This window comes from Vigna angularis, chromosome 1 (assembly GCF_016808095.1).
Source record: "Vigna angularis cultivar LongXiaoDou No.4 chromosome 1, ASM1680809v1, whole genome shotgun sequence".
NCBI classification, from domain to species: domain Eukaryota; kingdom Viridiplantae; phylum Streptophyta; class Magnoliopsida; order Fabales; family Fabaceae; genus Vigna; species Vigna angularis.
In genome coordinates, this window is record NC_068970.1 from 58,464,616 (window position 1) to 58,570,978 (window position 106,363).

General features: G+C 30.2%; 7 protein-coding genes and 1 pseudogene across 11 annotated transcripts; 4 read left to right on the forward strand and 4 right to left on the reverse strand.

Moving 5' to 3' along the window:
- The first annotated feature begins 482 nt into the window (after nucleotides 1–482).
- On the forward strand, nucleotides 483–5,267 carry LOC108322392 (uncharacterized). The gene is made up of 8 exons (XM_017554469.2): nucleotides 483–694; nucleotides 916–998; nucleotides 2,179–2,426; nucleotides 2,671–2,826; nucleotides 2,965–3,121; nucleotides 3,201–3,343; nucleotides 3,465–3,500; nucleotides 4,266–5,267. Exons 2-8 carry the CDS (start codon nucleotides 926–928, stop codon nucleotides 4,947–4,949), a joined length of 1,497 nt encoding a protein of 498 aa, XP_017409958.1. The 5' UTR covers nucleotides 483–694; nucleotides 916–925; the 3' UTR covers nucleotides 4,950–5,267.
- A 6,808-nt stretch (nucleotides 5,268–12,075) lies between these two features.
- Nucleotides 12,076–13,636, forward strand: LOC108336935 (E3 ubiquitin-protein ligase RHA2B). The gene has a single exon (XM_017573380.2). It carries the CDS (start codon nucleotides 12,153–12,155, stop codon nucleotides 12,639–12,641), a length of 489 nt encoding a protein of 162 aa, XP_017428869.1. The 5' UTR covers nucleotides 12,076–12,152; the 3' UTR covers nucleotides 12,642–13,636.
- Nucleotides 13,637–31,886: 18,250 nt separating this feature from the next.
- Nucleotides 31,887–35,319, reverse strand: LOC108320961 (uncharacterized). The gene is made up of 3 exons (XM_017552571.2): nucleotides 35,045–35,319; nucleotides 34,488–34,655; nucleotides 31,887–32,555 (listed from the first exon to the last, which is right to left on the reverse strand). Exons 2-3 carry the CDS (start codon nucleotides 34,605–34,607, stop codon nucleotides 32,112–32,114), a joined length of 564 nt encoding a protein of 187 aa, XP_017408060.1. The 5' UTR covers nucleotides 34,608–34,655; nucleotides 35,045–35,319; the 3' UTR covers nucleotides 31,887–32,111.
- An 858-nt stretch (nucleotides 35,320–36,177) lies between these two features.
- On the forward strand, nucleotides 36,178–36,918 carry LOC128193764 (ethylene-responsive transcription factor 5-like; annotated as a pseudogene).
- A 25,192-nt stretch (nucleotides 36,919–62,110) lies between these two features.
- On the forward strand, nucleotides 62,111–68,323 carry LOC108325038 (transcription factor TGA1). 4 transcript variants are annotated; one of them, XM_052871493.1, is made up of 10 exons: nucleotides 62,111–62,533; nucleotides 63,249–63,339; nucleotides 63,657–63,887; nucleotides 63,979–64,053; nucleotides 64,611–64,670; nucleotides 64,764–64,841; nucleotides 64,928–64,991; nucleotides 65,646–65,917; nucleotides 66,270–66,497; nucleotides 67,909–68,323. In XM_052871493.1, exons 3-10 carry the CDS (start codon nucleotides 63,711–63,713, stop codon nucleotides 68,062–68,064), a joined length of 1,110 nt encoding a protein of 369 aa, XP_052727453.1. In that variant the 5' UTR covers nucleotides 62,111–62,533; nucleotides 63,249–63,339; nucleotides 63,657–63,710; the 3' UTR covers nucleotides 68,065–68,323. The 4 variants fall into 4 exon arrangements, with proteins under 4 accessions (XP_052727453.1, XP_017413543.1, XP_017413512.1 ...); XM_017558054.2 differs by lacking the exon at nucleotides 63,249–63,339 and having other exon boundaries at nucleotides 63,660–63,887; XM_017558023.2 differs by lacking the exon at nucleotides 63,249–63,339 and having other exon boundaries at nucleotides 62,112–62,533.
- Nucleotides 68,324–73,674: 5,351 nt separating this feature from the next.
- LOC108323918 (alanine--glyoxylate aminotransferase 2 homolog 1, mitochondrial) lies at nucleotides 73,675–77,310 on the reverse strand. The gene is made up of 9 exons (XM_017556746.2): nucleotides 76,884–77,310; nucleotides 76,108–76,338; nucleotides 75,626–75,796; nucleotides 75,187–75,330; nucleotides 74,896–75,075; nucleotides 74,436–74,661; nucleotides 74,142–74,255; nucleotides 73,958–74,044; nucleotides 73,675–73,872 (listed from the first exon to the last, which is right to left on the reverse strand). Exons 1-9 carry the CDS (start codon nucleotides 77,124–77,126, stop codon nucleotides 73,829–73,831), a joined length of 1,440 nt encoding a protein of 479 aa, XP_017412235.1. The 5' UTR covers nucleotides 77,127–77,310; the 3' UTR covers nucleotides 73,675–73,828.
- Nucleotides 77,311–94,775: 17,465 nt separating this feature from the next.
- Nucleotides 94,776–98,484, reverse strand: LOC108324533 (pentatricopeptide repeat-containing protein PPR5 homolog, chloroplastic). Of its 2 annotated transcripts, none has more exons than XM_017557476.2 (3): nucleotides 98,089–98,484; nucleotides 96,122–97,459; nucleotides 94,776–95,239 (listed from the first exon to the last, which is right to left on the reverse strand). In XM_017557476.2, exons 1-2 carry the CDS (start codon nucleotides 98,380–98,382, stop codon nucleotides 96,155–96,157), a joined length of 1,599 nt encoding a protein of 532 aa, XP_017412965.1. In that variant the 5' UTR covers nucleotides 98,383–98,484; the 3' UTR covers nucleotides 94,776–95,239; nucleotides 96,122–96,154. The 2 variants fall into 2 exon arrangements, with proteins under 2 accessions (XP_017412965.1, XP_017412970.1); XM_017557481.2 differs by having other exon boundaries at nucleotides 94,776–95,243.
- A 2,705-nt stretch (nucleotides 98,485–101,189) lies between these two features.
- LOC108338676 (cytochrome P450 71AU50) lies at nucleotides 101,190–103,143 on the reverse strand. The gene is made up of 2 exons (XM_017575707.2): nucleotides 102,142–103,143; nucleotides 101,190–102,044 (listed from the first exon to the last, which is right to left on the reverse strand). The coding sequence occupies exons 1-2, from the start codon at nucleotides 103,006–103,008 to the stop codon at nucleotides 101,418–101,420; spliced, it is 1,494 nt and encodes a 497-aa protein (XP_017431196.1). The 5' UTR covers nucleotides 103,009–103,143; the 3' UTR covers nucleotides 101,190–101,417.
- Between the last annotated feature and the right edge of the window lie 3,220 nt (nucleotides 103,144–106,363).

Consider the following 106,363-nt stretch of genomic DNA (forward strand, 5'->3'; position numbering starts at 1 on the left):
AAGATACATAAAAAAAAACATTTTATGTCATTTTGAACTCATATTTTCTTAAGCATTTGTCATAATTTTAGATGACATATATATATATATATATATATATATATATATATATATATATATATATATATATATATATATATATATATATATATATATATATATATACTTCTATTATTTTCTTAAGACTTGAACTGGTAAGTTAAAGATTGAACTACACTAGTTTATAAATAAAATTATAAATAATTATATATATACACTTTATCATAATGTACAATTATCATTTTTTTTTTCATGAAAGCTAAACGAAATAATGAATAGTTAAAATTTCATCTTGTAAAGAAAAAATACCATACATTTAAATTCATCAATATTTAAAGATTAAATTTTTAAAAAATAGAAGAATTATGAATTATATATATATAATTTGAAAAATGGATAAAAGGAATATTAGCAAACCTAGAAAACAAATGTCGATGACATGTGTGTGGAGATTGTAGACAAAGTGACAGAGTTTGCGGCAATTGGACAAACGAAATCCCAAACCTTCAACTTTAACTACTGCTGCTCTCCTTCATTCCTCTTCTCTCCTTTTCTTCTATAACATTCACAAACATCTTTCTTTCTCTTTCTTTTCTTCATACACATTCCTTCTCCCCCCAAAACGCAGTCGTATTTCGCTCTTTTTCAACATTTGGTATTGCCGCTGCTTCTTCAATTTCCTATTCTCTCCTTCATTCTATGCTTTTCGTTAATTATCCGCATTCACTCTCTTGCTTCTCAACTACCTTCCCTCTTTCTTTCTTTATCTTTTCATTAGGTTCTAGGGTTTTACTTTTCTAACAAATTCTTGCATTTTCCTTTCATCAATTTGTTCTACTGGCTCTTACGGTTTCACCCATCAAATTTCTCGCGCAGGTTTGCTGGTATGAGTAAAGTCTTCTCCGATATACTCGCGGACAAGCTGTCCAAGCTCAATAGAAGCCAGAAGTGCATTGAAAGTATCCTTCTTTTATAGAAAAAAATGTTTATCACTTTGTTTTATCGAATAAATGTGCTTACTTGTTATAATTACTTCGCCGAATTGGGGCATATACTGGTGGTTACGGGTTAGAAGTGTTTCTGTTGAGAGGAAGAATGTCATTCATGAATGGACAGCGTGATGTAGTTGAGATGCTTTTGGCGTGTTAAATTGGGAATTGGTCTCTGCATAGATAGCTTTTGGTGTAATGGAATTACATGTTTGTTTTTAAAGGTGCCATTATATCTTTAGGTATCATGGTAATTGTGAGCTGGTCAATATTTTCAGTTTATGTGGGAAGAAGCAGAAAACTATTGAATTATGACTTTTGATTGATGATTCTGTGAAGGGCATATGAATTGTTGCCCTAGATTTGTATGTTGTTGATTCTTTTTGGCGTTTGAATGGCTTGAATATCTTTCCAATTATGTCTTTGTGAAATTTTAAGAAAGTTATTATTGTTTTTTGGATAAGCAATGTGCAAACATAAAAGTTGTCATGTGTTGAGGTAGAACTAGACTTTCTATGCAACTACAAGGAGAGCTTTTATCTGTGAAGTAACATGTTGTACTGAAAGGAACTTAGTGGGCTGTCTGTTTCAATCATGCTAAAGGTATCAAAGTAGTATTTAAACGCAGATGTGTGTGTTTCATGTGATCCATATATTGAGGAGATGAATAAATTAATGCCCATGTAAATTTGACTTTATGCTAAGGCTCTAATTCTGCAAGTTTATCCGTTGTTTCTTTGGTTTATGTTAATAATAAAGTGCACAATTTTGCTTTATACATAACTCTTTCTGCTTTTAGGCGCATAGAGAATTGGATCTTGAACTTTTTACTGCCATCCTTCTGTCATCTATTTTAATTTTGCATATATATTTTAAGACCCTAAACCCATTATTGACCATAGCAATGTCGACCTTATTAAGGATTTGCCTAGTGCTCTGGCAGCCTAGTTTTGTTAACTTTTACTATAATTACCTTAAAAGTTAGTTGAATGGTTATTTGTGATTGGATAACGATGTAAAATTGTTTTGTGCTCTCAGTGCAAACCATTAAACACTAAATATTACTGTCTACTACTAAGTTGATCTTTTGAAGTGCATGGATTGGTTGTTTGTGCCATATATGCTTTGCTATCTTTAACTTTTTTAATAGCGTTATCACATTGGTGTATATTTCACTGGAGCGAGGCAAAGCTGGTAGTGGAAACATGGAATAAGCAATTTCAAAATTCAGAAAAGGTTCATCGAGTCCCCCTTCTGTATCTTGCAAATGATATTATTCAGAACAGCAAATGTAAAGGAGATGAGTTTGTGACCGAGTTTTGGGAAGTTCTTCCCGCAGCACTTAAGGATGTTTTTGAGAAAGGTGATGATCAAGAAAAGCATGCAGCATCTAGACTGGTAAGCCATTTTCCACGGTCTAAAGCTTTTACAAGTGAATACAACTATTCAAATCATTCCTTAGAAATGTGGTAAAAGAGGCTTTTGAATGGTTTGGGATTTGAATATGAAGTTGTTGCAGACTTCTTTCTTCATGCAAGAACTGATACCTATGGCATATAAATGTTGAGAAATGATTTGCATACCATGATATTTGATTTCAATGTAGGCAGTTTGATCTAACTCGGTGCTTACCTTACTTCAGGTTAATATATGGGAAGAGAGGAAAGTGTTTGAATCTAATACTAAGATCCTTAAAAAATCTATATTTGGAGAAGAAGCACCTCCACAGTTGGAATTCAACAAAAAGCGATCCCGATCTGTCAGAATCGTGAAAAAGGATTCTCGTTCCATTAAAACGGTGAGATGGGAGCCTTTGTGCCTCTTCTCTCCCCAATGTTATTCTCGGACATTTCTATGCTTTTTAAATTATTGCACCCTTCAGAACAGTTTGCAATTCTTCTTGAACCGCTAACCATATGAATTTTATGTAATCCAGAAATTGTCCATTGGAGGTACAGCAGAAAAAATAGTCTCAGCTTTCCATACAGTGCTTAATGAACATTCCAATGAAGATTTAGAGATGAGTAAATGCAAGTCAGCTGTTCAACGTGTGAGGAAGATGGAAAAAAATGTTGATATTGCATGTTCTATTGGTAAGCTATCACTATAAAGAAATTAACGCATGATTTTTGGAAATAGGATTCTTATACTTCTTTCTTTTTTCTTTTTCAGTAAAGGATCCTAAGCGAAAAACTTTGTCTAAGGAATTGGTGGAGGAAGAAAATATTTTGAAAAAATGCATAGAAAATCTCAAAGTAGTTGAAGCAAGTAGAGCAGAACTTGTAACGCAGTTAAAGGAAGCTTTGCTTGAGCAGGCAAGTATTTGTTTCTATGTGCTCAATAAGATTTTATATTTAAAGTTCAGCATTTATTAGGTTTCTGTTTGATATTTGAGTTCCAATGCTATCTTTTAATTAGTTGTGTTTTATGTATCAGGAATCCGAGCTGGAGAATGTTCGGACACAGATTCAGGTATTCATTATTGTGATTCTTTTTATCAGAAGACTGTCCTATTTTGAGTAGTTTCTTATGAGATGAAAATGTGATATATGTTTTTCGTGTATCTAGGTTTTCCATTATTTAATTACCTTTCTTATGTGTCTCTTCTTAGTATATATCTATAAAAGGTAATTGGACCATATTATGGTATAGTTTGTAAAACGTTAATGAATAGTGTTTTTAGTCGTAATAGAGAATAAATTAGACCCTCCTTCCTCAAGGTGTACATGGTGTACGCAAACTCTACTGTTCTTTTTAAAGTAGTATATGTGTCTGGGAACGTATGTAAACTGGTAAGGAGAGTGGAGAATTCGGTGTTATTTCTGAAAGGTTTAGATTTCTGATTTTAATCTCTAAATTTTGTTTGTCCATTTTAGTACCTCCCTGAGACTGAAATTGATGAGGGAAAATGATTGAAGGATCAAATATCGATAAATTTTTATAGAAGCTAAAATTCGAAATATGAAATCTTCGAAGGACAAAAAATATTTAACCCTTTCTGAACGTAGCGAGTGTATGACATACCTTTTAGGAACCTCAAAGGCGTTTGATTTAATAAACTGAGTTTTGAAATAGAAACAACTTAGTGCTCTATCTCACAAATTCGAAATAACTAAGTTCCTGCTGAGCATTACAGGCCATTATATTATATGTATGTGTTATTACGCTTTCGTTCAGGAACTTTGACAGGCTTTTGCTGCTTATGTTGCTAACGAATTTGAATTTGATGGTATGGAGGTAGCACAAGCACAAGTAGAAGAGGCTAGCAACATGCGGAAGCGACTTGATGAAGATTCTTCATATAAAGCTTCAACTGCAACGTCTTCTGTTACTGATGTGAATATAAAATCGGAACCAGCGACTAAAAAGTCAGCCGCAGCAATTGCAGCTGAGGTTGCAGATAAGCTAGCTGCTTCTTCATCATCTCAGTTTATCATGACTTCTGTTCTCTCTTCATTTGCAGCAGAAGAGTCCATGTCAAAACCTGAGAAGTCAATACCTATATCAGATCCAAATGTTTTTATGTCTTCACAACAGTTAATTGCCACATCAAATCATTCATATCCACCGGCTATGGTACCTCAACCCACCTTGCAGAATCCAACCGCCACTTCACAGAGTCAATATCAATTGCTTGGCAATTCATCCTCCCACCATTATTTGCAATCAACTGGAGGGGTTATTTCTCCATATGGTTATGGTGGCGTCCCTCCTCTACCACTGGGACCACCCCCACCTCATATGGTGGGTCCAATGGTGCCTCTGACCCATCAGACAATGCAAATAAGTCAGCAGCAGCCAGCACCGATAGCTCCACATCAACCAATAAAATTGACTCAGCAAGCCCCAGCACCTCCTAGTTTTCGACCACTTCAACCGCCGGGAATGGTGTACTATGGAAATCATCAGCATTCTATATGATACCCCTGCATGCAGTAGTTTGATTTTAGTCAAAATGAACTGTTTAAAACAAGCCCTATGGTATGGTCGCTGGGGTTGAGTTGGCACAATACATGGAAGCCAGGCTAGCACCCTGGTCCCTGGGATGTAAAAGGAAAGTATCAATTGTCAAGATACTAAATGCTTTAAACAAATTCGTTTTAGACTGACTGTGCAGTAAGTTCTCTAGAGCAAAGGTAGTGGTTTTTGCTCAGCATATTTTGACAGAAATTTTTTGACGATAATGTATCTGTACTATATATACTTAGTTGATTAAATAATTATTGGATTATATTAGATAAAGGAAACTGAGGCAGTGTCTTTCCCATCTGCCGCATATAATTTTGTGTTTGGTTGATTGGAGCAACTTTCACAATTTTATATCCGTTGGCTATAGGAACATAGCAATATTGCTTATGCCTCTCCCCTATGCTGTGCTGTTGATTTGGAAGGATGGCACTCGGAGGCTATATGTTGATCATTGAAGTTTCGCCAAACATTTCGTAAGGGGCAGATTATCATGCACGGTAAGGTTCAGTAGTATGAATCTTCATTGTGTTTGATTGTTGAAGTTCCAACACTTAGCAATTACAAGAATTACTAAACCAACGCACACACTAGTTTACGATTTACTTTGAAATTTTGAATTATGAATAAAATTGACAATAGCGTTTGTGGGCTACACATATACTTATAAGAAGTGCTTTTCGTTGTTTAATGTGATTAATTTTTTTAAAAGGGATTTAAAGATATTTAAAGGTGAATTTATTTCCAATCTTTTAGAGAAAGGAAATTGATTAGTAAATTTTCTTACATATTTGTCTGTACTGTGATAAATTTTTATGAATTAAGGAATATGGTGTCTGATGATGCATCATCATTGTATTATGAAATTCGGATAAAATGGAAGAATTGAGACCAAGTCAAAATACAGATTGGAAGGTGATGTTCCTCAATCACAATTAAGGGATCTACCAAAATTGAAATGCTAAATCCAGAATGTGTCTGTACAACATTGGTTGAAAGTAATGCTGTTGAACGTACACGCAAGTCAGCAGCAACTCAGTCAGAAAAGATGGATAAATGAAATGGAATCAAGCCATTGCAATAGAAAGAATCTAAGCAAGAGGAAAAATAGTAACATACCTTTTAATACATTTTTCTAATATTTTTAGTTATAGTTTATTAGAAATTATAAAATGACGACTGAAGATTCAATAAGAAAAGATAACATCTATACGAAGTGTGTATTTTTCAATAAATAATAATAATAATAACAATAACTTTTTTTATTAATAAATGTCAGTAACTAATATATTAGCGTCACCATGTTACAATCTTTTTTTTTGTATATTTAGGTCCTCTCCTGAATTGATCAAAACGTTATAAATTATAAATCCAAAATGTTGATGAACAATAAATAGAAATAAATAAAATGGAAGTGGTAAATAATTTTATCCATTCACTTTATTTTCACGGTGAATGGGAAAAAATTTTACATTCTCACTAAAATATATAGTATGTTTAAAATATAAGACTCTGGTTATTTTAATTATAAAAGTTTAAAATATAAGTATAATTCCTAGAATGACATTATTTTAAAATCAAACTATTTCTCTAAAAACTTTTTTTTAGAGTTTTTTTTTTGTGTAGATTTTTTCACAGTTTGTTATTTGTTGGAAGACTAAAAACTGCTAGTATTATCTTTGCGACAAGTTCTTCACTTCTGATCAATTTTTCAATAGAGTAAGTTGATTTTTTGTCCCTTTTATTAGTCTGTAAGTTCTTTCAGTGTATGTTGACCATCTTGGCTCACATGTAGTGTTCGAGTCTTCTATAAGAGTTCCTGCTGATCAATAATCTTAATAATGTGTTCTGATTGTGTTTGTGTTGTTCACAGGGATAGGTAGAGCTTCCTGTGCGTCTGAAAGTCTTTTTAGGATTCTTGAGCAATTGGTTTGTCTTTGGAAAACTAATTGCATTATTTTTAACTGATAGATACCTTGTAATTGCTAATTGTATGCTTGTACTATTTTTGATTTGTGTGATTGGGTGTAGGACAAGAGTCATGCAGCGATATAGTTTTAAGAATCTTCTTCTTTTTGACAAACTTTGATTATATTAGTAGTTATATACTAGTCTTTTTTTACTTAATGATTATCATATTTATAATGTTTTGGTTAATAATTTTACTATATTAATGGATATTACAAAATAAATCTTTTTTATGATATTTTAAAGATAATGATAACAAATATATATGACAATTTTTTACCGTTTCACAACATAATTTTTTTTTACATCATTTATAAAAATTATGATATAAAAACTAAGTCAAGTTTTAGAATTTATGTATAAGGTAAATATAATACTTTGTTTTCATAAAAAGTTTGAAAATAAAAACTAAATATTATAGAAGTTTATAGTTTGACTTGATGAAATAAATTCCGTTAGGGTATTCTATGTTTTAAACCTTAAATTCTGTTTTAATTCACTTTTAGTCCTTAAATAAAATTTGTCGGCATGTATAGTTGTTCTGTTGATATATTCGATTTTATGTCAATATGCTAAATAATGGTATAATAAGTTATTATGTCATCAATCAGTTTCATCATATAATTTCTTTTAAACCATGATTGTAGTTTTTTGTTTTTTCATAAAATTCATTTCCAATTTTTAAAATTTTTAATCACTCTCAGTCTTTTATCCTTCAAAAAATTTACATTCAATACATTTTGACAAGTCTTATTCCTCGTTCATATTCTTCATCTTTAGTTCCTCCTGTTAAATATTGCTATTTAGTAATACCTAATAACCATTAGGCCTGTTTATCAGTTTACTTTAATTTTTCTTTAAGGTTATCCAAATTAAATATACAAATTAATATAGTTTGATTCAATTTAGTTTTAATTTAATATAAAATTCCAAATAAACTAAATCATTGATTTATAATTTGGTTAAGATTCATATTCATAAATAAATAAAAAGTTACAATTTATCAATTTTTATAAATATATTAAGAGCAGTACAATTAAGTCAAAAAATAATACTAAAAAAACTTTACTCATATATCTTTATTGATTGTTAATTAACTTGAAATATATATATATATATATATATATATATATATATATATATATATGTATGTATATTATGATTGTAAGGCATTACAACTTTTTTACAGAGTAGAAATTTTCATATTTTCTATTTTATAAGGGGTTATAATTTTTTCCCTATATATCCAATGGTCCTCTATTATTAAAGATAAGTATAATTTTCTTTTTCTCAATTATCTGAGACGTTTTCTAGAAATAAAACTGTGACAAAAATACTATATTCCAAACTGAATAATATCTCTAATGTATCTCATTAAATTTAAGGTGTGTAAAATTGTGATGAACAAAATAACAAAAACTAGGGGAAGAGATATAAATAAAACCAGCAGTTCACAAATCAACGTCACACTTTAAAACTCTTACGATATTATTGGAAGCCGTCATCATCATCATCTAACCTTTTTTGCAACCCTAATCACCAAATTTGTCCTACGTGCACCATGTTACCATGATAAGTTTGCAATTGCATTGATTACGATTCTCTCTTCCAAACCTTTTATCCGCTTTTGTATGATTTTGGATACTAATGATTTAATCCTATAAAATGTTGAAAATTCTACATCAACTAAACATAAAACAAATTTATACATTTTAAATTAATTTTATAACATTGAGTTAAACTTAAAATCTATATTTTAAAATGAAATTTAAGAAGAAATTCAGAAGAAAATCCATGTCTTAGTTTGAAAATTTTGTGCTGATCATAGGCACGGGAGAAAGCTCTAGCAATGCTTGATAGCAAGTTTACACATGTTTGGAATCCAAAGAAGCACCTTGTTTTATTATAATTGCCTCATTTGTTTTACGTTAAGTTTGGTTTGAACCATCAGATAGAAAATATATTCTAAAAAATAGAAGAAAGACAGGTTCCATGGCAACTTGGCATTTCAATTTATATCATAAAATTTTAGCATATGTAGGAATTTATTAGACTGGTGTGTCTGCGCATCCCACAACACATTATTGGTAATAAAGTCACGTATTGGACTGAAATATTTTCAATTAATCTAAGAAGTTTCAATACGACAAACTTTGTATTATATTCTATTTTTTTTATTAAAGTAATTCATAAAATAATAATATACTTTTAAATGCACATTTCTCTTTTAATATTTTAATACATGGAATTTCAAGTTTCAAAAGAGAAATATTCGAAATGCAATTGATTTTAACAATACCATTCGACAAATTTGATATCGAAACATTGACATCGTCTATTAGGAGTGAGTAAAAAAACCTAAACTAACGGTGTCCAACCAAGCCAAATGAACAAATAGGTGGTCGGTCGATTTGTTAGAAATTTGGATAATACGAAATAAAGAAAAAAGTATTTGAAAATATCCAACCCAACTCGTTTTTTAAGAGTTAAAACCCTAGTAATCATCCCTCTTTTTCATTCTTCTTTCTCCACTTCAAATTCTTTGTCGAAACCTTAAACCTCCCTCACCATGCTTCCATCCAATACCTTGCATTTCTTCTCTATAAACCTCAACATGGGTAAGTAATTGCAAAAGTTTTCTAGTTGTATGATATTCATCAAAAGTTCTCACCTTTAGTGTTAAGATCAAGTTTTCTAAGTTTTGTTTTGTTGTGTATGGAGTTGGGAGTTTCAAATTTTGTTCTATTTTCGACTCATCAATTTTTGTTTGTTTTTTAGGAAAGCAAAGTTTTAAATTCAGTCATTAATTTTTTATTAATTGATTTAATATAAGTTAAATCTGAAAAACTCATATATGTTTAACTGTATTTGGAATTTTCCATATCCGAATAACTCAAAGAATTAAATGGTTGGAATGAATTTTAAATATTAAATATGGATTATGATGGATTGGATAGGTTGGACCTAATAAACTCGACCCAACCGAATTGCTGCTCAACCCTACTATTTGTGGAGACAAAAACGATAATTGACCCTAACAATGTTACTCGATAAAGTTGAGAACGAAACACACTCCTTAATCTTTGAAAATTTAGGAAACTTTGATTTTATTTTTTTAATTACTATTTTATATTTCTATACAATTTGAAATTACACTTTTATTATATTTAAATTATTTTAAATAAGTGAATTGTAATGTTTAGGTTGATAAACAGTTAAATGAAAGATGTATAATAATATAATTACCAAAGAAACCAAAATTTTACATATTCGATTCAATATAAGTTGTTCGTCAAGTTTAGTTGTTTTGTATAATTCATAGCAGGAGAAACATAAAAGGAGGAATAGAACAAATAAGGTTGCACTCTTTCAAGCCCACATTGGACAAAAGTGTTAGATGATAACTATAGTTACAATGGATAACAAATAATGGTGGTTTAACTACAATTAAAGATAAAGTGAGATCTTATCCATTGATATACCAACATGAATTTACATGCGATAAAAATAATAATCACTATTGCAAGTCCCACATTGACTAATGATAGAGTATATAAGTGGGTGCAAACCTCACCTTACAAGCCAATTTTGTGGGGTTGAGTTAACTCAAAATCCACGTGATATTAGAGTCATGGTTTAGAACTTATCCTACCAAAAATTTTGTTTGTTGGGTATACTCATTATCGGACCGATATATTGAAAGTCCGACATAGACCATCAATAAGACTAGTGGTGTATTGGAAGTCTGACATCGACTAGCAATAAGACTAGTTTAGAGTATATAGTGGATGCAAACCTCACTTTACAAACCTATTTTGTAGGATTGGGTTAGACTAATTTAAGAAAAAATGAAATATTGCTAAGGGGTTAATAAACAAAAAGGAGTAAGGTGAACGTATGTATATTACTATAAAGCTTCATTCTTGAGAGATATGCGTTGTTTTGGTGTACCAAAACAAATCCTTAATTGAGACCAAAGAAACAACAGTTGTATGGAACTTCTTTTTGTTATTGTAGATGATATCAATGTTTTAAATTCGAATTTTTTAAGAAAGTATTATTAAGATTAATTGCTTTATATAAGTTATTGTTTACTTTGGGATTTATATTCAGCTTTGTCATGATTTTGTTAAAAGAGATATGTAAACCATCATTAACTATACAAAAATTTAAGGTATGAGTTAGAAATTTAAGTATGAGTTTAAGTCTAACATTAAATAAATAAAAAATAGAGTAACATATAACGATAAAGACCCTTAATCCTATTGTTTTAAGGTTTTGAGTTGAAAATGATTATTTTTTTATGTGAGTTTGGCTCAAGAAAGTCTTATTGTTGAATTTCCCCGATACATTTTCTCGAAAGATTCATCGCTGGTACCACAAAGGCATGACATTGATATAAAATGATTACCATAGAAGAAGTACTCACGGTGGAAGGTGCTTTTATTCAATGAAAGGGTGTACCAATACGAAAGAAACTCTTCTTTAAAAGAGATTGTTAAAAATTCAAATATTGATAAATCTCACGTTAAATAGAGATAAGATATTTGAATACCTTATAAAAAATAAGATCCACAAACTCATTCTTATCCAAAAAGTAATATCAATTTCTCACCTAAGGTGACTCGTATCATATCTCTAGTTAATTCTCCTCTTTATATATCCATCAATATTGTGGGAGAACAAATCGTTTTTGTCCCCCTTTTGCAACCTCCATTTTTACCGTAATAATATTAATTTTTTTCTTTACTTACTAACTTCTATGTCGAAGCACTATTCCTACGTGGACCTCCGAGCTTCTTTCACATCTTGTCTAGAGAAATAAGTAAATTAAGAGATTAGATGTTCTACTTCACAATAACTCGACCAAAGACGGTTTAATTTCTTGTAAGATTGATTATCAAGTTTGAGATGAGTTGACATGAGTTTATTCTAATATAAGTAGTGATGTGGAGAAGTAGTTGTAATCATTAATTAAAATAAATCTTTGATTAATTAAAACAGTATTGAATTTAGTTTAAAAGAGTTTTTGCATAAAAAAATTGTAGTATTGGGTATGTAGGAAAAAAATGGAAGGCATGTTATAATGGATAAGTGAAACTATTGAGCGGCTGGGTGCATTGATTGCTGTTTTGTTCTCCAGATAGAGAGAAAAATTGCGGTGGAACTTAGGAAGAAGTAGAAGAAGCCATGACAAGGTCTGTGTGTGAGTTCTTGTATGAGCTCTACGCCAAGACAATAGTCCTTGTAACATACATGCTAATACAACTTATCCTTATCATACGCTACCTTAAGTCAAACACACCTGCAATATCAACCACCCAATACCTCAGTTTCATCGAAGAGAAGAACCCCGCCATTCGTTACACCACAAGACTCAAGGCAGAGCACATAGACTGCAGAGTTTGTCTCTCTGAATTCCAGGAAGGGGAGAAGGTCAGGAACCTCAACTGCAGACACACTTTTCACAAGGATTGCTTGGACCAGTGGTTGCAGCAATACTGTGCTACTTGCCCACTTTGCAGGCACAAGGTCTTGCCAGATCATGTTGTCGCCAACTACAACCTCCTTCAAAATCAGGTACAAGAAGAAGAAGAAGACTACGATGGCAATGATCACCAACTCATCTTTTTCTTATCTGCATTAAGGGGTGGTAGCACTTGGCACACATATCTCTGATCTGCTTTCATATACACTACCACTCAAAGGGATTTGTTCTTCCTGCTCCTCCCCTTTTCGGTACTATTCATTCCTTCACAACAATATTCATTCATGCATCCTTAGATTTTTGTACCTTTTCCTCTTTCCAACATCCAAGCTTATATATATATATATATATATATATAGTAAAAGATAGACTCTAGCTACTTTCCCTGTTAATCAGCATAAGTCTTCCTTGTTTAACTCTGAATTTCGGTTTGGTGCATTTTGGAAACGGTTTTAGTTCGATGCTGCAGAGTCCACATCGGACATACACCAAAATGGAGATGTATTTCAAAAGCCTCTCTTTTTCTTTCTCAAGAGATGACAGTGTTTCAATTCAAAACAGAGAAAGCAAAAGCTTTGCACTTCAAAAGTTCTGAACAAAAGGGTCGATGGTTGTTGTTGTTGTTGTAGTGATTAGACACTTCACATTATAGGAAAAACCTTGTAACAGAACTTGTGTGAGAAAACTTGTTGGACCAATATCAATCATGATACTGCTAACAAGTTTAGTTCATAGTGTAGTATAATAATAATAATAATAATAAACTGAAAATAAATACAAAATGGAGACTGTGTTTGTTCCACTCAAGATGGAGTAAAAAACCTTACATGTTTCTCAAAGAGGTAAACTGTTGAGGTAAATTGTTGAAGTGCAGGGAACAGTAGTAGTAGGAGTAGGAGTAGATAGACATTGAAATGGTGCAATAATAAGTGGTAGGTGAAAAGGTTAAATGATTTGTTGATGCATATGACGTAGAAGAGAATTCTCAGAAGTGAGACAGAGCTAGCTTTATCATTATGGGAAGAGTCCCCACAAGGCTGTGGTAGTCACATGCAAGAGCACAGGAATTAGCTGTCAGCACTCATTCTATCTTTTACCGTCGACAACTTCATTATTTCAAAGGTTTATACATAACAATTCTACAACATTTGAAGGTCATAGAAATTATAGAAAGAGAGTTGACGTATGTATGTGTATATAGCTTCCCCCAACTCAGACAAAAGTAGATATAGAATTAGAATGGTAGTGTTTATATTTTTGACTTCATTCAGAAGTGTTGCTTTTAATGCATAATAGCTTATTATTGTGTCCTAATTTCCAACCCAGGACCACTCACTACACAGTCCTTTCTCTTTCCCTGTGCTTCCTTCATACTGTTTCGGCTGCGTAGAAAATGTGGTTATGGCCACACTAGGTCCGTCTTCAAACATAGCTTCAATGGACCATACGACTGCTGTAGACTGCAGCCTTTTCAATTTCAAACGGACACTGACCTAGCAGGACATGCTCCATGTCGTATTTTACAAATTTTTTTACAAAATTTAACTAAGATAAAATCAATTTATAATATATATTTAGATACAAATATGGTCTTATATGGTCTTATAGTTTTATGGGATATCATAAATACAAGGTTTAAAATTTGCTATCTTATTCATCCAGCTACCTCTTTCTTCCATTTTATATCATTTTCTCTTTCTGCGTTTGATTAAATAATATGTGCTTATATATACATCTAAACACTGATAAGTGTTAGAATAACAGCAGGATATTAGAATAAGCTAAATGCCTGAGTTGGTCAAACAATCAGTTGAAGGAAGTTAACTTTCTTTCACAAAATAACATAAACTATTAAAACGAGTAATTTTACTAAATAATTCTATTTTATTTGAAAAAAAAAACTCATAAATTAAAAACTAGTTTATATGTCATATCAAAGCACTTTCATTCCTTGTTGGCAAAACACACGTACTTATTTCCTCTATTTCTGTATATTACTTTTATACTATTTTTTATTATTATTATTATTATTATTATTATTGTGTTGTTTTTACTTGTAAGTGAGAAGTTTCTAGAAAAGAAAACGTAGAGATAATGAGAAAATAAGAATGAGTACTTTTTTATAAGATTATAAATGCTCGCGTGATATTTAGGTACACTAGTTTCTACACTGTGTGACTTTTGGTCGTGTTTGAATAAGAAGGGTTTCCTTTTAAATTCTCTAAATTATTCTTTGTCTTGACCTTTAAATGTATCGAAATAACGATAAATTGTTATTATTGTTAATCAACAAATATTAATAACTGTTTAACAACTTCGTGTGCTTGTTTAACAACATTAAAATATCGTAGGATTTTAATACTTTATTTAGTTTTGGAGATCTGAATTTGTGACGCGAAGGAGAGGTAGGTGATGAAATTGAATGGAGTAGGGCAAAGAAGTATATATATAGTTATAAACTCATAACTTCAAATTGGACACTTGTCATGCGTTAACGTGCGTTCAAATTGCATGGACCACCAATGCTAATTTTGCTACAGAACATAATTTTTTATTTTTATACAACTTTATATAGTCAGAAAATAACAATCTCAATTTACAATCAAAAATATAATTGTTTTCTTAAATCGAATAACTTGAAATTCATTTTCATTGGAAATAATAAACTACTTTTGAAAAGGGAAAGTTTTACCACTTTCATTTATTTTTTATTTGAAAATTACTATATGGGTAAAAACACTATGATGGTTATGGCTTGAATTTCATTTTATATATTATTCTTATTTATTTGTACATTATAAGACTCTTACTATTAATACCAAAAATTTGATGCAATTACAAGGATTTGACAAACAGTTTAAAAAGTACAAAGATGTTGATTTTTAAATTATTAAGTATGGCTATTTAAAATGGTATCTTGAAGTAAATCAATAAAATTGTTGATCAAACATTTATTATTGTACTAAAACCTATAATAGATAGTTGTAATAACTCTTTATAAAATATGGCAGCATCGTGATTTAATTATGACATCTACGTCTATATTAAAGGATAATTAATATTATTATAACCATCTTCTCATCTGTTAATCTAACTTTTTATTATATATGACTTAACTCATAGTATGTAGAGATGTCATGACTTTCAAACTTTTAAATTTTTTATATATACAACGAGAATTCGTAAATTAGATAGACTTTTAATTCTTTTTATAAAACGTGTCATTGAAAGTTAATAAATAATAAAATATAAAATTAAATATAATAAAGAATAAAAGATTTATTACGATACTTTTTATTGTTTCCCTCTTTACTTCTTAATTTACCTATGGTCTTCTTTTCCTCTTTCACATGCTTTTTTTTTTGTTTTCTTTTAAGTTAAACATATTTATTATTGTATCAGATATAAGGTATACCGATCGGTTATTAATTATTAACTGATCGGTCACCACCACAACAACGGTCAATCAGGCCATCATTCACTACATTAACTAAGGTCAACAGGCCAAATGGATTTTGGGTCAGCGTTTAAATTATTAGGCCAATGGTCCAGCAGAAGATAAAACAATCAAAAAAATAATCAAAAATATTTGATTGAAGATCTGATTAAAGATATGATAAGCGGTTAAGACATTTATGAGTAACTAACCGGATTTCCAGGTAAAGTTGTTTTTTGGCTTATGAAACACTTATAAGTACAATGACAGGCCAAAGGCCAAGTACGTTCCACTTACGCTTTATAAGTGTTTCATAAGCAAAAAAATAACCTTACCTGGAGATCAGTTAGTTACTTACGCTTTATAAGTGTTTCATAAGCAAAAAAATAACCTTACCTGGAGATCGGTTAGTTACTCATAAATATCTTAACTGCTTATCATATCTCTAATCAGATATTCTTGATTATTCCTTTGATTATTTTATCTTCTTCTGGACCCTTAGTCCAAAAAACTTAAATGCTAGTACAAAATCCATTCGGTCTGGTTGACCTTAGTTAATGTAGTGGATAGTGGCCTGGTTGACCATTGTTGTGGTGGTGACTGATCGGTTAACAATTAATAATTGATCGGTATTACACTATATCCGATACAATTATTTTTATTCTTATTTCTCACATGTTATATTTTATTACGAAGAAAAAAATCACTTTTATTGTCCTACTTATATTAAAATATTAATTTCATATTATTTTTTTTATCTGATAAGTCTTTTTTTATAAATATAAAAAAGTAATTATTATATGTTTTTTCATGATTTGTACTTTGATTATCATATATTCTTTTTAAAGTAATTATGTCTCTTAATATTTAATTAGATTTAGATAGTTTATTATCTTCATTTTCTTTAAATAGATATGCTGAGATTTATTTTTTAAAAATGATAAAATAGAAATTACTTATAAAAATAAAAACAACACAAATTAAATATAATATTAATAATCCAATTCTTTATTTTTGTTAATTGTGTCAATAACTAAATATAAATTTTGAGTGTATTATTTTTGTTTTTCCAAAATTATTGTTCAACATCTGTTATTTTCTATATGTAATATAGTTGAATCAAATATTTATATATCTACCCGACACCTCTTAAATAAAAAAAGAACATTTTTTTAAAACACAATTATGAATAATAAATTGGTTGTTGTTTCTTAAAATAGTACGTACTTTACAAAATAACTAGTATGAGACCCATACATCCTTGTTTTTCTTTTCTATTAATTTGTGTTAAGAAAATTAACTCATTATTATTATATTTTAAAAAAATGATTTATATGTTTAAGTATTATAATTATGTGTAATTATAAATATAATATTTAAATAGAGAGTTTGATAATATAAAAAATTAAATAATTAATTATAGATAATATAATATTTAATATTTTTAAGCTAAAGTAATGCATAAGAGAAAGTATAGCTGATAAAACCATAAATACTTTTTTGTATTAAGAATTTTTGTAATTTTGGATTGTATTTGGAGTTTAACATCATTTTTGGGTTATATTGTGATTAAACTTTATTTACATTTCAATAAGAAAATAATTGTAATTTTTTGTTTGGGATTAAAGAAAAAAAAGTCTAATTAAGTGGCTAATTCTTTTAACAAACCAACCCAAATTTTTGGGTCTGACCATGTTCTATTTTTTTAATTCTAATAAGTGGATTGTGTTCAACTGATTCACTAAGTGACCAATCCATGCTGGATCGAGCCGAGTCCAATCGAATGAACCGTTTTGAAAGCTCTAACTATTATGTTTTTTATGTTGTTATATGGAGATAGATTTCAAAGGTATATCCAAAAGGAAAACAAGGATACCTTTGATAAATTACTCCACAAATTCGAAAAGGAAAATAAAATACTCAATCTAAGAATAGGTAATGTGGGCAATAAGGAAAAAATAAAAATGAAATGACCATAATACCATATTTCGGGACACATGTCAACAAATTAGATATGAGTAATTGGATAAATTTCCTAGTAGTTTGTTATCTTAGTTTTATATGAAGAGAAGGTAATGGGGACAAAGAAAAATCACACCTATTATTAAGGATCTAAGAAAATGTGCATTTTTGTGTTCACACATTTGAAAAAGATTTAAAAAATATATTATTTTCTGTAATACTAATTCTGTAAATAACCCTGATGAATATGAAACCTCAAAAAAGAAGTTATACCTATATCTCATCAAACAACATAACTCCCTTCAACAAGTCACTTGTACCAAAGGTGCTAAATCTACACCTCATTCCAAATATATAGGCAAACAGAATAATGAATAAGTGTTCAACATTACATCTCTACAAGCCATCACCAACTAGGGTTAATGTTGATATTATATAATTTATTTTAAATATTATAATATTTATGATATTTATTTTATTATTTAGACATTAAACATTAAAATACTGGTAGATGATAGTTTTTATAATGTTGTTTTGAATCGTTATATTAGTTGACCCGATGAATTATATTATCTATTTAACGGTATGATGTTTTTTACTTCTTTCTAAACTTAATCGGAAATTATTTTAATATAGTTTTAATATGAATAGTATTCTTATCCAACCCAATAGACATATGAAAGAACATAACCCAACAAGACTCATTAAACATCTTCATTTTGGAGCAACTCAAACCTAAATCTAATGAAACAATATCCACATATCATAACTAATCTTAACACTTTAGTATTGTGATTATTATTTATAAAGAGGTATTATTATGTTATTATTAACTACTCTGTTATTATACTTGAGATAAGTATTATTTTAATCATAACAATAGGTCCACAGTTCATGTAAATCCTATAAATACAACTAATATTTCCTAACAAATACTCACCCAATGTTTCATACTCATAAATCTTAAAGTTTTTTTTAGTGACTTAAACATCATAGAGTCTTTTACATATTTAAGTTACCATTAGAATTTTGTTATTTATATCTTAATTCACTCTTAATATCGCCCTAAAACTAAATAGGAAAATACATAATATAATATGTTTATTTGTAATAAACTGAAAGTAGAATATATAAATGAAACGGTTGGTTTATAAATAACAAATTACAAAATAATATAATTTACTTATCTATTTCAACCATAATTAAGTAATTTTATCAAGCATTTATAATATATTAAGTTAAGTTAATAACTTTTAGCTAGCAACACTAACAACTTTCACTTAAATAACTTTACCAAACATTATAATAAACTGACTTAATAGTTTAAGCTACCTACTAACAACTTTACGCAGCTTATAACTAGTTTTGTTAAAGACATTGATCGTCTTTAAAATTAGACCATAGAATCAACTTCCTCTCCAAAATTATCAAATATGAAATGAACACTAATTGATTAAAAAGAGTAAAAACCCTTGAGTGGCACGTTAAGTATCATAATTACTTTACTGTTTCAAAAATTAAAATAACAACTCATAGCCATAACTTTCAAGAAGAAAGATCAAGATAAAAGACCAAAAAAAATATTAGTTAATCTTAGTTCAAAATTTTGAGCATGTTAGATTTCTTCCTCTCTCTCTTTTTTTTTTAAATGGTTATCCATCTCCGTCAGTCTACAAAAGGAGAAGGAGAAACAAAATTAACGATGATCAGTGAATAAAAATCATTAATCTTCACAGCAATAAAAGAAAGGGAATAGGAAAAAATAGTGGAAGCAATTGAATAAACATTTATGTTTAGAATAAGACGAGGTGGGCTTATCTGTGTTCTATTTCTAGATCTTAGTTTCTGAAATTATATAAATAAGAAAAATACACAAATGAGATGAAAATTGGGTTTTCTGATGTAAGTTAAGAGAGAAAAATATATAAAATAAGAAGATTCTCATTTATTTTTGCTTATAATAGTAGTTTAACGAGAAACTCTAAATAAATAAATAAAATCACTAGAGATGCATCAATTAAAATCACGAAAAAGAAATGAAGTAGTAAAGTTGTATTTTACTTCCTGCACCCTTACAATTTCTTCAAGCACCTCCTCACATTCTTCAAAATGATCATTTTATCTCCTGTAAATGTGATACTTCTTTAATGGTGTTACTGTAATACTAATGAAAATGTAATACTAATGAAAAGGAGTTGATTGCATTAAATTTTTCAAAATTGAGACCAAATTAAAAAAAAATGGACCGATTTGAAAATTTCCTAACAAATAAAGTAATTTAACCTTCTTATTATTAAATAGGAGACAATTATTAATTGTGGGGCTTCAGTAAGTTTATATAACATTGTGACTGACGAGAAGAAAGAAAGTTGGGCCCAAGATTGGGAGCTATATTGTATTAGAAGGCTTTCTCTTTCTAACACGTCATAATTACTACTGCACCCTCAAAGTTTTTAACAACAAGATCTCTTAAACAAACTTTCAACATAAAGTTTCTTGAACAAGTTTTATGGAAAAACAATTTTAAAACAATTTTCAGAACAAGCTGTACGGAATACATTATATGCTTTTCGATTATTCAAGTTTTTTCGAATAACTTTTTTAGAACTTGTGATATATATTTCTGATTATTGAATTCAAATCGTGTTTAAGAAATTCATAATCCCAAAAACATGTTTCAGATTGGAAAATTCATAAATAGGTCCCTGTTTTTGTTTTCGCCCATACTTTCATAAACACCGGGCTATAAACGACAAGGAATGATATTTTAATGCTTTTGTTCTTAGAATGGAGGTGCATATAGTAATCATAGTCTTTAACAAGCAAAACGCGTATGTGAAATGCCGAATCCAATTTAACCTAATGCTTACACAAATCGAATCTGGACTAAAAATTTAAAAAATTTATACAGATTCATCTGTAATCAATGACGCCAAATTCAGATAATTTAATAAATCGATGATAATAAGAGGAATGGGGAGCAATTGCAAGTTGATCACTGTCGGTATTCATTTAAGAAGGAAATCTATAGTTTATCGTGATTCTTATCCATTACGCGGTGGAAACTGCATCCATCGTCGTTATAAACAATTTCTGGATAAGAGTAGGAGAAATCGATAACAGAAAAAGAATATTTTTTTACTTCACTAACAGAGATATTTTAGCAAATCACATAATAGTTTTTAAGCACCGGAAAAACAAAGAAACTGGGAACAAAATTAGACAACTTGTGTAAAGTTGAAGCAGCAATGAACAATCGTTGGCTTGGATTGAAAAGGATGGTGATGTACAAGAGTGGAGAAGAAAGAAAAGACGGGAAGTGCAAGAATGAAAGAAGGATAAGAGATAAAGATGAATTTAAGCAGAGAAGAAGCTGTCGGAAGCAGCCATAGCAAGTTGGGTCTTGGGCTCCAAAACCCTCTGGAGAAGCTGCTTCTTTTCCTTGAGTCCTGATACCATGACAGAAACGGAAGAAAGCAGGTCGATTTCTCCACCAGCTCCGCCATTCTTTTTCAAAATCTTCACCCTCCTCTCGTACTCCTCCGCCACCAGAATAGCAATGTCAGACATCCTAGTATATGTTGCTGAAAGATGAAAAGGTTTGGTTTTGTTTTGTTTTTTGTTTTGCTTCTTCAGACCCAATTTATAAAAGGGGGTTTGGATAAGAATGGAGGTGAAACCAACTTGTGAAGTTGTTGTTGCTTGGTTGAAGGTGGTGGGTTTGGTTGTCTGTTTTCACAATACACTTTTTTTTGTCGGTGGGGCACCTTGTTTTCATGCTTTTAGTGTTTTATTTCCGGAGTGTGGACGCCCACTGAATGTGTAATGTCATCAAAAGTTTAAAAGTGGGGCCATGTAGCCATTGCTTTCATTTCGCTCATCAAATTATCCTACATTTTCAAATTATATCATCAATTTCTAAACTTTATAGAAATTATATTTGGAAACACATCTTCTTTATATTTCTAATTTTTAAAATTTGTTTGTTAATAAAATTGAAGTTAAATTGTAGCATTTTGAGATTTTTAAATTAAAGTTTGGTTTCCCAAAACCATGATAAGAATATGTTTCTATGGGCCAAATTATTATGGAGTTATTGCAGCACTCTGTTTTTGAGAATTTAAAATATCGTTTTGTTCTGCTTCCTTCCTTTTTTTTTTCCTTTCTCCACTCCCTTCGTAAATATCCCTTCATTTCATAACTATCCATTTCTCTCTGTTTTTTTCTTTCTCCCAACAGCGTAATCATGTCCGATCAATGTCATTGTTTCATAAATATCCCTTCAAATCTCAAAGAATATTAAGTGTAATTCATTGTAAATATATGTAATTTTCTTCCATTCTATTAGATGGCAAAAACAATCTAAATTTTCAAATTTTAATATATAATTAATTAAATTTATATTACTTTAAATATATTTGAATGAATTAACTATATTTTTGGATTTCAAATTCATAGGTGGCAGTGTTGTACATGCTCTATTGTGGTTATCTTTCCATTTCAATGTCTTTGTAACATGCATAAAAGGTCAAGGGCAGAAAGGAGATTTCACACACAATACAAGCAAGGACTAGGTGATGATAGAGAATCTTTGTACTAGAAAAACTGTTAGGAGGAGTACACGCCAGCGCAGAAGGAGTGTATATTTGGAGGATTACGCTTGAGGGAGGGGATATGCCCGATATGAACCATTCTCTGACCTTCTAGACTCTCTGAACATTCTCTCTGATTTTCTTTGCTCATTATGGAATTCTTCCTTTCACAGGTTGAATCCTGTTCTCAGTTTCTGTGCACCATTCCGTTCGGTCAAGACATACCGTTCGGTCACTATTTCTTTCCGTCCCCACAACCGCTCAGTCACTATTTCCTTTCCGTCCCCATAACTGCTCGGTCATCACAACATTGTTCGGTCTTCCATATATTTCATTCTATTGCAGTGTTTGTTGATTGTAATAGAACGGACGTTTACGTTTTTATATATACGGACTCGGTTGAAGCTATTACGTTTCAATAAAACTTTTACGTTTCATTGGTGCTTTCATTGCTCTTCATGGCTGAAGCTACAAGACTGAAGGATATTCAAGCTGAGTTGAAGACTCAAGGCAGTGAGATTCAAAGGTTACTAGAAAGATTTGAGAAGCGAGATCGTCAACAGCATGACTACAATGCACAAAAAGAGACGAAAAATCAGCATCGTTTTGATCAAATACAAGTAACACTAGAACGCTTGTTATTGGAAAAATCAATGCACCAACACCATGAAGAGTCCACGGCGAACATTTCTCCAACACCCATTAATGTTGTGTTTCCTATGAGGAATATTTCTCTGGAGTTTCCTCACTTTGATGGAACGTCTTCAGTGCTTAGCTGGATTTTCAAGGCGGAGAAAATTTTCAACTATCACAGTACACCGGATATGGTGAGGGTGGAAATAGCTGCCATGCATTTTGAAGGTGAAGTGGTACCTTGGTTTCAAATGTTACAACGGTTAGCCGCTGTAAACACTTGGGTGGAATTAACCCGTGCTTTAGAATCTCAATTTGGACCTTCGCCCTTTGATTGTCCTCAAATTGCAACAAACAGGTTCAGTCTTTGATTATTACTTACAATTTATATCTCTGGCAAATAGATCACCAGGCTTAAGTGATGAGATCCTTTTGAATTGTTTTCTGAGTGGGTTAAATGTCGATATTAAAAGAGATGTGATGGCCCTATCTCCAATTTCATTGTTGAGAGCGATGGCTTTGGCAAAACTATATGAAGATAAATATTGTCCTGTAACCAAACCACCTTTCAATAAACCCATGGGTTCTACATATGCAACTAAACTTGTATATCAGCCTCTGCAACCAACATATTCGAACCAGAGAAGTAATATTAAAGGGAACCTTCCACCTCTGCTACCCACTCCCAGCATTCCGCAACTAAAAAATAACAATGTTAAGAGGATTAATCCAGCTGAAATGCAATTGCGAAGAGATAAAGGTCTTTGCTATTTTTGTGATGAAAAATTCACTTTTAATCACAAGTTTATCAATAGGCAACATCTTTTCCTGATGTTAGAAGAAGAGGATGTAAATGAACAAGAGCCTGTAACAGATACAGAAAAAGTTGATAAATGCAACGTTTCTACATAAGAGCATTACCTCTCTCTGAATTTAAAAGGGGGAATGAGTGTGGCCACCATTCGGTTTTTAGCTCACATTAATTCACTATCGTTGCAAGTTTTAATTGATGGAGGAAGTTCTGATAACTTTTTGCAGCCAAGGATTGCCAAATTCTTAAAACTTCCTGTTGAACCTGCTTCATTGTTTAAAGTGATGGTAGGGAATGGGAATTACATGACATCTGAGGAAAAAATTCAGCAGCTCAAGGTGCAGGCACATGGGCATTCTTTTATCTTACCTGTTTTCTTACTACCTATTTCGGGGGTAGATTTAATTCTTGGAGCAAGTTGGTTAAAAACAATTGGTCCTCATATTGCTGATTATGATGCTTTGCAATTGAAGTTACTTCATGAGGGCAGATTTACCACACTACAAGGCGATAGAGAGTTGGTGCCCGCTCAAGCTCAATTAAACCATATCAGAAGAATAATGCAGACCAATTAAACCTCCACTCTGGTACACTGTTAGAGGCACAGGTTGAGATGAATCCTAAACTTGCTTTGTTACTGCAGACTTATAGTTCAACTTTTGATACTCCTCATAATCTACCATCTCAAAGATCACATGATCACTCTATTCCCTTGATGGAAGGCTCTAATCCGGTCAAGGTCAAGCCTTATAGGTATCCTCATAGCCAAAAAGAGGAGATTGAAAAGCTGGTAGAAAGAATGCTAAACGATGGTATTATACAACATAGTAAAAGTCCTTTTTCTTCTCCCATTATTTTGGTCAAGAAGAAGGATGGTTCATGGAGAGTTTGTACAGACTATAGAGCACTTAATGCTATAACTATCAAAGATAGTTTTCCATTCCAACTGTGGATGAATTGATTGATGAACTCTTTGGTGCTTGCTATTTTTCCAAGTTTGATCTCCACTCTCTGGATATCACCAGATTTTAGTGAAGCTGGAGGACCGACACAAGACAGCTTTTCGAACACATCATAGCATTATGAATGGCTAGTTATGCCATTTGGTTTGACTAATGCACCAGCTTCATTTCAGAGTTTGATGAACAACATATTTCACGGGTTATTGAGAAAATTTGTGTTGGTTTTTTTTTTATGATATTTTGGTATATAGTTGCACTTGGAAGGATCACTTATCTCATTTGGAAGTTGTCCTCAGGATTCTACAGAAACATAAACTCTTTGCTAGGTTTTCGAAGTGCAAATTTGGAGTAAAACAAATTGAATATCTTGGACATATCTTATCTAGTTCTGGAGTAGCTATGGATGATACCAAATTGGTTGCAGTACATGAGTGGCCCCAACCTTCAAATTTAAAACAGTTAAGAGGTTTCCTAGGTCTTACCGGATATTATAGAAGGTTTGTCAAACATTATGCCAGTATTGCTGCACCATTAACAGATTTACTCAAGAGAGATGCTTTTCGTTGGACTAAAAAAGCTACAACAGCTTTTGAAAAATTGAAGTGGGCAATGACTTTTGTTCCTGTTTTGGCTCTTCCTAATTTTAAAGACTCCTTTGTGCTGGAAACTGATGCGTCTAGAATGGCAATCGATGCAGTCCTCAGTCAGAATGCTCACCCAATCGCTTATTTTTCCAAGAAAATGTCCAACAGAACGCAAAAGCAATTTACATATGTTAGAGAACTTTATGCCATTACCGAAGCATTGGCTAAGTTTAGACATTATCTCCTAGGACACCACTTCATTATTAAAACTGATCAAAAAAGCTTGAAGCAATTATTGGACCAGACTCTCCAAACACCTAAGCAACAACAGTGGCTACCAAAATTTTTAGGATATGACTTTGAGATACATTATAAAGGTGGGAAGGAAAATATCCCTGTCGATGCCTTATCCAGGAGTTTTTTCATGGCTTGGTCTGAACCAAATTGTGGGTGGCTTCAATAGCTTGTGCAACTCACTCAAACATATCAGAAATTGTCCCAATTATATAGCCAATGTCTTCAAGGTCACATTCCAACTTCCGAATATTCTATCAAGGACAATATTCTTTTGTGGAAAGGTCGTATCATGGTGCCTAGTAATTCCACCCTTATCAATCAAATCCTTCAAGAGTTCCATAACTCTAAGATTGGAGGTCATGCTGGCATCACGAAGACAGCTAGCAGAATTGCAAATCAATTCCATTGGCCCAATATGCAACAAGACATTCGGAAGTTCATCAATGAGTGTGTAGTTTGTCAACAAGCAAAGGTTGATCATGCTTTACCAAAAGGGCTCTTGCAACCATTGCCTATTCCTCAACAAGTTTGGGAGGATATTGTCATGGATTTATCACCCATCTTCCATCTGTTACAGGTTACACAACAATAATGGTTGTAGTTGATAGACTGTCCAAATTTTCCTATTTTATTCCATTAAAATCTGATTTTTCTAGCAAATTAGTGGCATAAGCTTTTATTGCTCAAGTGGTAAAGATACATGGAATTCCAAAATCCATTGTATCTGACAGTGATAGAGTTTTTATTAGTTCCTTCTGGCAACATTTGTTTAAATCTCAAGGAACTACCTTAGCGATGGGATCCGCGTATCATTCTCAATTCGATGGTCAAACGGAGAATTTAAATAAGACATTAGAAATGTATTTGAGGTGTTATGTGTATGAGAATCCTATGTACTGGATGACCATGTTGCCTTGAGCCCAATATTGGTATAATACTTCCTTTCATCACAGCTTGGGTATGACTCCCTTTCAAGCGGTGTTCGGAAGACTTCCTCCGAAACTTATCAGATATGATATCAATCAAAAGGATCCTATTTCAGTGAGGGAAGCTTTGACAGCAAGAGATAAAATCTTATCTCAGTTAAAGGCCAATTTAGTGAAATCTCAAACTATATGAAACAACAGACAAATAAAAGGCGGCAAGACATTCAACTGTAAGTGGGAGATCTTGTTTTGGTTAAGCTGCAACCATATAGGCAACAATCTCTCGCCTTAAGAAAAAATCAAAAACTAGGATTAAAGTTTTTTGGGCCTTTTGAGGTGATTGAAAAAATAGGATCGGTGTCTTACAAGTTGCAATTGCCTGACACAGCTAAAATTCACCCGATGTTTCATATTTCATTGCTAAAAAAGTTCCAAGGTAACCCAGCACAACAATATCTTCCACTGCCGTTAACTACTTCAGAATTTGGGCCTACCGTGCAACCTTGGAAAATATTGAAATGCAGAGTGATCACAAGAAACCAGCAGAAAATATCCCAACTGTTAGTGTAGTGGGACATCTCAGCTCTTAAAGAAGTTACTTGGGAAGATGTGGAAGAGGTGAAAGAGGCTTACCCCTTGTTCAACCTTGAGGACAAGGTTGCTTTTGATGGAGAGGGTAATGTAACATGCATAAAAGGTCAAGGGCAAAAAGGAGATTGCACACTTAATACAAGCGAGGATCAGGTGATGACAGAGAATCCTTGCACCAGAAAAACTGTTAGGAGGAGTACACGTCAGCGCAGAAGGAGTGGATATTTGGAGGATTACGCTTGAGGGAGTGGATATGCCTGGTATGAACCCTTCTCTGACCTTCTAGACTCTCTGAATATTCACTCTGATTTTCTCTGCTCATTCTGGAATTCTTCCTTTCACAGGTTGAATCATGTTCTCAATTTCTGTGCACCATTCCGTTCGGTCAGGACATACCATTCGGTCACTATTCCTTTCCGTCCCCACAACCGCTCGGTCACTATTTCCTTGTCGTCCCCATAACTGCTCGGTCATCACAACATTGTTCGGTCTTCCATATATTTCATTCTATTACAGTGTTTGTTGATTGTAATAGAACGGACGTTTACGTTTTTATATATATGGACTCGGTTGAAGCTATTATGTTTCAATAAAACTTTTACGTTTCAGTCTTCAACCTCATACTTCATGGGAGTCCAAATATGAATCCAAATATGAGTCTAAGTTCCACATTTGATAGAAATAAGAAAGTAAAACATTATATAAAGATAAAAGACCTAGTAATTCATTGTCTTAAGATTTTGGATAAAAAATTATGTCAATCCCTTATATAATTAAACTTATATCTCATTTGGTACTATGTCTTTCTCGTAAAGACACAACTCTATCAGAGCCTTAGAACATTTACACATAAACAATTTATTATATATGGATAGGAAAATCGAAAAACAAAATCACCTACAAACTACAGCCATAAATATAAACAAAACATTCTCGATGTACATACTTTGACGTCCCTTGGCATTTCCAATGGGCAATGAAATCTCTACCTGAGGAGTAAAAACAGATACATAAACAAAACAACACAATATTAAGCTTCATAAGGAAGCTTCCACATATTTGTAGCTACTGGCAGAAACACCACTCTGCTAACAAATAAAATAAAATAACAACTACGTAGTAGGAACAATAGAACGAGGATAAATATCATGAAGTGGTAATAATTTGAGTCAATTTGACATTAGGGTTATTTTAGAGTTCATATAACAATAAATTCATTTAACAGTGGTTATTCCCCTTAGCTTTATAATAGGTAGACAATGTTAAGAGTAATTCATTAATATAAAAGAATTGAAATAATTTACATTGAAACATATCTTTAAAAAAAATTATAATCCTAAAATTTTATAAAATTAATGGATTACTTAAAAATACAGAATTTTAAATTTTTATATTTTCAAGTTTATTTGTTTTTTGCAAATCGATTTTGGTTAGAGAATCACGATCTAGTTGAAAATAATATATTTTTAGATAATTATTTTTTAGTTGATGTTGACTACAATTTTTTATTATTATATTAATAAATTATTTTTTAAAATAAATTATTAGATTACTTCTTTTTGTTATAAATTACTATCACTTTAGCTCAATAATTTAATTAGGATTATTTTACCGGATGTGAACTATTTTTTTTTCATTATCATTTATAATGACTTTTTTTTATTGATGTCCAGAGTGATTATTTTTTATTCATCAACGAATATTTTTTCTTCAGACGTTATTAAGATTTTTTTTTGAGAAAAATTTTCAGCAAATATTAATTAGATTTTTTTTCAATATTAAAAAACTTTTTAGTTAATAATAATAAATCTAACATCTCATTTAATAGTATAAAACTACTAAATAAAACATCTCATTTAATAAAATAAAACTACTAAATAAAATATTATAGATATGATAATCATTAAATAGATAAAACTAGCATATAATTACTATTTTACAATTATTTATACAAAAATGTACAACGTATAGATAATAATATAACGATACTAATAAGGTTAGAGTTTTTCAAAAGAAAAACTACAATTGATTATCAGTCTAATCTAAGTCACATCATCACCTACATCATGGACCAGATCAATTGTTATATCCTAATATGTTCACATTATTAAGATGATAATTGCAAATAAAGAATTCAACACAAACATAACAACACATAAGAAAGAGGTAAACTAATATGTAGAAAGAATATTCATAAAATAAACAAAGATTCGTCATCATACATCATTCATTCAAGAAAACAAACATATCACATTTGAAGACTCTTACTAGACTCGATTAATCTAAATACGCATCATTGACTTAGACTAATGAAGCATAAACTTATGGTGACAAAATTATTGCTCTACCGAACCGACACACACAAAGTTACACCGTCATAAAAACCTTGGGGCCACCTTATGAGAGGACCTCATGCCACTCTTGTCACCTAATCATTCTTCTCTACATGAGTATAAATGATAAATATAGTCCAGGATGGCTACACAAAATGAAATAGTCCTTACCTCAAGGTACGAAACACATTCAATGAGATTCCCTTCCTGCAAAATGTCCTACAAGCCATCCATTCATACTAGTATTTCACTTAGAAAAAACCACATATACAACATTTACCACACATGTTCACAACAATGTTATCACTTAATAAGGCACCATAATATTCTTAAACATAAATAAAATCTATGGTCAATCTATCTCAAACAAGCCAAAGGAAAAGAAACTTCCAACATACAATTTGGTGCTCATAAGTGGCACTCAATGTGAAATCTTTCACAAAAGGTTGTACTCATCAATATTACAGGCGCTCAACGTCATTCTTATCGCAAAAATATGCGCTTAATGATACTTTCTGGCACTCAGCGTCTTGGAGCTAAAATGCTTCAGACCTGAAGTACAAGGATAACGCTAAGTGGTGTCCTGCTACCGCTCAACGCTAAAGCATTCACAATTTCGACCCTCATCAGTACAAAATTGGCATTCAGCGACCTGAAGCTAAAATGCTCCCAAACTTGCACAACAAACTAGCGCTCAGCGCCAACCTACCACCACTCAAAATTGTATTAGATATCGGAAGATGAATTTCTTTTATTTGGGGGAAAATAAAACATGTTCAAATGGTCAAATTGGTATTCCCTTCTTAGTATTTTGGTCCAAAATAACTTTTAATGTCAAGAGACATATCATTTAGCTCAATTGATCATATCCCAAATTTGCTAATCAACACAAACTCAATTAAGACAAATAGCATGACAAACATCCGAAACAAACCAAATTAAGCATATCAAACTTCATCATATAACTTAATCATACAAATCCCTAATTTTAAGATATTTATAACTTAAAAGTAATGCAATTATCTTTCCTTACCTGAAAGACAAACTAAACCGCTCGAGAATCCTTATAACACTCTTAAACATATAGGAGGTTCTATTTTCCTCCATGAACAACACAAACGCAATCAATGCATGCCAATAATACCACTGATCAAAGACTAGCAAAGAAAACTCAAACACTATATGTGAGTTAAAAGGGATCACATGTATAGAAAAAACAACTTGACCAACAAAATTGATAGAAAACCAACTTATTCTATTAAAGAAACTAATCAGACAAAAATGAAGAACTCACTGCAAGAATCATCGTAGTAGTCTCCGAAAAGAGAAAGAACAGATGTTTAGAAAATCTAGAAAGAATGGAGAAAACTCTAGAAGAAAGGTATTTAAAGAAATAATATAATTTTAAAATAATGAAACTCATTTATAAAATTCTAATTATACTTTAAACTTTTATTATTAAAATAACTAAAACTATTTTAAATATATTATCAAGACACGATGCTTTAGACTTTTATAATAAAAAAAAGTCCACAACAAAATCCAACAATGATATCTTAAAATTAACTACTATTCATGTTAACTTAACTAATTATAGTCGATATGTTAACTTAACTAATTATACTATATTAATGAAAAAGAATTTCAGTCGTTATACAAAAATAAAAGTTCGTTAATATCACTTAAAATTCTTTTAACAAACTTTAACTGAAATATAACCTTAACAAAGAACGACTAAAAAAAATAATGAATATTAATATCTTCAAATTATCAATAATAATATTTTGATATTTAAATAACTTTTTACATTTTATAACAATTGAAATATTTTTTTTTAAAACAAATTTAATAAATATAAAATGACTTTTTGTTAAAATAATTAAAAATAATAATTTAAAACAATATTAATTTATATTTATATTTGAATATAATATAAGCTATACAAATTTAAAACGAATGGATTTGTTTTCTCTTAAAAATCTGTAATAGAGAAAAAGATTATCGAAACCTTAATGTAAGGTTAAAAATCAGAAAAAATGCTATTTGAGAATGTACATGGCTACATCATAACAGTCATAAAGCAGTAAAAAGAACTATAACTGATCAATAGAAACAGTAAACTGCGTTCATAAAAAAGGATCTTTCATGCGCCCAGAGCCACGTCTTACTAAGCAAGAAATTTGAAGAACGAAAATCATTGGCAATAGCATTAAGAATATTTGCATTCTAGACATACAACCTCTTTCTAACCCTTCAAGTAGCTTATCATCTACAGAGTGAAGAGAGCGTGAGAAGGCTTAAGTCAAAACTAAGATCATAATTTTCTCTCATAAATTTAGCATTGCCTGCTCAATAATGTAGCATTCTAATTACGCAATGGTGAAGATAGATATCAATTAAAACATGTCCTACATAAGCCTCCTTATAAACTAAATAACATGATGGAAGTTTAGTACCCAAAAAAGTAAAAACATGCAAGTTAGAAGCCAAATTCGTACACAACAATACAAACAGGAGGCTTGACTAGGCTAAATTCACTTCTTTCTTTTCTTTGGGGGCTGCAATGCTTCCTCGTCTTCTTCTTCCTCATCCTCTTCATTTTCATCTTCCTCAGCACCCTCGTCCTCCTCTTCTTCGCCTCCCTCGTCTTCATCTTCCTCGTCATCATCGTCATCCTCATCGTCTTCATCTTGCTCATCACCATCTTCATCTTCATCCTCTTCTCCATTCTCTTCCACCCCACCTGCGCCACCTTCGGGTGTTTTCTTAGAGTTGCTCCTGTTGTTGGAATTGTTGCCATATCCACCTCCATCTTCGGATGACAACTCGTCTTCACCCTCTCCCTCTTCACCCTCCCCAGATACACCATCTCCTTCGTCATCGTCGTTGCCTTCATCATCGTTACCGTCTTCCCCCTCTGCATCGTGTTGCTTGTCTTCACTCTGGGATGTGTTGATCAGTAAGAGCCGGTAGAGATCCTGCATCCATTTTTCAAGACAAATGAACCAAGGAGATGATACTAACCGATGTAAACAAATTGAGTTACAGAAAGGAAAAAACAGATGTTTAATTTGAATATGTAATTAAAAAAACAGAGTGGTGTGTTTTTCGAGTTGCAAATTATTTTTCTCGAAACATGTATTACTGTAAATGGAGATTTGCGATTCTTAAGCTAAGTGATTAATTTAATAACAACTCTTTAACTAAGTCTGAGTTAGAATTTGCAAATGATGAAATGAACATTTGTAAGAACTTTAACCCTTTTAGAGTCCACCTTGCTTTAATCGAAATACGTAGATTTTAATTTGAAAGGATTTAAGACTAATATTATTATATAATTTTAGATTGGAAATTCATTTTGTGTTTGTGGAAAAGAAGAGAATAATTGTTTAATAAAACTAGTGAAATTTTTTTTAATTTTCAATTAACTGCCGAAGAAACAACAAAACTTACTCTTTCTTAAAACAACGCATTAGTCATATTAGACATACAAATATTTCAAAAGTTATTTGCGATTAAACGATGTTTATAAAGCAGGACCGCAAATCTCTTGCTATATTACATGTAATATATATTGTGCTGGAGTTGAAGTTTTCATTTTTTACCATCGTTGTTAGTTTATTTGGATTTTATCAAACGAAATAAAAGAACAGTGTTCAAGGCAATAAACGATGTCTATTAAACGATGGTAAAAAAATGGAAACTTAAACTTAAACTAACAACAATATATATTACATGTTTTCCCTAAAAAAACGAAAAGCTTGTGGGACTGACTATATAATTTATTTAAAAGATCAATTATTGTTAGGCACTAGACGTACAGATATCTAATAGTAATTGGACACGTCATTCATCACATCTTAACTTTCTTTAATTAAAAATATAAAATAAATAAATATTTCTTCTTATAATTAAAGGAAACGCATACTATAACATTTTAAAATGGAATAGGTAAATACTTGTATAAAATAGGATTGATATATTGTTAGAAAATTAAAATTAAATAGGAGAATACTAAACATTGGTGGTAATGATTGTTTAGATAATATTGTAGTGGGCAACTACATAGAAAACAAAAGTGACTGACACTGTTTACAGTTAAGAGTTGAGACATGAGACAGTGGATACTACAATTATGTCCCATCGTATAAGATTCCACCTTTTTTCCCACCCAAGATGCCAGGAAGCAAAACCACAAAAATGACACGCGTTCGTGAAGCGTGCTTTACGCTCAAACGGCATATCCAAGCGAATAACCCATTCGAATCCGCTTCCCTTCCCTTTCCTTCACTTTTGACTTTCACACGCTCACACGCGACAAAAAGATATTTTTATAATTCATATACCCAACCGGGCCCCACAGAGTAAAACCTCGGAACTAAACTAATCCCTCAACCGCAATTTATATCTTCTACCCAGTTCCGCAACGGGAAACAAACAAATCCTAATTTTTTTATTTATTTCCGGCTTATTTTATTTTCCTTCCTCTACCTCGTCCAAAATAAAATAAAATAAGTGCGTACGTTAGCAAACGCCAAACCTAAAAGGTTAAAAATCACCGGCGCACGGAAGGATAAGGTTACATCGCATCGGTTACCCAAAAAAAATCCCAAAGCTCGGTGATTCATCAGTCCTACATGCGCATAATAGCGTGTAGAATAGGCACATACTGACAAAGACCAAAAAATTTTCCCATAATTGCTTAGACCATAAAAACATGAACTCGAGAGATAACACAAATTGCTTTCACAAAAGATATAGATAACGTTAGATCTTGTCCAAGTTAAGGCTAGTAAAAGCTTCATACCATAGTTTAGTTCTTTTAACGCTTTAGCTTTTTAGACTGTTCTTTTTTTTTAACAAAAAAAATAAGGAGTTTAGAGTGAGAAAAACAGAGAGAACTGACTCACCGGAGCCAAAAGGGTGGCTTTGACGACTGCAGAAGCCAGCAAAGTGACGAGAACTTCCGCAGCGCACGTCAACGCGCCGTAACTGAACGTAACCGTCACCGAAGTCTGTTTAGTCTCCATTTCGTACAACAAACAAACAAGCTCCTCCTCCAACTACAAGACCTTATCCTGTAAATAATAAATATTACAATAAATAATAATTAAAATAATAATAATGATATCACCATATTTAGATCTTCTGCAAAATATTGACAGTGGCTCTTGTTTCCCAAAGTACCAAAATCTATGACACTGATAAGTATTTTATTTTTGTAAAAAAATAATTAAATTGAAGTTCTCCTGGGAAGGAGGAGATGCAGAGGAAGCATAATTGACATATAATTAGGAAAGCGCGAGAGAAAGCAGAATTTAGGTTTGAAAGCGCAGGCGTGGTAAGAGGAGGAGTTTGAAGATGAGATGGCGAAAGAAGGGAAAAGAAAGGTGAAAGCAGTGTAAAGAGAGAAGAGAAAACGTGGAATTGGCGAGAATTGAAGAAGGAGAAGGTTGAAAGCGCTTACCAGGAAGGAAGATCTGGAGAGGAATGAGGTGGATCTGAAGGTTTGGAGCTCTAAAACCGGGGAAAACAAGCAGCATAAGCCCCGAACATTGTGGACCGTTGGATCCTGATCGTAGAGACACAGAGCACCAAAATATAGAAATATCAGAGGTGAGTGAGAAAGAGAGAGAAGGAAACACACAGAGGTACTGGAGACCGAATGCTCGTAATTTCTCACCCGAGAATCGGGCAGTTCGGGCAGCCTAACCACACGGGAAACACTCCCTTACGGGCTGCCCTACTGGGCAGGTAAGGACAACTGTGAGTTTACTTAATTTTAAAATGCTTTCTTTTCTTTCCCTTACATACAATGATTTTTCATTAAATTACCCGGTCTTCACCGGAAAGTCAAGTTTTAAATCTTAAAGCATTAATGCCGTTTCTTGTTCCAAAAAAAATAAAAGATGATTCCGCACACGTGCCACACGCCTCACACGCGTAACGTACTATCACTGTTCCTGTGATTATCTTCTCCAACCATGGTTACTTACTTTGTTCACTCTGGTTTAACCATGATTTACTAACCAAGGCAACGAGAGTAGGAGGGGTTGTTGAAATATCAAATATATATTAAATTCATAATTTAGAACGGACTCCGCTCTGGGCACCAAGCATCTTTTAGTATTAAATAACAAAGATAACAGAATATTTAACGCTGTGCGTGGACGGAATATCTTCCCTTTTTTATAAAATTAAAATATGTTGAAGTTTTAATTATGATGAAAGGTAACGTTCTTTCACATCATAAATTACAGAACTCAACTTATATTCTTTTTATCAGTTTCGTATCTTAATTATGAATGGCTAATAAAGAATAGTATTTTGTAGGTGAAACATTGCTCATCAAATTAATTCATCCATGCCACGTAGGATAGTTATTTATTTGATTACCAGTCATGACAGTGTGATCAATGACATAAATTAAGGCTTAATAGCTTATTTTGTTTCAGTTTTGGGGAATTGTGTCAATTAGATCCATCCTTTTAAAAAAGAGTCAATTGCATTTTTATTTGGTAAAATTTGTCTCAATCAAGTTCCTTCCGTTAAATACTCATATACGACGTTAACTTTTTATTCTCTCTCCACTGTTTCACTGCAACACAGCAGACTTTTCTGACACACTTGACACTTTTTATTCTCTCTCCACTGTTTCACTGCAACTTTTCTGACACACTTGACACGTAAACTTTTTTATGAATCTAAATGAAACCTTCTCAATCTTCTTCCTCTGACTCTTGCCTCTCCTTCGATCACTACCTCACTGAGCTCCTCCACCCTGAAATTCAATGACCCCTTTTTCGAATTCGACTCCAAACCCCAAATAATCGACCTCGACACCCCTAAACCCCTCACATCGCTTCACAAGAAACCTCAATTAAATAGGAAACCTTCTCTGCAAATCTCTCTCCATAGAAGCCAGAGAATAAGCACTACAGAGGAGTCCGCCAACAACCTTAGGAAAAGTTTGCCGTCGAGATTTGCGACCCGAACAAGCGCAGGTCAAGAGTGTGGCTTGGAACCTTCGACATCGCCAAGGCCTACGATCGTGCTGCCTTTAGGCTTTGCGGCTCAAAGGCTATCATCAACTTCCCGCTTGAAGCAAGCGCAATGAAGGAGGTCGTTGACGCCGAAGGCGAAAAGAAGCAACGCCGTGAGGAGGAGGAGGTAGAAGAAGTCAAGCCGGTTGTGAAGAAGGAGAAAACAACGGAACAGGAGGTGAACTGTTTTCGAGAGTTTTCGAAAGTGCCAAAGGTGGCGAATTTCCCGTCGTATGTGAAGGAGTTGGCGAGCCTGTTCTCCGGTGCTGACGGACATCACGAACACCGGCGTGGTTAAGCTTGGTGACGGAAGGGTGGTGTGTTTTGTTACCAATAAGGAGTATTGGTAAATCTTGAAGAAATTTGTTTTGATGATGCTGCAAGAAGTTTTAGTTGAAGAAGATATTAGAATTAGTTAAAAGCAATTTGTAGAGATTAAATGTAGTAGGAAATTCTTGTAAACTTTGTAAACTTTCATTTTTAACTGCAATAATCGATTATGAAATGGCAATAATCGATTATCACAGAGTCATACAGGAATAATCGATTATCACATCATATAATCGATTATCACTTTTTTGTAAACCCCATAACGGACACAAATAATCGATTATCACTTTTGATAATCGATTATCAATGGCAGTTGGGAGATGTCTTTTCAGTTTTTGACCCTGCACGAAACTAGGCTTATAAATAGAGGTCTTCACAGCTCTTAGAAAGAACTTTTCAATTGAGAGTATTAGAGCTTTGTGCCTAAGGGAAGCTCTCTGTGAGTGAAAAGGATCTATGCCATTTTGAGAATACAGTTTGTCTGAGGAAGTTCTCAAAGTGATAGAGTGCTCTTGCCTGGTCTTGTGAATAGGAGAAGCTCGCGTTTTGTGTGTCAAAGGTCGGAGCGGTTCTCTTCAAGTTGGCTGAGCAGGTTCTTCCGTTCGTTTGTCGAAGGAAGGTGTTTTCTATTCCTTGCTTATTTTGATTATCTGATTGTAATCTGCAAACCATATTTTTAGTGAAAAAGGTTAATCACTATTTATAGTGATTAACGACTGGACGTAGAATCTTTTGATTCGAACCAGGATAAAAATTTTGTGTTGATTTTCTTTATCCCTAAACTCTTAGCACATCAACCGTTCGATAAAAGTTCACTAAGAAAATCAATTTTTGAAACCGATTATTTTAACTTGTGTTGTGATCGTTACACGATTTCCGCTTTACTAATTTATTCCGCTACGCGACTCTATAACGGTACCGATTGTTCCAACAATTGGTATCAGAGCTTGCTTTGATAGTTTTTCAAATTTTTGGAAAATGGGCGGTCATAACCAAGTTTATGCTGAGGGTGCTTCTATTTATAGACCTCCTTTGTTTACGGGGGAAAATTATGCGTTTTGGAAAATTAGAATGCAAATATTTTTGGAGTCTATTGACAGGGGTATTTGGGAAGTTGTTATGAATGGACCAATTGTTCCCACTATTTTTGTAAATGATATGCAGGTAGAAAAACCATTTTTACAGTGGACTATGGATGAAAATAGAATGGCACAATATGATGTTAGGGCTAGGAACATAATTTTATCTGCACTAACCCTTGATGATTTTTTCAAAGTTTCTGTTTATGAAAGTGCTCAGGAAATGTGGGAATTTTTAAGAGTCACTCATGATGAAGTCACAGATGTTGTTAAATTGACGTTGTTCGATTCAAGCTCCTCAAGCTCAAACAATTCAAATGAGCAAGAAAATCTATGCTTAATGGCCAGCAATGAATCATCTAAAAGCCAACTCTTGAAGAAAAAGAAGGACAATCAAGGCTCCTCATCAAGCTTTAAATGTTATGGATGTAGTGAAAGAGGCCATATAAAAGCCGTTTGTCCAATTATCAAGAAAATTCACAAAAAGAAGAAGGTCCACATTGCTTGGGATGATAATGACTCAAGTAGTTCAAGTGATTCAGTTGAAGAAGCAAACTTATGTTTGACAGCTAATGTTGATGACACTACAAGCCAAGTAAGTTGTTCTAATTCTGAATCTAGTGAATTTGATTTGCAAAAAGCTTTTCTTGAATTGCTTGATGAATCTGAAAAATTGAATGCTGCTCATAAAAATTTGAAAAAGGAATTTAAAGAATTGCGAATTAAATATGAGAAGGCATTAGATGAGGAAGTAAGTTTGAGAAATAAAATTTGCAACTTGGAAATGAAAGAGTCTTCAAATGTTGAACATCCTGTTGAATGTCTTTCATGTCAGAGTCATATGCTTGATATTGATATTCTTGAAAATCTTCTTGAAGTTGCAACTGGAAATAATAATGTTGAAATGCCTATAATTGTTAAAAAGGTTTATAAAAACAAAAGTGTTTTTAAAAGTAAGAACAAAATTAAAAGAACCCGTAGGGTATTGGTTGAAAAAGGAACTGTGTCTTATAGAAACCCAAATGTTGTCACATGCTTTTATTGTATGAAAAAGGGGCACACTTCTAACAAATGTAGAATTAAACATTTTGATGTTCCAAATGGAAAATATGCTTGGATTCCTGTTATAAAGTAAATTGTCTCTAACCTCAAAGGACCCAAATGAGATTATGGGGACCAAAACTCTATTGTTTTGTTTTGCAGGTTAATTTTTCAAAAGGAAAAGAAGACTCTATGGTATCCTGGTATTTTTTAAGAGCTTTGAAATAATTTATGAATGTTAGATGTGTCTTAGGTTGAAAATTTGGCCCAAATTTGTGTTTTTCGAAAATTAACGTAAATAATCGATTACCAAGGGTAATAATCGATTATCTCGTCCTCAAAATTTGGATTTCGGCAATTTGGCTCGCAAATAATCGATTATTTAAAGTAATAATCGATTATCTTAAGTCACAGCGTAAAAAAAAAAAAAAAAAAAAAAAAAAAAAAAAAAAGAAAACTTTTTTTAAAAAAAAAAATTTTGAGTCTGTTTTTAAAAGGGGATTATTACATTCAAGGGAAGATATATGAGTTTGTTAGATATCTTGTTTTTATCTCTATTATGGATTAATTAATATTGTTTGTACTTCTTAATTAGAGTTGAATTTCTGTTTTTCTTATATTCCATGAGGTATTCTGTTCTTTCATGTTATGAAATTTCAATTTTATTTCTGTTTTGAAATGCATCAATTCTTTTGTTGAGGGGGAGAAAAATTTGGGGGAGAGTTTTTCCACTTTTTTACTTTTTGTTTATGATCAAAAAGGGGGAGAAAACTTCTAATTTAAGTAGTGCAGTTATTACTAACATGTTTGTAAGTATGAAATCTGTGCAGGAAATTAGAAATGCTTTTAACAAGAAGGTATTTTTGATCATCATCAAAAAGGGGGAGATTGTTACCAATAAGGAGTATTGGTAAATCTTGAAGAAATTTGTTTTGATGATGCTGCAAGAAGTTTTAGTTGAAGAAGATATTAGAATTAGTTAAAAGCAATTTGTAGAGATTAAATGTAGTAGGAAATTCTTGTAAACTTTGTAAACTTTCATTTTTAACTGCAATAATCGATTATGAAATGGCAATAATCGATTATCACAGAGTCATACAGGAATAATCGATTATCACATCATATAATCGATTATCACTTTTTTGTAAACCCCATAACGGACACAAATAATCGATTATCACTTTTGATAATCGATTATCAATGGCAGTTGGGAGATGTCTTTTCAGTTTTTGACCCTGCACGAAACTAGGCTTATAAATAGAGGTCTTCACAGCTCTTAGAAAGAACTTTTCAATTGAGAGTATTAGAGCTTTGTGCCTAAGGGAAGCTCTCTGTGAGTGAAAAGGATCTATGCCATTTTGAGAATACAGTTTGTCTGAGGAAGTTCTCAAAGTGATAGAGTGCTCTTGCCTGGTCTTGTGAATAGGAGAAGCTCGCGTTTTGTGTGTCAAAGGTCGGAGCGGTTCTCTTCAAGTTGGCTGAGCAGGTTCTTCCGTTCGTTTGTCGAAGGAAGGTGTTTTCTATTCCTTGCTTATTTTGATTATCTGATTGTAATCTGCAAACCATATTTTTAGTGAAAAAGGTTAATCACTATTTATAGTGATTAACGACTGGACGTAGAATCTTTTGATTCGAACCAGGATAAAAATTTTGTGTTGATTTTCTTTATCCCTAAACTCTTAGCACATCAACCGTTCGATAAAAGTTCACTAAGAAAATCAATTTTTGAAACCGATTATTTTAACTTGTGTTGTGATCGTTACACGATTTCCGCTTTACTAATTTATTCCGCTACGCGACTCTATAACGGTACCGATTGTTCCAACATGTTTGACGGAGACGCAGAAGGGGGCAATTGTGATTGACCCTAATATACTGGAAACGGTGGGGAAGTTTGTGTACAGTGACACGTTGGGGGTCTGATTCACTGCGCACCCCTCTCTGCTTTCTCTTTAGGGGTTCTGGGTATGAGAGAGGCCGACCCCAGATGCCAAGCTTTGTGCCCCGTCGTTTTCTTGTAGTAGCAGATGTATTCTTCTTCGTCAAGCTCTGCGAAGTTGTTCACGATTAGGCCGTAGCTTCCGAGCTCCGTCTCTCGATAGTTATCAAGGAATTCGGCCAACTCCTTCGGTGGTGATGCGTTGAGGGTTATGGATTGAGGGAAAGGTTGAACTGAGAAGAGAATTGGAAGAGTGGGAGGAGGAGTGTAGGGCGCAGACGGTGAAAGGGTAGCTAAGAGATTTATTTAGAGAGAGAGAACCCAAAACAACAATAAGAAAGAGACAATATAAGTGCATTATCCCTCTCATATTGATCAGTTGTTTCTCTGTAATTTTGTGACTCTCAGTTGTGTGCTCTTATGACAGAAATGCAAACTGTTTGCAATATAATTTATACTCTTCCATAAAATAGGATTGTTCCTTTTCTATTGAGCTCTTTTCTAGATACATATCTGAGTGTTAGGTGCCTAGTTGTACCAAAGATCCAACAAATGAAATGCCAAGTGCTAATATAGTGATAAAAATAATGAAAAACGCTACTATAAATAACTTATAGATATTGTTATGCTGATATGTATGAGCTTTGAATTTTCTGCTATGATATCTTTGTCACCTTATAATGAGTTTTTAATCCTAAATGCAATTTTTGAAGGTGTTGACCATGCTTGTTCCTATCAGGAAAATGGAACACTTGTGGGAACTGTTGTAAATGTTTTCAATAGTGGAGCCAACGACCTACTACAAATTGCACTTGATTCATCTTTTGATATGCTTGATAAGAGTGGCAAGTCAAAGTCGCATGAACAGATGTATCTGATCAACTTGTTTTGGTACCTTTTGTTGAAGCCATTGTTCCAGATGTTGATATGAAAAGAAGAGAAATGCATATTACACCACCTAAGGGACTCCTGGAATTAAATTTACGATTTGATGGGAGGTCCAAAAAAGATAGGCGCCAACTTTTGAGTCATACTTTCGTGATACTTTATTACTAATTTGTTAGTGTAAGCAGTTTTTGTTGCCACTGAATATATTTTTGAATTTTTGAAAACTGGATATACTTCCCTGAAATAGAACTGATACAATCAGAAGGTATAAATAAAAGTAGAAGAATAATTTTGTACATTAATATGGCCTAAAAATCAGGAAAACAATTACTCTTATAACTGTTCTAGCTAAAAAGAACGAAAGAAAAACTCTAGTTACATCAAATCTTATTATTATTATTACTATACATTAGAAGACATTAATTCTAATTGATTTCCATATATCAAGCTGTAAGAGTTAAAATGCATGGTTTTTTGTTATTGAAAGATTTATTTTGAAGACATGTAGGAATTGGAGTGTGGTGGTGATAAAGTGAGAACGTTAGTATGTGTTTTCGGAGAAGTGGTATATGTAAATAGTATTATGGGAGAAGAGAAAAAGGAAGAGAAGGAAGAGAATGGGTTGTTGAAAATGAAGGAGAGAGAGAGAGAGAAAGGGTGCAGTACTAGTGAATAGAGGTTGAGGAGAAGGAGATATTGGGTGTTAGAGTTGTAGGAGTTATATGAACTAAAGTTGAAGAAGAAAATAAGATGGTAACTAGAAAAAAAAATAAGTGTGAAATGTTATGTTCAGTGAGTAGTGTGATAATGTTGGTGAATGATGGAAGGAAAATTGGAATGAGTGGAATTCTCGGACCAATGCAACAAGGAGGGAGGGAGTGTGTGATTTTTGCATGGGAATGATTACGTAACTTTGGGCACTAGATTGATATTTATAAAGTGAGGAAGTGTAAATGAAAGAAGAAAGAGATGAAAAGATGTGTAGGGTGTGTGACGTGAGAGAATAAGAGAAGAGAGAATTTGACAAAAGAAAGAGAAAGTCTTCGATGTTGCAGAGAACCAGAGGAGAGAAAAAAAAAAGTTAACGCCGTTGTGCGTATTTAACGGAAGGGACAATATTGACACAAAATTTATAAAATGAAAACTAATTTGACACACTTTTAAAAGAAGAGACCTAATTGAAAAAAATAATCAAATCTAGAGATAAAAAAGGCTATTAAGCCCATAAATTAATGATAAAAGTATGTGAAAATTCAGCTTGTGATGGGAAAAAATAAGGAAACTGAGAGAAGGGAAAAAATGCTAAAGGAAAAGAAGAGATGCGGGGTCAACATAACATAAAAATAAAATTAAGATTTTAATTTATATACAATCTCTTGATTAGAAATTCACGACCTTTTAATGTGATTAATATTTTCTTTCCATCTTTTTCTATAGGAAATAACTGTAAGAGATACTATTAAAATTTATAAAAATCAAGTACATTTTTGGTAATATCAATGTTTTTGTTGCGTTTGATCTTGGAAAAAAGAATTGGGTTTTTATCCCTAATTTTTTTAAAAATTGGTTTACTCAGTGTTAAACGAACAAAAATTATATTATTTATTATAATTTGTGTACATTTTTTTTTCTTTTCCGTTTTGATAATTAGCACGAAAGCGGTATGAGATAGATAAAAGTATAACCATATAAAGACCATAAAATTTCATGAATGATAATCGGTTGTCTTGTATTTTAAGAGACAATGATGAGTCACACATGTAATAATAACGATTTAAAGTGGGACATCTATGATGTGTTAAGAAAGTAGAAGTTACAAAGAGGAAAAATAGATTTACGGTACTTTAAATGTCTCTTATTTATTTCTTTACCTGACTGTTTGGTGAGTGTTATAAACTTATTAGAAGAGGAAGTATTATCATTAGAATTACTATTTATCATTGGCTTCAGGGTTTTTCTTATTAATATTGAAAGAAATTATTGTTTATTTAAATTATTATTTTTCTTATTACTATTTCTTAGTGAGAGTTTCTCTATCAATACTAATTATTATCAATATTAAGAATTTATTTTTCTAAATAGATGTAAATTAAATCAAATTCTTCAATTGATGCTTGTTGTGAATTTATTTTATTTTATTAATATTTGTTGTAATTATTTTTTCATTGACATTAATGTTATTTTTTCATATTTTTTTTAATGTTGATTGAAAAAACTTTTAATAACATTAACTATGATTTGTTTTTAATATAAACTAGAAGAATAGTTAAGTAAAAAAAATGGAATAATTAACTAAAAACATTGTAAAAGCAATCCAATTTATGAAAGAAAGTATGATTAGGAGTACTCCACCAACATTAACCCTAATTGATGGTGGCTTGTAGGGATGGTCTCTTAGTAGATTTTTCTGAATAAGTTAGTTTTGTTGGTATAAAGAAGTGCAAAAATCATTTGCATTAACATATTTTCTTACCAAAATGGAATAAATTGTTTACATATGTACTTTTGTAAAAACTTAATATGACTTGGAAATATTTGGGTCAAAAGAAGGTAATTTCACTTGGTAAAGGGTTGGATGAATTTTCTTTTTCCTTCTTTAGGAGACATGAAAAGAGTTTTTTTTTTGTTGAAACTTGGAATTTAATTTTTGAAATTCTTAGTGTTTTTTCTTGAATAAAAGTTTTTGTCGCAATTTCCATAAAACTTAGAAAAATTCAATGTTAGGTTCAAATTCATGGTATTTTTTAGAGTATTAGTAGTCAAAAATTATTTTCTTAATAGCACGTGAAATTGGTACACCTTTATCTTTATATTATTATATAAAAAATAAGTATCGAAGTTTTTTTGTATGTGTCTTGGTTGATATTGATTTGTTATCTAATTTTCCTAATCAAATTTTAGTGAAAATAAGTATGAGAAATTACATATATTTTGTTCAAATTGTAAAATGATTTATCTATATATATAATTGTAGACCGTTACAATAAAGTGTCAATGTTATTTTTTTGAAGAGAGAATAGTTGGCGTAAAAATACAACATTATCGTCCTAAAGAGGTTATGCACAAGATGAGACTAAGAGTTCTTTAGCTCAAGTCATCAAACTTATGGTAGAACTAGTGGTGAAGCCTGTGATGGAGTATATGTTTCAGTCTTTTACTGTGCAACTTGTGGAACAATTTGAGTTGGTGGTGCATAATCATGGTAATATTTGTTTTATGAATGGATCTTCTCTTGTTAAGAATATTGATGGTGGTGTAAAATTTGATTTCTTGGTTGACATATCTTCTTTGAAGGATGTCACTTTCATTGTCAATAGTTTGCAGGATTTATAGCAATTAGATTCAACTCAATAGTTTAACATCATTTCCTAATCCTTTAATGTCTATCTAATGAGATTCGTTTTTGTAAAAGAATTAAAAGTAATTTCTAAATATACTAATGTTTGATGAGAGGGAAGATTCTAATACTCAAAGAAGATGATGAGTTTGTTTGAACTACAAGAAAACTTAGTAAAGGTAGACTAAAAATATTTCTAAGTGAATCCTCAAGAGTAAAAATTTCTAAAAATTTAAAGACTTTTTTTTGAAATGTGAGAGAATTAATAATGATAAAAAAAAGTTTATACTGGAATTTGTTTTTTTTTTTGACATAAAATTCAAAGTATGAAATAATTTTGGTGAAAGAAATCATGAATTTTTTCCTAATAAGTTTTTTCTACCCAAAATATATGTAATTTTATTGTAGATTTAGTGTGTTTTCTTTATGTTTTTCTTTTTCTTTTTTTAATATAATATTTACGTAATGACAGCTATGCCCATGGTAAACTTATTTGAAAAATTACAATTATAATAAGTAAATTAGTTTAACAAAATCTTGTTAGTGGAAAAATTTCCTCTTAAAACATTGATAAAAATGATTGCAAAGAAGTAAGAAAAACTAAGATAATATGGTCAATATAAGAATTTGAAGAAGCATCTAGGTAGGGCTGGGCACAATTCACTTAAAAACCATAAACTATAGTTTATCTATACTGTTTTGTACTTAAAAAACTTAAACTATTTTTACTAAAAACCAATTATACTGTTTAATAGTTCAGTTTGAAAATACTAAACTTATTGTATAGTTAACTGTTAACTGGAGTTAACTAGAGTTTAGATCATTCTCTGTCTCAATTTTCTCTCAACTCACGGCCACCGAAAGCTTGTCACTGTGCCCAAATGATGAACACACGTTTTCGTGTATAATCTCCAAGGTATTAAAATGTAATTTTTTTTCTTTTCTGAATTGTCTAACTTGAAAACAAAACCGTAATACTTTCGAATTGTTTAATTGAAAAGGGGAAGATGATGTTTATGTAGGATTCTAAAAAATTTCTAGAAATTTTGTTTCAAAAATGAGTTGAAACATGTAGTATCATAGTTACTTATTTTAATAAGATTTCTTATTTTTAGATCTATTGATTTTATAGAATTAAATTAGATTTAAAACTAATTGTTGTTAAAAACTTGTTTCAATAACCTTATTTAAAAAATTTTGTTTAATAAAACTTATTTTGAAAGGCTTCGTAATAAAGAAAACATATCATAAAAATTAAAATGGTCATTTCAAAAATTATAGAACAACAATTAATAATTATGGGATGCAGTGAGCAAAAGCCTGACACGTATTACTATTCATAAACAATTTGCAGAAAGATTTGGATCACTGTTAATTTTGAGCGCAATGCTAATATTTAACAGCAGTGCCAAAACATTTCGTTAGTTTGAGTTAAAATAGTTTACTGAACTAAACTATAGTTAACTAAAAAAATACTTTTTTTAGTTGAGTAAAATTACAACATAATTAAATTGTAATGATAAATAATTATAGTAATGATAAATAATTTTTGTATTAATTTTTGTATTAATTAGTTGTTCTTAAAAAGTTAACTATTATTATAATAATTATTAAAATAAAATGATATTATTAAATTTATACTAAAATAATTATCTATTTTAAAAAAAACTAAATTTTATTATATTGTAATTATATTTCAAAAACTGGTAATTATTTTTATAACTTAATAAAATTAACTATAATTGTAAAAATAAAAAGATAAAAGTACTTATGTAAATAATTATAAAATATAATATTATATATATATATATATATATATATATATATATATATATATGAGAATTCAGAAAAAGGTGAGAAGAGAAGAAAGATGAGAGTTTTTATATTAAACTAGATAATTGTCAAAATAAAAATATTTCGAATAACGCAAAACAGAGATAAACAGAAATATTTTTTAAAGATTAAGTTTTTAATCTATATAAAATAATATATAAACAAATTTATATTATTAAATTAAACTATATTTAATATGAGAATCAAATTTTAGACATTTTATATTTTTAAATTAATAATAAATAGTAATGATAAATAATTATAGTTATTAATTTAATTTTAATAATATGATAAAATAGTACCAATAATATTTCATTAATTTTTTTAAATTTTTTATTATAATTATTTACTAATTCTAATTATATAGATTTATAATTTAATTTTTTTAAATGCTGTGATGTTATTGAATATTAATTTATTTGTTTGTAATTATTAAAAAAAAATCAAATTGAACTAATTCTTTTAACTTTATCGATGATTAGCCATTGACAGTTGTACTAGTGCAAAACTACATTTATTTATTAGAAAAAGGTGCATTGTAGTTAACTGAATTGTTTTATAGTTAACTGAACTAAAAAGTAGTTTAGTTCAGTTTTTGTGAACTATTTTCTAGTACAGTTCAGTTTTTTTAAACTATTTTATAGTTAATTGTAATAGATTTATAGTGCAGTGCAAATAGTGCAGTTTGCCCACCCCTACATCTAGGTAAGAAGAGACTTCAAGTAGCATCAACATACAGTGACGGATTTTACAAGTATAATAAAAGTATTAGCATTATTTTATACATATACAAATACTTTAAAAGTGTTAAATATAAAAAATATATGATAATTAAAAATAAATATTTTAATTTATATATAAAAGAAATTAAAGGCCTAGACTTTCCTCGAACAAAAAGAAGCTCTGCCACTGTCAAAATGGCTTTGGGGAAGGGTTTGACAGTGGAAGGAGCAGCTTTGGATGCCATTGTTGTTTCTACATAACGCATACGCTTTATTTGTTTCTACTTATGTACTGGAGATGCACATAGGAGACCGATGATGACGTGCTTGGATCAATTGATTTACGAATAAACACAACAACGGAAATCCAATATATATATATATATATATATATATATATATATATATATATAAAATAAAATAATAAATAATTAAAAATAATTATAAATAATAATAATGTTATTAATATTAAAAATAAATATAAAATTTAATGATTAACTAAAATTAATTTTAATAGTGACAAGAATTTGATCATTTTATAAATATATTACTTTTTAATTTTTTTTATTATTGATTATTTTTCTTAATCTAAATAGTCTTACTTTCAACTCTTTCTCCTTTAGTTTTAGTTTTTTTTTTCACTGTTTGAAACAAAGGCAGCCTCAATACAAGAGAATAGAGAGAATGCACAAAAGTAAGAGTGAAATGGTAGATAGATACAAAAGATTATGAAGAAAAAAAAAATTGCACAGGATGGTTATGCTCCATTAGTTTCAGTGCGTAATAACATGGGTGTTGAGTCCTAAAATGCATGCGACCCTTTTTCCAATATTAGACGCTTGGATGATAGTGTATTTAATGTATATTCTCTTCTAATTATTATATTTAAAAGATTTGTTTACGTTTCTAATAAATTTTGGTAATGTATAAAGTCTTAACAAATTTAACAACTTATTTTTATTGATTAAGTGATATGATTATTATTTTGGTAATGTGATTGTTATAAATTTATAAAATTATAACTTTTAAATTGTAAAATTATAAAATTATATGTTGGAGAAAATTAAACAATATGACAAGACAAGATAATAATAATATTACCAAATTAGAGTCGTGTCCATTTATTAAAAGAGAAACTTAATCTTAAGAACTCAATTGAAAAGATTTAATATTTTTAAGACTCAATAGACTGTAAAAATCTATTAGGAATCTAATTGAAAGTTCTTAAATTTATAATGGATTTGAAATTTAATTAAGTCTATTTTAAGTATGTTTGGTCATCTAGGGATGACAAGGTGAGATGACGTGTTCATATTTAGTTCATGAATGTAGGTTGAGTTTGTTACCAATAAGGAGTATTGGTAAATCTTGAAGAAATTTGTTTTGATGATGTTACAAGAAGTTTTAGTTGCAGAAGATATTAGAATTAGTTAAAAGCAATTTGTAGAAATTAAATGTAGTAGGAAATTCTTGTAAACCCTGTAAACTTACATTTTTAACTACAATAATCGATTATGATGAAGCAATAATCGATTATCACAAGTCATACTTGAATAATCGATTATCACTTCATATAATCGATTATCACATCTTTGAAAACCTATAACGGACTTTGAATAATCGATTATCACTTACAATAATCGATTATTCATGGCAGTTGGGAGCTGACCTTTGGCATTCAGTGTACTTGGCTATATATTTTGTTTTGGAGAAATTAGAAAAAAAAACGTTGTTTTTGAACTGAGAAAGCTTAGAACACTGTGTGTCAGAGGAACGTTCTCAGAAAGCTTTTTGTTCATTGTTCCCTTGCTTGGTCTTGTGAAAGGAGAGGCTCGCGTATCGTGTGTCGATAGTCGGAGCAGACTCTCTTCAAGTTAGCAAGGTGCTCTGCCTGGTCTTGTGAAAGGAGAAGCTTGTGAATCGTTGGTCGATTGCTGAAGTGGTTCTCTTCAAGTTGGTAGAGTAGTTCCATTCATTTTTATTGTTCATTATCTTGTAATCTGTTAAACAATTTTTAGTGAAAAAGGTTAATCACTATTTATAGTGATTAACGACTGGACGTAGAATCTTTTGATTCGAACCAGGATAAAAATTCTGTGTTGTTCTTCTTATTCCCTATACTTATTTTATTGTACGTACATCAACCGTTTGGAAATTTGTCTCTAAGAAAATTAAATTTCTAAAACGAACCATTAAACTTGATTTGTGACCGTAACACGCTTTCTAAGTATTTTATTCCGCTGCGCGACTCTATAACGATACCGATTGTTCCGACAGAGTTGACCCATCTATATAAAAATTATGGATTAGTTTTGTTGGCTCTACACGTAGGAACACCACCATAGAATCTCCATATAAAATTATTGGAATTGCACCAAACAGATACTTGCATCCATAAACATGATTCCAAATCAAATTACAAATACTAAACAATCACTTATATTTGTATTCATCCATACCAAGTAATATAATGTCCGTAATCAATTATAAACCATTACATATTTTCATACATAATGCTCATATCCATTAACAAGCCCATTATCATCACAATTTCATACATCATTATACACATGCATATTCATTAATGAGTCCATCAATAACTCTATAAACAACCATATACCTTCTTTTATTCCAAAATCACAAATAAGAAATGTTTTTCATAAAAAAGAAACCTAAAAAAAAATAAAACAAACATAAGAGACTAAAATTTCAAACTACATACCTCGAATCACATATCCCACTAGTCAAAGTAACAATTCATGTGTATAAGACCTTCTATCAAAATTTCATCTTGATCCGAGGATTAATGAATAAGAAATCCCATATTCCCAAGATGTCGTAGACCAGAAAAAACATGGTTGTGCCCGATGCTGGAAAAGTAGTACTTGATGCTACAACCCCTTGAACCCACTAATTTGAGTGTGCTCGATGGTCCAAAAGTGACGCCCAACGCCTCTAAGTCAGTGGCCACTGTCTCGGTGGTGCTCAACAATGCTGCAACGACGTCCAACGGTGTATCAATACCTAAAACTTCTTTTTTGAGCTTTGGTTGAGCAATGTAACTCATCTTAAGTTAATTTTCACTTAGTAAACTATCAAAAACTTAAAATTTAATGTTTTTAACTTCAGTCGAGCTAGATTACTCAATTAATAAATCTCAGAAAGACATTACAACTCATAAACAAACCATAAAACTCATACTTTCAACATATCATAATACATTTATGAATAACACACATCTAAAATAGATTAAATCAAAGTATATATTACACTAAATCACAGTTCAACATAGACACATATAACTAAACAAACAATTTAACTTAAAACAAATATAATTAGCTTATTTCACTTGTGAGAACAACCCTTAACAATTCTAAGGCCTTGTTCACTTGAATGGATTTGGGGAAGAGTGATTGGGGGGATTTGAGAGGATTTGAAAGTAAAATTTTTTGTTGTTTATTTGAGTGGATTTGGAGGTAAGTGAGAGTAAATTTGGAAGTAAAGTTTGTGAGAATTAGTATAGGATTTGATTGACGTGACAGATTAAAAAAATTTACTTCCAAATCCACTCTTATTTACTTCCAAATTCACTCAAATAAACAACAAAAAAATTTATCTTCAAATCCCCTCAATTACTCTCCCCCAAATTCATTCAAGTGAACAAAGTGTAATTGTCTAAAACACCTTCTACTCCACAAGATGTCTTATCTCCATATATGGACATCACAAGAATGATCAAAACCTACCACAAGGATCACTAATTAGCAAAGAGTCGTATTGATAATTCAAATAGCACATGCAAGTAAGGAAATCTCACATATAAGACGAAAACATATTGGTCATATGAAAATGTGAAAAAACAACGACTTATTCAATTAAAGAAACTAATTAGTCCATATTGAAGAGGTCACCGTGAGAATCACTCTTACATTCTCAAATTTTTAATCAGACGAACAAATGGTGAGAACTGTCAAAAAAACTCTATAAAAGTGATTTATAAAGACGTTGTATGTTTTAAAATAATCTGATTTATAAAACTACATATTTGTATAAATTCTTTTAATATTAAAATAATAAAGTTTTACTATTTTTAAACCATAATAAACTCTAAAATGCTTCATACTAGTTTAACTTACTCTGACTTATTTTATTAGGGATTGCATTTTACAATATGTTTGAATTTTACATTAGGTTGATTATTTATACATGTTACTTTAGTTTAGAATATTTTAAGTTTAATTTCTCTTTTCTTTTATTACATATGTCAATACTTTTTAATATTTATCTTTATTTTAAGCTGTTTATATTTACATGTATTTTTGTTTAAAATTTTTAACATCAACTTCATATTTTTTTTACGAGATTTTATTATACAATATGTTTACCTTTTACTTTAATAACTACTTAAAAACTACTCGTGAATACAAATTTTTATTTAATATTATATAACTAAAAAAATTAATTATTAATTTCAAACCCATAATAGTATTATTTTATTATATATCACTAATTAATTAGTGTCAATTTTATAAGTAAAAATAAACAAATTTATATCTAAATATTATTTTTTAATTTTATTACTATTATTGTTGCTATTATTATTGGTATTATTACTATTAATATTATTTTTATTAATAGTATTATTGGTAATATTGGTATTATTAATAGTATTTTCATAATCCATTACTTTAATATAAAGAAATCAATATTAAAATATAATATTTTCAATTAATTGGTTAGAATAAAATAATGATGATTAATTATTTAAATAATATATATAGTTATAACACTTAAATATAATTATATAAATATTTATTTTTTTGGAAATAGTAATAATTATATAAATTTTCTTAATTCATATTTTAAATAAAAAATTAACAAAAACGAAGCTCGGGTCTAAACTACTTTGTTTTAAAATTAAGTAATTTAGACCTATTTTAAAATATCATGTTATTATTAATAGAAAATTATACATTTTGGTTAGCAATAACAATGTCAATTATGTTTTTAACCTACAATACTAATAATAAAATTTAAGCTTAACGACACAATTTGACATTGATGTATTATATTTTTGCGCATCCTGCCCCAGTTTTAATTTGGCGAATTTTTCCACCGGCCTAAAATTAAATATATTTAATCTTTTTTGTATTAGGTTTATGAAATGTTTGATTTTTAAAGATACAACCAAGTACTAACAGTGAAATCAATTTATTCTTCCATTCATTAACGTTTTAATCCAGTTGGACAAACCACTTCATAGTCTTTTAATATTCTCTAATAATTGCTATTCATCCTTATAAAAAACTATAGTTAGTTTATGTTTAAAAATATAGTCGATAATTGAATAAAAAATAATAAATAATTGAGAAACTTGTTGACTAGTTTAACCTTTTTTTGTAGTAGTGAAGAAGAAGCAAGCAAATAATGTAAGAAAAAGATAAATAGATGATTATAGCAAAAAATAACTATTTTTGTTCCTTCTATCAATACTTTTTCTGTCCCTTTCTAGATATTTCCAAAGTTTAAACCTTTGTGAAATAAAGGGGGTACACTGTAGTATTACTATTCACAACAAACAATTTCTAATAAGGAATAGTTGCCACTTATTGGGCCGTCAAAGTTCAAGGACTTTCATGAAGCCCAAAGAAACAAACGTTCATTGGTTGAGATTTTTTAGAAAGTCGTCTGTATTAGCGTGGAGATAGGACTTTCTAGGGCTGAATGGGGATTACAAATCCAATCTAATTTAATTTAAATCCAAATAATCTGATTGGTATTAAATTCAAATATATATTAAAATAGCATAGCTAAAGTGTTTTCAAATCTTACCAATTTAGAAGTTAGTATTGAATTATTCAAAGGAATATTGGATTCAGATTATTTATGTAAATATAATTATTATTATTTAAGCTTATATAACATTAATTTTTCAACTTACTCTTTTAATATATATATATATATATATATATATATATATATATATATATATATATATATATATATATATATATATATATGTATATATATATATAATTGAATTTCATCCAATTAATTTTTTTCCATATTCAATTACTTAGTTTTTTGGTTTACGTCAAATTATGTATTATTATTATAATCAATCATTTTATTTAGGTATTATTTGTTCTTAAAAAAAGTATATTTAAATTCTTTATCTCAACTCCTAAGAACTATTAGATGTATAATGAAAAAATTTACAATCAAGATATATAAGGAAAATAAGAATTTATCTTTAGAATTACTATTTTATTTTTCCTAATTAAGGAGTTAAAGAAAACAAGGATTCATATTTGAAATTACATTTTCATCCCACAAGCAATTATAATGTCCTAACTTCAATTTAGTTAGATAACATCGTTAGTTATTACATTTAAGGAATAATCATTTTTAAAATGTATCTCAAAATGTTAAGGAATAAGGTATATTTATATTGTCATTAATCTCAACTTTTAAGCGTTTCGAGATTATTGAAAATATCGAAGCAAACCCCACAATCGAGAGATATGAGGAAAATGAAAGTTTGTCTTTAAAATAGCTTTATTTTCTTGGAGAATTAGAATTCATCTTTGAAAACTTTTTTTCATTCTTACATATGGTATGAATTTTTCTATTAGAAAAAAGCATGATTATTGACCAGTGAAAAAAGTGATAATTACGTGAAATTGAACTTATATGTTTGAATATTGATTGTTGGATCATGGATCAAGACTGAGAAGAGATTTACGTATAAAATATTTTATAATGTGAATGTAAGTTAAAATATTATATTATGTCTAAGTATAAAAGTGAATAAAAGAATTAAGTAAAATGAGTAGTTTTATTAGTTTTTTCTAGTTAAGTAGGTTTTTGAGTTTTTAACTTTTGGACTTTTCAAAATTATTTATTTAGTCTGTTAGATAGATTAACTTTTGGGTTATATAGTATAGTTTGATGATCCATGAACTTGATCAAATTTTAATATATTTAAAAACTAATGGTGATCACTACGTAATTTAAAATAGATTTTTCAATCTTATTTCATGCTTTAATTATAAAGTTGATATTGATAATCATGCATGAATTAGATTCTATACTACATTTCAAAAAAGAAAATCAACAATAATAATATTTTAACATTTAAGTCATTCACTAATAAAATTTTTAGAGAGTGGTATCTTTTAATTATCCATTCCCCAATGTTTTAAAGTTTTATTAAGTTGCTTCTATGTTGTTTATGTTATAATATTAAAAGTGTACTTACCTAGTTGAATGGAGCCTCGTGTATTTCTCAACCCAGAGGTTGGAACTGAATTAATAGTGCACATAAAGTAGAGGAAGAATTATCAAAACAAAATAAAATATTATTAAAACGAAACAACACATTAGGACTGATTTTAATGTTTATGTTTTGAATTTTATAGGTGTCAGCAGAGAGTTTGTTTGGTTTAAGGAAGATAAATTTTAAGGATATAATACTTAAGGCCACAAGGTATACTTTTTTTCTAAATTATATTTTACTATAGCCCATTTAGTAAAAAAAATGTTAATAACTATAAATAAATTGTTTAATATTATACACAATATTAACGAAAACAAATTTATAAATAGCAACATAAACATTAAAATTATTAATCATGATATAACATAAAACTCTCATTTAAAAATAAAATAAGAGACAAATTTAAATGAGAGTTTTCATAAATTTTGATTCAATTTAATTTAAAATTTTTATAATCAAATCAAATCATGTATAATTTTTATATTTAGTTTGAATTACTTTTAACCAAAAACTACATCAAATAACAAGGTTAACCTTATTAGGAATAACCAATATTTACTATTAACCTGACTAGATTCTGGACGGAGAGAAGTAAATTTAAAGAATAAATAAGATATTGTGTTATTGTTTGTGAATGATATGATTCATATGATAAATTAAAATAATATTTTAATTGATAAAAATAAATAATTATCAATTTATTTTTGTGATAAAAGTTATATAACTATCATTTTATTCTTAGAAATAAATGTGATATAAAGTTAAATATAAATAATAAAAAATTTGTTAAAGTAAAATTGAAATTTTTATTTAAAATTACAAAAATATTATTATTATAATTTCAATAATAATAATAAATATTAATAATATATATAATTAAAAAAAATATAAATTATATATATATATATATATATATATATATGTGTGTGTGTGTGTAAGAAAAGAAAATCACTTTATAAATTACAAAAATATTATTATTTTTATTATTAATTATATATATACATATGTAACAAAAAAATAAATTTAATTATTTATATATTATTATTATTATTATTATTATAATTAAAAGTAACCATGTATATAGTACTACTAGGAGAAGGGAATTGATTATGAAAAAAGGAGAATCAATTATCCCTCTCATTATATGACATATAGAGTTAGAGGATCAATTCTTAAAAAAAGAGAATCGATTCGCATAATTGATTCTCTTCCTTTATATGACACAATCCGTTACAATATTGTTATATATGCAATGTCGAAGAAAATCGATTATGAGTGAAGGAGATCAATTCACTGGCCTTGATGTGACTCAAAATCGATTCCAACATTTTTAAACCATCCATAATCAATTTTAGTTGGTTCTAGACCATTACAAACACAGCCATAATGGATTCCAGCACCACCGTAATCATTTTCCATTACCAAAAAAACACAGAAAATCGATTCTATTGTCTAAAAGGCACGTCCAAAATCGATTCTATTGCTTGAAAAACACATCCAAAATCAATTCCAACATATTTTAAATTAAATGAAAGTCATTTTTTTCATCCGCTCCTGTTTCTACAATACATCCTCCCATATCTCAATCTTCATGTGTGAATGATTTGTTGCTTTCTCCAACAAATCCAAATTTCTAAATCATCCCAAATTAATTGGACAAACTCGCACGTGCTTATTTCCAATTATTCTTTAATATCTCCAATTATGCTTTTTAAGAGTGTTACCCCTGAAACAAACAAATTCGTAACCATTATGTTGAACTTTTGATACAAATAATTGATTAATTCAGAGTACAATTTTTCCAAACAATTGTTCACTTCACCGTTAATGATTTCCATAAATATTTCTTCAATGTGTTTTAGTTTCCACCAAATGACACTTAATTTCATTTAAAATTTATAAAATAAATATATAATACTATAAATGTTTATTTTTATATAATAATCATGTACGTGTTGATAAATTAATTCTATGTATACATTTAACTGTACAATTATCAAAGACGAAAAAGAATAGCGAAATTCAAGCTAAGATATATTTATTTTATTAAAATAAACTGTCTCTGTACTTATTCTACTGAAATTATATTTTTACCCGAAAGAAAAGACCATTGATGACGTGACTGATCACGAGTACAGTGTTCTTTTTAATGATAGTAGTTCAATTGACGTAAGAAGAAAACATTATAAACGCAAAGTTCTCTCTCGCACGCTATATATATCTGTATCCATTATTTTATATTAGGATTAACAATTTTGTATTAAAGAAATGTTGATAATGGTTATCTACTAAATTTTTTTCTTCTTAAAATTATCAAATTTTACAATATCTCGATCATTTGAATCTCAAAATAATAACGTAAGAAAAACATAATTATTTCTATCACATCTAATAGTTTCATAAGGAGTTAGAATGATATACAATTTAAATACTCATTTTTTTTTCTACAATGTCTTTCAACAAATTTGAAATCAAAACAGTAATATTGATCATGAAACCGATAGAACATCCTGATAATTAAATATTCGGTTTAACAATAATCTATATTTTTATTTTAAAGAAAACAAAATTAACATGTAACACAAATCTCCAAATTTCAATTTTTAAATTATTTTCTTTTGTTCCCTTTCATGTAGATTAAATAGAGAGGTATCTAGATTGGATAATAGTGTTGTATCTAATATTCTTTTTTAAAATTTTGTGCCCCTTACCATGTTTGACATTTTGTGAGGAACAATGTATGAGAATGGGAAAGAATCTAAAATATTTGATAATTGAGAGAGGCAAAAGCCATTGTTAGTGGCAAGCCACTTTGGATTGCACTTGAATAGGAAAAAGGCAGCAAGTGTTTGCGTGACGTAACATTTATGAAATGGATAGTAATCAAAGAAGGCAATGCAATGCACCCCAAGAATATGAAAGGGAAAATCACTAATACCTTGGCCAACCATTCTAAAATGCAACCACCAACATTATTGTAGCTTTATACTTGTAAGACTCATTCAAAGAGCTAATAGTCTAGTCTATAATAATGTAAACTTATCGTCACTCGTCACACTATTTTTTTTTATTGCAATTTTTAAAGCACATAATCCATTTTCATATCACCAATTTTATCCTATATTCTTTTATTTGTCTTTTTGGTGCAATCTTGTTTATTCAATTAATTAGACTTGAGCAGTTCGTGACGCAATGAGTTTGGTTGTGCCCCTAATCCGAAAAAAAACTTTGTAATTTTTTATTTTTGAAGTCAAATTAATCAAAGTATCTTACGATGCGTGTCTTTTACTTTATTTTTCTTATATACTTGAATTTCAAATAGGTTTTGCACCTACAAGTAAGGAGATGGCACTAGAAAATCATAATAGGAACGAGGGAGTTTTGGTATCCCAACTCGGATCCCTCCTTTCTAATGTTTTTTTAACGTAAAAAGAGGAATTGATGTTGTTGGTGATTAATAAAAAATGCATATGTTCTATATTTTTTTTTTTCACTTGTGAGAATAATCTAACATGTATGTAAGAGGAAGAGGAGTTGACCTAAACTAGTTGTAATGTGTAGAGAATGAACTTTAATGATGTTGGGTATATATTAAATATTAACATTATATTTAGTTTAATAAATATATTATCTTAATTATTTAAAATTACTAGTCAATATTTATTACTAAATAATAAATAAATGTTTTATCCTCTTGTAATTTGACAAGAAACACTTATAATATTTGATAAGGATAATTTTTATCATTATGTGAGCTTTATTTTACTAACAAAATCAGCTCTCTTTTAGCTTTTTACTTGTTTGAATTCTCACTTTTATCTAGTTTTTATATATATATATATATATATATATATATATATATATATGTTTTGGACTATATTACGTAAATAATACTCTAATACCCTCTTTTTGTATCTATTTTGATGCTAGAAAGATCCTTCGTAACATTGAAGAACCTTGGTGACCCAAAGAAGCAAAAAGATCAACAAAAATGAGAGAACTTAAAGTTCAGTCGCTAGACGCCTCATCCTCTCACTGGGAAAGATAGAGCTGAGCACCACCTTTTTAGAGAGCATCTAGGGCTGCCCTTAAGACTAGCGTTGACCGCTAGAGCCCTAGTGTTGAGCGGTTGCTTTGCTGATGTGTCAAAATTGCCTATTTATTTAAGCTTTCTCGAAGCATATGGGGTCTTTGGTGGTTTAGAGGCGCGACTTCATTCAGAGGAGAGCTAGAGAGGTTGCTAGGGCTCGTGGGAACACTCCATTCTTCCACTTGGTTTCTTCTTCTTTTTCCATGACCACTTTGTAAGCTTGAGGCTCTCCATGGAAATGGAGAGCCAAACCCATGTTGTTGGGGATTGACGTAGCTCTTGAATTCTTTTGTATTTTGTGAATGTTTTGATTCTATACATGCCTCTTTCATTAAATGTCAATTTTTTGTTTCCATTTTTAATGCTTGCATATAATGGGGACGTTCATGGCTCAATTTGTGACTTCGTTAGGTTTTAGGAAAAATCTAGCTTTAGGCTTGAAACAATAGATCTAGTGGGGGCTTGTGTCTAGGGATGAAACATGACTTATTAGTTGTTTAAAACACTAGGTCCTAATGCAGGTTGACTTGTTAACTTAGAGTGAGAGGATTACATGTGTGAAGAATAGAACTCAATAAATATAGAAAAATGAATAGAGTCAGAATTTTATTTTAAAAAGAGTAAAATAACTTTTTATATGCTAATTAGTTTCTGTTTTGTAAATGACTCACGTATGCATATATTTATGTACTTAATTTTAAACTTAATTATACATATTTTAAGATAAAAAAATGAAATTAATAATATGATATACAGATATAATAATAGAAGTTAAAAATTGAATTAAAAAAATTAATCTATAAATGAACAAATAAAAATATCATTTAAGCCTTTAATTTTGAAAATATCTAGATAAGCAAGTTGTAAAATTTGTATAGTTAAAATCAATAAATATATTATTTAAAAATAATTAATAACAATATTTATTTAATGAAATTCATACTGATTAAAAAAATTATAAAATACGTTTACTAGTAAATATATTTAAAATTATTAATTACAAATAACAAAATTTAAACACATCAAATAATATCAATGAAAATAATATTTAAATCGTTTTCATTCATTCTTAATTTACATTTATTTGAAAAAAATATATATATTAATAAACCCGATAAATTTATTTCAATATTTTTTAATTTAAAATATAAATTTATTATTTATTTATAATTCGTCAAAATTATAATTATAACTATACTTTTATTTATATAATTTAAATATATAGAAATTTTAAATATAAATAGGAAGATGTTTTGGTAGAAAAAATTAAAAAAATCTACTGTGTGTTTAAGTTACATTTAGTTGTTTAGTAAAGAAAACAAAATCTTATTTTAATTATATTAGATTTAAATCTCTATGGAACAATTAATGCATTCTCTGGAAGAGAAAAAAATATACATACTTCTTCTTTGTCACATCATCATACAATTAAATTAATTCCCTTTCTACAAAATTAATTGATGTAACCTTTCTACAAAATTAATTGATGTAATTTATACAAAATAAAGACAAAATTAATACTTTTTTTTAACCGTGGAGACAAAACAGTGTGAAACTAGTAATGAAGTAAGCAATTAAACGAAAAGTATTTAGACATTATAACAGATTAAATTTAAAATTGTTGTTTTAAATATTTTTAATATTTTAAAAATAAGTTAAAATAGTCCTTTATATCAAAAGCAAGGTGAAATCCCTCCTAAAAATTATAACTTATTTAAAATATTATTAGATGGTAGACAGAAATATCCGTAGCATTTAAGATCTTCAAATAGTACTAGAAAAATTATAGATAAAAATTGTAAAATGATTATAATTTTTTCATTTGATGATATTATAATTATATAGTATTGGAATGTTCAGTTTTCTACTATAATAACAATAAATTATAAATTATTATTATTTTATTATAATTGTAAAATAAATATAAATAATTTTTACCATTTAATTATAAATATTTTTATTTATTTTATAAATAAATTTTTTATTATAAATAGTTACTTTAGTTAAAAAAATAATTAAATTTAAAAAATATAAAATAAAAAATAGATAAATTTAAAAAGAATTTCCACAAAATCGGTAAGATAATTATTTCAATTTTTTAAAGAGGTTAAAATTTTAAAAAAAGTATATGAAAAAAAACTCTGACAAAAACACGTCTCTTGCCGCTGTGTATTTGCATTCATTAATATATTTAAAAAAAAAAAACAAGTATAATAAAAGTTAAAAAAATGTATGTTTACGTTATTTTAAGTGAAAAAAAAATACAGAATTATGTTGTCAAAAAAGCCAAACAATTATAATTGACAAATGTCAAAAATTTATATCGCTTAAAAATAAGACTAGTTTAAAAAATATATTTTTAAATAGTTAAAAAGAAATATTATGATAAAATTGTCAAAGAAAAGAATAACATTAAAGATGATTAAAGAAATGATTTCTTTTATATATTGTATAGATAAATAAAATTTATAAATAAAAATTAACAAAAAGAAGTTATACGAAAGAAAAGTAAAATTTGTAAGAAATTATATAAATTAAAATCAATTAAAAAGAGTTAATAGATAAAAATGGAAATGTTAGTTTTAAGAGGTGAGTTAATTTGATATTTAAAGTGGAAAGAGGCCTTGATTTTTGTATGTGATGTAAGTTAAGAAAATCCAAAAAAAGAAAAGTTAAGAATAAAAGGGTGTAAACCATGGAAGATGCTTAGAGGAATTTATCCAAAGATGATTTTGGTGTACACAAAGTTGTTCTCCCATTGGCGTAATCGTAAAATGATGTCAGCAAGAGAACCCCACCAATCTGCAGGATCTACCTGGTGCGCACATTAGTGGTAGTGGAAATGTGACCATCATCATGCTTTCCTATTCCTCTCTCTGTTCTGTGTCTGTGTGAAACCCTTGACTCTCTACCACAACCCAACATCATCAGACAAAAACAGACACGCACAAAAATACAACCTTCTCTAATGCCATTTTTTTTTTCAATTAAAATAACCTAAAGTTCAATTAAAAAACAGTTGCCTTTATTCATCTAAAGAAGTGGCCCCTATTTCAATAGACATATTAATAATTATAATTCCATGAATATGATGGCAGATTAGAGTAGGGTTGGGAATTTGGTTGTTTTTTTTGTGGTGAGTCACACAGCAAGAAAAAAAAAAGGCTTCCAAACACAGTATTTCTCAAAGTAGCTTTCATTAAAATAAAGAATTTTGATTTTCTTTCCTTGTAATTTAAAAATTTAGAGATTTAACTGCTGAGGAAAACGAGGAAGGAAGGACCAGATACTACATAAATACATGACAGCTCTTTATGTTTTTGTTTTTTTGAAGTAGTTGCTTGTGTTGTGCGCTTTCTATGATCACCTTCACAGGTACTTTCTTTCTTTCTTCTCTCTTGCTTCTATAATCATTTTTTGTTTTTCTCTTTGAAAAAGTGTGCATACCGGTTTTGGCTTTGCTTTCACGTACGTACCAAAACTTATGATTTTTGTTGTTGCCCTTTTTTCGACGAGGTCTAGTAAGTATCCTAGAATCTATTGTGCGGTTTTTTTTCCTGTCTATCTATCTTTGAAGAAATTAAGAAACTAAAACGTGGATCGGTCAAAAGAATTGATGCGTACTTGGTGCTGCTTTCTGTATTTGTGATAATCTGTACTTTCTTCGCACCCAAAGTTTGTATTTCTTTACCATACTTTTATCCTTCGTTTGCAATACAATTAAGAAATTTGTCTCCTCTGTCCTTCATCACCTGTTCAAAAAGTTTAACCCACTGCTTCATTCTGGCTACCCTTTCTGTCTTTTGTCACCTAAGCAGGAAAATTAGTACCATGTTTGGTTCCATGATTCAAACACGATCTTAATACACTCAGTGATAATTTCTACGTTTATGATTCTTCTTTTCCCAATGGGTTTTGACTCACGCTATGTACATTCCAGAGTGTATTCAACTCAAACAAACTATTTTTTGGTGTCACAAACTTTTCCTCTGCTTCAGCTCTTATCAAACACAATCTTCCAAATTTATGGCATATTCAGTGTTTACTTAGTATTTCTTAAAATGTTCCCATCTACTTTCATTCAATCCAGCTTCCAGATTGGTCACATCACAATGGAGGCTTGCAGATTTCTTTATTCTTCTGGTCTTACTAATCAAATTGACCTTTTCTGCTTTACCCTGGTACGATTCCTTATGATCAACGTCACTCCTTAATGGTGCATGCAATATGATTAAGATGTGTATGAAACAGTGCCGCAATAAGGTTTCTTTTGTTGTATTCTTTCTTGTATAACATGGTAACAGCTGCGCATTTCTGCATCTTACAACAATTTTCTTATGTTGCACTCGTGTCAGTCTTCAAATATCTTCCATTCCAATTCTTATTTGTTTTCTTTTTGCTTTCTGATTATTTTATTATTAAAATCTAAGTGAAATGTGCTTCCTTAATGCGTTTTATGATTGAATGAATTTTGAATCGTTACGTTTATTCTTAACAGCAGCCTCTATATATGCATATGCATTGAATTTCTGCATCGATTAGTCCATAGAGCATGGATGCTTCATCCTCACAGTTTGTTTCCTCAAGAAGAATGGAAGTAGTGTATGATCCTATCCATCAAATTAGCATGTGGGAAGAAAATTTCAAAAGTAATGCTAATACTTTAACTGCATCCACCTCCATAATTGAAGAGCTGGACATGAAGTTTGATAATCAAGTTCAGGCGCAAGTATGTTTACCAAATTTCTACGTTGTCTTTTGCAAATGATAATGCCTGTTTTGCCTACTAATAAAGTTCTGTTTTTCTGTTGAATACCTAGTCAGAGGAGGTTTCTCATGGAATATTTGGAACATCTGTGAAGTACAACCAAGATCATAATAGACTGGTTGATAAGGTAACCAGGTTATGTAAAACCCCTTTTTCCTAAAACAGCATAAAGGGGTTATTCTTCGAAATATATTACTGGTTTGAATGGTTTGTATACTTATAACCATTAAGTTCTTCCAGCGTTTAAGTTCAAACTGTCTCAGAATACAGATACTTCTGTCCTTAGCTTCAAAAGAAGTTTCTTTTACTAGGAAGCTTATGTAGTTAATGCCATACTTAGATATACTCTCACTTTGGTGGCCACATTCTATGGGGTGCTTTTCTGTAATGTGATAAGTTTATTAAAGCCATTTCAAACAATAGACTTAATCTTAGTGATATTCAAGCATGGGAAGGCACACCATTTACTCTTTTCTTCTTCCTCCATCTTTACCTTTATGTAGAAATTGAGTGACATCAGAAAGTATTTTAGACCCTTGGACTCTAAGGAAACTGCATAAGCACTGCAAATTAAGAGGTCCTCTGCTTCACAGTTTTGAATGTCTGGCTTGTATTCATAACTTTTTTCTTCTTCTACACTTATATGCCGAAAAAAGAAGCAATTTAACATGTTGAAACATGCAGACACAAAGACGTCTTGCTCAAAATCGAGAGGCTGCTCGAAAGAGTCGTTTGAGGAGAAAGGTTTGAAGGTTTATGCATTGGAAGATATTCTAAGCATTTAACAAGTGTTTAGATATACTAATATCATGTGATTTTTTTGATGTTTTTTCACAGGCATACGTGCAACAGTTGGAATCGTGTCGTTTGAAGCTGATGCAGTTAGAGCAAGAGGTAGATCATGCTAAACGACAGGTGTTTACTCATGAACTTCTTATAGTTCAATATCTCTTTTTTCTTTTCCTCTTCTCTTGTGAATTTCTGGGGCAACATACCTGCAGGGATTGTATATTGGTGACGGATTGGGTTCTAATAATTTGGGTTTTGCTGGCTCTGTAAATTCAGGTTTGTAGTTATCAATAGCTCTTGATTCTTCATTTAAACGTGATTATTACTTATTACATATCTAGATAGTTAATGTTGTGATTTTTCCAAAATTAATTTTGTCAAGTAGAGTTTTTATTTTTTTCATTTATCTTCTAAACGAACTTCTAAAATCTTCTTTTAGAAACTGCCTTCATAGTATATATATAGATATTATATCTTTCTGTCTGATATAGTAAACAAAATTGAAACCAGGAATTCATTCAACTTCAGATGACAACAGCAATTTCAAAGCATAGAGTGTGATATTTATTTCACTATTTGTGATGACATTTCCTGCAAAACTAGATTATCTAGTCTCAGATGAAAATACTCAAAAACTTGTGGTGTACTTGTTCTTCTACCTTTTTGCTTAAATTGGCATGATATTGCTCCACCAACCCATGAGAATACTGTCAGCAATTTGATACTGAAAATATTAAATACCACAGGAAATGCATGTACAGCTCCCACGAACCTAACTTCAAACCTTAAATTGTCTTGTAAACTTCAGAATCAGAAACTTCATTTTGGTTGATATAATATTTTCTGGGACTTCTTTTAGCATGTTTTTTCTTGCTCTATTACACTCCTTTTTCCAACTATTTTTGCACTCTAAAAGTACCGAATGTACAGGAATAGCAATTTTTAAGATGGAGTACGAACATTGGGTAGAGGAGCAAAACAGACATATCTTGGAAATGAGAACTGCTTTAAGTTCTGAGATAGGTGACATGCAACTGGGGAACCTTGTACAAAGCATAATGAACCACTACTCCAAACTCTTTAGCATGAAATCTGCTGCTGCAAAAGCAGATGTTTTCTACGTTATGTCTGGCATGTGGATGACAACAGCTGAACGATTTTTCTTGTGGATTGGAGGATTTCGCCCCTCTGAACTTCTTAAGGTGATGTTCCTTGTGCTAACATTGTTTGTATGTATTTGACCTCTAAAGTATTTCATATGATACTCACTAACCGAAAAAGTTTCAATTTTTATACTTTTTTTACTTTCTGAAGGCCGAATTCCTTGATGGTTTTTTCTAATCATTCATAATTCATATGGGTGTGACATTTGAATGATGGCATCCTCTTTTCATTTCTTAATATATCATATCTGCTAAGCCATTCTTATTGACACAATGTTTACTGCTTGCAGTACATAACAGAAACACTGCTAGTACTGAAGTTCCTCATTACTGTTGAGTTTTGAGTTGTATTCCAACCTCGTTATATATAATAAATTTACTATAATTGCAGGTTCTGATCCCTCTGAGTGGACCTTTGACAGAGCAACAACTGTTTGATACCTATGGCCTAGAAAAATCATGCCAACAAGCAGAAGATGCTCTTTCACAAGGAATGGAAAAACTTCAGCAAATGCTTGCTGACAGTGTTGGGCGAGGACACTTAGTTGAAGGAACCCACATTCCACAGATGGATACTGCAATGGAGAGGTTGGAAGCTCTGGTGAGCTTTGTCAATCAGGTAATGTAATCTATGCTTCACTTACTATTATTTTAGGGCCATAAGTATCTTTCAAAAAATTTCTTTAAGGAATATTAAGATAGAAAAAGATATAAAAACAAAAATAAATTTTTGGGTGAGTTAAAATTAATTTATGTTTAAGCAAATTTATAAAAGTTCTTTTATATTATTTTTCTAAAATTTCATTTTATTTTGATTTTGTGCACGAGTTAATTTTAACTTATGGGACATTGAGAGTTTCCTCCTAGTGATCCTCACGAGATTGTTGTATAAATTGTGATAGAATATGTTGAATATCCAATATTAGGTTTCCTGACAAATAAGAAAATGAAGTTTATGAAAGAAAATTTTTCATATGAATTTAGAGCTACTTTTAGCTTGAATAAACATCTTAAAATGCTTTGAAAGAATTTTGGCAACCTCATGGACTGCAACATGGATTACGTCGAATATGATCTCTTGTAGAGGTTAAAAAATTGTGCTTTCCCTAAGAGAATATGACATCATCTTTAAATAAAAACTTTAAGGTAATAAAATAAATTTATAGTTTACTTATATGTTTAACTTGTTTATTTATAGATGATGTGATATTTGAATCTAAACAATTTTTCATTACTCATTTTATATTTTATTTATTTATAAGTCGATCATCAAAACAAATTATAGAATTATGAAATTTTTTTATTAATTTTTCTTTTATTATTGTGAATGTTTATATATATATATATATATATATATATATATATATATATATATATATATATATATATATATATATATTACACAATAGTTTTACCTAAAAATATAGAAATTAAATTAAGTGAAAGTATTCTAAAAATATAACTAAATACGTATCATATTCTCTAAATTTTCTCAAAAGTATGTATTAATACTAATATCTTAACAAAAACCAAGGCAAAAAAAAGGGTTTCTAAAACAACTTTATCTTCATTTCTTCCTTTATAAGTTGATTTCGAGTATACTTAAAGGAATTTAGATGTTTAAGCATTTTGATTATGTGTATTCCAATTGAACATATCTTCGATCGTAAATAACAACCTCCTTCATCTTGAGTTACTCATAATCTAATAAATCCCTTTAACTATGCTAGTTTTAATTTAATTATTAGGATTTTATATTACCAATTTCTCTGAATAAGCATTAGACAAGAGTGTAACAATATATGAAGGTAGAAATGAAAAACAATTTGAATATGAAAAAACCTTCTCAAATAATAAACATGTTACATGAGTACTCATCTACAACTCTTACATGGTAATATTGTATTAATCTATGAGCACATGTATTTTGATTATAGGTCAAAGAATAATTTAGAAAAGAATATTTAGTTTTTATTGACAACAAGTTTAAAAGGTTGAATCTTCTGCTAAACCTAAGATGTGTGACACAGGCTGATCATCTACGACAAGAAACCTTGCGACAAATGTATCGAATACTTAGCATACATGAGATTGGTCAGTTTCTGCTTGTTCTAGGAGAATATTTTCAACGCTTAAGGGCTTTGAGCAAACTTTGGGCTAATCGATCTCGAGAAGCACTTCCTTAGTCATCAAACACATATTATACCAAACAAAAACCAATGACCCATGAACATATAATCAAGTGTCTATATCATTATCCAAATCATGTTCTCTGGCTGCTCACATTTTTCCAGTACTGAGAACTTGTAAATAGTTGTTTCTTACATTTCATATCCTATTTGGTTGTGTCAATTGTGTATAATATAGAATAGCAGAGCAAAATGTTTTGAAATTTGCATAATCCTTTTATGATCTTTGTGAAATATAGAAATTGTTTTTGTATTATTCCATAGGACAAATTATCGATTTTTACATCATTGATAGAATTTTTTTACTAGGATAGATTGAGAAAATTGATCATCTTCGATATGAGTTGTCCATATAAAAGATTTAACACCACATTAAAGATAAAATCTTAAAGCTTAATGTTTGTGAATTTTGTTTTCTTTATCTAAATATTAACTTTCTCATTTTTCCTTAAAACGAAACTTTAACTCAGTTGAATTTCTAATATTGAATGTCCAGCACCTTCTTTGTGCATGAGTTTGGAGGAGTGTGGTATGAAGACATCTTAATATTTGAATTGGTTATTATTTGATTAATTGATCAAAAACATAATTTATTTGGGAACGTATGCATTCCCCTTCTAGGTTTCTGATACTAACTTTATCAAGGGATGAACGTTACCCATATATATTATCTTTTTCCTAGTCAAAAGATAATAATTTCGATTAACTAAAGTACTATATCCTCTTTATTTCCGGTTTCCAAACCCCCAAATTCTTATTAGACTTTAGATTAAAAAAAAAACAATTAATTTCTATGTCTTGTTTTAAATGTTTTTCTTTATTAATCAACTCGTTACTTTCTATCATTACAAACCCATGTATGTCTTAAATGTTTTTCTCCATCATGACTATTATTAATTTAATTATCCCAATCGATATTTTGTTTACTGACATAATCAACACTAAATTTGTTGATTCAGTCGACATTGAATTTAAGATCATACAATCTCCTTAATCTTAACGTCGTAGAATTTAAGACCAAACTTTCAACCCTATATCTATACTTGAATTTGCTTACCCTATTGGCGTATGATTTGATGATCCAATTTGCTTTGGTCACCCACTCTTACCCTTAGTACATGAGATGTTTTGATAAAGGTTGTTTCTCCATGTACCTACAAACATTTCATCATACACCTCCAACTTTTTAAAATAGTTTTAAAGGTTATGTTTCTCTTCAACAAATTTTGAAATCCATTGAAGTTTTTGAAAATTGATTTAACGAATTTCAAAGTCCGTTAAAGAAAAAATCATTCAACGAATTTAAAAATCTGTTAAAGTCTTTGAAAATTCTTTCAATAGATTTCGAAATCTGTTAAAGAAAAAATCCTTCAACAGATTTCAAAATCCGTTAAAGCCTTGAAAAAACATTCAACGGATTTTGAAATCCATTGAAACACAAAAGATGGGATGTAGGATTTTTTGAATGATAGAAGATAGTTTTAAAATTTTAAAAATATTAGGTGTAGGGAGAAATGATTGGAGATGTAAAGAGAAACCACCTTTGATAAAAGGTCTTCTACCGAAATTCCTATTTGTCTTGAGAAAACTTAGAATTTAAAACGCCTTATTTTCCTGTGCACATCCATCAAATGTCACATAATTATTGTCAAATGTGTCACTTTTCATACCCTTGGACTAAACTAGATATCCTTAGAGAAACTAGCATTTATACATTGTCAAGAAAAAATTCATGTTTTTCATCGTACAAAAACCTTAAGCAAGTCTGTTAATGAAAGCTTGGTTAGTGTTGATTCTTGCAAATATGAAGAACTCACATGCAAAAACTACATGGATGAAATCTTTTTATGCTATGTGTATGATGTTGTATTTGTAAATCTAGGATTGTGTTTTTCCTTAGATACTTTTTAAACAAAAAATTTAACTTGATGAATGTTGTCTTTGCTAAACTTCATCCAAATAGTGGATATTTGTTTGAACTCTCTAAATCTTGTGCACTCATTTAGGCGTGTTCACTTGAGTGAGAAGATTTGAAGAAAAGTGAGTAGATAAATTTGAGGGAATTTGAGAATAAAATGTGTATTATTTTTTTAAGAGATTTGAAAGTGATTGAAAATTGATTTAAAAATATAATTTATAAAAGTTTGTAAAGATTTGACTATGTGATATATTAAAAAATATATTTTAATTGATAGAAAATAAATATTAAATTATTCTTAATAGTAATAGTAATATAAATTAATATTTAATAGTAACATATTTTTTTGGTCAAAAATATTTAAAATAGTAGAATTAAAAAGAAATGAGAATCCTAGGGAGCATACCAAATAAAAGCCAAATCCAAAACCTTAAAATGACATAATTGGCAGCATAAGATTGTTTTTCAAATCCAGAATCATTATACACACGTATATACCAATGTCAGTCCAACAAACATCCATATCCAACTTAAATAAAACTATAACATACCAGAGCCAGTAGTAGTAATAACTTGCCTATACTTCTTGTCCTGAACACTAGTTTCATAGTCCTAGGCTTGGTAACGACGTAGCCATCATAATTTAGTTCAAGCTGATCACATTCTTCACCTTCAATCCCCCAACACCCTCTTGTTATCTCTACCCCATAGGCTTCAACCACCACCGAGTTCAACATCACCTTGATCTTGCTATTATTCATCACCTTGCTCGCATAATCTTCGAGGCACTGAACGTGTTCCTCTGATGAATTATGTACACCTCAGAATTGTATTGTGAGGAATGTCACCTTCTCCATGACCAAGTTCTCGCCACCAATCACCGCTAGCGGCTTGTTTCGAAAAATTGGGGCGATGCCGTCGTAGACAGTGCACGCAAAGATCCTCGAATTCCAATAACCGTAAGGGCGTCGTTGCCAGAGCCAGGGAACAAAATGTGCTTGGATACGGTGTCGGTGGTAACGATGACAAAGTCAGCCTCGACAATGCGCGAATACAGATGGAGTCGATTACAATGTATTGAAATCGATTATCACCTTCTTGGAATCAATTCCTACGATGTTTGTGGAATGAGTTACGACTTTGAATAATCGATTTCATTTTTCAGTGGTGGTGCTTGGTGAAATCCGTTACACGGGGAATCAGTTCCCTCTCCTTCATCTTCAACTGACCATCATGGAAGTTGTTTCATGTTATATGCAAAGCATCCAAAACATGTTTAAACATCCAAAACAATGTTCATTGTAAATGGATGTCTTTTGTGATAGAAATATCAAGTTGTAATGTTATGTTTATATAATATTGTGTTATCAATTAATTTATGACACACTCCACACTGATATATTGCAAAAAATTACCAAATACTTTTTAAATTATCATATCATTACACATTGTTATATTGGAGAAAAATTAGCAGAAAGTTTTCAAATTACTAGATCCTTAGACATTGTTATATTGGAGAAAAATAGTAGAAAGTTTTCAAATTAGTAGATCATTCCAAATAGTAGGAAAATTAATACGTTTGTAAATGTCAATGACTCAAACTTTTTAATAACTGAAAATGTTTATTCATTTCATATCTTTACCTAATGCAATCAAAATTTTCCATTACAAAAAGTGAAATCCTTCGACCTTGAACACCTAATCTACATACTATATTTAATAAATCTAATAATAGAATTTTCATGAACCAAGATACCACAATAATGTTAACTACACCCAACAAACAAACCAAACCCTATTAAGAACTTCACCCACTTTCTCCAAACCTTAACTTCTTTCTCTAGATTATATATCTTCCTTCTTTATCTCACAATAGTAGCATCCCTTTCATCACCACCATCTTCAGCGTACCATTTGAAATATTTATACTCAATCAAAGCTTCATTTTTTATTCTATTATTCACAACAATGATAACAAAATATAACCTTGTTAGTTGCAAATCAAAATAGCAAAAATAAATCAAAACAAAAACTTCATAAGTCTGACCTTGTACTTACAATTAAGATAATCCCAAAATTGTCTCCTACCATTCTTAGCAGTTCTAACCGTTCTCAACTCATCAAGATCTCTACAGTTATAAGTGGGTGCTCCACCCAACCCCTTAGAGGAAAAACTATGATTTTGCATACGCCACGAATTATAAGAGCAAGATGAAGTGGAATGATCCCTTAACATAACACGTAGAAATAGTCCACAAAGGTGAAAGACAACCTCTGGGGATTATGACAACTTATATGTTCTCTCCTAAAAGGACATGACACACAAATTATGTTTTCTTCCCTCCAATTGCCATGTTTTCTCCCCTGCAACTTATGATTCTTATCATTTCTACCATGTTTACGTTCAACAATAACATTTCATCACTATCTTAACTATGTTTACTCAAACATAATAAAAGAGACTAAATTGAACATTTTAAAAATTGTTAAATATGTTTTTAATCCCTTAACTTTTAGTGAAAATTAAAATTAGTTAAAACTTTGAACCAATTTAGTCCCTTATCTTTAGAACTACGTGCATTTAGTACTTTAACCAAATTTTGTTAAGCTTATTTAATGTTTTAAATGCGTTTATAAAATAACATTGAAATAGATCAAAAAAACCTAACAAAATTTAGTTAAAAGGATTAAATTCACACATTTCTAAGATTGAGGGACATTTTTACAAAAAATCAAGGAATCAAAATCATATTTAACTCTTCATAAAAAATACAAAAACTAAATTAAACCAAACAATAATAATAAGACCAATTGAATCAACTTAAGAAAAAAATTAGAAGACCAAAGCATATAAAAGAATATATCTTTTGCAATAAATTTTAATTTTTAAATTGAATGCTTTTAGACTATGCTTTCAACTTGGTATTGATTTCTGTACTTTAAAAACTAATGAATTAGTTTTGAAATCTTATAATATTAAAAATTCGAAAATAAAGATAATATAAAAATATCAAAACTGAATATACTGTCAATTTAATACTTCCATCCATTTTGTAATAATAAAAATCATACTAAATATTTAAATATTAAAAAAAATTAAAAACAAGACTGAATTCATTGATTTAGAAATATAAAAGCTAAAGAAAAGTTTGAAAAAAAAGGTAGGACCAAATACGTACGTTTCTTTAATACTTCTGTTATTTTATTTTAACAGATATGTTTAAAAACATGTACTACACCAAATCTAATTTTGCTTTCATTTAATATTTGGTCACGTGCAACACGATCATCGTAAAATCAAAGAAAAACGTCAAGTCTACACCTAGCTTAGGATATCGCTTCAGGAACAAAGATTTCCGTACGAATTAAATTTCCGACTCTTAGTTTATCATTATTCAACTAAAACTATAACGTTTTAAATGTATTAGTTTTGACGTCTAAAGTCTCGTATTCGTATTTTGTAGATTCACGTTTTGACCCGGTGCGCCACCAAACGCGCCTTAAGAACCTATTTTTTCGTTGTACTCATTGATTTTCTTCGTCGGACTAAGATATGTTAATAATTTTTATAATAATTTTTATAACAACTTTTTTTACAATAATTACGTATTATTATTTTATTAATTCGTTTGAATTTATTTTTAAAAAATATTTAAAACAAACTAATTATATGGGATTTAAGCTGCATATTGTTCTTGAATGCAAACTTTTTGATGCATACACTGCTCTTTCATTAAATGGAGGGGAACACCCTCACTTCGCAATTTTAGTTCATTTCTGTGAACTAAAGTTATTGCCTTCAAACACATTTTGGTTCCATTCTCAGACTTTTCATTCATCTGCTCACAACTTTGATAAAGAGTAGTCCAAGGCATCCACGAGAAAATCTGCACACAAGAACAATACTCATTGAAATGACAGTGCTAGAGAAGCTTCAGAAAATAATATATGGAATATGCGTGTATATTATACCTGCATCATCTTTGGTGAAACACATTGGTGGCTTGATCCGGAAAACGTTTCCATGGATTCCTCCTTTCCCCACTAGAACACCAAGTTCTTCAAGGTGTATAAAACAAACAAATTAATCATTACACTGTTTGGAAGATATTCTTGAAAAGAAAGCTTCAGATTCATAAAATGGTTTTTGTCTAACCTCGAAGTTTCTCAAACACAACAGCAGTTTCAGCCTTTGCAGGTGTCTTGTCTTTACGGTCAGTAACCATCTCTACTCCCACCATTAAGCCTCTTCCCCTCACGTTTCCGATGACTGACGTAATATACACAATGATAATGAGAATAATCAACCAAAACAAGCAGAAACATTGTTGTGCTGTGGAATTGCTTTAGAAAACATATTTTAAAATGATAAAAAAATGAGAAGAAAATCAATTAGACCCCAACTTTTTGGGTTATGTTAAAATGAGAAGAAAATGAGAAGACCACATACTTTCATGTCTTTGCTCAAGTACTCTCAAACGCTCAAGCAAGTGAGAGCCAACTTCAGCAGAATGAGCTTGACGCTTCTCCTTATCAAGAACCCTGAGCACGGCAAGTCCACCAGCAGAACAGACAGGGTTCCCACCAAACGTATTAAATTGAATCTTCTGTGCCATCACACTAGCTATTTCTGGAGTTGTAACTACAGCTCCTAATGGCAGACCATTGCCAATACCCTGATACAAATATGGCAGACTATAATGCAGATGAATAAAATAAAATCTACAATGAAATATAACAGAAAAATTGTGTACTTAATGGAAACATCATAATAGCAAAACATCTTATACATAAGAAAGAAAAAACAGGAGGCTGTGATAGAAACTTATAATGCGTTATGAGGTTTATAGGATACAAATATGCAACACTTCACGAAATGGTAAAACAAACAATGAGATGGCGGTATAGACCTTTGCCATGGTAACTATATCAGGAATGACACCCTGTGTCTCAAATCCCCAATAATGGCTTCCCGTTCGGCCAAAACCAGTTTGAACTTCATCAGCAATGCAGACACCACCAGCCTTATGTACAATATCATAAATAAGTTTCAAATACCCTGGTGCCAGTTCAACTGTTCCTCCAACTCCCTAGAATAAGCCATGAACAGACGGTAAACAAAACAAAAAGAAAAGTCAAGGGGATGTTGTTAACACAGCTTTAAAAACAAAAAACTTAAGCACGACTTATATTCTACATACTTGAATTGTTTCAGCTATAAATCCAGCAACTTTTCCTGAAGTTCCATAGTCAATATGATCTTGGACATCCTTTGCATAACTAGCAGCATCTGCACCAAAGACTCCACGATATGGATCTGGATTCATAACGTGATGAACATGACCCTAAAAGGTTTAAATCATTGTTAAGAATAGGTACATTGCACCAGATTTAAATAGAAAAATAGCACATTCATGATTTTACAATGTGATTAAACTAGTTTGGTTTTTGCATGTTGTTGACAACGAATAAAAATTCACAACAGCTTCTAGCACCAACTTATTGAAGAAGAAAAAGGATCTCACCCTCCCCTCTCATATTACATAAGACTGCACAACCAATGATTCTGATTGAAATTCAAAATTGCAGTGTATAAACAAAGGTCAACTGAAAAGTTGTGATAAAAACATACAGACGAACCTCTGGAATTGGATATTTCCACGTGTTTAGAGCAGTCAAACCAAGTGTACTAGAGCTCCCCCCGTGATACGCATTTCTCAGAGAAATCATATCAAGACTACCGGTATATAAACGGGCCATCATCATTGCTAATTCATTTGCTTCTGAACCAGAATTTACAAAATAAACGACCTGCAATTGAAAATCATGTCTTTGAATATCCACAATTAGGATCCTCACAGAAAGAAATTTAGCACATTAAAAACCTAATATTTCATTTCTCAGATCAATGTATGGTATGACGGAGGAATGCCCGCTTCTACTTCTCATTCACTAAAAATATTAACTGACAAGAAATAAAACAGATATTAATGGTGACATGGAAAAATTGTCACTGGTTTGGAGGCATGGTAATACTAAATCATTGATATCAGGCATTTTAAGAAGGGGAGGCATAATGCAATGACAAGGTCAAAGATTCCAAGAACAAAAAAAAAACAAACCTTAAGGTTTCCAGGCATTTTTGATGCCAAAGCCTCAGCAAAATCACCAATTGTATGGTTTAGATATATGGTTGTTGCATGTTGCAGAAGTTTACTCTGCTCCGTAATGGCATTCAATATTTCAGGGTGGCAATGTCCGCAAGAAACAGTAACTATCCCCGCAAAAGCATCAATATAACGCCTCCCACTGTCATCATAAAGATATTGCATCTTCCCCTCCACGATATTCAGCTATACACCCATTCAAATTTTGATTCACACATCAGTTACGATAAATAAATCCTTAAAATAAAAATAAAATAAAAAATGCAAAAGGGACGACAAGGATCTGTTTCATTCTCTTCTCATATTCTATATTTTAAAAATTTGTTTTCCAGAAATATTTCACGCTACCAAGCAAGCAATAAATTCCTCACCCAAAATATATGAAGCTTTCAGAAATGTTCTTCTTTTAGTACACCACATTGTGAGGCCCTCAGCCTCAACTTGAGATCGGAACATTAAAACTCAAAAAGAAAAACAACGAACAGAAAGAAAGAGAGATATGCTCTTCTGTTTTCTTCGAAAGGCTTTAGAAAACTGAAGCGCGTTTTTCAATGCGCTTATGAGAAAAACAAATCTGAGAAGACGTTACGCAAACCTTAAAATTCTTGCATGTCGATAAACGAATCGACTTCCACAGATATCACAAATCTACGTCGTCACGCAAAAAGAAAAAGCAAAAAAAAATGGTTTCGAGGATGCTAAGGTTGTCTGTGTCAATTTCGGAGACTCACGGGTTTCTGATAATAGTGGAACAGGGAAGGACCGAGGAAGGTTTTGCGCTTTGCGAAAACTTCATCGGCGGAGGGACCCTTGTAGGGAGCAGGTTTGTGATCGAAAGGCGGAAGCTGGTGCGGCGGCGTGACGACAGTATCGGCGGTGGCGGCAGCAGCAGCGGAGCGTTGGAGAGAAGAAAAGGACGCGCGGTGGCTGGCGACTGCAATGGTTGTCTTGAGTGACCTCTGCATCGCCGTCATGGTTGCGATATTTTCAATAAACTCAAACTCAAACTATAAGGCTTCACTATTATATAGAGTTATTTTATTGTTGCTGTGTTTTGGATTGAGGCGAGTCACGAGTTAGACTGACACGTTAGATTAGATTGCGGGCGGATACAACTCAGAGAGAGAAGGTGTAGGTGAAGATGCATGTGCACTTCTGAAGGAAATGAAACTTAACAAAACAGTACTTTCACACTCTTCACCAAAACGCACACTCTGTAATTCATTAATATATATAAATTTTAAAGTTCAAACTAAAAAAAATTAAATCTTTGAATGTAAAATTAATTTTTTTATATAAAATTTGATATATTTTAATTTTTAAATTTTAGAATAAATAAATATAAATTTTGTAATCTAATAATATAACTTTTATAAGATTAAAAAATATTTTAAATTGATATTTGTAAAGCAACATATATAAACAATTGATATATCATTATGAATAAGTTGTTTAAAACGTAAAAAGAAATTTATTTAAATAAATTAGAATAATTATATATGTTATTTTTAAAAAATTTAAGATTAGATTAAATTAAAGTTTAGAACAATAAATTTCAATTTTTGTTTAAATTTAGAAATTAAAAAATATTTAACTTTTTTAAAAACTATCTAAAATATTAATTCTTAGTGATTTTTTTATTGGCACATGGAAAATAACAGTTCCAGAAACTGAAATAATTTTGTTTTATTTGACTGTTGACGGAGAAAAAATACATGGTGAAATGGAGAGGAATCTTACGCAGTCCCCACATCGAAAGAATCGTCTATATTTTAAGGTTAGGACGTGCATCTCTGTTTTCAAGGCATAATCTTGTTCCGATTCAAGGTTTCTTCGTTGCAATCTTTGAAAAGGATCCCTTTGCTTTGGTGGCCCATAATCACTTAATGCTTTCACTATTATTTTTTCATCTCTATTCGTTTTCAGGAATTTAGTGTTTGCGAAGAAGGAATGATTAGCAAGTGATTTCTATTAAAGGATTTGAGAGTGAGAATCATCACTTCTAATTGGGGTTTACTTAGCAACAGTGATGTTGTTATTTAAATTTGCGGAATCACGTCGATAAGGGTTTTGTGTTCGATCAGGAGGAACGATAAGGGTTTTGTGTTCGATCAGGAGGAAGGAGAGAGAGAGAGAGAGAGAGAGAGAGAGAGAGAGAGAGGAGAGAGAGAGAGAGAGAGAGAGAGAGAGAGAGAGAGAGAGAGAGAGAGAGAGAGAGAGAGAGAGAGAGAGAGAGAGAGAGAGAGAGAGAGAGAGAGAGAGAGAGAGAGAGAGAGAGAGAGAGAGAGAGAGAGAGAGAGAGAGAGAGAGAGAGAGAGAGAGAGAGAGAGAGAGAGAGAGAGAGAGAGAGAGAGAGAGAGAGAGAGAGAGAGAGAGAGAGAGAGAGAGAGAGAGAGAGAGAGAGAGAGAGAGAGAGAGAGAGAGAGAGAGAGAGAGAGAGAGAGAGAGAGAGAGAGAGAGAGAGAGAGAGAGAGAGAGAGAGAGAGAGAGAGAGAGAGAGAGAGAGAGAGAGAGAGAGAGAGAGAGAGAGAGAGAGAGAGAGAGAGAGAGAGAGAGAGAGAGAGAGAGAGAGAGAGAGAGAGAGAGAGAGAGAGAGAGAGAGAGAGAGAGAGAGAGAGAGAGAGAGAGAGAGAGAGAGAGGAGAGAGAGAGAGAGAGAGAGAGAGAGAGAGAGAGAGAGAGAGAGAGAGAGAGAGAGAGAGAGAGAGAGAGAGAGAGAGAGAGAGAGAGAGAGAGAGAGAGAGAGAGAGAGAGAGAGAGAGAGAGAGAGAGAGAGAGAGAGAGAGAGAGAGAGAGAGAGAGAGAGAGAGAGAGAGAGAGAGAGAGAGAGAGATGAAGGCTATGTCGATGGAATCAGTAGAGGCACACGGACCATTATAAGAAATGTTAGTGTGTTTGAATGAGAACTTTATAAATCTATATGTAAAATTCAGATGAAAGTGATAAGTATATAACAAATGTATTTAATAATATATTAATTTTTGATTAACTATATATATACTTGTTGAATTTATTAAATATAAATATAATAAATATATTCATATCATAACTTTTATGTCAAAGAGTCTAGTTAATTTGGTTGAATAAGTGGGTAAAATTCCCAATGTATTCTCAATTTATATGGAATAATTCTTTTTCATAATTTGTATTCTTAATTATTGTAAATTTAATTTTATCATTTTTCTTTAATAATTTCTCTGTATATCTCCTCTTTTTGTCTCCCTGACCACTTCCTTAAGGTTATTTTATTTTATTAGTGCAAGGTTATAAATTACGGCTATCAAATACTTTACACAAATAAATTAATTAAAATATAAATCATTTAACTATAAGGAGTATATCTCATTGTAATATTTTGGGTATGAAATAAACAATATTGGAAGGAAAATATGTATGATGATGAGTTCTTTGACAATGTTAATCATTATAGACGATGAATAATTCGATATCAATATTAGGAAATTAATAAATGTCTTTTATAAAAAATGAGTGCTCCTATATATAACAATAAAAGGGTAAACAATCAATATTAAAAAAAAATGTCTTTTATAAAAAAATTGACTACTCTTATATAACAATAAATGTGAAAACTACAAAACAAAAGAATCATTAAATGAAAAAAAAATGAAAAAGAGAAAACGGGGAATAAATACGAGATGCACAGAAACATGTTCTGGTCCAAAACATTTTCTTCTCTTTCTCATAAACAACATGTGTAAATCAATAATTTTTTTATAATTGTTTAAACGATCATATATATATATATATATATATATATATATATATATATATATATAATAATCCAATTTTTTATAATATATAATACTGTAAGGAAGATAATACGTAGACACACGAGTAACAAAAAAGAAACAATGTTACAACACTAGTCCATAATAATTTATTAAGAAAAAAAATCATTGTTAACATCACAACGTGCTAATAGAATGTTTAACCAAAACACTAACATCAATTATAGAGATTCTGCTTTTGTAATGGAAGTTGCAATTTCTCAATATTTTTTTTTTCTTAATTAGATTTTAAATTTTAAAAATTTGAAGTCATGCGATTCTCTATGTTAAATTAATTGCACGAATAATGGTTAGAGGTGGGCAAATAGAACTGAACTGCACTGTATTACTAAAATCTGTACTGAACTAAAAGCTAATTTGGCTAAACTGAACTGAACTATAAAACAGTTCAGACAAACTGAACTTAACTGTTTTTTGTTTTATCAAACTGGATTAAACTGAACTATACTAAATTGTACTAAACTACAATATAAACTAAACTGAACTACTAACTATACTAATTTTAAACTGAATTATACTAATTTTAAACTGAATTGTACTCGTTTTTAAACTGAATAGTATAACAATACATGTTCTTTTTAATTGAAATTTATTTTAATATTTATTTTATTTTATTCATAAGTGTCTTACAAATTAACTTTTTAATTATTTGATATTATTATTTTCTATTTTATTTATATTTCTTTTATTATTATATGTGTATGGAAATTATTTTATTATTTATTTTATTTAATTATATTTTTTATTTTTTTATTTATATTTATTTTGTCATGAATATTATTTTACTTTTATATTTATTTTTTTAATTTTTTATTTATATTTTTTTGTTTTATATGTGTATATAATTTATTTTATCTTTTTATCTACTTATTTTATTTTAAAATAATTTTTTATTTATATTTATTTTGTTTCCTCGTAAAATTGTTTTATTAATCAATTATTTAATATTTATATTTTATTATGTAAAAATTAAACTAATATTTATTAATTATTATAATATAATAAAAGATGATACTAGAAAAATTACTCTTAATAAACGTTTGTTAATTTTTTGTCATTTGATATTTCTATAATATTAATTATTTTTGCTACATTACTATTTTTTTATGATATTTCATTATATATTCATTTAATAAAATTTAACGTTAAAAAATATATTTTAGTTTTAGTATGTAAGATACTATCATGTAAAAATAATAATATTGATATTTATTTTAAAGTAAGTTGATTTTTAAAATAAATAGTTATTTTAGTGTGTGCGCTTACACACATTTTAATATCATTAAAAGTTTTTTTAACATATTTTTACATATTTAATAATATGTTAAAGAATATAATATATTTAAAGTATTATTTTTTTTATATAGTCTTTTTTTATGATTTATATTACTTAATCATTTAATAAAATTAAATTTAAAAAAATATATTTTACTTTTATTACTTAAAATAATATTATTTAAAAAGTAATATATTTTTATTGATAAAAAAATATAAAAATTTGTGATAAAAAAATTGTCTTAAAAAATTCATTATTAATTTTTTATTTGAACGATTTCTTTTATTAATATTTTATTATTAAATAGCGTTTTCTTAGCAAGACGGAACAATTGAACGGGAACTAGAGAAGAGAAAAGAGTAGATAGAGTTCTCACAGTTAACTGAACCGAAACTGTTATAAGTTCAGTTTTTAAAAACTAAACCATAAAATAGTATACTGAATTTTTAGTAAAAGTGGATCAGTTTTTTTAAGTATAATATAGTATAGTTAACTATAGTACAGTATAGATCAGTTATTTTTGCCCAGCCCTAATAATGGTGTGACTCGACTCATTCAATAAGTTAATGACATGAAATCAAATCAAGCAAATCCTACCACATTATTATCTTCAATAAAATCCTAGTAATTGAATTATGTCGTTAACTACCATTAACCTCTACGCGCAAGCGTGCCATCATTGTTCAACCTACATTACGACCCCTAAATCGCGAATCCAAGTCACGCCTCCATCCTCCATGCATAGATGAATGAACCATTACACTTTGCCATAGATATGCAACAACAACCAACAAAAGACTACCATATTATCTTTTCACAGATTTGTGAACCACTAGAAACAGTGCCACAGAACCTTACGACATAGAGACGAGCATCGTGACACACTAGATCTCTCCACCATTGTGAATGTAGCACCAACAACCTTACGAATTCTATTATTGCACATGCCAAACCTTATGCCACCATTCGAACAAAACCCTAAATCACGCCACCATCCATTGATGTAGAGACCACCACGAGTAGTTTCGTCTCCTCCATCGCACAACTTATTCGCGCCACCACCATAGAGCCACGAGCAACTTGCAAAGAACGAGCAACCAAGAAACACTCCATTGCATCACTACGAGCCCTAATTCGAAGATCCACTACAAAACCTCACTTCAATCCGCCTCACTCTCGCTAGCGTCAAACCACCACAAAGATCTAAAAAATGACGCTGGAATCCACCACCACACCAGATCTAATCACCACCAGCAACCTTGCCACTCACAGATCCACAAGCCTCTGATCGCGAAAACCAGAAATGTTAAGTATACCAGATCGCATGATAAAGGTCAACCATTGCGACAAGGATGCGAACCACCAACATAAGCATGCGTGCCTTGTAACACCCCGATCCGGGTGTCACTTTTTATTCGTAAAACATTCATTTACTTTCCCAAAATTTGAAATTTCAATTTCTTTAATTAAAAAATATTTTTAATACATCATAAATATTTGAAAATCGAGTACACATTTTAAAATAACATTAATTTAAAATTACAATCCTTAAGAAAATTCTCAAATAGTTTTCCCATAATATTCCTCATCTTTACGCATGACAATATCATCTACTCCCATATAAAAACACGAGTTATACAATCATTATACAAACACAAATACAAACAAGTAAGGGTGAGCTAACTAGAAACACAAAAGAGCATACAAAATAACACACTCACTCATACTACTTGAAATCATTCATTTCGATATACATAATCTCATTCACATTCATCAGAGATGTAGATTTATCCATTTATATAAGACAATTTTGGTACAAATTAAAAGCTAAAGTTTAGTTTCTCATCCATTCGACTCAATCAAATTTATTCATCATTTAGAGTTTGACAATAATACATTTCTACACAGAAACATGTCAATGCCCTCAATAAATCAATCATACACATACTGAAAAGATAAAATATCCCAAAAGTCATGCTAACATCATTTCCAAACTTTTTCACACATTAAGAATCATAAGGGAAATAGTCACTGAAATTTGAAATCTCAAATACTAACTTTCTCAAATTCATTTTCAAAAACCAAAGCTCCTAGCTTTAAAATATCAAGACCCAAAAAAACGCAACTTAAAAATACAAAAAAATATAGTAGTTTAACATGTCCATGAAATTTTCCAAAATTCATTCATGGATTCTCTTCATAAACACACTAAAGCCACAAATATGAAATGTAATTTTTAATCATTCAGTTATTCATCAATTAAACACCCCCATGTCCAACATTTCAAACATCAATTATTGTTCGAAAACAATTATTTATACACCAAAAACACCATATAACCATCTTTCGAAAACAATACAGTAAGTCATAATACAACAAGTATTTATACTCTAAAATCAACACCAAAAGCATCATGTAACAATTATTTTTCTGAATAGAAACAACAAGCTAAATACAACAACCAACATCACATTTAAGACAACATATACACTCTTTGTTTTCTGAAAATATATAAGTTGAAAGCTTGTTGAGTAGACTTCCAGGAAAGAGATGTGGGTTTCAATAGACAACTCAACTACCTTATCTTTCCTTTGTCAAAGTGTTCCCCAACAAGTTTCACAAATCTCACATCCATTTGCATACATCAATTTTCTAACAAAATTTAATAACTTACACTTTAAAACACTCCATATATCATCACTATATTGGCCAACAATCAATAAAATCTCATACTTAAAAGAACAACAATTGCTCAAAAGGTATATTTTTTAAACAACAACCAACATTCATGTCCAAGCAACAAGCTCATATCATCATTTTTCCACAAAATAAAGAGACACATTTTAGCTCCCCTTACAAACACACTATCAAGATTTTATATATATTCAGAATCATACAAAAAAGAAAAGAGAAAGGTTAACCCCCCTTACCTCTTGATGAACTACTGTAATCCTTTCTCTACGAAATCTGAACAACACCTCTTTTCTCTACCCTTCAAAACCTTCTACACTTACAAAGATAACCCCTCTCTACAAACAACTCTCTCTGCAACTCAATCTAAACACCCTTTCAGAAGCTCTCACAACCTTCTTTATAACTCAAATCCTAACCCTCAAATCTCTTTATCTGCTACTAAATTCTTGCTCTCTCTTAACAACTTTCACTTCAATGATGAAAATTTTTATTTCTTCATCCCTATTTATAATTGAAGTTAGGGTTACTATAGAAGTATTGTAGTTGTACTACATTCTATTGTAGCAGTACTATAGATATACTTCGTTTTCATTGTAGCTATATAATACAATTTCACTATAGCTATAATATAGTTTCATTGTAGTAGTACTGTAACAAAACGTGTTTCACGAGATATTTTCATTGTAGCACTATACGTATTTTACTGTAGCATTATACATATTTTATTGTAACATTTCACTGTAACATTATACATAATTTTTCTATATTTTTTTTAAATTTAACATCTCAAATGCAATTATTTTTAAGAGTCTTACCCTCCTCCTACAATAATGACTCTTTGCACCATAAGAGCCTCCTACGGTTAGAGCCACAAGGTTCTCCATGCTATCACGAAACTCACGAGACTTGGGAGAAGACTCAGTGAATCAATACTGGTTTTGCAAAGATTCAGTGTGACTCACAAGAAATATGAAAATAGAAGATTTAGTGTATTTTTCTTAATTTTTTATTTTAAAAAAAACAAATTTCACATCAATAACATGTTCACTGAGTCACGTCATTTAAAAAGTCCACATCAACATGTCACACACTATTCTTTTTAATTGTGTTCAATCAATTTAACCGTTAGAATCACATTACATCAATTTTTCCAAATTAAAGATCTAAAGACAAAGAATTCTAACAAAAAGTAAAGACCTCTAAAATTATTAAACCTTTAAATATTGATAAAAATATAAAAAATGTGTTAAGAAATCTTACATAAACTAAAATAAAACTAATTTAAAATATATAAATAAATAAACTTTATCTTATAAATTTTATAAAACTAAATTAGTTTTAAAATAATTTTTTTAAAAAATTAAGAAAAAAACAGCTCTCTGGATAAATAAAATGAAAGTGATTGGTGAATGCGAGATAGACATGGTGCGAGAAGTGTGGCACAGAAGATGGTGAGGGTTGTGACTATGACAAGATGGATAGTATACAGTAGTGGTTGGAGTCGACAAACTAATCGTGTGATTCCTTCCTTGTTTTTTCGTAAAGGATAAGATCACCGATAAACGATGAATCAGAATACACGAATGTTGTAATGCTTATGATGCAATATTTGGTACCTGCTCCTCCTGCCACCAAACTTAATCTAATTATACAAATCACAATCATCGTCCTGATCTTGATTAACTTTTAAACATACACGTCTGTTTTCGTCGCATGCTTTTTTCATCTTATTTCATGTCATTTTCATAAAAAATAAATATAATCCATGAGGATTGCGTTAAAAATAATTAAGTTCAATCAAGTTTATTTATTTATAGTTAAAAAGCTTGTAACTCGATTCAATTTGCAATATGTTGGTAAATTAACTACTTCAAGATATTTTGTTTTAAATTATTTTATATATTTATTAAGTTATTATTTTATAGTGGTATAATGTTAATCTATTTTACCAAAATATTACTATAAAAATAATAATTAAAAATTAAAACATCAATGAAATAAATTAAATATTCAAATTATTTAAACATTGAGTAACATTATAATATTTAAAATAATTAAATTATCAATTTACATATTTAAAAATAATAAATAATTATAATAAAAGCATATTGAAAGTGATGGAAAAACAATGAAGATTTATTGTAAGCTAAGAGTCCATCAACTTTCAATTCAACTTGAACTCGTTTAGTATATGGATTAAGTAAGTTAAATTTAATTTGAATTACATTTAAATAAATATTCTTTTTCTAGTTCAACCTTACTCAAATTCATAATAAATTGAGTTGACTCACGAATTAAAATCTCTTTTCACATATGTAATGTTTAAGTGTAGTTGAATTTGGTCTAGGTCTAATTCATTTAGTATAAGTTAATTAATTATGTATTATTGTGTATTTGTAGATATTATCGTATTTCTGGTAATGACTTTCTTTTTTATATATAACGATAAGATAGATGAATCAAAATATAAGTCAATTACTTAAATTTTAAGAAATTCTTTTACATATGATTAACTATTTCTAAAAAGAAAATTGTTTCCATTTACACGTCTTAATTCATAAAGTTTAGTATTAAGCAAGAATAATTAACTCTTCACTACAAATCTTGACTCCTATTAATTTAGAAGTAAAACCATGAATTTAGAAGTAAAATCATTTGAATTTTTACAATTTAAAGTTTTTTATTTTAGATTTTATTTTCTGAAGTTTTAAGTAGTGTTATTCTACTATTATTTAAAATATATTAACTTTGATATATTAAAAATGAGAGACCTAAGAAATGATATTTTAGAATTAATAATAATTTAAAAATAGTGACACTCGATTATTTTAGTAATAAACAATTTTAACATAAATAAAAAAGTTTTATAAACGAGTTTCATTATTTTGAAACACGACATCTCTAAAAAATTATTTTTTTAGAGTTTTTTGTTTTCTCTATGCTATATCTTATTTTTATATTCATCCTTTTGAATATTTGATATTATAGGAGTGATCCTCTTTGTTAGTTTTTCTTATTTGTCCAACCAATTTCCTTGTTTGTGTAAGTAGATTTCTTGCACTTTTCTTGGTCAAATATGTTATCTCTTTGCATGCACTTTCCATTTAATTGCATGTATCCTTAGACTTACCAATATTAGTCTTTGATGATCAATGATCATAATGGTATGATCTGATTGTTCTTGTGATGTTTCTATATGTAAATATAACTTTATGTGAGATTGAAATTGTTTGGTGTTTTAGAACTGTTACACCAGGTAAGGGAAGCTAGTATGAATTCTTGAAATCTTGGGTTCTTCAGTGTAATCTGAATGCTTATTAGTAGTGTAAAATTTGAGATGCTATAATATTCTATTAAAATTTATGACCTATGGTTGTTAAGTATTATGATTATGTGTTGCCTTATATGAAATTGTAGTATATTGTGACCATGTTTTTGCTGAAGTAAAATTATTGATTTGGGTATGTGATTGAACGAGAGAGTTATAATTTTAGTAATTGGTCAAATTGGTATCAATTATAAAATGTTTTTACAATTGCTTGTGTTGAGAAAAGAGCGGAAGTACCAATTTGAGCAATTGAGCAAGCTAAACTTTCCCATTCATGTTTGTTACTCTCATGATGTTAGGTGACAATAAAGGGGCATTGGAGCAAGTTAAAATTTTCAAAGTTAGAGAGCATTTCGCCCCAGGGCGCTCAATACAAGATTTGTACCGCTAGGCACCACTTCGATAATGGATCTCTGACTTGGTTGTCTTTGGACGAACACGTACTCCGCTGGATGAAACCAAAGTTAAGAATTGACTTTGTGTCGTTAGGTGCCACCCTATGTCGCTAGGCAAAATTCTTCAATTTTCATCCAAAGATGTTTTAGGGGTCTTAACACTGGGTGCTAGAGTGGTTCTGTTGGGTGTCAAGCCCTTGCGAAGATGGTGTTGGGTGTGCTCATGTAGTGTTAGGCGTCATTCTGCTTTGTGTATTTTGTTGGCTACATTTCATGTTTTTTTTTTATATTAGTGGTTATATAGTGATTTTATTGATTCAAAAGGAAAGATATTAATTGGTGAAAATGTTGGGATTTCCATGAGAAAATTCTATTTAAAGTGTGATTCACTAGGGTATACATTAAGGTAAAGACTCTTCCATCATGTGAAGTTATCTTGAGCTTTACTAATTATTCATATTTGTTAAGATATGTCAAATATTCTATTAAAGGATATTAGGCAATCAAATATTATGTTAGTTATAATTTAGATATTATTATAATTTGTGCAGATTTGTGCACCTGTCATTCCTTTAATAGATAAAGAATCATAGGATCCTTGAATGTATATATATGGTACTCTACTCTTTGAAATAATACATCAGAATTATTCTTTAAACCTTTTATTATGGTATCAAAGCCAAACACTAATATCCTTTACAATATAGGAATCAGTGCTTTTTTTCATTGAATATTTCTGATGGCTTCTTCCGATGACAATCAATCGGAGAAACATGACTTTGTAACTTCCGCTGCTTCCAAGAGTTATATTTCTACTGCTGCCGGATTTGTGACCAAGTCAGGTTTATCTAACTCTGCCCTTAATCTTTTTGTTGTTACTAAGGGTAGTGATTGGATAATTGATTCAGGTGCTACTGATCATATGACTTGTGATCCTCATATATTTACTAATTTTTCCTCTAATTGTTCTAAAACTGTTATTATTAATGCCAATGGGGTCTCATCTCCTATTGAAGGTATAGGTACTACATCCCTCTCACCCTCCTTATTGATTCCTGATGTTTTATTTGTTCCTACATTAAACTATAATCTTATCTATGTCAGCAAGTTAATCAAATCACATTATTGTGTTGCCTTGTTTTACCCAACCCATTGTTTTTTTTCAGAACATCCATTCCAAGGAGAAGATTGCTAGTGGTAGAGAGAGTGAAGGACTATATTATCTTGAAAATGTCTCACAATCAAACCATAAAAGAGGGTTGACTTGTCTTGCAAACGATCACATACAAGATAAAAACAAAAAAGAAATTTGGTTGTGACATAGACGGTTGGGACATCCCTCTTTTGGTTATTTAAAAAAATTATTTCCATCACTATTTCATAAATGCAATATTTCTGTTTTTTTTGTGAAACTTGTGTTTTGGAAAAAAATCATCGTGTTGTGTTTCCTTTAAGCAATAACAAAACTGATTTTCCTTTTTCATTAATTCACACAGATGTTTGGGGCCCTGCCCCGCAATCTACACATAATGGAAAAAAACGGTTTATCAGTTTTGTTGATGATTGTACTCGGGTAACCTGGGTATATTTGCTTAAATATAAAAGTGATGTGTGTGATGTGGTTCGTTCCTTCTATCATCTGATTGTTACACAATTTAACACATCTATTAAGGTCATTCAATCAGACAATGAAGGAGAATATTTTAAGACTGAATTAATAGAGTTCATGAACTCTAAAGGCATCTTGCATCAAACTACATGTCCTTATTCACCACAACAAAATGGAGTGGCTGAGAGGAAAAATAGACATATATTAGAGGTGACAAGATCACTTTTGATAGATGGTCATGTCCCATCTCATTTGTGGGGTGAGGCTATGAGCTCTACCGTTTATTTAATTAATCGAACCCCTTCTAGTGTGCTTAACTTTCGAAGGCCTTTTGATGTGTTGTTTGATCATTGTATCCTTCCTCCCATAGTTTATTTACCACCTCATATTTTTGGATGTGTTATATATGTTCACTTACACCCACATCAACGTACAAAGCTTGAAAAACGAGCGATCAAATGTGTTTTTGTTGGGTATGGATCAACTAAAAAAGGTTATCGTGCTTACCATCCACCATCAAAGAAATTTTATATTTCTATGGATGTGACATTTAATGAGCATGAATTTTTTTATGTTGATTCTCCACTTCAGGGAGGCAATGAAAGTGAAGTGCATAATCATGATGTTGGTATGTTTGATTGTGAAGATAAATTATCGTGTGAGGATCATTCTGCATGAAGTGAGCCAATCTTAAATATGGACTCTTCTTTTTTGGATAATACAGTGTCTTCTGATCATAACCAATTGGCTCAATCTTCTCCAAAGGTTCAGCTTGACTCTTCAGAGGTACCTTCTGATCCTATCTCTGAGAATACTAATTTAGATGAAATTGATCATGGAATTGATTCTTGTCTGCGTGAGACCACCTGCACACCAAACACTAAGTCTACTACTGTTCAATATATTCTTCCACCTCGTTCTAACCGTGGTCAACCTCTAGTTAAATATGAACCAAACCTCCAAGCCAAAGTTAAATATCCCATTAGTAAATATGTGTCATCTCACAGGTTATCTCAGTCATATGCATAATTTGTATCTCAATTATCTTCAATTTCTATTCCTAGTAATATACATGAAGCTTTGGCAGATCCTAGATGGACCAAAGCAATGGTTGAGGAGATGACAACTTTAGAAAAAAACAACACTTGGGATCTTGTGTCCTTACCAAGAGGGAAGAAAACTGTAGGCTGCAAATGGGTCTTTACAATTAAGCATAAATCTGATGGAACTATTGAGAGGTACAAAGCACGACTTGTGGCTAAAGGTTACACTCAGTCTTGTGGTGTAGATTATCAAGAGACGTTCGCACCGGTAGCCAAGCTCAATACTGTGAGAATACTTTTGTCGCTAGCTGCAGACCAAGATTGACCTCTTCTACAATTTGATGTGAAAAATGCTTTCCTACACAGAGAAATTTCAGAAGAAATTTATATGGATTCTCCACCAGACATGACTAATTCAATTGGAATGAAGGTTTGCAAATTAAAGAAGGCTCTATATGGATTAAAACAATCCCCAAGAGCATGGTTTGGAAGGTTTACCAAGTCTATGAAGGCTTTTGGCTATAGAGCAAGTAACTCTGATCACACCTTATTTTTTAAGAGAGGAAAAGGAAAAATTACAACTTTGATTATATATGTAAATGACATGATTGTTACAGGAAATGACCAAGATGAGATTTCTAGTTTACAACAATACCTTGCATCTGAATTTGAGATGAAACAACTTGGAAACCTCAAATATTTTTTTGGGTATTGAAGTAGCTAGATCAAAACATGGTATTTTTCTATGCCAAAGAAAATATACTATTGATTTACTATCAGAAATTGGACTGCTTGAGAGTAGACCAGCTGATACTCCAATTGAACAAAATTATAAACTCTTTCAATGCTCAAATTCAGCAAACATAAATAGAGGAAGATACCAAAGGCTGGTAGGAAAATTAATTTATTTGTGTCATACACGTCCAGATATCACCTATGCAGTGAATGTTGTTAGTCAATTTATGCATGACCCACGGAAGCTTCATATGGATGTTGTTGAAAGGATTTTGAGATATTTGAAGTCTGCTCCTGGAAGAGGAATTTTGTTCTCAAATCATGAAAACTTAAAGGTAGAAGGGTACACTGATGCAGATTGGGCAGGTTCAAAAGATGATAGAAGATCTACCTCTGGATACTTTACTTTTATAGGAGGGAATCTTGTAACTTGGAGGAGTAAAAAACAACCTATATTAGTAAGATCTAGTGCTGAAGCAGAATTCAGAGGCATGACACTAGGTGTATGTGAACTTTTATGGATTAAAAATGTGCTATCAGATTTGTGCTCTAAACAAAATGAAGCTATGAGCTTGTACTGTGACAATACTTCGGCTAGCAATTGCTCACAATCCTGTGCAACATGGTAGAACAAAGCATGTGGAGATTGATAGACATTTCATCAATGAGAAACTTGAAACTGGAATAATTTCATTTCCTTTTGTAAGATTAGAATTGCAGTTGGCTGATGTTCTCACCAAAGGAGTGTCAAGAAGATTGTTTAATGAGTCTCTATTCAAGTTGGGAATGTGTGATATCCATGCACCAACTTGAGTGGGGGTGTTAAGATATGTCAAATATTCTATTAAAGGATATTAGGCAATCAAATATTGTGTTAGTTATAATTTAGATATTATTATAATTTGTGCAGATTTGTGCCCTGTCATTCCTTTAATAGATGAAGAATCATAGGATCCTTGAATGTATATATATGGTACTCTACTCTTTGAAATAATACATCATAATTATTCTTTAAACCTTTTATTAATATTCGTGTAGAGAAGGATGACTAAGTGGTGAGAATGGTAAGAGGTATTGTTTTAAAGACGACTAAAGGGTTTAACCTTATGTGATGCTCAGGTAGGTGAGCATGGTACACCATCAAGTGCACGACTTCATGAGTCTGACTCAATTGCACTTATTAAGATAAATTGAGACTAAAAGAATATAATTATTACACATGAACTTGTGTGATAACTATAATTAAATTTGATGTGGCTATTAAACGACTAAATATTTTAGATATATGTTATGTCTTTTTCAACTAGCTTACATTTGTGTGTTTGTTGATTGTGTTGTGCTTTATCTATCTTTTTTTACAATAATCACCTTTGTGGTATAAATGAAGAATGACATAAAAGTTGATAAAGGTTGAGATGCATCTTTAGTCTATAAGGAAGGAAGTTCATATGATAATATTACCTTTTCTCATGTTTAGTTTTGGAATAATTTTGTGTTTTGGTAGTTTTTGGTGATATAGTTATATTTCTTTAGGATAATTATACTAATATATATGAGTTATCTAGGTTGTCTATTTATTAACTATAAAATGTTTTTATTTAGTAGTATTTTACCATTAAATGAAGGTAAAAAAAACTAAATATAATTTAATATGTCAAAATCAATATTATTTAAATAGAGTAGAGACACGGTTTAAAAATAACTTAATAAAAAATTTAAATATATAAAAATCATGAATTTGTATTTAAATAAATATTTTTATAACTTTTAAGATATGTAAATATGTTAAATCTGAATTGATTTTATTTTATATTATTTAGTTTTTTTAAAATATTTTGTTTAAATTAGACCGATCAAATTTAGTTAATTGAAAAAAGAGACTCCGAATAATTTTTTCAAAGCATCTAACCTTGGGCTTTGTTAATGGTCTAGGACTTCAGGTTAGATGTTTCTAAAAACAAATTTATATTAATTTTTTAATTTAAATTATTTAATTATTATATACTTAAGTTACATATTTTTATAAAATAAATATACGGTTTTGATAATAAAAAATGTTAAAAAAAGATATTTATAATTTAAAATATTAAATTATAAATGTATTAAATTGAAGATTATCATTTATTCTAATATCAAAATTTTAAATTATTGAAAATATTAATTTTTAATCTATTCATTTATAACTTACTTAACATTTAGTGCAATAATTAATTATAATTAATTTCTTATATATATATATATATATATATATATATATATATATATATATATTAATTATTCCATGTTTCATGTAATAAAGTTAATAAATTAATTTAATTATACACTCACTTAATTTTTCAATTTTTACTATCAAATAAGTATATTAATTATATTTTAAGACACAACAAAATCTTAATATTAATTATGTTTAACATATTTTTTTGATTTTCTTTTCCAATTATAAACATTTTTTTCATCAATCAATGTTCAATGTTTTATTTTATAAAAATTTTCTGTAAAAAATTTAATAACCATATTAACTTAATTCATTGATTTAAATTATAACCTAAATTCTCAATGTTTCAGCATACAAAAATTCGTATTTCCAAATACATAAATTGTACTTAAACAAACAAAACTAAAAAAATAAATTAAATTTATCAACAATCATATCAAAATAATTTCAGTGTATATATAGTTAAGATTTAATGCATATATAATTTTATTTTTAAAATTTTTCTTCCTTTTTGCTTTATTTGTAAAAGGAAAACTTGATTGCAGTTTAGTTTGTTGGGATTGAATTACAACAAATTTTCCCAGTGGGATGAAAAAAAGATTACCAAAATTCAACTCCTAGAGTTAAATTTTTTTTCTAAGCTTAAATTAATGTGTCTAACATAATTATTTTTATTTGAGTAATCAATAAATTCGTTTTCTAAATTAAAATATTTAATACATTATAAATGTTGATTTAAGTCTTTAAAAATAAAATTTAACTTATTTATTTTTTATTACTCACTTTTATCTGATTTAATTATTTTTTTTCAATTTTTTTTTTCAATTTTTTTGTTTGATTTCTCAATTTTTATTTTATTATATCAATAAGTTCAAATGAGATACATATAATATAATTAATTTATTTTGTATCAGTTCTTAATAGTATATAATATGAGACAAATTTAAACTCAATAGAATAAAATTTTAAAAAATATAAAATATTTGAAGCAAACATCCATTATATGTTAGATATATGAACTTGTTTAAACCATTTATTTTTTTAATAGTATATAATGAGACAAATTTAAACTTCTTAATAGTATATAATATGAGACAAATTTAAACTTAATAGAATAAAATTTTAAAAATATTAAATATTTGAAGCAAACATCCATTATATGTTAGATATATGAATTTGTTTAAACCATTTATTTTTTTATTGAATTCGTCTAATATTTTGTGTGTTTATTTTAGGATAATTTACATTTTCTTTTCTGGAAATATATATACATTACTTGTCCACCTGTAGTTTCAAAAATTCACACTTCCTTCTAATGTGAAAGAATATATCAAGATAGAGAGTGCAATTCAACTAAACATTTAAGACAATGACATTAGAAAGTCCAATCATTCGTATACTCTACGTGTAAAAACAACTGAAATTTTCAACAAATTGTTTCGTTAGTTTTCAGTACAGTGCAGAAAATGACAAGTCAATTTTTCTTCATGATTTCAAATCACATCAGAATGATCATTGTACATGAATCGAAAATAACATTAATAAAAACTCAATTTTGTTTAGTTACAGATTTACTCATTGCTTTCCACCAGCAAGCCAGTTCTTCTGGGATTGGTTGCAAGTTACCCATGAACAAAAATGTACCCATTCATATAGTCAGTTGTTTTTCAATACAGTTATAATGTTTGAAAGATGTGTGATGTTGTACTATTTAGATAGTTGTAGTCAACTACCATCACTAACCAAAGTTTTATTATTTGAGGTTGGAAATAGAAATCACATAACGTAATTTGGCTTGGCTAAAAGACCAAATAAATCACATAACTATGAAATCTTAACAACTTCCTTCATTGACCTTTTTGATCTCCCTTTTTTCCTTTTCATACAATTAAAGCCCAAGCTATCTCCTTTCTTCACAAGTGCCTCTACCTTATTGCTCTGCCCCAGCAAGTCACTAACAATCAACTGAGAATTTCTCTTTGTACTTCCTAACACATCATTGAACTAGAAAGTCAGAAGATAAAGCACCCCAACAAATTCTTTCAAACACTAGATAAAAAAGAAATTTCCAAAGTCATAAATTTAAAATCCATTACAAAATTTGACAGTCATTGTCATCTTGTACTGTATCACACCAGTTGTAATTTCAGACAAGAAATATCTGAGTATAGAATATACAGCTCTTGAAGCCAAGGCAAGAGGATATTCTGTGTCTATATTTCTTTTGGTTAAACTTCATTAAAATGAGTTTAGTGCTTCATTTGCAACTATCAAACAAGACAAATAAACATGTTTAGGGGAATAGAAACAACATAGGGTGACCAAAAACAAGTGAACAAAAAATATTACATTATGTTGTTTCATAAATTTCTTAAAAGATAACCAATTAAAGGAAATAATTTTTATGCATAGACCAGTAATGAAACATTAACACATCTATGGAAAATGAACAGACATTATCTCTCCTATTCATGTTTTTTGTCCTAAAAATATTAATTTTGGCACCAAATATCAATTTAACCCACATTTTAAAGTGTGCAAGTTGTCCTGGATTTTAATTGTTGTAACTTCCTAAACTATTAAAATTATCATCTTGAATTACCATAAATAATAAAGGAAAAGTTGTTAGAGCTTATCATTTGAAAATAAAAAATAAGTCTGTGTTTGAACTTTGAAAGTCAGTACAGTAACAGAGAAGTAGCATCTCATAAGATGAATTAGTTAAATTCAAGTAAATAACATCACCGCATAAAGTAAACAAGGAAAGTGATGTCATGTGATGACCAAGGGAAAATATGTTCCTCAGGACAATCAATAAGATGTAAATTGAAGGACTGAAAAGTGATGGAAAATTGATATAGCATACCATCTTAGGTGAACAGTGCTGATTGTATGCTAGTCACCTATGAGCTAAAAAGTTCTTTACGTGGGTTGCCAACTTTGCAAAATCTTGGGAGTTGTTTGAATCAGTGCTGGCATTAGTAGATTTTGAATTTGATTTGTTGGAATCAGTTGCGGCATTAGCAGATTCTGAATTTGACGTATTTGAATCAGAGTTGGCATTAACAGATTCTGAACTTACTGTGTTTGAATCAGTTGCAACATTAGCATATTCCGAATTTGCTGTGTTTGAATCAGTTGCAACATTAGCAGATTCTGAATTTGCTGGTACAGAATCCAAAGCATTCAAGAAAAACCTCTTGTTAGGGATAATACCATCTTTATCCATATGCTTCAGCAATTCATCTAGAAGCTCCTTCTGTTTTGCTTTAGTGTAAGCCTTATAAAGAAGTTTATATGTTGATGAATATGGATATATTTTTATACTTTTTGCCCTCTCAAACAGTGAATGTGCTTCCTGAGGTAAACCATTTAAGCAGTAAACATCAAGCATAGTATTTAAGGTTGAAACTTTTATTTGAACTTTTGACTCCACCAGCTTATCAAACAATTGTACAGCACTGGAAACACAACCACAGAGGCCATACATATAGATGAGACTCTCATGGGTAACAAAGCTTGGGGTGTAACCCATGTCAATCATCTTCTCGAAAACCTCTTCTGCTTTATTCTTGAGTCTTGCCTTCCCATAGTTCAAAATCATTGAATTGAAGGTGGACAGTGTTGGTTTCTCCTTGGAATACAACAAACTCTTGAATACCTGCTCCATCTTGCCAAACTCCTGCTTCTTCCCATAGGAATCAATGAGCAAGTTAAAGGTGATCAAGTCAGGTTTACATTTACTGCTTCTCATTTGAGCAAGTATTGCTTCCATTTCCCGAATCATCCCATTTTTACCATAAGCATCCATCACACCATTGAAAGTGTAAACATCCGGTGAAATTGTGCTCTCATCGAGATCCTTAAACAAAGAATTGACCTGCTCGAGGTTACGAGCCTGAGCAAAAGCTCTCAAAAGAATGTTGTATGTAACAACGTTTGGCTTACACCGCTCAATTCCCTTCATCTTCTGAAAGTAGCCAATGGCTTTGGACAAAGCCTTTGTTTTGTCCCGTGAATGAAGATGGGCCGTGATTAGTGCATTGTATACAGAAGTGTCAGGACGACATCCAGTATTACGCATCTCTGAGAAAAGCCACATAGCCATTCTGGTTTGCCCTCTCTTTCCCATAACTGATATCAGTTTGGAGTATATCCCATTATCAGCAATATACCATCGCTGTTTTTGCATCCATCTGAAAACCTGAACGCCAAACATTCATGTTCCTTATTTTAGCTAATGCATATTCCTTAGTACTTGCATAATATGACTTCTATTATATTCTATTTCCTATAAATATGTTCCGAAAAACAAAATTAACTTGCGTAAAAACAAATTTCATAATTTCTTCTTATTTTTCTTTCTCTCCTACTTATGGGAAAACTCTTCATATTAAAACAATGACTTGTGTGTATCAGTCTCTGTTCCCTATCTACTTTCCCACACTTTGTTCTTGATATCTCTCACAATTTGAGTCATATTACCGTCACGATCATAATACTATGGCGTGGTTATAGTTTCAAGGGCTATATATCAAGGTTTTTGGGGTCACTACAGCGGCAATTGTGGTCAAAGTTGTCAATTTTTGCACAATACAAAGAATTGGGACAAGAACACAAGCTCTACTCCAATTTAAGACCTTAATATTATTAAATAAACACAATTATTGTTATAATTATATTGTTATATGCATAAACAAACAGCAAGGCAAATGATGAGTGAAGATACTAATTTGATTTAACGAGTGAAAGTAACAATAATGAAAACCAAAAATGTTTCAGAAGCAGACACAAATTTAACTATTGCCTAACAAAGAGAGAAGGGGAAGGGACCTCAATACATTGGAGCCAGTTGCCTTCCTTGCCGAGTTCTTCAAAGAGCAAAAAGCAATGTTCGGTTCTGACCTGCGTCACATACTTATTCAGAGTCTTGAGGATAGGCTCTTTGTCGCTTATCCTGCGCGTGAGCAAACGAACCAGCTCTTGAGCTTCAGCATTGTGGTTCGGTTGCTTCTTCCTGGGCCTTGGGCCGCCGCATGAAATTGAGGGAATTGGGGCGGCGCGTGGATGGGTAGCTGTTCCGTAAGTTCCAAAGGAAGGAGAAGAGTACGAAGCGAGACTTGACATGGAACCAAATTAACGGAAGAACAGGTAGGACTGAATGAGTAGATAACACACTCAGTTTACTCATAAGGATACTGGGTTGTTGGCCCATCAACTGGGATGAGGAACAATGATGTAAAAAAATTGAAATAGGTTTTTGTAATTATTTATATTGTTATATAAAGGATACACTTTTTTATAGTTTTTTTACATTTTATAGTTAAACATTTATATTGTTATATAATGAATACAGTGAAAACTATGTATAAAATTAATCTCTCTTATATTGAATATACATTTATGGTCTTCTATTTATATATATAAAAGATATAAATTAAGTCTAAAATACAAATAAAAAATAATAACAAATTAACTAAAAATAAAAGATAAAGATAATATATCTAACAGTCTATGTATTAAGTTTGCTACTAATATAATTAATATACTTAATGAAAATATTTGTTTCTGCGCACTCAAGTGACACTAAAGTGTTATTTATTTTGAAGACGATATAGAAGATGAAATATAAATTCAAAAGACTCTACTTAAGCAATTTGGGAGGTTGTTCCATGTAAATCTCTTATTACAAATTGGCTTTGAAAAATTCATTGTTGACCGTCCAATGGACAAAGAGACTTGTTGAAGAGTTACCACAACTATAAATAAACTAACAAAAATCATATTTGCTCCAGGAGAAAATGATATATGGACGAATGAAACACAATGATGATAAAAGGAAGGTAAAAAATCTTTAAAAATCTAAGATTCTCCCATCAAGGTAACCCTTGATGCTCTGAATAGTTGTTTTAGAGGAGATGAGACATTTGAAAACGCACGACGAAAAACCCTTGACACTTTAAATCGCTAACTAAGAGGAGACGAGACTTGTCACCACGCACGACGAAAAAGAGAGTAGATCCAATACTTCAAAAGGCCCTGAAAGCATGTAGGAGCTTTGATCATTGACGACATGATGGTCGCCTGACCGAGATGATCAAAACTGTGTGATCATCAGTCGAAACTAAAACTCTGGTAGTGACAACGATAGACGATGACGCCACTGACAATGGTAGATGACACTGGTGTTGGTAGTGGCAAGTGTAATAGTAGAGGCAATAAAAAAAAAATTCTCAAAAAATTCTTAGACTCTAGATACTATGTTGAATATAATGAAAACTATGTATACGATTAATTTTACTTGTATTGAATATACACATAGAGTCTTTTGTTTATAATAGAAAAAATATGAACTAAGCCCAAAATACCAATAAAAAATAATAATAAACTAACTAAAAATAAAAGACAAAAAAAAACAAAGGTAATATATTTAATAATTTACCCCTTCATTTCCTTTATTACAACCAATATAGATGAATGTAAGAACTTTGAGAGTAAGAATTTAATTGTGAATTTGAGTCATATGTCAAGTATTAGAAGAAGAAGTTTAACAGTATATATAAAAAAAAGTGTGATATTAGCCTATTTGGATTGAATCATGACTTATTGGTATCAAGTCTGGTTGTCTTAGTAACTTGTTCAAAATGAGTGAAAAATCCTAGGTTTATGAATTTCTTGTATTGAAAGTTAGCTTTATGATCAGTGCTGTTCATTTATTTCAGTTTCCCTTGTGTTATTGTTCTCGAATGTAAATATAGATCAAGATTGTGTCGATTCAACATTAGGAAAAATATATATATACAATTTGTACAACATAATACTAAGAGTAGTGCCCATAAAAAAAATATATATATACAATTTGCACAACAGTAGTATGCTCATGGACATATAAAAAAATATATATGTCCAACTTGAAATATTTGAATGGAATTAGATTTAATAATACCGAAATTAGGAAACACCATGTAATAACTTTATTTGGATAATCTAACTTTGACATGCCAGGATGGAATATTAGATTTGTCCACTAAATCTAAGCATTGAAAGAATTTTGATGATGAGTGTCCTAATTAGTAAAGAATTAAGAAATCTTAAACTTAGTTCGTATCAATCACAATTCATTTTTTTACTAGTTATTTACAACTTTTATCTTATATATTATATACATAAAACAAAAATACATAATATATAATCTCTTATTCAAGATAAAAAAAATAACAAATTTTTTTTATCTAAGTCCAGTCATTAAGATTTAAAGTTATTCTAGGATAAAAACTTGTAGAGAGTCTTAGTGCTCATAACTAAACAAACAAAAAAATTATAAACCAAATCCAAAACAACCTTATTTTATGGTAATTAAAATATTAAATATTTTTTTATTCTTGTAAATAATATTAGTATAATCCATAAAAGGTTATACAATTGATTATAATAATTGAATCGATTATAAAATATAGCATAAACGAAAATGGGAGAGAACAATGCAACAAAAAAATAAGAATTACAAAAGTAGTTCCTCAAACTTGCAGCACAGAATAAGAGAGTCAATCTCTACTAAAATTAAATATGAATACAAGTAAATTATATAAAAAAATATATAAAAAAATGTTAACACACCAAAATAATAATATTTTCAAATTAAAAAATAAAAGAAAAAAAAACTAAAATATAAAAACAATACAAAACGAATTTCTTTAATGAACATTCAATTGAAGTTTCCAATGAACAAGAAAAAAGAACCATAAGATGCTGTCAAAATTTTATTCCAATAATAATGTGGTAGTTAACGAAAAAGGAATCAACATTTAAATGAGAGCACCCTATAAATATACCAATGAGTTTTTTCTTTCAAAAACTACAAAAAAAAATAAAATTAACACACTCTCTTGTGTAATACCCTTACTAAAAGTAAAATAAACCGGGACATACTAAACTTGACTAATTTAAATTTTTTATACATAATCGACCGCCAAACCCCACAAATAATTATATATCAACCAACATAGTAATTTATTCTACAAACATGACTATGACATTGTTTATTTATTTATGATCGATACTCTTGTATATTTCTATGTTATTTTGCAGGAGAAATTATAATTGTTATATTCGACATTCTATTATTGAAGTTGACCTAATTATACATTACTATGGAATTGATTTCAATAGTCCATTTCAGTGGAAAGCCTGTAAGTAGGAATGACCCGCAGAGGATTAGCTCTTGGCATTGTGAGGCCAAACTCATCTGCCATATCCAACTCCGATGGTAAAATGTTATTTGGAAGCTTCCAATCAAAACAATGGACAACTTGTGCGACTGTATGACGAATCACAGTTAGACCAAGCTGTATTCCTGGACACCCCCTTCTGCCAGACCCAAATGGTATCAGCTCAAACTCACGCCCTCTTACATCTATGTTCCTTCCTTCAAATCTCTCTGGCCAGAACTTCTCTGCTTCATCCCAAGCACTTGGGTCTCTCATAATGGCCCATGCATTCACTATAACCCTTGATTTTTTAGGAATGAAATACTCTCCAACCATGCAGTCTTCTATGGACTGGTGTGGTATCAGCAAAGGTGCCACCGGATGCAGTCTCAGGCTTTCCTTTACAACCATGTCCAAATACTCTAACTTCTCTAAGTCTGATTCTTCCACCTTCCTCTCCATACCCACCACGCTTTCCAGTTCCTTTTGGAGTTTCTTCATCACCCTTGGATTCTTTAGCATCTCCGAAAGTGTCCACTCTATTGCTGTAGCAGAAGTATCCATCGAGCCAGCCAACATATCCTGTGCCAACAAAGTGTCAAAGAAAGACCGACGATTTTCCTCTGCTATTATCTAATATGTGGACATAATTTTAAATATGTATATGGTCTTATCTTACCAACAATATGGCTTTGATGTTGGGCCTCTCGATGCGGTATTCGGATTCTTCAGTACCCACGAATCCCAACATGACATCAACAAAATCCTTTGTCTTGTCTTCTCCCTTCTGTGATTGCATGTGCTCGTCAATGATTTTCTCAAAGAAGTCATCGAATATTTTGCCAACTGATTTCATTCGCTTAGTTAAGCCTTGTAGGTCAAGTGCACCGATGTAAGGGATGTAATCTCCCATGTTAGGAGTTGCTGCTAAATGCATTCCCTCTTGCATCACAGCCTTGAACCCTTTCTCATCCAAGTCCCGGTCCGTGTACTTCTTCCCTAAGACCATTCTACAAGCCATGTCTGCGCTGAGTGTTGAAACTTTGGCGCTGAGATTAACAGCAGCTCCATCTTTCGCTGCCTCTCTCAGATCCTTGATCAATAGGTCAAGCTCCTCTTCCCTCATGCTTCTGAAGGAGTTAATCTTGGTTTGGCTTAGCAACTCCAACGTGCACATCTTCCGCATGTTGCGCCAGTAAGAACCATATTCACCAAAGCTTAAGTTTCTCTGCTCCCAAGAGATGTATCTTGCAGCTTCATGAGGTGGTCTACTGGCAAAGACAAGGTCATGGGTCTTGAGGAAGAGCTCAGCAGCTTGGGGTGAAGAAACAACAATGGTGGGCACCACACCTAACCGCAAGTACATGACAGATCCATATTCTTTGGCTAGTTGGTGCAGATCACGATGGGGATTTGGTCCCAACTTGTGAAGGCTACCCAAAATTGGCAACCCTCTTGGACCCGGTGGTAATTTCTTTGCCTTGATGTTCCTTCTCCACAGCCGCAGACAAGCAAGAGAAAGCAAAAGAATTGCTATCCAAATCATGGTAGCCACTCAGACTTCAAATAGGTACTACAAAGTGTTTGTGTTTGCTGACAAAAGAGAACTAGTGGTGTTTGTCTTTGTGACAGGGTATATATATCTATATATATAGATATATAGATATGCGATATAGATATGTGGGGTAAATATGATGAATGTTTAGGAGTGAAAAGCATGATAATTAATATTTATCTGGGGTGAGACAAAGACACATAGAGGTTTCCGTGTGCATCGCCATAGTTGAACGACTGCGCCTGCACAATATATATATATATATATATATATATATATATATATATATATATATATATATATATATATATATATATATATATATATACTTGGGTATTTCCGCACCTTCAGATTTTAAATTGTTGCTGCACACTCACCTTTTCGTCTTCATGCTGCAATCCAACTTGAAATATTTCAAGCCATTCTCCCACTTTGTCGCAAAAGACACAGAAGAAAGTAAAAATGTACGAATATGTGATAGAGAAAAGAAGAATCGGTGAGAAATATGAGAAGTTAAAGGAGGTTGAAGTGGGAACGAGTCTATGTTTGAGTAGAAAGGGCAGCTTTCATGAAAGTAGAGAGGAGATTGAAATAAACATGCTCCTATTAATTATTAGATTTGTGGATTAAAATACTCCTATTGAATACATCCATATACATCCATTGTTTTTATAAAATTTAATACTTTACTATAGTTTTTAAATAAATATAAGTTGTTAAAAATCATTATAGTTTTGAAATGGAGAAATATATTAAATTATATCAATTATATTTTATCTGATGTTTGATGACTATCTTCAGTTTTTAAGTATTTAATAATTCGTAGTCAAAACTATTTTTCACATACTTTCATTTGATTAACTTTTAAATTACAGATCCACCGATAAAGATATTAACATATTCTTAAAAAATAAAGTGCATATTAATAGTAAATTTATTTTTTCTTTAATTTAACCTTGTATGTTATTGTTCAATGAAAAATGATTGGTTTTGAGTTAGATTCTAAGTGCATTGATGATTTTTGGAGGAATTGAGGGTTGATAGATCATATTGAATTAGTGATGAAACTCTGATTTTGGTTGTATCAATAAGCGGAAAGGGGGTGTTTAGAACATTTTGGAATATTTAAAATTAGTTTAATTGAATTGGGAGCAATGGTTTCATAGTTTTCATATGGTATGCATGTACTTGTTAAGCAATGGATTATCACTTAAGTGATGATGCTAATTATTGCATGTATATAATTATTTGATGAACAAGGAATCTCGTTTTACAGAAAAATTGAAATTAGCTTCTAATTATTAAATTAATATGTTTGATGAAAAGGAATATTTTAATATTAAAGATGATAATAAATAAATTCAAACTTAAAACAATTTAATAGTAGTAGGTAAATTTTTTAAAGTAAGAACTTCTAAAAATAATGACTTTTAAAAGTATATAGAGTTCAAATTATAGAATGGTTTTTGTGAAGAAAATCACCATTTTACAATATGTTTTACTTAGTTTATTCATAATAAGTATTTTTTTGTTTGTATGTGTGATGTAATTTTTCACGAGTTTAGTGTAGTTCTTCCATATTTTTGGTTTATTTTTTTATTTTTTAATAATATATATGTTCACGTGGCAATATGTTTTACTTAGTTTATTCATAATAAGTATTTTTTGTCTATATGTGTGATGTAATTTTTCATGAGTTTAGTGTAGTTCTTCCATATTTTTGTTTTATTTTTTTTATTTTTTAATAATATGTTCACATGGCAATATTGATGCTAATCTATGACTTAATGTTGGAAAGAGATGGTGAAACAATATTCTCTTTACTCCACTCTCTCATTATTCAAGCAAAGACTAGTAGCTGAAAGTGATAAAGATAGAGTTTGAAATGAGAACTCTAGAACTTTGGAGTGTATTGTCAAATTCAAAACCCTCTAAAGATGGTATACCACTTTAGCAATGAAACTCAATATAAATTCTCTTTATTGTTAATTTGACACTTAAACACTTCTTGATCATTCAAGAGATAAAGAAATCATATCAATTTTTTTTCTCTTTCCTTTGAGATAAAGAAATTCTCTTTATGTTCTAGCTATGTATTTTCTCTCTCTGGACATAACACACTACTACAAATTAAACTTTTGATGATTGTTAAAATAACATTCTTTAAAAGTGCAAGAAAACAAAGATGGTTGAACCACCATCGTTAAAAGTGTCACAAAATCACGACAGTTGATCCAAAATTGTAATTAAAAATGACAAAAAAGCAAAAAAAAAAGAGAGAGAATAGTGTAACTCGATATATGACGGTTGGTCCATTGTTAAAAAGCATAAAAATAAAAAAAACATTAAACGAGTTGCATCACAATAGTTTTGGTTCAAAACCATCATTGAAAGTAATAAATCATGACGATTGAAGCAATAATCATCTTTATAGGCAAGTGTTTTTTTTTTTTTTTTAAATTGATCCATTGTGAAAGCCACAACACTCGTAAATTTTCATATACAAATTCATTTTCCAATCATTTATGACAACAGTTCAATATATTATAAACAAAGCTTAATAAACATAGTTCTAAACAAAACCTATTGAACATAGTTCTAAACAAAATTTAATAAACATAGTTCTAAACAAAATTTAATACAAATATACAAGTTCTACCTATAATTATATGTTACCCTTGTTATTTATGATAACAAAATGCTTAATCCATACATTTTTTTTTTACATTAACTAATGCATTTTTTGAGTCTAACTATTGTGTGTTAAAAATCTACAACAATTTAGTGCATTACCAATTTGTTTTAATTTATATATATCGATATAAATTTAATTTGTATGTACAAAAGTAAAAAGTCATTCAAATTAAACGAATTTTGAACTTAAACTTGAGAGATCTCCAAGGGGTTCCACGTGGAAATAACATGGAAATGTATTTCTTGTTTTCTCACAAGACAATTTACACAAACTCTTAATGAGTATCAAGATGAGGTAAGTTGCGCACCATTTCATTTTGTTGAAGTCTGTTTAGACCTGTAAAGTATAGATATGGCTGTCGGGGACAAAAACTTTATTAGAATTTGATTTCCCAAAGTTTGGAATTTTTTTGTTATTATTAAGATGAAAAAATAGGTTTTCAACTGTTCAAAAATGGAGCTTTAGTTTCCAAGAGTTAGATTTTCACTTTGTTTGACTGGTCCAATGATAAAAACCCCATAATTCGGTTTTTAAAAGATCAAACTCAAAAAAAAAAAAAAAAACTCTTCACTGGACTAACTAAACAGAAATGAGACTGTAAATGTTCACCTTCAAAGATCAAAAGATTTCATTTAAGATATTTTTTTTTTC

Excerpts from the sequence above, each read along its gene's own strand:
- LOC108338676 (XM_017575707.2), bottom strand. The coding sequence starts at position 103,008 with ATGATTTGGATAGCAATTCTTTTGCTTTCTCTTGCTTGTCTGCGGCTG. Across the intron at positions 102,045-102,141 it reads ACATCAAAGCCATATTGTTG|GATATGTTGGCTGGCTCGAT; the intron begins GTAAGATAAGAC and ends TTGTTGGCACAG.
- LOC108322392 (XM_017554469.2), top strand. The coding sequence starts at position 926 with ATGAGTAAAGTCTTCTCCGATATACTCGCGGACAAGCTGTCCAAGCTC. Across the intron at positions 999-2,178 it reads AAGCCAGAAGTGCATTGAAA|CGTTATCACATTGGTGTATA; the intron begins GTATCCTTCTTT and ends CTTTTTTAATAG. Across the intron at positions 3,344-3,464 it reads AGGAAGCTTTGCTTGAGCAG|GAATCCGAGCTGGAGAATGT; the intron begins GCAAGTATTTGT and ends TTTATGTATCAG.
- LOC108325038 (XM_052871493.1), top strand. The coding sequence starts at position 63,711 with ATGGATGCTTCATCCTCACAGTTTGTTTCCTCAAGAAGAATGGAAGTA. Across the intron at positions 64,671-64,763 it reads AGAGTCGTTTGAGGAGAAAG|GCATACGTGCAACAGTTGGA; the intron begins GTTTGAAGGTTT and ends GTTTTTTCACAG. Across the intron at positions 64,992-65,645 it reads TGCTGGCTCTGTAAATTCAG|GAATAGCAATTTTTAAGATG; the intron begins GTTTGTAGTTAT and ends CCGAATGTACAG.
- LOC108320961 (XM_017552571.2), bottom strand. The coding sequence starts at position 34,607 with ATGGAGACTAAACAGACTTCGGTGACGGTTACGTTCAGTTACGGCGCG. Across the intron at positions 32,556-34,487 it reads AAGCCACCCTTTTGGCTCCG|GATCTCTACCGGCTCTTACT; the intron begins GTGAGTCAGTTC and ends AAATGGATGCAG.
- LOC108323918 (XM_017556746.2), bottom strand. The coding sequence starts at position 77,126 with ATGACGGCGATGCAGAGGTCACTCAAGACAACCATTGCAGTCGCCAGC. Across the intron at positions 75,331-75,625 it reads GGAAATATCCAATTCCAGAG|GGTCATGTTCATCACGTTAT; the intron begins GTTCGTCTGTAT and ends TAAACCTTTTAG. Across the intron at positions 74,662-74,895 it reads ATATAGTTACCATGGCAAAG|GGTATTGGCAATGGTCTGCC; the intron begins GTCTATACCGCC and ends TATTTGTATCAG.
- LOC108336935 (XM_017573380.2), top strand. The coding sequence starts at position 12,153 with ATGACAAGGTCTGTGTGTGAGTTCTTGTATGAGCTCTACGCCAAGACA.
- LOC108324533 (XM_017557476.2), bottom strand. The coding sequence starts at position 98,382 with ATGTCAAGTCTCGCTTCGTACTCTTCTCCTTCCTTTGGAACTTACGGA. Across the intron at positions 97,460-98,088 it reads ACTGGCTCCAATGTATTGAG|GTTTTCAGATGGATGCAAAA; the intron begins GTCCCTTCCCCT and ends TTTGGCGTTCAG.